This window comes from Eubalaena glacialis, chromosome 1, assembly GCF_028564815.1.
Source record: "Eubalaena glacialis isolate mEubGla1 chromosome 1, mEubGla1.1.hap2.+ XY, whole genome shotgun sequence".
In the NCBI taxonomy this organism is placed as follows: Eukaryota; Metazoa; Chordata; class Mammalia; order Artiodactyla; family Balaenidae; genus Eubalaena; species Eubalaena glacialis.
This window is the reverse complement of record NC_083716.1, coordinates 49,530,414-49,674,592: the sequence shown is the minus strand read 5'-3', so window position 1 is coordinate 49,674,592 and position 144,179 is coordinate 49,530,414. Positions and strand designations below refer to the sequence as shown.

At 42.7% G+C, this 144,179-nt stretch overlaps 1 protein-coding gene across 1 annotated transcript; it reads right to left on the bottom strand.

The window, feature by feature from the left end:
* Window positions 1–67,952: 67,952 nt before the first annotated feature.
* On the bottom strand, window positions 67,953–130,097 carry PTPN20 (protein tyrosine phosphatase non-receptor type 20). The gene is given in 14 exon segments (XM_061190157.1): window positions 67,953–68,220; window positions 83,410–83,434; window positions 83,437–83,470; window positions 84,319–84,381; window positions 92,837–93,052; window positions 96,896–97,070; window positions 97,072–97,228; window positions 107,295–107,385; window positions 109,922–110,070; window positions 121,764–121,766; window positions 125,048–125,160; window positions 127,726–127,787; window positions 127,789–127,827; window positions 130,056–130,097. Coding segments are annotated over 14 exon segments (1,437 nt in total).
* Between the last annotated feature and the right edge of the window lie 14,082 nt (window positions 130,098–144,179).

The window sequence follows — 144,179 nt, the reverse complement described above, 5'->3', positions numbered from 1 at the left end:
GCCTCTCTCCCAGCAAGAGGCCTCCTCTCCAGGGTGAGGCTGAGAGAAGCTGGGGATTGCTTGTGGCAGATTTCTGTCGCCCTTTCTTTTAGTCTCTTCCCTTTGCAGCCTTTTTCTCTCCTAACATCCTGGGTTGGGACTGGCCCTCGAGAAGATGGAGGGCAGCTGCCTCTTCCTCGGGCCCCCACTGCCTGCCCTGAGGACTGAATGACAGTGCCTGTTAGGATGGGGTGCTGGAGCCCACCAGAACCACCGTTCAATTTTAGCAGGTCAGGGGGGCTGTGGCAGAATGAAAGGGGGTTGAACGATGGGGGCCAGGACAGCGATGAAAGGCCTCCATCCTCCTGACTCTCCCCCTGGCAGGCCCGCGCTGATGCCCAGGGCTCCCTCCCAAGCCTTCCTATCCAACCTGAGGACACCCCCCTGCACACCTCCATGCCTGGCACCACCTCTGGTCCCCTGATGTGGAAGTCCTTCCCCTTCCTGATGAAAGTCAGGAAACCATTCTGAGCTTGGTTCAAACAGATTCTGTTTTACATTAGAAACTCATCTTTCTTCTTCTGGGAGGCTGGCCTGTGTTGTCAGAAAAGGAAATGGAAACTGAGAGCAAGGCCAAAATTTGATTGAGGGCAGGCTCCTGGCTCCCGAGAGGAGGGGACAGGCCAGCCTCCTCCGTCCTCCTAACTTGTCTGGCCCTGGGCGGGGCAGCCCGTCACCAGCGCCCTCTCTCCCTGGGTGGGCCAGGCCTAGGCAGATCCAGTCATGGCCGCTGTCCTGGCCTTGGCCCCATGCCAGGAGCACAGGGCCGCTGGTTCCACCTGGTCTTGAGTATTCTTACTGCAAACAAACAGCATCCAATTAGCCTTCCTTCACAGGGACTCTCAGAAAGAGAGATTATATGAAAAGAACATAATCATGTCTCAGATAAACTTCAAAATTAGATTTTCTGGGCAGTTAAGTTCAACAGAAACAACTAATTAGGAAAAGAGTTTTCCGGCATAAGTTAGTTGTGACCAGCAATCTCCACACATCCACCCATTTACATCCACAAGGTACCTCCACACTCACCCACCTGCACGCACAGCCATCAGCTTCAGGGAATAGGCGCACGAGGGCCAGGGGGTTCCAGGTACTCAGGCTTGGTCTCGAGTCCTGTGTCTGTGGTCCTCACATTGTGGTTCAAATCCTGTTATTCTAATCCTGGACTTCCCCACCCTCATTACCAACCTTTTCACAAATGCTTTTTCTCCTTGCTATAATTTCTGTCCCCTGCTCATAGCGGATGTCATGAACTTGCTCCATGCTGGAACCCTCCTCTCTCTTCCGGTGATGCTATCTGCCGCAGAGGGAGGGGGCCACACGTATCAAGTGCCCGCAATGTCCCAGGCATTTCTGACACGTTATTTCATTTAACCTCCATGACACTCTTGAGAGGCAAGTATTGTGCCCACTTACTAGATGAAGAAATAGAGGATCTGAGACATACCTAGTAGAACCAGACAGATGTGCCTGGCCTGTGGGGGGATGGACACTGAGGATCCCAGCACCCAATTAGAACCCAGATTAGAAAAGTATTGAGCAAATGGAAAATGCACATGATATGAAAAACTTGGAAATGTGTTTTAATAAAAACACATTATATATGTGACAAGAACTGCATGTACATAAGGAATATGACAGTCCTGTATAAAAGAGGACTATCTTTGAATCTAATACATGCCTACCTGTGGTTACGATGGAATGGTATCTACCAGTGGTCTGTGGTATTCTGCGAAATGGGCCCATGTCTTCCAGGAGCTTTGTCACATGAGCAAGTTTGAGAATCGCCAGACAACAGGATCCAGCCCCAAGTCCTTCCCGGATATCCAAACCTCGGCCCCATCACTCCTGCCCTTGTCCAAGGCAGGGGAAGGGAAGGGTATCCCAGAAAGAGGGCACAGCATGTGCATAGGGGGAGATGTGTGGGCAGATTTCCACTTTGAGAGACTTTTCATGCAGCCACGTGGAAGGTACATTGGTGGAGAAAGATGGCAGAGGAAGTTCTTATGAAAGGTGGTGAGAAAAGTGATAAGGATGTGAGCTGAGCAGAGCTGGGACCGGCAGCCATAGAGAGGCACTCACCAGGATGGCATCCGTGTGGGCTGTGGTAGACCTAGGAGGACCCAGGGCTGTTCTAGGATGTGGCCATGAGGTGGGCTTGGAGGCAAAGGCTGGGTTCCACTCTGTATCTATGGGAACCATGAGGACTCTTCCACCATGGCTGTATCACACTTGCCCCCACCCTGACCTTCCCCCAAGTGCACAGGAACAAATGTGACTTTGCTAATAGAAAAGGGGAGCGCCTGACCTTTCATGTTGTGACGCTTCACCCAGAGTTTTTCTGTCCCTTCTCACCTGCACCTGGCTCTTTCAGGCCCCTTTCTTCTCTTTGCCTTCTTTCCGCATTATGGACGTGGCCTGGGGGTAGCACTGGCCTCTGGGCCTTCCACTGCTGGGAAGTAGATGATTTTAAACCCATCCAGTGGGGGCAGTGGGCCCGCCTGCCCTGGTCTGCTCCCCTCCACACCTCGTTGTTGTGGCACCTCCCCTTCATCTGATTCTTCAACCCCTTGGTTTCCTATGCTCCCCATCCCCATCACGATTTCAGTGACACTGCTTTTCTTCCCTCAGCACAGCAGCTCCTGGAGTCCAGTAGGACCTCTAGGATGGAGCTGCTTTTCTGCTCAGCCACTGGAGGGGAGCAGCCTTTGTGTGCATCCAGGGACCTGCTGGGCCTTTCTGTAGAACATGGGTGGGCAAGATGATTGGTGAAGCGTTGGCCAGCACCCGGGACAGGGACCAGGCCACCTGCCAACCCCAGCCCTTGTCAGAACTGTGTCCAAGTGAACTTTCCAGGAGTTCACAGATGACTGACTGTAGCATGGTGCCTGTGGAGGTTTCTAGACCTTTAAGAGAGAGGGCTGGAGAGAGGGGAGGATCCCTGAGTGTGTCTAGGTCTGAGGTTTGTGTGTGGCTGAAACCACAGTGGGCATGGCCGAGGGTCAACAGGACACAGAAAGGAGGCTGTATGGGGTGAGGGCTTTGCTTCACGATCACACGGGTGCAAGGATGGGCTCCCCATACACAGCCAAGGTGAGAGTCGCTCAGCCCACCTGGAGGGACAGCTTAGGGCATCAGAGGGCACCAAAGGAGAACTGTCAAGCCCTGGACAGGTGCTCCTACCTCCTCCAAAGGCCTAGCTCATCTGATCCCTGAAGCTGACATTTGCCTTCCTCCCTTTTCTCTGAGACTCACACCTTTGGCAGAGGTGTGAATACTCATGTGTGTTCCACTGGGATTACAGCAGACATCACGCCTCAATCGGCCCCAGAGCAGGCCAGGTAAAACTTCTCAGTCTCCCTGCACAGGGCTCAGGGACAACCCCAACCAGTTACTCCAATCCTTACTCCAATCAGTTACCCCAATCACTCACCCCAGTCCATCAGCCAGGCTTACAAAGGAGCCATGGCCCGTGTGCCTTCTCTGGCTTAAGTTTCCTACCCTTCCACTGCACCTTGTTCTATGCCACCTTCACCCCCTACCTTAGAGATGCCAAGCTTTCTGGGAAAGCCACACACAAAACCAGTGTAAATTAAATCACCAGTCCCTGTTCTTAGAGCATTTATTCATTTGATAAATACCCTCTAACCCACCGTCTGCACCAGGCCCCGTGGTCAGGGGGTGGCAAAGGGAAATGGAATGAAGATGAACAAGCCGTGCTCTGTTCCTGTGGAGCCCCATGGAAGGGAGAAGTTTCGCGTAGCTTCATCCAGACATGAGTCATGGCAGAGGCGTAGATACCCATGGTGGGGCTCCAAGGGAGCAGACAGAATGCATGGGGGAGGTGACTTGGAATAAAGGCCTTGGAGGATAAATACACTCCTGTAAGCAGAAGTAGGAGACGCCAGGGAATTTGGAAGGGCATGAACCAAAGCAGGGAGCAGGACAGTACCAGACTCTTTGAGAAATAGCTGGATGTCAAATTGGATAAACACAGGGTAAGTTGACGTCAGAGAGAAAGGGGAGATGATCTTGGACACAGACTGTAAATGGCCTGGAATGCTCAGCTAAGCTTGGACTTCATTAACCAATAGGAGGAAAGGGGGCCCACTTGGGATGAGGCAGGGCAGAGCACAGGGTACTCCAGGGAATGGTCCAGAGCACCTGAGCAAGCAGACAAGGGTGTGGGTGGCAGAAGGTCATGTGAGTGTAGCAGGAAGCCCAGGGAAGCAACTGGACCTGTGGGAACCCCTGCATCTCCTTCCATGCAGCCAAGCAGGAAACGGTGGAGTCAGGGAGCTCCGACCAGCAAGATTGGGCCAGGGGTTCTTTGTGGACCACCTTGCTCCCCAGACACTCATCCAACCATTGGTAGCCTCAGCTGTTTCTCATATATTCCAGATCATCTCTGCTAAGAAGGTGAGGCAGTCTCACTTTGTTTTTATTCTGTCTGTTTTCTCTGCCTTAATCACCTAAATTCATTTGAAAATGGCCAAGCCTACAACAAGGATGAGGAAGGAATACTTCCATGTTCTGAGCTGGGCTCTCAGCACATGCTCGGATCCGAGGCCCATCCTGCTCCAGCCTGCCCACCGTGCCGTCTGTGCGGTCTCCCTCCAGCCGGGAAGGGCACGTCTAGCCTGGGCAGAACCAGCTGCGGCTCCACCACAGGGAACCCTCTGCTCTTCACGCTCCACTGAGAGTTTTCAATTGATTGTAACTTCCTTTTCAGAAATCATATTTGGCTTCAAAGTTACAGAAGATTGTTCTCCCTGGGGACTGCAGAGTTGTTCAAAGTTTGCCTCCCAGAGATGACCGGAATTTGCTTGATGTGTTTTTAAAAAGGCATCATAATACCACCATTGTCCTTGATCCTCAAATGCAAAAATCAAAATCTTCAGACATAAAACGATCTTGAAAATCTCACGGAACTATACTGTCTTTAGGGTGGAGGCCAAAAATTAAAAATCCCCTCCCCAGGAGGGTACTGGTCAATTTAGAATTAGAGACTCAGAAGGCACAGATTGTAAGAGAAGATTATCCAGGTACTGAGACAACTCCAGCCCTCTCAACCCAAAACTTCAGGACCTCACAGACCTTAATATGGAAGAAGATGGGAAATACATAAATGAATAAAATCTGCAGCACAATGTCAAGTGGAGAGGAATGCAACAAAGAACGGATTGAAGAGTGACAGGATTGAGGGGTTGCTATTGAAGGGGGGCAGGTAGAGAAGAAACCAGACATTCTTTCCCAGAATGAGCAGTGTTAAAAAGTGAGGGAAGAGGCTTCTGGGCAGGAGGATGGAATGTGCAGTGGTCCTGAGGTGGGAGGGAGGTGGGTAGTTTGGGGAACAATAGGCAGTCCAGTATGGCTGGAGGAAGCCAGTAACAGGGAGTGACAGGAGATGAGGTCTTGGGAGGAGGCAAAGTCCACGTCTTTCAGGGCGGGAGTCAACAAGCTGTCTCTGTACCAGGCCAATTAGATATTTAAGCTTTGTGGCCATACAATCTCTGTCATGTCTACTCAACTCTGCTGTTGTATCATGAAAGCAGCCACAGGCAATATGTAAATGAATAGGTGTGGCTGTGTGCCAATAAAACTTTATTGACAAAGACAGGCAGTGGCCAGAGGACTGTAGTTTGCTGACCCTTGTTTTGGAGCCTTGTAGGCCAGGTTGAGAACTTTGACTTTTATTGTTAATGTGATGGAAGTTATTTAGGGCTTTAAACTTGAGAGGAAAGTGATCTGATTTATATTTTAGATCATTCTCTCCATCACACAGAGAAGGATTTGGAGGGCAAGAGCAGAAGAAGGGGACTGGTTTGAGGCTGTTAAAGTTCTCTGTGCAAGAAAGAGTGGAGATTGGATCTATAGGGACTGTGGCAGTGATGCCGCTGCTCTCCTGTGTCTCTAGGGCTCCCCCTGGGTCTATGGTAGAATGGCACTTCTCACCCCTGTGAAATTAGGCATGGACATGTGGTTTGCTTCAACCAATAAAATGGGAGAAGTAGACACCTCTAAGAGCTTGCACACACCTTGCCCTTTCTTTGCCATACCTTGATAACATTCCAAATTCTAGAACTCTGTCAACCTGACTCCCTGAGTGAGGCTAATATGGAGCAGAGCCCCGTTGACCAGCAATGCATGTGGAGCAAGCGCAGGGGAACTTTTGTTATTTTGAGCCACCGAGAGTTAGGATCTGTTTGTCACTGAGGCATAACCTAGCTCATTCTCACTGATACAGTGGTAGGTTGGGTGATAAGCCCAAGTGGCCAGGCTGAGGAGAAATTTTCAAGGTAAAATTTATGAGACTATTAAAATTTCATTTAGTTATGGGACATTTACAAATAAAAGAACTAAAGGATGACTCCTAGGGGATTTGGCCTGAGCAACTGGGTGAAGGATGGCACCATTTAATGAGAAACACAGGTTTAAATAATGGTTCACCACTTACTAGCAATGTAACTTGAGCAACTTACCCAGCCTTCTCATGGTAAGTTTTCTCATCTGTACAAGGGATAAAAATAGTACCTACCTTAGAGGTTTATGAAAAGGGTTTGTGGAGATAGTTCATGCAAACTACTTAGCCTAGACCCTGGCACAAAGAAGCTCCAAAGTACATGTTGGCTATGTCATCATCATCATCACCACCACCATTATTGTTATTATCATCAGTATCTTAAGAGCTTGTTTATTTTAATTCAATCCCTTGTACTCAGACAGTTCCAGGTACCCTGAGAAGTCAGATTTCTGTACCTGCATCGCTGCCAAAAAGAGCCCGGCTGTGTCTGGCCTTCCTGGTCCTTCCTCCAGACAGACTAAGCCCAGACATTAGCCAGCCCCCTGTCTGGCTCCAGCTCACTGGCTAAGCTTCAAATGGCTGTTGCTTGCTGATCATCTACAGGGGATCTGGCCTTGCTTCCGTCTGCTTTTTCCAACTCCCAATGGCCTGAGCGGAACAGCATGGGGGACTCTTATTCCCATAGTGAATCCAGAGTGAGAACAATCCGGCTGGCATGACTCTGGCACTGTCTTCCCTTTATTCTGGATTGCCCCTGTCCAGGGGTAGGTGGAATTACAACAGAAGCTCTAGAAAGTTCTACAATAGCATCAGTCAGTAGTGGCAGCTTCTTGGTCATTAAGAGGAGTGAAAACATGAGCATAGCCTTTGTATATTGGTCCTCACAGGCTGAATTAAATGGTTACTTATCCAGGTCAGAGTGCCACATTTGAGCGGTTTTGTAGCAAAGGCTGTGGTGCACCCAGAGCTCCCCCGCCCTCCCCCCCCGCTTCACGACCAAGTCCCTATTCCCTCTACCGACAGCCGGAAACTCAGGTGGTGGCCACCTCTGCTCCTAGGCCCAGCTCGTATTCAATGGCTGGTCAGTGCAGGGATGCGAGGGCCCAGTCCCCTCAGCCACCTCAGGACGATTCCACAGGGTCATGTTGGCTGTGCCATGTTTCCCATGCATGGCTGAGGCATGTGTTAGAACTGCCTCATGGCCCAACTTCTCTCTCTGCCCAAGCCTGCTTCCATAACTCTTCACACGTGTCATTCTGGACAGCACTCCCAATATATTTCCTGCAGACAAATCTCAGACTCAGAGCCTGCTTCCCAGAGAGTTTTACCCACGGCAGGCTGTCCCAGACACATATGGGAAGAAGCTAGATCAGAGCAGCGTGCAAGGTTTTGTCACACAGGGAGGGGAGTCAGGTCTCTTATCATTTAAAAACAAACATATTTAGAAGAGAAGAGAAAAATCCTCTAGTGTTACTTTGGCCATTATACACAATTCTTTCTCTGTAGGTGCTGATGTCTTGAGAAAAGTCAGTGTCTGGGGCCACAGGGGAGGCCTCACCCAGTTCTACAGGGAAGTCCAAAGCCCCATGTCCCCTGTGCAGGCTCTTGGCTCTGCAAAGTCCCCTCTACCCCTCTGTCACCCTAGCAAGAAATATGCTTCTCAAAGGGTACTGTCCCAGATGGAAGACTTGCTGCCTGTGGGTCTCTTTGCTCTCATGTTAGCTGGTGCAGGTGCATCTGTGCTCCCCCCGTTCCTCCAGATGTGCAGATGGTTTATATAAGGTGTGTGTGAACCTCTTGAATTATGTGCAAAATTATAATAGTACTCCTTTTTCGAAAGAGAGTGTGTTAATTGCTTTTATCAGATTTTCGAAGGCCTGTGACCCATAGCTGTTTAGATGAGAGTTCTCTGCTGGCTGCTGACTTGATGGCCGGGAACCCCACCCGTGCCCCCGAGAGTTTATCCCCATCTCCTGACAAATCCTTGGACACAGGTCAGGAGGTTCTTCATGATTCACTTCTTACACAAGAGGGGCGTGACTCCTTTCTTGGACATCACAGCCTTCCTTGTCTCTGTCCTTCCATTCATCAGGGTCCCTTCATCAGGGTCCCTTTTCCCCAGCTGCCCCTCAGACACATCTCTGAGCTATCACCCTAACAATTTCCTCTTCTTTTGGTGCATTCTCAAAATGTTTACCTACAGAAGTGGATGCAACATATAAAAACTGTTAGGACTAAAAAGAGGATTAGGGTACAAGTTGAGGGTGGGAGTGGGAGTGGGGTGAGAGCAATCAAAGTCTGATTCCAGCTCTGCCAGGTTTTAATTGCACACCTCATGACCTCAGCCAAGCTATTCCACCTCCCTGAGTCTTGATTTCCTCTTCCAAAAAGTGGCGATGAAGCCGTACTTGCCGCGTGCGGTTGTTATGGCAATTCAATGTGACCGTGTAAGAGGCTTAGCACCTTGCCTGGACTGGGGTGAGCTCTGGTAAGTGCCGGTGGGGACGGTACAGCAGTGCGGTTGCAACAGTACACGGGTCTCAACTGTAAAATCAAATGGAGCCGTTTTACTCTCTATAATGAAATTTACTTAGAGCAAAGCTCTTCAATTGGATTTGAAATCAATAAATATAATAGTACTGAGTCAAAGCAGCTTAGCCACTTCCATTTTAAAACTCCACTCTTTGGGGTAAATACTTCTTTGGTGAAATTCGAAGATTTCCTTTCTCCCTGCCTCCTCATCCATCCTCTCTGGTTTCCAGTGGAGGGCAGGAGCATCAAGGGATCACTTTCCAGGCCTGCTGCCCATCTCTGGTGGGGTGAGACATTCCTTGATCCCATCTCCTTCCTCATCCTAAGATGCTTCCTTGGTATCTGCGGGGTTGGCTATTGGCCACGCAGCTCCCTGAAACGAGCCATCTCAGGAGCATCTAGTAGTGACCTTCCTCGCCACTGAGAGGGTTGGAGTGTGTCCCCACTCCCCATCAGGCAGCCTCTGGGCTGGTCCCTCAACCCTGTCTCCCAGCTAATCTCACAGGACACCCAGACTGGCCTTTAGGTGGGCAACCAATGCAGTCCCACAGGACCCTGCACTCGGAGGGGCCCCGCACTTGGGGTTTAATGCTCTGCCGTTGCTGATTGGCCTCCAGGAATTCTTCATAATTGTATCTTTGAATGTGTTTTATGAGTGAAGTCCTCTGGGCAACGGAGCATGCACTGGGCTTGACACCTCAGCGCACATAAGGTCCCATCTCCAAGGGTGGGTTTTTGGCCATCCAGCCCCCTGCTCCCAGCATCTTTCCCACCTCCACCAGGTGACAGCTGCTGCTACACTCTGCCCCCAGTGGAGGCCTGGGCACAGGTGTGGGAAGGGTTGGGGTCAGGTGTGTGTGCCCATGGCATCTTGGGGTGAGGCATGGCACTGGCTGCCCACACCCCAGGCTGGCAGCACCACGGCATGTCAGTGGGCGACTGGGAGGGGCAAGCCTCTCTCTTACCCCAATCCAAGTACCGGTGTGGACTGATGCTCTGGGTCTCCCATGCTCTCTGGGTGGAGGTGGCCAGCCCATGGAGAAGAAAAATGTTGGGCTTCATGTCCCCGACACTGGATGGGACATAGTGTGTCCACCCAGCGGCTGCCAGGAGCGGGAACTGACCTGTGAGGTCTGCACGCGGGCCGTGAGTCTCCCCACACCTAAAGGAGCAGGACAATACGTAACAAACTAAAAACACCAAGACGGGACGAGAGAGAGAGAGAGTGCAAAAGAAAGAAAAAAAATCTTTATTTTTGTACCTTTAGTGACCCTTCTTCGGCTTTTTGAACAAGAGGTTTCTGGTGAATTTTCCTTTTTTCCCCAAATAATGGAGGTGGTCCTCTGGTCAACTTTGAATCTCTCTACTTCTCTCAGGTGCCATGGAAAATGTGGGTGAGGGGCGATGGGAGTGACTTGAGCCTTATATTTCCTGGCTGCCAGGCACCAGCATCTCTACCCACCCTCCCCAACTGAGTAAATCGATGCTTCTGCAAGAGAGACCATCTCAAATCTGTTGACGGAAGCTGATCCAAGCCCTCTTTATGCTGGGATTCCAGTTAGAGAGAAAATGTGGCTCATATATTCTCTTTCATTTTTTTTTATGCTGTTCGTCAAAAATCTGGCAGCTCTCTTTGATCTTAAAGGGGAGGTTGCTTCAAGAAAGTGCAAAATCCATTGTTAGGTACATGCAGTGTTTCGTTATTGTTCTGCCCCGCATTAGTCACTACTTAACATGTGGCCACAATAGCTATTATTGTTGTATTGCTATTATTATATGTGTGTGTAAATAAATGAGCACACAGAAAAGACTACGTTAAGTGGATAAATTTGTTGAAGACCACAGTTTGGTCATTGGTAAGTTGTCCTGCACACCCTTTCCAAATATCTCATTATTGTAAAACATGTCTGTGGTTTTTAAATCAAAATGCATCAAAGACCTAATGTAAGCTAGAACTACTAAAGTCTTAGAAGAAAACATAGGCATAAATCTTCACAACCTGGCATTTGGCAAAGGAGTCTTAGATATGACACCAAAAGCATGAGCAACAAAAGAAAAAAAAATAGATAAATTAGAATTCATCAAAATTAAAAACTTTTGTGCTTCAAAGGACACCATTATTAAACTGAAATATCAACACATAGAGTGGCAGAAACTTTCTGCAAATATTTTATAAGGGACTTGTATCTAGAATATATAAAGAACTATTGCAACTGCATAATAAAAAGACAAATAACCCAGTTAAAAAACGGGCAAAGGCTCTGGCTAGTCATTTCTCCAAAAAGATATACAAATGGCCAATAAGCATATGAAAAGGTACTCAACATTAGCCATCAGGGAAATGTACATCAAAACCATAATAAGATACCACTTCATACCTACTAGGATGGCTGCAATCAAAAAGTCAGATAATAACAAATATTGGCAAAATTAGAACCCTCATACATTGCTGATAGGAATGCAAAATGTGCAGCTGTTATGAAAAACAGTCTGGCAGTTCCTCAAAATGTTAAAAATAGAGTTACCATATAACCTAACAATTTCACTCCTAGGTATACACTCAAGAGAAATGAAAACATATGTCCGCACAAAAATTTACATATGAATGTATAAAAGCATTATTCATGATAGCTAAAAGGTGTGAAACCCAAATGTCCATCAAAAGATGATTGGATAAACAAAATTTAGTATATCCATACAATGGACTATTATCCAGCCATAAAAGGAATGCAGAACTGATACATGCTACAACATGGATGAACCTTAAAAACATGATGCTAAGTGAAAGAAGCCAGTCACAAAAGTCTACATATTGTATGTTTTCATTTATATGAAATGTGCAGAACAGGCAAATCTATAGAGACAGAAAGTAGCTTAGTGGTTTGCTACAGCTTGGGGATGGGGGAATTGGAGCTAAGAGATCCAGGTTTCTTTTTGGGGTGATGAAAATGTTCTAAAATTGACTGTTGAAATTCCACAACTTGTGAATATATCAAAATCATCAAATTGTACACTTGAAATGCGTGAATTGTGTGGAATGTAAATTATAGCTCAATAAAGATGTCCATGGTTTTCCTTGACAATGTCATTACTTTTATCTCTCCAGCAATCCTGCTACAGATTTTATGTACTTGAGAGCCAACTGGATAAAATGCTCTGACTTCCCCATGTCTCTCCACCCCACCCAGTCTTCTATAATACAGTTGCTTTTGTATTTATTCTCTTTGCTTCCTGGACACCAAACCAAGCCCACCCACCCCCTACATTGGCAACGGCAGAGTGTAATGGGGTGTGAGTCTTTTTAGAGGCCAGGGCTTGCCAGTTGCCCACGGACATGTCTGACCCCAAGGTGTGAGGGGAGCCTGTCTGAGGCCCACTTTCCACTCCTCCAGCCCATGTGTTCTGGACTTCAAATATGTCCATGTCCCAGGTCCCATACTCAGGCCCTTTAGCTAACAAAGCTGGGATGAATTTGCATCCCACTCCCTAGACAAGTTGTAATCAAACTTCAGGATTTAGGAAGAACCCAGAGGAGCAGTGCCAAGGTCCCATGATAAAGGTGCTCTGTCATTACCAGGGAAGAATTCAAGGTCATTCTCAATACTCAGGAGCCATGCCCTCCCATCCCGCAGATGTTACAGCAGCTTGCAGAGTGTGCAGAAGAAACAAGTATTTGCTGACTTCCGGGAAACCTGGGTTTGAATCCTTCCCTCTGGATTGTCAGTGCAAGATGGAGTCTCCTCTCTCAGGAGTCCTCAGCCTTTCCTTGTTCCTCCACAACTTTCTATCACAGATCAAAAAGCACCAACCAGAAGCACCCGCTGTTCTCATGGAGCCTGTGGGAGTGTAGACAGATCCATCAGTGCAGAGGGCACACCAGGAGCATCATCCCAGCAATAGCTGAAGGCAGAAAGGGAGATATCTTAGTTGTGCAAAGTTGGATTGTATGCCCTCAAATTCGTGTCCTTCCTGGAATTTCTGAACGTGACTGTATTTGGAAATATGCCCATTGCAGGTATAGTTAGTTAAGTGAGGATGAGGTCATACTGGTGTAGAGTGAGCCCTTAATCCAATATGACTGTCTTTATAAGAAGAGGAAGATATGCAAATAGACACATGGGAAGAATGTCAGGTGACAATGGAAGCAAAGACTGGAGTGATGCACCTACAAGCCAAGCAACAGCAAAGGTTGCCAGTAACCTCAGAAACTAAGAGAGAGGCAAGGCAGGATCCTCCTCTAAAACCTTGAGAGGGAACACGGTCCTGCCAACACCTTGATGGCAGACTTCTGGCCTCCAGAACTGGGAGAGAATAAGTTTCTGTTGTTCTAAGCCCCCAGTTATGATGATTTGTTTCAGCATCCTGAGAAAACTAATGCATCTGTCTTTATTCTTGAAGCAGCAAGATGAGCATAGACAACCAACTCTGATGGAACATTCAAGCATCAAGCCCTGGGTTGGACGCTGAGAAAAGTAGTGAACAAAATACATAGTGTTTCTCTCCTTCTGATGCCTACAACTCCATGGGGAAGACAGACACTAAACAAATAACCACAAAAAGACAAAAGTTTTCCTAAGAACTAAGATTAACCTCCCAGGGGAGTGTAGCTGGGTTACGGGAAGCAGGTAAGCTCCTGAGACAGCGCCGTTGTGCTGAGATCTGCAGGAGCGGGCACGAGGGCAGAGGGGAGACAGACCAAGCAGTGCGTGTGTTTGTGTCCTGTTGGGGTTTTCAACGTTGCCCAGGTCATAGATGTTGGAAAACACAAAGGGAAGAGTTCACCAGGTTAAATATCAGGGAAAATCACTGTAGGCAGAGGGAATGGTGTGTGTGTGTGTGTGTGTGTGTGTGTGTGTGTGTGTGTGTGCTAAATAAAGACGGAGCAGGATGCAGGGAGGAACTGGGAATTTAAGAGTTTGGCTAGAGGCCATGGCAAATAAGAGACTAAACAATGGAGGCTACAGAAGTAAGCGGGGGAGGGTGGTCTGATAGATCTAATAGGACAGGATCTTCCCATGTCCATTTCCCCTTCATCCTATAGTAATGGGCTCAGCACAGGCACTGCCCAGTCAGCACAGAAGCTGGCCCTTCCCAGCTAATATGGCCACACCCAAGCAAGTGTGCTACATGAAGGCACTACAGCCTACAGCCACCTGGGATAAAGGTGTGTGTTCCTTGTCACCCTACTAGAGCCTGTTTCATGGTTGCTCTGACATACTGTATTGTATCAAGTCTGAAATGTCTCCATCATATCAAATGGAGCCATTTCCTTTAATTTACCTCTCTGCTCTATCACTTGATAAATATTGTTTTCTCCAATTCATAAAAGCTGAAAGCAGGGACACCTTTATTCTTGTTCAGTGCCCAGAGTGTACAACCACACAGGACCTCCTCACCCCATGCCCTGGAACGGCAGCCTGCTTTAATGCATAGCAGACCTTTACATCTATTGGTCCCCTTAGAAGTTGGCACAGGCCTGTTGTGACTTATCACTCTATAGATCCAGATAGATGGCAGCTGAAACTTACTTTCCATCTTAGCAGTCATAACATGTCCCCCAAACCTCCTGGAAATGGGTGAAGTGAGTCCTTCCATCGTCTAGGAAAACTTACACATGCAGATTTTGTTATGGCCTATTGAGAGGCTCCTCATTAGAGGCAGATGGGAATTTGCCTGAGGTTATTTTATGGTTAAACAATCACCAGTGACCAATCCATATCTATTGAGACCACAGGCAACAGAAATGGATTTATAAAAAGCAACAATCCTTCCCAAACCCCATGTATAAATGTCACACATCAATCTTCCCTCTAATCTGCCCCAGGCTTCTTAGCTGTGGATGGTAGCTCTCAGAAGAAACAATGTTTCTGTCCTTTTCTTTTACATGGAAAATCAAAACCAAAGCAACACTGATTACTCAGTCCTTTGAAAGAAAGAAACACTGGTTCACAGTTTGAGTTTGCAGCTTTCCATGCAAAGGTATAACAACCTCTTCCCTTAAACTTCCCTTTCATTTCTACCTCTAGGAAATGGACACTACAACACATGTCCCAGGCATGGAATGTTACTTTGATCTGGGTCTCCCTTCACCGTGCCTGGAGGTGGCTGTAATTGCGCCTGGTGTGTTTCTTGCAATGGGTGTTCTTATTCAGATGATAGGGCTCAGAGTCTTCCTGCAGGACTGAAGCATTTGCCCCAAATTATCACTTCCCTCAGCATTTCCAAAAAATGCTTCAGTGTGTGTATAGACCACAATGAAGGGAGGGCAGCCGCCTGGGAGCTCAGAGCACTTACTACGCTTGTGTGAATGCTGCTTGTTTAAAGCTCCCGAGGCAGGAGACGCTGTAGTTCCTCTAACTGGGATGAACAACCTTCTTTTCTTCCCCAGCCTTGGTTCACACTTTGGAGTTGATGTCAAGATCTGGGTCCAGGGGACCCCCACCCAGGTAACCCAAACAGACTGGACAGCGCCAGCCATCCCTCAAAGGGAAAAATAGGCATCCCCAAATCCCAGGCCAGGAAAAATATCACCTGAATGTGTAAATAAGCCAGAATTGGTAGCAAATTCTGGGACAGGGGAGCCAATAATGGGGTACAAACCTTACTAGCAATCAAAATGTACTGTAATGCCATAAGAATCAGAACATAATGGCTTTAGTTGAAGAAAAAACAAATGAATCAGTGAAACAGAATAGAGAGTCCAGGGGAAAAAAAGGTAGTATTTCAATTCAATGAATAAAGAATAATTAAATAAATAACACTAGCAGAATTAGGTATCAACACCTGTGTAACAGATCAAAGATGGTTATAAAGTCTTTGGTACTCTTCCCATTGAGAGGTGGAGTCTAGGCTTCCTCCCGTGAATCTGGGCTGGAGTTTAACTGCTTTAACCAATAGAGGGTGGTGGGAGTGACACTATGTCAGCTCCAGTCCTAGCCTTTAAGGGACAGCTGAGGCTGCGCTCTCTCTCGGAGCCCTGAGCTTCCACGTGAGAAGTTTGATACCCTAAGGCAGACATGCTGTGAGGAAGTCCATGCTCACCACATGGACACGCCAGGGGAAAAGAGAGAGACGGAGGAAGATGCTGGGTCAGCCCTCAACTGTTTCCGCCCCCAGCTGTGTGAGGCACCCTAGCTGAGTTCCCAGACATCATGGACCAAGAAGGAGTCATTACTGCTATGCCCTGACCCAATTCCTAATCCCATAATCACAAGATGTAATAGTAATAAATTATTCGTTTTGGTCACTAAGTTTTGGGATAGCTTGCCATGCTGTAATAGCTAACTAGAAGAACTTGGTGTGGGAGGAATAAAGTTAGACCTCTATTCTACAATGTAGTCCAAAGTAACTTCCATAGGAATTTAAATAACCTTAAAAAATAGAATATTAGAATAAAACTAAGACTGACAATTTACATTGCTAGCAAGGAGGTAGGGAAACGACTAGTTTCATACATTGCTTGTGAGAGTATGAATTCCTATAATTTTTTGGAAAGTAATATGTGATATCTACTAAAGTTATCAATTCTGAAAATCTAGCCTATGGAAGTCAAGTCACCAGTATGTAAGACTCTCTGTAAGAGGATGTCTATCACAGCATCACTGGCAGTGGTAAAACACTGAGACAGCCTGAATGGTGAAATCAGTTGCATGATATCCACACTAGAGCATGTTAAGGAGCTATGAAAAACAAAAAGGCTAGGTCTGTGTTTATGAAGCCCAAGGGGTCTCAAACAATATTTAAACAAATAGTTTTACAGTCTGGAAAATGGCTTGGCAATTTTTTATAAAACTAAACATGCAATTACCATACGACCCAGAAATTTTCATTCCTGGGCATTTTTCCAGAGAAGTGAAACTTGTGTTCACACAGAAGCTTGTACTCAAAGTTCATAGTAGCTTTATTCATAGTAGCCCAAAACTAAAATCAGACTAGATATCCTTTCACAGGTGAATGTTAAACAAACTCTGGTCCGTCCATACTATGCAATCCTACTCAGAAATAAAGAGGAAGGAGCTACTGAGAGACCCAGTAACCCGGATAAAGATCCAGAGAATTATGCTGAGTGAATAAAGCCAACCTAAAAAGATATTACACTGTAGTTTCCATTAATATAACATTTTGAAATGACAAAATTATAGGAATAGGAAACAGATTAGTGTTGCCACAGGTTAGCGATGGGAGGAAGGGGGATGAGGGGTTGTGTGTTGGGAGCGTGTAGGAGGGAAGTGGGTGTGGTTATAAAAGGGAGACAAGAAAGATCCTGATGGTGATGGACTGTTCTGTATCTTGATTGTGGTGGTGGATACATGAACCTACCCCCATGATAAAATCGTATACACACACACACACACAAAGGAGTACAAATAAAACTAGGGATAAGATCCCTGGATCATCTTCAAAGGAGGCAAGAATATACAATGGAGAAATGACAGCCTCTTCAATAGGTGGTGCTGGGAAAAATGGACAGCTACATGTAAAAGAATGAAATTAGAACACACCCTAACACCATACACAAAAATAAACTAAAATGGATTAAAGACCTAAATGTAAGGGCAGACACTATCAAACTCTTAGAGGAAAACATAGGCAGAACACTCTATGACATAAATCACAGCAAGATCCTTTTTGACCCACCTCCTAGAGTAAGGGGAATAAAAACAAAAATAAACAAATGGGACCTAATGAAACTTAAAAACTTTTGCACAGCAAAGGAAACCATAAACAAGACGAAAAGACAACCCTCAGAATGGGAGAAAATATTTGCAAACAAAGCAACTGACAAAGGATTAATCTCCAAAATATACAAGCAGCTCAGGCAGCTCAATATCAAAATAACAAACAACCCAGTCCAAAAATGGGCAGAAGACCTAAATAGACATTTCTCCAAAGAAGATATACAGATGGCCAAAAAATACATGAAAAGATGCTCAACGTCACTAATCATTAGAGAAATGCAAATCAAAACTGCAGTGAGATACCACCTCACACCAGTCAGAATGGCCATCATCAAAAAATCTAGAAACAATAAATGCTGGAGAGGGTGTGGAGAAAAGGGAACCCTCCTGCACTGTTGGTGGGAATGTAAATTGATACAGCCACTATGGAGAACAGTGTGGAGGTTCCTTAAAAAACTAAAAATAGAACTACCATATGACCCAGCAATCCCACTACTGGGCATATACCCTGAGAAAACCATAATTCAAAAAGAGTCATGTACCACAGTGTTCATTGCAGCCTTATTTACAATAGCTAGGACATGGAATCAACCTAAATGTCCATCAACAGATGACTGGATAAAGAAGATGTGGCACATGTATACAAGGGAATATTACTCACCCATAAAAAGGAATGAAACTGAGTTATTTGTAATGAGGTGGATGGACCTAGAATCTGTCATACAGAGTGAAGTAAGTCAGAAAGAGAAAAACAAATACCGTATGCTAACACATATATATGGAATTTTAAAAAGCAGTACTGATGAACCTAGGGGAAGGACAGGAATAAAGACTCAGATGTAGAGAACAGACTTGAGGACACAGGGAGGGGGAAGGGGAAGCTGGGATGAAGTGAGAGAGTAGCACTGACATATATACACTACCAAATGTAAAATGGATGGCTAGTGGGAAGCAGCCGCATAGCACAGGGAGATCAGCTCGATGCTTTGTGACGACCTAGAGGGGTGGGATAGGGAGGGTGGGAGGGAGGCTCAAGAGGAAGGGGATGGGGGATATATGTGTACGTATAGCTGATCCACTTTGTTATACAGCAGAAACTAACACAACATTGTAAAGCATTTATACTCCAATAAAGATGTGAAAAATAAAAATAAAAAGAGATGGTAGAACAAAACAAACAAAAAAGATCCCTGGATCATCTTAATTTCACTCTCCTGGTTGTGACATTGGACTACAGTTTTGCAAGATGTTACCATTGGAGGAAATTGGGTAAAAGATACACAGTATTGTTTACAAGTACATGTGAATCTATAGTTACCTCAATAGAAATTTTAATTAAAACCATTTTTAAAGTGCAACAACAAAATCTATAATAAAGTGTAAAAAAATTAGTTTCAGAGGTGTTTAAATACCATCTTCCCATTTTGATAAAATGAAGCAAAACTAAATCCCATAAATCTGAACACACATTTGAATGACCATAAAGAAGGGTGTGATAGACTTCAAACTGCTAAGGCTGGTGACCTGAGGAAGCTGGCCTGGAAGTAAAAAGAGAAGAGATTGTTAACTCCCTGTGACATATCTCTGTGTTGACTATTTTGCTACATTAGGGTGCATTTTTTTTGTCATGAAAAGTAAATATTTTAAAAAAGCTAAATGAATGAAATGACAAAAGTTTTAGGGGGAAAAAAATAGATTTTTTTACAACTTTAGGATGGGGGTTCCTTCCCCAGGAAGGAAGATTCAACACCCAGAAGCCATAAAGGAAACAACTGACTGATTAATCTTAAAAAAAATTAAAAACTTCCATAGCTCAAAACACATCATAAAGTTAAAAAAACAAGTAGCATTTGGAATTTTCTAACAAGCAAAGGATTCATAGCCAAAAATAGTGCTTACAAATCACAAAAAGAAAACAATCCAATGGAAAAGTGGGTAAAGGATTGGAAGAGACCATTAAGATGAAGGCAATGAATGTTGGATGCTCCAGTGGGGCTCTTTCAGTCTCGGTTTGTGCACAGACTCCAAAGATCAAGCACAATATGGTAGATGCCAACTAGTCCCCAGGGTCTAAAAGCTGGATTCAAGGCCTGCTGAAAGGATTTTCTAATCATTCACCTCCCACCCATGTGAGAGGCAGAGAGAGACAGGGCAGCTGGTCCTGGGCTGGCAGGGGCAGTCCATGACGGGATGGGAGGAGTTTCCAGAACAGAGCAAGCAAAGAAAGGCCCATGGGCTCCCCAGCGTGTTAATCTAGTGTCTCCTGAAAGTTCACTAAATGACAGTAAGAAGGGAAAATAAGGCAAAACCTTCTACAGACAAAGAAAATGGAGAGGAAGTAACAGGGATGAAATCTTGGAACCTGGAAAGCAGCTGCATGAGTGGTCATGCTGGAGCAGATCTGAGAAGCCTGAAACCTACCCAGGTGGTGGGGGAAGCCTGGAAGCAAAGCAGAGTCTGCCAGAAAGGAGTCGGGATTACAAGTGACAGGTATTTCTGCAAGTGGCGGTGTGGGTGGAGCTGAAAACAGAGGGCTAGTTAAAAATTAGTATCAGAATGTTTTGGCCCATGGTCCCTTGCCCCAATTTGTACAGGTAAGAAACTACCTCCCCATCATCCTGGCAGAAGACAGGGCTCTACCCTCTAGTGAAAGAGAAGCAGGGGGCTCTGGACTCAGGAACCAAGGGGACAGATGCAGGTGAGGGCACCAGGCTGACCACGGGGATGAAGAGAAAGTCAACATGCTGAATGCTGAAACCCACACCCTACACCTCTTTCTCCCTGAGAACTAGAAGCCAAGCAGTATTTTGGATGATTCTTCTCTAGGGATACAAGCCAGCCCAATAGAATCTATACAGACACTGGCAGTTCGGATCCCCCCTCCAGTAAAATGGCCCAGATCAGTCTTCCTCCACCAAAGCCCCACCCAGACTCACAGAGCTTCCAATGTGTGTGTTAGAGCCTTACTGGTTACATCAAGTCAGAGGTAAAACCATCAAAGAGTAAAAAAAGAACTTCGAAGAAACAGAGATATCTCAGGGAGCAGGGGAGAAAAAAATTATTATCTATGTATATAAATTACAAGTGCTATCTCCAGGAAATAAGATAATGCATGTATCCATGAAATGAGTGAGTGTGTTGCTTACAAAAGAATAACAAAGCTTTAAAAGAATCATTCAGAATTTTTAAAGTAGTTTTGGAAATTAACAAAGCAGATATGCAAAACAATAGCGCACAAGAAGCTTCAATAGAAAGGTTAAGAGACATCTTCCAAAAGACAGAACACAAACAAAGAGATGGAACACCGGAGAGAAAAACTACAAACTCTAGAGAATCAGATCAGGAGGTCCATAACTGAAAAAACAAAAAGGGTTAGAAATGAGAACAGAGAAAATAGATTGGGGGGATGAGGAGGAGGGGTGGAAAAATAATGAAAGAACATTTACCAGATTGTGAGTAACAACCACGAGCCTCCAGTTTGAAAACCCCCATGTGAAGTGAGACCCACACCCGAGCAGCCCAAGGATAAAAAGAAAATTCTGAAAGATTTCGGAGAGGAAACTGGCCTGATGAGAACAGCATCTGACTTCTCTACAGCAGCTCTGCGAGCTGGAAGGCAATGGGCGACAGCTTCAAAGTCTGAGGGTCAAGCATCTCCACCCAAGCTGCCAATCAAAAGTGAGGGTGGACTGGCTAAGTTTTGCCTGTACAAGTTCTCCAAACACTGTGCTAACACAGAACATTTCTCAGGAAGCCCTTGGAGGAGGCGCTTCACCAGAAAAAGGGAGAAAACCAGGAGAGGACATTGGATTCAGCCAACAGGGACCCAACTTGGGGAAGTCAAAGGGGTGCCCAGGACCCCAAGACCACGGGGGCTGGGGGGTAGCAACACAGGGAGCAGCCAGTCCACACTGGAGAGCACGCGAATCTACACAGAGAGCAGGGATAGCCTCCTTCAGCCCAAAGTCTACAAATGACTGGTAATCAAACACTAAACAAAGGGAAAACTTGGCAACCCTTTATTCCAAGCAAAACAAAAAGCTGTACAAGATAGGAAACGTGCTCTACATGGTTTAGCCGTGAATAATATGAACATAGTCATAACTACGTAAATACCGAATATTGATTTGGCCAAAAAATTACACTATAACTACCATGACGGGGGTTGAGGAGAAGAGAGTGTGCCTATGCATGGGGGGAGGGTGGTTTCAGAGTGCTAAGTTCACCTCTTCCATAGTAGGAATTCATCAAATAACATTTAAACTGGAAAATCAAGAAATGGCAGTCGAAGCATGTTATTTTAAAGTAAGGAGGAAAGCAGCAGAAGAATCAGCGAGAAGAATTCAAAGTGATGGCCTCTGGGGAGTGAGGATGAGGAGGGGGGAAGGGAAATGCTGGTTTTCATTATAAGCCTTGCAGAACCCTTTAACTTTTAAAACTATGTACATGTACGACTTTGATAAACATAAAAATTTAAAAAAATATCTACCAAAGAAACAACAAGGAAATGATTAAATGAGTGAAGTCAGCAAATTTCAAACTTTTTATCCAACAGATCTCCCATGAATGAATAAGTCATTTGGGGCATTTGGGGCACAGCCCAAAAAGGAGCTGCAATCCAGAATTCTTTAACGTCTTGCTTCTTATCCTTAAAATTCATACACAAGTTTCATTCTCCCTGATGATACATCCCTGTTTGTTTTTATAATATGTGAAGGTCTTTTTCTTTCCTCCTTTCTCCTCCTCCTGGATCAGGCACACACCAGGTTACGAATACAGAGAAGGACACTCTGTTAGTGTAATAAGGTCCAGGGGGTGCCCCAAGGAGTGTTCATCAGGGAGGGTGAAATGTCTGAGCATCTTTCCGTTGCTCAGGGCAAGCGCTGTGAAGGCCGCTTGTCCTGTCAGCCCCACCCTAGGTTCAGGTGTGGTGCCTCTCATCAGGGAGCTGGGGAAACTGAAGGACTGACCCCCAGTAGGAGCCTGGGGTGGGACCCTCTTGGTGGGGAGCAGAAGAGATACAGACCATGGAGAAGAAGGGGGAGTGGAGCCCCAGGAAGAAGAGACATCTCTATCTCAGCACAGGGGAGACCGTGGGGTACCCACAGGGCTGGACTCAAGCTCCATTGCAGTGCATGAACCTGGGAAGGCAAACTTTGTGGGACAGAGTGGAGAATCCCAAGCCCAATCCCTACCTCCTCTTGCGAATCCTGCGATCAGTACAACACAACCACTCAAAGCAGACAGCTCATTGCAGGGCTCTCCGTACACAGTGGGGATTTCAAAAAAACACCATGTTTTCAATTCGTTACCTTTGCCCGTAATTGATGTGCAAAGTTTACCCTGAGGCTCAGCATCCCCTAAAGTTCTCCCAAAGAACCCAGCGCCCCAGTGCTGTCAGGAAGATCTGTCTGGAGATCACAGACAGGGAAGCAGTGAGATCAAACGTGGGACACAGTCACAGGGTTGGCAGGATAATTGATGAGATGTGGCATTTGTCAGTTCTCTCTCTGTCCCCTCTCCTGTCTAGGCTTGAAGTCGGCCTTTGTACTCCCTCCTGCTTAGGAGGGTTGCAACAGGACAGGAAGCAGAAGCTGCCCGGAGACCATCCCTATTCCTGGATTGTGATCTTCAAAGACCCGACAGTGTGATGGTAGGAGGAAAGGTGTTCGCCGCCAAAGCCCAGACTCGGGGCAGCCGGAAGTCCAGGGGTCCCTAGAGGAGAGGAGACCCTGCCCGGCTTGACGTCAACCCCACAGGGAAACGACAGGACCTCTGAGGGGAGTGGCTCCCTATATGGGAGACCCCACTCAGGAACAGGATGTTCTGCTCAGGCCCAGGTTGCTGTGACCTTGTGGTCCAGGGCACAAGGGGCCACTGGGCTTGAGGAGACCACACAGGCTGCAGCCTCAGCATCCCCGCCCTAACAAGTGGGCTGGAGGGCTTGTCCAAGTGTCCTGCTCTTCGTAGGGACCCTGGGACCTTCATGAGCTTGGGATGCAGGGGAAGGCTCCGATATTTCCCACACTGAACTTCTTCCAGTCTGGCAGAAGCACCACAAACAAATAAAACAAGACATGCACCTGCCACACAAGTTCTTCTCATTACTGTGAATGACTGATGCCTAGCCTGGCATCAAAGGCAGGTGAGAACGCCTCACCTGTGCTTGGACCAGGACAGGGAATTCCAACTGGAAGCCCACCCTGCCTTCCCCACCCTCACACACACACACACACACACACACACACACACACACACACACACACACACGCCTTTTGGGTTTGTCTCTCTCTGTTCCAGATAGCCAATCCCAGAGCCAGCTGTCATAACTGGCCCTGACAGTGGGGATGGGTGTCTCTGGTAAGGACTGGCAAGGGCAAGAGGACCGAAAGGAGGGTTGGGGAGGGGAGAGGAGACTTTGGAGGCACACAGGATGGGTATGTCGGGTGCTAGATGTCTGGAAGTCTGAGCTGTGCTGAGCCGTGAACATACCAAAGTGGGCAAGCTCCCCATTGGGGCCAGGGTTTACCTCTCTGGTCCCCTGAGCACAGACAGCTGGGGACGCCTGGATCAACATATGCCATCCACACTGTGGCCACGTCCATGGGACCCAAAGACCACATGGAAGGGAGCTGGTCCCCAGATTCTGACACCTGTGACCCAGACATCAGAGATCATGTCTGACAGACATAACCAACAGGACAGAAAGAAGCACTTCTTTGTGACCCTGAAAACAGTAAAGTAGAGAGTAAGAGCCTGAGTATTTACAATCACCTATCGGTGGTGGTGTGGTAGAGGGCTTTACAATGCCATGTGGGGAGACCTCACCAGAGTGACAGTCCCTGCCGCCCTCCCCCACCCCAGCTGGTGGTGGGTGACAGCACTGTCCGAAGCTCTACTTTGGGTGGGGCAGAGCCATCAAAAGGCAGCCCCCAGGGACTTCCCTGGTGGCACAGTGGTTAGGAATCCGCCTGCCAATGCAGGGGACATGGGTTCGAGCCCTGGTCTGGGAAGATCCCACATGCCATGGAGCAACTGGGCGCGTGCACCACAGCTACTGAGTCTGTGCTCTAGAGCCCGCAAGCCACAACTACTGAAGCCTGTGCACCTAGAGTCCGTGCTCTGCAGCAAGAGAAGCCACCGCAATGAGAAGCCCGTGCACTGCAACGAAGAGTAGCCCCTGCTCGCCACAACTAGAAAAAGCCAGCACGCAGCAAGGAAGACCCAACACAGCCAAAAATAAATAAATGTATTTTTTTTTTAAAAAAAAGGCAGCCCCCAGAAGACTCAGACCCTCCCGGCCCTCCCTCTGCTCCGGGCGAGTCTGACTGTTCCGCTCTGCCGGCCCACATGATCGCTCAGGTGCGCTGCCCCATGATGTGACGGTGTGACCAGGAGGATGGTGGCAGGTGCAGGAAGCTGAGTACCCCGTGTGGACCACAGAGCTAAGGCCTGCTGTCCATCAGCAGGACCACAAGGATTCTGTCGCTCGTCCATTTCTCAGCTGATCTGGCTCCAGCGTCTCATTTCTCAGTTGGATGTGAGCAGAGGAGGAGAGTAATGGGGTGTTATTTATGAGTCCCTTAAAACCTCAACAGCCATGTGTCAGGTGCGGTGCCTGGTGCTTTGTAAATGCAGTGTGTCATTGGATTCCCACGACTCTCGGTGGTCGGGATTAATGCCCTGTGAATCAGAGCCTCAGCCTCTGTGATTCCTAGTCCCGCTCTGCCTCCCCTGCACTGCAAAGCCTCCCGGTGGGTACAAGCATGCTCGTCTCTAAGGGTCTGGTGAGGAATCATAGGGACGTTGTTGGGTGCGAGGCCTTTGTCACCTGGAGAGCATGGACCAAATCTGAGCTCTAGCTTTTGTTGCTGATGATCTGATGATCTCCTGACAGAGGATGGAGGCAGCCATGGGGGCCCTGTTCCCTGCTCGTCTCAGCCCACACGTTCCCCTTAGATGATTTCATCCACCGCATGGCTCCAATTAACCGTCTATCTGCTCAGAGATATGTCTCCAGCCCAGACCGAGTGCGGGGCTCCAGCTGCGTGCGGCCCAAGCTCATCTCACTCAGCAAGTCCGCAGTGAGCACCTACCTCATCCTTGTTCCCAGGTCTCTTCCCCTCCAGTGTCCTGTATCTCAGGATACAACACTTTGTCTCTCTGACACTGTCCCCTGGCTCCTGGCCTAAGAAGCTCTCCTGGCTCTGTCCGTGTCTCTCCCACCACACTGGTCAACACGCTTTCCTGCCAGGGTCACTGCGATGCCTCTTAACTAGTCTCCCATTTTCACTCTTGCTCTCACCTGATCCATTCTGTGCATTAGCCAAGATAATATTTTTGAAACACAAACCCAATCATTTCCACCCCTTCACTGAAGGCCTTCAAATATTTCTGATCCATTTGGAGAGAGAGCAGAGCCCTGGCGAGGGCCCCTAGGCACTGCAGGGCTGGCCCTGCCCCCTCTACGGAGCCCTCGGACAGTGACCCTCTTGCAACTTAAGCTGCAGCCTCAGGCTCCTTCTCTCTGCACCTCAGAGCCCCAGCTCCTTCCTGCTCGGGGCCTCCACACACGTCCTTTTCCCTGCCCTCTTGCTGCCACTCTCTTGACCTGAGTGACTCCAGCCACCCTTCAGGTCAGATGTCACTTCCTTGGGAAAGACACCCTCACCCTCTAGACTACCTTGAGTCCCCCCTGCTCATTATTTCTGTGAAATGCGGACGACTGAAAAAACATTTATTGCGATTATGATGTTTTAATTTATTTGCCCTTCTAGATGACTGTCTTCCTGCAGCATTATGTTGCTGTGATCCTAGGAATCTCTCCAGCCTTTTTCTTGACTATGTCCCTTGGGCCTCAGAGATCGATGAGTAAATATGGATTGAATGAATTACTTGGAAATGGCTATTAAATAAGTTAGAAAACCATTGACTCTATTGCTTTTAATAGCTTTTATTTTTTAGAGAAATAAGTTCGCAGCAAAATTGAGCCTAGAGTAATACAGAGATTTCCCATATGTCTTTGCACTCACGCGCACAACCTCCCCGTTATCAACAACCCACCACCAGAGTGGTGCCTTCATTATAATCAACGACCCTACACTTACACATCTTTATCACCCAAAGTCCATAGTTTACATTAGGGTTCACTCTTGGTGCTGTACATTCTATGGGTTTGGACAAACGTGTACAGGCAAACTGATTTTTATTGCACTTCTTATTGTGCTTCACAGATACTGCGTTTTCTTCAAATTGAAGGTTTGTGGCAACCTGCAATGAGCAAGTCTATTGGCGTCATTTTTCCAACAGCATTTGCTCACTGCATGTCTGTCACATTTTGGTAATTCTCGAAATATCTCGAACTTTTTCATTATTATTATATTTGTTATGGTGATCTGCGGTCGGTGATCTTTGATGTCACTCCTATGACTCACTGAAGCCTCAGATGATGGTTAGCATTTTTTAGAAATAAGCATTTTTAAAATAAATTTATTTATTTATTTTATTTTTGGCTGTGTTGGGTCTTCGTTGCTGCGTGCAGGCTTTCTCTAGTTGTGGCGAGTGGGGGCTTCTTCGATGTGGTGCATGGGCTTCTCATCATGGTGGCTTCTCTTGTTGAGGAACACAGGCTCTAGGTGCGCGGGCTTCAGTAGGTGTGGCTTGCGGGCTCTAGAGTGCAGGCTCAGTAGTTGTGGCACACAGGCTTTGTTGCTCTGCGACATGTGGGATCTTCCCGGACCAGGGCTCAAACCCATGTCCCCTGCATTGGTAGGCGGATTCTTAACCACTGCGCCACCAGGGAAGTCCCTAAAGCATTTTTTAATTAAGGTATGTACATTGTTTTTTAGACATAATGCTATTGCACACTTAATAGACTACAGTATAGTGTAAACATAAATTTTACATGCACTGGGAGACCAAAAATTCGTGTGACTTGCTTTTTGCAATATTTACCTTATTGCACTGGTCTGGAGCTGAACACGCAGTACCTCTGAGGTCTGCCTGTAATGACATGTGTCCACCATTGCAATGTCACAGTATCTTCTCTGCCCTAAAAATCATCTGCGCTTCTCCTGTTCATCCCTCCCTCCCGAGAAGCCCCTGGAAATTACTGATCTTTTTACTGTCCCCATAGCTTTCCCTTTTCCAGGTTATCATTTGGTTAGAATCATACAGTATGCATAATTTTTTTGCCCATTTTTAATTGAGTTGCTCATTTTCTTATTGTTAACTTTTAAGAGTTCTTTGTATATTTTACATAAGTCCTTTATCAGATATGTCTTTTGCAAATATTTTCTCCCAGTCAGTGGCTTACATTTTCTTACTGTTGAGTTTTAAGAGTTCTTTGTATAGTTTACATAAGTTCTTTGTTAGATATGTCTCCCAGTCAGAGGCTTGTCATCTCTTTTTCTTGAATTATATTGATTTTTAAAGACAAAAATAAACCTGAAGCTATTTTAAGGAGTTTGTAAGATAGATAGATCCATAAGTTATATCCAGGTCTTCTTCCTAGTTCTTGAACCCATGCACAAACACAGATTTGTAGACACTTCTCAACGTGAGAGAGCAGGTTTGTCAAGAGTTACAGGAATATCTCCTAAGCTGCCCTGATGAAGCTGAACAATGAACATGGCCAAGTCCGTCTCATCTGGCCTGCTAAGCCACAGTCACCATCTCAGGCTAAGGCTTTAGGTTAGAAAAGCCAAAAGTCCTTTGAATAGAGACTCCACAGGGCAGAAGGAGGTGGGGAGGGCAGTCCAAGACTGATGCCGCAGGTGAATTTACCTTCAAGCTAATGACACTTATAGGACAGGCCCCCAGTTTACAGGAACCCCTTCCAAAGCCCCAGGAGGGACCCTAACAATATAAAAAGTAAGATTGCCTTCTCTTTGCACTGGGGCTTCCCATTTGTCACATATACCCCCCAACCCCCATCAGGTGGCACTGGTGGGTCCCCAGGCGTTTTGGTATCCAGCTAAGGAGAGGTTCAATTGGGAATATATTGTTTAAATTTTAATTTAGAAAAATGTTTTTAAATGTTGCAATAAATCAAATGAAAAGTTATAGTTTTCCAATTTGAACATACATGTAATTTTTTGTACTTAAATTTTTAATTAAGAAACTGAGAAAAGAAGCATACTCACAGATATAGAAGACAAAACTGTGGTTACCAAGGGGGAGAGGGAAGGGGAGAGGGGCAATGTAGGGGTAGGGGAGTAAGAGGTACAAACTATTAGGTGTAAAATAAGCTACAAGGATATATTGTACAATAAAGGGAATATAGCAATATTTTATAACTATAAATGGAGTATAACTTTTAAAATTGTGAATCACTATATTGTATACCTGTAACTTATATAATATTGTACAGCAACTGGACTTCAATTTTTAAAAAAAGGAACTGAGAAAAAATCAGATGAAAATTAGTGGAGTATAAGACAAGGTATAAAGATGTGCAATGGAATCAATCAAAATTATCGTTAATCAAATTAAAATTTTAAATGTTCAGATTTTACCATGAAGAGGAAGAGATAAATCTCTAAAAAAATAATAAATAGGCTCTTGGATGGGTTTAGTAATCTAACTAATTAAAAGGAGTGAATCCCAGGAAGATATTGGGAAGATATTTCAATTTCTTGCTGAATTCACTAAAACTGACAACAAAGAAAACACAAAGTGACAAATATGTGAATATCATCATTCAGAGAATATTTAAGAATAGTAACCATGCGAAACCTTGAAATGCCCTAAAATCTTATAGCTCACATACACACAGAAACATGATACAAATGTTCCCCAAATTTGATAATAATACTATAATTTACATGTCATTACCAATGAGTTATGAGATTGAAAGCAATTTTTCTAAACTACCCAAAAACTTTTACTATTTTTGATCAGCCATACTCTGAAGAAAGACTAAATTATCTTTTTATTATGACTGTAGAAAATCACTGTCATATGAAGAGAACAAAGACTACTCAGCCAAAAACGTAAGGAAAGTATTATAGAAGTATGGCTGGAAGTGAGTCAAAATTATGTTTTTGAAGGGTTTTATGATATTTATATTATTTATCAGCTTTTTAAAATGTATGATTTGTTGTGATTCTGGTCACATTGGACATATTCACTTTTAGACCTAATTTTGTATTCATACTTTTGTGGTTTTTTTTCTTAAAGGAGTTCCCCAACTTGAATAAGGAATACTAGAAACTAAGTCTACCATGACTGACATGGGTGATGGAGGGATGGGAGGGGGAGGGGGCCTGCCCACCACACAGACTCTCCACTGCCTCAGACAGTCTTTGGTGGGAAGGTGCCTGGCAGCCAAGGGCACACAGAGCCACGCTAAGAACCTGCAGGAGTGGAGGCTTTCCTGCAGGGAGCCAGCCCTCTGTCCCTGAAGCTTCAAGAGAGGGCCCACTGCCAGGCAGCTCCTGCTTCACGTGGTGATTGGACTGGCATCTAGTCACTAGATAGCTAGGCACCAGATTCACGTCTGAGTCATTTCCAGCCCTGATCCTTTTTTAAAGACTGGTGGTGGGCACCGTCACGCTCTTGGAGAGCAAATAAAGTGACTCACTTTCTGGAAGACTAGTTGGCAAGAAATACTCAACATGTTCACACCCTTCAGCCCAGTGATTCCCCTTCCAGGAATCTATGAATAGAAATGATTAGAAATACAGGCAAATATGTAAGCAAAATGAAGCTCCCACGGCATTACATGGCACAATGACGATACGATAGCGACAGTGTTTAAAACGATCCCTCTCTTGTGTACAGCTAGGTGTCTAGAACTGAAGAAATTTACCAGAATGTTGCTAAAATGCTTCTCAGTGCTGCCAGTTGTGATTGTTATTTTCTTTTTTATGTATTTATCGGTGTGTACGGGCATGTGTGTGTGTGTGTTTGTGTAATCAGCACAGATGACTTTGACAATCAGAAGAATGTGCATTTTTTAAATGAACCAGTTGTGGAAGGAAATCAGACACCTACACTAGGTGGCCAACACACCTGCTCCCACAGGAATTTCTTTGTACTCATCAGTCTTTCTTTAAAATAAATTGCTTTAGCCATCAAAAAAATGGGCGCCTCCCACCTCGTTTCTCCAGGATCCCTGGAGCCTTTGCCTGGACACTATGATTCAGCAACACAGGTAAACTTGGAGCCACTCTTTGCAAGATTCCTCGCATTCTAATGTGGGCTTTCCTCTCAGTGGGTGGGCTATTGCGTGTACAGGCAGTCCTCTCGGTTCTCACTGTCACAAGAGCCGTGTACATGCCTGGATGGGGATGTGTAAGAGGACATAACCTGAAAATATCCTCCAGCTGAGGAGTCCTTTGGACCTTGGAGAGACCAGGAAGCAGAGAAAGCACAAGAGCCCATGTGATGGACCTCACTCTCCTCTCTGTAAAGTGAGGGTCTGCGCGATCTCCGAGGACCCTGGTTCTACCCCTTTGAGCACTGCTACAGTGCTGGTGCATCATGAGAACTACACGGCAAGGACACAGACTCCACCTTATCCAGTGGGATTGTCACGGCTCTATTTTAGGTTGGATGATTCAATATTACTCATCCTGAACTCAAACTACCTTCTCTGGTCTGCTTGAGTCTCTTTAGAAATCAGGCTGGGATTATGGAAATATATAAATTACACATGCTGTGCAGGCAGAATTTTTTAAACAGAAATGAGCAAGGGGAAAGGAGGCAAAAATAGTGTGCCTCTGTGTGCGTGATCCGTGCAAAGTGCCTGTGTATGTATGAGACAAGCCTGTGAGCTGGGCCATCAAATCTGCTCAGGAAGGGGATGAGCAGATATGGTGGTCAGAGCAGGGGGCAGAGCTAGCGCCATCGGCCTGCACAGCAAGGGTCCCATCGTGGAGGCCTCTGTGCAGGGGCCACCCAGGAGGGGACTCTTCATGGGACTTAGTGCCACAGGGAGTCTCTATGGGTCAGGGGAGTCCTGGGGTCCAATTCCAGGAAGGGAGGGTTCCAGAGAGAAGAAGGAGGGCCAAGAGAGGTCAAACTAGAGGCACAGCCCTGTGCCAGGTACAGAGGAAGGCCAGGAAATCAGAGGAGCCCAGGGTGGGCTCACGGCACTTCAGAGGCCACCAGCCGGGGAGGAAAGCCCTCTGAACCGGGTGCCTGAACACAGCATGGCCCACAGACCCCATCCTGCCAAAGGCTCTGCACCCACACACTCTGATCTCCCTTATCCCGACTTTCACACAAAAGGAGTTTCTACGTGTCTATCCAGCCAGCAAAGGCCACCAGCAGGCACAGAAATGAAGTGGAGCAGACCCCTTCCGGGCCCTCTATGGTCTTTGATCCTATGTGTTACTCAGGCCAGTTCATGACGTGGAGGATCCATCTGATGCAGAGGTTCTATCTCCAGGAAGCCCTGGGTGCCACCTTCGAGCCTGCTCGGAAGGATGTCGGAGTCACAGCAGATTGGCCGATGTCTAGGAGAAGCTGGGGAAGCTGAGATCCACACAGGGAGGCATAACTCGCTCAGACTCCCAGCTGGTGCAGGCAGATTTTGAAGCAGCTGGAAACCACACTGTGAATAACCATGATCTGCTTTGGCCACAACTCCCGACGGGGCATTTTCCCCCCACATTGCCTGCTCGTGGGCTTCCAAACCATCCACTTGGAAGCTCCCCATCACCAGCCTCTAACGAAGTGCACTCGGCCTTCCAGAGCACGGCCCCACCTTTACTGATCGGAGCAGCCCCTGGTCCAGGCCGCACGCACTTGGGGGTGCGCCACTCTGGCTGCCTGAAGCCAGTGTGCTGTGAGATGCTGGGAAATGGTCTGCAAAGCTCTGATGTTTATTACTCTCCAAATTTATCACGGCTCCGTCTTCCAACACAGAAAAATATGGTTTTGATTTTGTAGTCGATGCGTCCCAAAGCCCCAGTCCGTGGGTCCTCGACGACAGGCCCCTCTTGGTGGGCAGGGCCTGGGGCCCGAGGCTGGGCTCAAAGGGGTTGCTGAGCCTTCCTGCCAGGCCCTGCTGCTGAGGATGGCGCTGGCCTTGCCCGATCTTACTGGACATTGGCAGAAGCCCACCCAGCCCCGGTGGTCCTTTCCCAGATGTCCCCAGGCTGGCTGAGGCCTTCCTGGTGTGCTTTCCCTGGTGAGCAGGGATCCACCGGCAGGAGACAGAGCAGCAGCCATCATAAGGAGAGTTCTTGAGCACCTGGTATGTGCCAGCATCATTAGCACCGGATGCTCCCCGGCATGGGCCGTGAGCCAGGCCTTGGAAGGGGAGAGGTGAGGACCTGCGGTCAGGTCTTCAAGGGAGGGGGGTGGGCACCCAGCTTGTCCCAAGTCAGGTGGAACCCACAGGCCCCAAGAGGCTCATCCAGATTCCCGCTCTTTCTTGTTCTCAATCTGTCTCTCGCTGTCTCTGTGCATCTCTGTGTCTGTCTCTGTCTCCTTGTCTCTCTCCATCTCTCCTTCTCTCTCAGTCTCTCTCCCCCTGACCTCCCATCACCCCCACCCCATCACCTCCAGGCTCATCTTCACCTGGCAGCAGTTACTCTGTGCCCAAGGTCACCTGGGGGCCTGCTGGGGTGGGTCCTGCCCCGTTGTTCAGCCGAGCCTGACCCAGTGCTTGCCCCTTGTCCCGACACCAGGGACCTACCCCTGTGCCCCCCAGAGGGTGTGCCTGACCCAGGGAGCTGTGGAGCCTTCTCCCCACATCTTTGCCTCCCCCTCAGCTTGGGGTTAAGAACAGTTGCTTCAATGTCTGTTGTCTGTCCTGGAAGCTTGTGGTATGTCTGGAAGCTTCTGGAAATCTTAGGAACCTCTTTTTGCCCTTTCCCTTCATCTCCCCCAGATTGGGTGGAGTTTTCCTCTGTGACAGTGTGACTGGGGCCAATCAGCTCCGGGCTTCTCTCTCCCAGCATGAGAGAACCAGAGGCCGAGCCACACACAGGGTCCCCGGGTGGCTGCTCCCACCAGGTTTCCAGCCCAAACCAAAATCGCTAGTTCTGGGGTGGGGGAGCCCTCTCTCACTGCTCCCCCATTCACTCCTTACTCTGCTGTGGACTGCTAACACCAATGACCTTGAGTGCCTGTCACCACCCCCATATTCCTCTCTAGGGCAACCAGGATCATAGCCAGATTGAGGGTCCTGGGGAGATGCCAAGGACTCATGGAAGGCATCCCCATCCATGGTGGAGGCTGCTAACAGAGTGGCGCCCCAAGGCAGAGGACTATAAGCAGTGAAGGGGGCACTATAGAGAGTGGTGGGGTCTGTGGTAACATTTTCACCAACTGCATAGGCAGCCTCTCTCCTCTCACAGTGTGGCCAGATCCTCCATTTTTTTCAAGAGAAACTTCAAACCTGGATTTTTATAGGAAAATGTTAGGACATAAATAAAAATTTTTGAGAAGCATTCTGTAAGCCAAATCAAATACACTGACAGGATAAATCTGACCTGCACACCACCTTTATGACCTTTGTTTGGTGTCCCCTAACACCTACCCCCTAACCTCCCAACCACCCTGATGACTGACTGGCAGGGGGGCTCCTCACAGATCCCACACTCCTCCTTAGCCCCCAGCCACGGGCCACATGCCCTGTCCCTCAAGAGCCATCGAGGTACTCAGATGATTCCCATGCAGAGCCCACTGCAGCCTGCAGCCTCCAGGCTGGTCACCCTGCCCTTGGCCTGCAGACTCCTGGGCTGCCCTTCTCCTTCTCACCCAGCACAACACAAACAAAGCCAAGGCAGTAAGATGGTCCAAGCCACAGGGAGTCCCCAGAGGACCAGGCTGCCGATGACATGCTTGTTTAGTTTTCTTTCCCCTTCTTTGCTGCTACCAAAGATGATGTTTCAAAACAGCTACTGTCTCCACTCAGGCAACCAGGTCAGAGTGCCTTCCAGGGGCTGATCCCACGGCCCCCAAGAAGGGTCCTGCCTGCGCACGGCTGTCCCCAGCCCTGGGCTGCCCCTCAGGCGGTGAGAAGCAGACGTGTCTGGACCAGTTACCAGCTTCGCTGAGCTATGGCTGTGTGGCCTGGGCAAGTGACTAAGCTTGGCTGCCCTGCTTCTTCATCCATAAAGCAGGAACATTAACTACCTCATGCTAGATAAAAAGACACAAAATTAGATAACATACTTAAATTCCCTCCCAGCTTTCTCACCTGCAGAAACCCTGGAATAATAATAATAATGGTTAACATTTATTGACCCCTACGGTGTGTGAGGCACTGATAAGGGCTTACAAACATCTCATGTAACCCTCACGACTGCCCTGTGGGGATTATCATCACCCCATCTCCCCCATTTCCATTTTACAGATGGAATCCCAGCTCCAGAGAAGTTGGCTATTTGTCCCTGGAAAAGCCCAGATTTGAAAGTTTAGTTTGTCTTAATGTTGAATCTAAAGATACCAAGGTAGGATTTGGGGCCGCCCCTGTTGGTTTCAGTTACCTGACTTCCACCCCCTTCAGCCCCCTTGTCCTAGGACTCACTCCCTCCCCCAGAGTCTGCTCTTGGCCCTGGGGTCCAACACGTGTGGGTTCAGCTGTCTGAGCACCCCACGGGGGCTGGTCAGCCGCCACTCTTAACACAGACCTGCTGCCTTCTTCAACTTACCACCCACCACCCGGCTCCCACTTCCTGCTTGTGCAACACGGGCCTCGAGCGTGGAATGCTGCCCACTTGGCCCAACTGACTCCTACTCATTCTTCGGAACACCGTGCAGACAAACCTTCCACTGAAGCCCCTGGCAGCCCCCAACCCCCGAGCTGGGCTGAACCCCTCCTCTGGGCCATCCCGGCACCCACCCTTGCCTTGATAGCGCATTCTTTGTGCTGCATGAGTTCACAACACAGTGAGTGACATAAGTGAGCAGAGGCAAGGCAGGCCCCTCCAGGTTTGACCTGAGGGTCCCAGCAGCTGTTCCCAGGACCCCTTTTCTTGCCTCTGATGTCACCCCAGGCCACTCTTTGCCGCTCCCAAGAAAATCACACCCTGCCAGGAGGCCCGGGGGCCACCAAGCCCACGAGGACAGAGACCTGTGCTGGGTGTCCTGCCCTGGGCTCTGGAGAAGCCCCTGCTTGAAGCCCCCTGGCCTCCATGCTCCCCTTTGCTCCTCCCATGTGGACTGGGCACCTTCCCTTTCTCAGGCTTTATTTCACACCTGCTCCAGATGCCTTCTCATCAGGAACTGTATGTCCCTTTCTCAGGGCTGAGAGGGGTGGGGGCACCAGGAGCCCCAGGCTGCCCCGGGTGTGACATCCTGTGATATTATTAGCATAGGAGGCGATGAAGTGCAGACAGTTTGCCATCTAGGACCGGAGGTAGATTACCATCGAAGCGATGCCAGATATGGGCACCCACTCAAAAATGTAAAAATATGTATTCCAGCTGTTCGAAGTGTTTCCAGGAGGGGGGGCGGGGAGGGGCGTCTCTCGGTGGCACAGCACCCCCTGCTGGTCATGCTGAAGATGCAGCTTCACTCACAGGCATCCTTTGCTGCAGGGAAGGACAGAGGGGGGACCAGGGGATACAGGGTGTGCACGCACACACCATTTCTACTGCGCTCTCTCACACACACACACACACACACACACACACACTGACGCCCCTCTTGAGGACCCCTCAGTCCACTGGCACCAGGAACCAGTCACATAGCAAACAAATTCGTAAGCACCTACTGTATGCAGACACTGCCCCAGAGTCTCCTTATCCAGGGTGCCCCCCAGCCTTCACTCCCTGCCTTCACTTTGCTATGGAGTCCTCCTTTCCTGCCTCCAATGGTCCCCACCCCACGGAACTGGCCCTCGACCCCTGCCCCCAGGCCATGATGCCCTCACAAGGAGAAGGGCCCAGGGCCCAGCCAGGCGCCCTGCCTCTGCGTGTTCCCGCACCCACCCATCCTGCAGGGCGAAGCCTCCAGGGCCTCCCCTGCGGCAGTTAAGGCCTTGGTTCGTGAAACCAGCCCGCACATGGGCTCCCCATTCCCCACTCATCCACCCTCTATGCAAACCACAGCGCCATCGCCTACCCCAGGCCTTACAGACCCCTTCACCTGCCCCCTCACCAGCCCAGGCACCCCCTGCTTTATACCCCTCCACACAGCCCTCGCCCCTATGCCTGCACACAGACGCACACGCTTTCTCTTCCTCACTCTATGCCACGTGTACCCGCCGGCACTCGCCTCTCTGCACGAGACCCCCACTCCCAGAAGCACCCACTTCCCTGACACCCTCTCTCATGCCCCCCCTCGCCCCTGAGGCCAGGGCTCTGTGGAGAAAGGCGGAACACGGGGGAGCATGAGGGTCACGGGCCGCACTGCCCAGTTTCCCAGGAGGAGCCTTTCCAAGTCGTTGCATTCAGAGGGTGACGGCCTGCCGCCAGAGCTGCGCAGCCAGCAGGACCATTGTGCAGACCTCGGCCGCTGGAGCCCCTTCTCCCTCTGCTGAGGCAGTGGGAAAACGGGACCTTGAACCCGGAGGCCTAGGGGCCCGTCTGAGCAGCTCCCCTCAAGCAGAAGTTTCCCACGTCGCCTTCCAGCTGGGGCGCTGCACCAAGCCCTCCACCTCCCCACCAACGCCCGCCTCCAGCTTGCCTGGCCTTGGCGCTGTGTCTGCCGGAGCAGGGGAGGGCCCGGGAGAGGGGAGGGAGCAGGGAGGGCCTAGCAGGCCGGCCAGGCTCCTGAATGGTGGTGGCCCTTTCTCTGAGGATCCTTCTGGCCCTCAGACCACCTCTTTCTACCGCCTAGAGATATACCTTGACCTGCATGGGGCTTGGGGACCCACCGAGTGAAGTCCACATCACTGGGCCCCTTCCAAGCCATCGTGTGACCCCGGGCAAGCGAGAGGACCTTTTCCTGCCTTGTCCCCTCATGCCCTCCTCACTGAGACAAGCTTGGAGAGCCCACGTGGAGATTCAGAGAGAAAGCTCCTGTACAGGTCCCAGAGCGGCACCTGGTACTAGTGAGCCCCTTCTAAGATATCCTCCCAGGAATCCGTTTGCCCAAATTTGAGCTTCTTCAGGACTTAGAGACCCCACCCCCAGGTGGAGTGGGCTGCTCTCTCCCCTTCCCCTCAGGGGGCCTCTCTTCTGGCTGTGTTCTCAGCCCGACGTTGCCCACCTCGCCTTGGCCTGCAGGACAAGATGCTGGCACTCTGTGTCCCCGCCCTGAGTCCCACCTCTCTGCTCCACTCTCCCCACCCCACCTGACCACCCAGGACTTCCAGCCCTCGCTGTTCCTCCGACAGGTGCTGCTTCGAGCCCCAGGGTCTCATCTCTTCACACCCAGCCCCTCGGCAGGGCCAAGATGCCTCAGCAGGGGCTTGGTGGAGAACGGGAGGGGGCCTTTGACATGCAGATGCCCTCTGTGTTGCTCTAGGGAGAGAAGACACAGGAAGTACTAGCAACCTGGGCTTTTTGTCCCCAGGCCCTTTCGGAGAGACCCTCTGCCTTGCTGTCTCTGGTAGCTCCCGCGCGGCTGTTTCCTACTCATGCCGTAGCCTGGCCATCCCAGTGGGTCCTCACACTCCCTGAGCCCATGGCCACAGGGAGGCCTGGCTGCCATGCTCCTTGGAGGCTCAGGATCCAGGTGCCAAGAGCTCAGGGCCACCTGCTGAAGTCCCCTCCGAGAGGGTCCATCCCTTCAGGCCTGCACACAGGGGTGGCTATTCACAAGCACACATCGTGCCCGGCTGGTTCCAGGACCTCCTGAGCCCACCCCACCTGCCCACACAGCCAGTGAAGATGAGGTCAGCTTCCAGGTCCGCTCACTCTTGGGACCACCCTGCTATGACTCTGTCCCTGTTTCCTCTGACCTTTGATTCCTTTTCCTTCTTGCAACCCAGCTCGTCCACTGGACTCAGTCCATGGGCCTTGGAGACCTGGCCTTGACCTCCAACTCACCCCAGGACTGTGCCCTGGACTTGGCCCTTTGGCCTTTTCCGCCTAGTACATGCTCAGGTGGACTGCCCGGAGCCACTTTGGGCCTCTCAGGACCCGTTTCCTGTGGTGGTCAGTGCTCTAGACAGAGGAATGTTCTGGAGAAGGAGCGAGACATGCAGGACTTGGGGCCTGGAGCAGCAGACGTTGAGCCTGGCACCTGACCCTCGGCAGCACCTCGGACTGGATTCCACCCTTCTGCAGCCCTTTGGGGTCCCAGTTCCCATACCCTATTGAGGAAGGGAGACCGTGCTCAGGGAGGTGGAACTCTCATCCCACATGGCAGTGGAGCACGTGCTAAGGAGGGTCTGGCCTGTGACTGTTCTCAGCTCTCATGGAATCAGCATCAGGAGGACCTGCCCTCACGCTCCCTCATCCTGATAAGTAGAGGGTTATCCAATAAAGGGCCAGAGAGGCCCGGGGGCGGGGGCAGAAAGGCCCTGAGAGGAAGCAGCAGGGATGGCAAGCCACTCTAATCAAAACAGAAAAGCATCAGTGGGAATAAGGGAAACAAGAGGGCAAGCATGAGACAAAGGATTGAGTAGGTTCTAGAAAGAGTCCTGGGCCATGCTGAGCCAAGTCTAGTGGCTGCCGTCTCCCAGGAGGTAGAGCTAAAATCCAGGGGCAGCCACAACCAAAGGGATCAAACAGGACCCAGAAGACAGCGGAGATGGCTCCCAGGGGGACACTGCGATGGGATTCCTGCTGTCTTTGCAATTCCCGGACTCTGTGGCTTCCTGAGGGAGGCTGGAAGGCCTAACCCGGAGCATAAGGCCTCTGAAGGGCAAGGCCGGCCTGCTTCTTAGGGGAGAGGTACTGGTCAGCGGTAGGGGCATTGTGAACAGGGTGTGCAAGTCCCATGCCACTCACAGTGACAGGGCTTGGCCTTACCTGGGGGTCCAGGTTATCACCTCATCTTCCAGTCTCCCGGACCTCCTCATCTCAGGGTCATTCCTCATGCTCCTTCCAGGGACCCCCAGTGCTCCCGTGAAGCCCCTGTGTGGATATGCTCCAGAGGCTCAGAGGCCCTTCTAAAGTGTGGTGCCGAAAAGCACCGCCCACCCCCTCGCCCAGCCCCGGTGCAGAGGTAGAAACGTTTTCCACATGCATGTCACTCTAGCTCGGTCTCATGAAGGAGAGACAGAAGCTGACACGGGACATCAGAACTGCCTGTGCCCCTGTACTCAGCTCGGATGAGGTGGGGCGCCCCGCAGCCCCCGTGGCTCTGCCTGGGCCTGTTCTTTGGATGCCCCTTCCTGGGTCTCGATCAGCAGCTTCAGTGTGGACCTCCGAAGCGGGGTTCCAAGGCCCTGACTGCTCTCTCCTCTCTGAGCTCAGCTGGAGGAAGCTCATCAGAGGGGATGCCCAGGGGCAGCTACAGCTGCGAGGGATGTCCAGGGTTCCCCAGAGATGGGGTGTGAGGCACACATGCGCCAGGAGTTCTGCCCTCAGCAGCAGGACCCCCAGGGGTCCACAGCCGTCGTCCATCACCACCCGGAACCTCTGGCTGTTCTGTCTCCCCGCTCTCTGGGCCTGCTCGCTGCCAGGCAGGCTGTGAGCGTGGGCCTCATGGTCATGGAGCCCCACAGCCAGATCATGGCGAGGTTTGCGGGTGGCCAGTGCATGGGAAGCAGCCTGCTGGAGGCTCCAGGTACCAGCCCACCCCAGGTTCAGCCTTCCCATACAAAGCACAGGAAACTCCAGGCACTGGCTACGGAGCCCAGATATCTACTTCAGTTTCTTCAGGAGTGTGAAAAGTATTTTACATGAGAGCTCAATTTTCTTTAAACAGGTGGAGTGACCTATGCAGGGCACCTCCTTGATGCCAAACATCTGGGTCCAGCAGTGAAAATGCCCCCAGTCGTTTGGATGGTTTCTCATATCCAGATGTCGGGCACCAGGGAACTCAAACTTCCACATGAGGACTTTGGGTTCTGATGCAGGAAAGACCCCAGAGGCCGTTGGAGTGATGGTTGTCACTTCCCAGGTGAGCATGCACACCTGGATACACTCCTTGACACGGGATTGACCAGGCAGAATCAGGAGGCCTTAGGAGGAACTAGAAAACTGTGCTCCTCCAGGGTCACCTTCCTACCGTGAAGGAAGTGCCACCTGTAGGAAGTGCCACCTGTGAGTGCCCGGCACGCAGTGGGGCTCATTAAATGCTGGGAGGTGTCCACTGACTTGAGGTCAAGTGGAGGAGTGCAGCCTCCCGTGCAAGGCTAGAGCCCCATCTGTGCTGTGCACACGCATGCGCCTGCCTCGTCTAAGCCGAGGAGGGAATTTCATCAGGACAACTGGAAAGCTTCTCCCCCATCCTTGGCCAAGTGGCCTGATGCCAGAGCTGTGATCCAGGGCATCCCTGCCAAGTTTCCAGGCTCTTGTCATGCTTCCCTCTTACCCAGGGGGAAAACCCCTGCACTTTCTCACTTCTTTTGAGACAGATCAATTTGAAGAGAGTTGGCTCAGATCTAAGACTAGGCCTATTTTCTCTACACACATTTTTTGGAAGGGGGAGCAAATTATTTTCCTTCTTTTCCACGGATGCTGGTGATGGGCTCTGGGGGACATGCTCCAAGGCACCTGTCGCTAAATCCCAGGGCTGAGCAGAGATGGTGCAAACTGCCAACTGCCGTGGGCTCTGGGATTAAAAAGAGAAAAAGCCACTCAGGTTCTCTGAAGTCCAGTGGCAGCATCTTGCAGGACATACGGCGGGGTTAATGGTGCCCTGAATGTGTACATGGCCATGACAAGGCTGAATGGCAGATCTCCACTCAACCAGGAGGGTGCTTCTCCACAGGCCCTGCGGTCCTGCACTCCTGGGAATTCCAACCTGGGCCAAGAGTAGAGGGTGGGCCCCCGCTGGGCACTCACACAGCAGTTGAGCCTGAGAGCAGCCTGGACTGGCTCCCTGTCCTGAGGAAAGGGCCAGGGGGAGCCGTTGTCCTGAGGCGAGCCTGCTTCCATGGCCTGAGGGATTTATGCCCGTTTAGGTGAACCATTCATTCACGGGCTCAGCAAGCATCCTTTGAAGGCTTCCTCATGGAAAGTGCTACCATGTAGGGCATCTTTCGGGGAAAATCACACAAGAACTGCACTAAGGGTCTCCTTAATGCACTGGAGTACAAAGAGAGGATCACCACCTGGGCTGCCCCCAAGGGTTCCATGTCTGGAGAGAGTGACAAGGCGTGGCCATGCCATCCTTGAGGGAGCCCTGGACCCCTAGGGTTGGGAGAGTCCCCCAGAGGAAGTGGCTCCTCAGTTGAGCCTCACTGGATGACCTTCAAGGATGGGGGTCATTCCTCCCACACGGAGGTCTCCATGAGGGGGCTAAAAAGACAGAACATTATATAGCTCAGTTTTACAGACCAGATCACATTAGGGGGAGGCTGATGGAATGTGTGTCCCCTGTTCCCATTTCTAGAACACTCGTGTCCCTCTCCTCCTTCAAATCGGAGGGCTTTCTCGACCCTCCCTGACAACATACACACACCCTCCCCCTCCCTGCTCCATCATTTCTTCCTGGCACTTCTTCCCACCGACAGCACGTATTTGACTCGTGTGTGGTGCTCATTGTTGGGCCTCCTTCCTGCTGTAGCAGCAGCTCCTGGGGTCCATGAAAGCAGTACACCTTGCCCTGCTAGAAATACAACCTTGCTGCAGCCAGAGGTTTACATTTCACCATTTCATCAGTTCTCAAGATAGCCTTGCAAGGCACATGTCACTGCTCCCATGTGACAGATTAGGAAGCCTTCTCTCGGGTCCGTAAGAAATATGCCGAAGGTCCCACCCACAGCGGATAGGAGCAGAAGTGGGATTTGAACCTAAGATTGTCTGGTTTCAAAAATGGACTTAAAAAAAAAATGCACTTAAGAACCACCTTGGGCTTCCCTGGTGGCGCAGTGGTTGAGAATCTGCCTGCCAATGCAGGGGACACGGGTTCGAGCCCTGGTCTGGGAAGATCCCACATGCCGCAGGGCAACTGGGCCCGTGAGCCACAACTACTGAGCCTGCGCGTCTGGAGCCTGTGCTCCGCAACAAGAGAGGCCGCGATAGTGAGAGGCCCGCGCACCACGATGAAGAGTAGCCCCCGCTTGCCGCAACTGGAGAAAGCCCTCGCACAGAAACGAAGACCCAACACAGCCAAAAACAAATAAAAAAAAAAAAAAAAAAAAAAAAAGAACCACCTTGATGCGCAGTTGGACCATCCTCCCCCTGGGCATCTGTCTGGCAGGCATGGGTGTGGAAGCTGTGCTGGACCGGCTCATTCTTATCCTGCCCACCTACCATGGACTGTTTATGTTAATGTCACAGCTCTAAAATATTATCACTGGAGGCCATGAGAGTTCAGAAAGAGCTTCCTTTCCAGAGCCACGTTGCTATCTATAATTAGCACAAGTTTCCATAAGCATCAAGAAAAGGCAGGAGCAGCTGCCCCGGGAGCTAGGTTTGTTAATGTAAGGCATTCCTGGGGCTTCTGTGCAGCCCAGGCTGTGCTCCTCTATCCCCGCTTCTCTGGCCCCTGCCATCGGGAGCCGCCAGGCCCTCATTAAGGGATTAGCAACATCAGCCATTCAATGCTTTGGCTGTGGACGCGAGAAATGCCGGGCCCCTCTGCTCTGTCCCCTCTGCCCCTTATCAGTGGTCCCTGAGCCATGTTTGTGCTGCGGAAATCAAAGCAGGGCTTGGGCGGAAATTATGGACCACTGGTGTCACACACTAATTAAAGACTCTGGGGTCAAGCTTCAGGGAGGGGACCAGACTTCTTCCATCTTCGGTCCCTCTGCTAATGGGATGTCGAAAAGCACAGCTGGGCTGCAGGCTGAGAAAGCCCACTGTGCCAAGGCCCGTGAGAGAGAGATAAAAGGGTGATGCAGTCTGCTGTGCCTCAGGAAAGATGACAGGTCTCCCTTAAGCAAGTACAGAAGAGGGGCGCTCCTATCTGGGCCCAGCGCCTGGGTCACAAAGCGTCTCGCTGCCAGAGACTGGCCACATGCTGTGAACACCCCCAGCAGTGGTCCATCTTCAACGGCCCTCTGCTTTCAGTGCAGGAGGGCGGGAGGAGCTCTGGGGGGATATTCTTATGTTGATCACAACACATTTATGACCCGGTAGGATGTTTGGGACAATTCTGAGCGTCTATATCTCTGTCATTAAAAAAAAAAAAAACAGATTAAAATTCAAGGACAATTCTGAATAATGAAAAATAGCCAAACATACAGGGGAAAAAACAAAATGTAACCCTGAACAGCTTCTCCTATTGTTCTCTGTTTCCCAGGCTCTCAGCCCACTAGACTGTGAGCATCTCCATCAATATGATCCTTCTCTGCTCCTGTCCCCAAGAAGGCAGGTGCAAGGTGAGAGCCTGGGGCCGAGTCAATGGCTGAGCCCTTGCACGAGAGGTGAATAACACCCCCAGGTATCAATCACATCTCCCTCTACCTCCCCTACTCACTCAGTCCTTCTTGAGACTGAGGCCCTTTCTCTAGCCTCATCCTAGCTCCCAGCCCTTGCCCTCAGCCTCGCCCCAGATCCCAGCCACAGACAGATGGACAGGAGACTCTTCCTGCTGACTCCAAAGCAAAGGCTGTAAATATGAAACCACTAAGGTCAAGGCCTGGCAATTTCAGCCTAGATGAGAGAGCTGGCATGAGTTCCTGCACAGAAAGTGTTCATATGTTCTGGGACTATCACCAAAACTTCTCATGGACAAGGAAAAGTCCACATGGGCATAACCCCACCTGAGTAAGCATGGTCACTGCCAGGACCAGGTAGTACTGCAAGGGTCCAGCTCAGAGCCCCTGCCCCACCCACTGTCCTCTGGTCAGGACTCCCAGTGGTGGCAACTGCCATCCAGTTTGTAGTGATAGTCACTGCCCAAGACTATCCCCATTCAATGCACCCATGTGACCAGCCCCCGTCTAGTGGCCCAGGACACTCTCCAGCCTCTTTCTAGACCCCTGCAGGAGATGCAGTGTTCAAGGCAGGCCTGCCCATGACCGGTGTGTTGTGTTGGGGCAGATGCGCTATGGTGTAATCCAATAATTCTTGAGGAAAACTTCTGAGACCCTTTCTCTTCCTCCTGCCTGTTCTCAAGCCCCACTTTTGTTGAACATGTTTTTCAACTTCTTTATGACCCAGTCGAGCTTCTTCTGACAGAAGCGGCCTCACCTTTATTGAGCACATACTATTTTCTAGGACCGGTTCCACCAACTAGGCCTGCAGACCAAATCCAGCCCATTGTCTGTCAAAGTTTTATTGGAACACAACCAGGTTAATTTATTTATGTTTTATTTTACTTCCTTATTTATTTTTTTTAAACTTTTTATTTTATATTGAAGTATAGTTGTTTAACAATACTGTGATAGTTTCAGGTGTACAGCAAAGTGATTCAGTTATACATATACATGTATCTATTCTTTTGCAAATTCTTTTCCCATTTAGGTTGTTACATAATATTGAGCAGAGTTCCTTGCACTATACAGTATATTTATGTATGCTTTTAGGCTACAGCAGCCGAGTTGAGTATTTGCAACAAAGACCGTGAGGCCCACAAAGCCTAAAATATTTACTATCTGGCCCTTTACAGAGAAAGTTTGCCAACTTTTGTTCCAGGAGGTTTGCAACAATGGTTTTGTTGTACCTTCATAGTGCCCCTGGGCACCACACCCTGATTTCCATTTGGAGAGAAGCCGCTGAAGCCTGGTAAAGTCAAGTAGAACCCATAGCTGGTAAGGAGGGGGGGCGGACCTCAAACCCACCACACTCTTGGCACTTGGCATTTCTTTTGCATCTTTGGTAGAATAAACTGAGGGTGAATAGTTGCCTTTGTCCTGTTGTTTGGGTGGCTAGAACTATGGCTCCCAAACCAGCAGGATGTCTAGTAACTGACTCCAGCTTTTCTCCCTGGAAATCCTGACTAAAAACAAAAGATAAGTGACCTTCTCCCAATTATCTCCGAAGATGCCCAAATTAATCACCCAGGCAACTAAGTCCCTCCTCTTCCCCTTGGGTTTGTGAAATAAAAGTCACTCAATCAATCAGCCTCTTCCTCTTCCCTCTGATCCAGGTATTAGGCATTCAGACCCCGAACCAAGTGGGTAAGGCTAGGCCAAATGCCCCTCAGGGTCTTCTCTGGGAAAATCAGAGGACTCTCCATGGGCCGTGAGACTCAGCATGAGGAAGCTGATGGAGAAAGGGCCTTATGGGCATCTGGAACTCCACAGACCTTATCTTTAATCCCTAGGGTTCCCAGGAAAGCACATGAATTGGCACTAAGCTGTTTCTCATTCTCTCTGTTGGCTGCCAAGCCTCTGAATGTCCTTTCATGCTTGGAGAGCTGGCCTTTGCATGAGTCTTGGGGGACACAGAGCACAGCCACCGCTATAGAAACTGAGCAGGGTAGGCATGGCTCTTCAATCTTTCTTCTCCCTGTGCCCACCAGGCCATGTCCCCTACACTCCTCCATCCAGGAGTGACCTCCACCAAGGTTCAAGGGCAGTGGTGCCAGCGTGGCAGCTGCAGTGGCCTGGACCCACACCCTCCCAGCTGACCTTGGCCTTGGTGGCTATGCCTGCCTTGATTCCTGCCTGTTCTCCAAGTCTGTGCACCAGGCTTCTTTGTCACTGGCTTGATCTCTTCCAATAAATTCAATTTCTACTGAAGTTGACTCAGGTCTGTGAAGAAATGGAGCTTGGAGAGATTAGATGGCTTGTCCAGAGTGACACTAATAGTAACAGGCAGATCTGGGATTCATTCCTAGCTCCTCTGGACTGAACAGACAGTGCCTTTCCACTAGCCCACACTTCCTCTCAAGGAGTGACACCACTTGTTCTAGAACCTCAGAAATCAGCCACCACCCAGATGTGGCTGGAACTGTCCTATGCCCACCCTCACTCAGCTCCCTGCCAGGGCCTCCCTAGTGACTTCTCAGGCCCAGGGCAGCCTCTTGACCTAAGTCCTGGCTTCTTGGGAAGCACAGTCAAATTCCTGGGCTACCAAGTGGGTTTCAGAAATGAAAGTAGAATTTTCAATCATATGTGGAATGATGAGGGGAGGGATGGGCTTGGAAGGTGCCAGTCAGCTTGAAGATGAGCAGCCTCACCCATGGGTACCAGCCACGGGAGGAGATGGGTGGGAGGTCCAAATCCCTGGAGGGCCTGAGACCAAGTCAAGGAACCAAGAAAGCGAGCCTGTGGTGGCTTGTCATTGTCCCAGAGCAGGATGAACAGGGGTTGCCCACTGGGTGGGGTTGTGCAGGTGTGGAGTTGAGACTGACCGGGGCAGAAGGGTGGCTGCACAGGGCAGTGCCGCTCGCCTGCACCCCTGCAGGGCTCCCATACACCTGCCAGTCCTACAGGAGTCTTGGGGCCTCAGATATTTTTTTTAATTCCTGAGGCTTAACTCTCTGAGCCTAAGGATGTGTGGACAGGACAGATCTGGGCCTTACCTCCTTCCTCTTGCTCCTGTCCAGACATGGCTGGATGATGGGCCAGACATTGGGGGGGAAGTTCTGGCTTCTAAGTTTGGGGACCCACCGGTCCTGATTTTCCTGTTCAAGCCCAGGGATCTACATCCCTTGGCTTTTGACTATGGTCACTTGGGGTACTCCCTCAAAAGGTGAGCATGACAGCCCCGTGCTAAGTACTTCACATATTTATGTGACATGGGCCATCGTGAGGATGAGACAGACATATTTGCTGATCTTCTAATCATCTCATTTTTAAATCACAAAAGTGAAAATAAATAAGCTTTATTTTTGTTTATTTATTTATTTATTTATTATTTATTTTTGGCTGCTTTGGGTCTTCATTGCTGCACTGCGGGCTTTCTCTAGTTGCAGCGAGCAGGAGTTGCGGTGCGCGGGCTTCTCACTGTGGTGGCTTCTCTTGTTGCGGAGCACGGGCTCTAGGCACGCAGGCTTCAGTAGTTGTGGTTCATGGGCTTAGTTGCTCCGCAACATGTGGGATCTTCCCGGACCAGGGCTCGAGCCCGTGTCCCCTGCACTGGCAGGAGGATTCTTAACCACTGCGTCAACAAGGAAGCCCGAAAATAAATACGCTTTAGAAAAAAGAATTCCTTTTACTTGTCTTTGCAGAGAAACTTAAGAAATTATCACACTTCCTCAGGCCTCCAAGTTGCCTTCAGAATTCTGTTGAAAACTTGGACAGGGGGCTTGTAACATCCTTGTCGACTGTCCTTATTGACTCAACATTTTATTGAAATTGCACTTAGCACCTGCCTGCAATTACTCAGCTCTGGCAAAGAGCAGAACTCTGGTTAAATGCTTGTCCCGCTTTCGCACAGCATCACCCCAGGCGAAGGCCGGGCCGAGCGGGCATCATCTGTCTTCATCAAGCCTCCGCTCCCGCGCTCTGACAGCAGCTGCTCAGGAGGTAATGAGGACAGTTACCGCTGGGAGGCCGAGATGCTAACGACATCCTCTTCAGTGTCCGGGGAGTGATTTGTATTCATTACTGTTCCTCCCAATCCCTGTCTCCGGGTTTACACGGAGAGCAGGCACTGACAGCCTGGCCAGGCTGCGAAGGCAAGGAGGCGGGGAGGTTAATGATGGCAATGATGCTAACGACAGTGATGATAAGAGGAGGTGGCGGCCGCTGATGTCGGTGCTGATGAACCCGGCCACTTCGGGAGCACCTGCCGTGTCAGGTACCATGCCAATTGTGCGGCCCAATCCTTCCCATGTCACACCCACGCTGACTCTGCAAGATTGGTATTCTCGGGTTCTCCTTCCACTTTACAGCCGAGGAAATGGAGATGGGCGCATGATCACTTACCCAGACAAACTCAGCCATGTCCTTCTGCCTGGAAGCCCACCTGCAGCCTCCTTGAATGCTTGAGCACATGACCCTGCCCCTCACCTTTCCCTGCCAGGAGGTGCTCCCTGGGCCAGTGGGGCTGGCTTCCTGTGGCCACAGGGGGGCAGGTGTACTGGGTGACTCTGTGGTCACGAGCTGTCCCCTCAACCAAGTCCATCACTGATGGGTCTCCTGGTTCAAACAGAGCTAATTGTTGAACGTATTAAATGTAGTGTGTGTGTGTGTGTGTGTGTAAAGCTGTGTTTTAGAGCTAGAACACGGGGAGGATGGTGGAATGAGTGGAAAACGTCATGATTCATGGGATCAGTGACATCCAGGTTGGAGTCACAGCTCTACTTTCAACACTGTGACCTTGGGCAACTCACTCATTGACTAACACCTGCCTCAGAGTCATACCCGGGGATGGAGCCCCAGGGCTCACCTCTACCACTGAGGGAGTGGAGGTCTCTAATCTTCCAGGCCAGTTTATTCACATGAGGAGATGCTTTCTCCATTCAGCTCCAGAGTCCCACTGGCCCTACCTCCTATCTCGCTGGCCATCCTCTCCGCTCCCAACCCATTTCCACTGGCCTAATCGTACCTTTATCACACATCCTCCAGACCACTGCTACTGAAGCAGTCTTGCCAAAATGCATATGGCACCACTTCCCTGCGTAAAGTCATTTAAGGGCTCTCGTCTCCAACCAAGTAGAGCGAAGCCCCTCAGGGCACCATGCAAGTCCCTTTGGCTTGGCCCTTGCTTAGCCCCAGCCTATCTCCCACCCCTCCTGGCCTGCCCTTTGCTACTCCAGTCATGATGAACCACTGGAAACTCCTCGAACCTGCACGAGGGCTCCGCCACCTCCACGTCTCAACACCATCTGCTTCGTGGCTTGGAAGGTTCTTCCCTCCTTTATTTATTCATCAATTATCAGACAACATTCAGAGAGCTGTCCTGAACCCTGCACCTACTTTCTGTGCCCACCCCACCCATCCACCACACCAACCCTAATACCACATTTTCTGCCTGCTGCTTCCCATGTCCATCTGTCCCTCATCACCACCAGACTATAGGTGCCAAATATGGGAACTGTGACACATGTGCATCTGCATGTCTGCCCAGCACCTGCCCTACCAGGGCTCCAGGCTCCTGACTTGCCCTGGACCATCCTTGTATCACATGCTGTCACTTAGCATGTTCACCTCAAAGTTGTATGAATGGCTTTGGTATTGCCTGTGCCCACCCTCTTCATCCTCAAAATAGTCACAGGAGGCTTACCTCCCAGCTTCTGATTTCCTTTTAATAAAAAGACCCACCCTCCCAAGAACCAGAACCATAACAAAAAGGCAGATGAATGAAAGGAAAATAGAAGCAAGTCTGAAACCCTCACCACCCTCCGTCCAGGGAAAGATGTCTCAAGGTGTCCTCTCAGCCAAGTGGCCTGTCCATGACCGCCATGACCAAGGCCATGACCTGTCCGCCTCACCGACTAATACCCAGTACAGTTGCCTGGAGAATGAATCACAGAATCACCCCCATCTCAGTGCTGTGGGGATTTTCAAGGTCCAGCGGACTCAGCTCCCATGGGAAGGGCCCCTTCTGCATTATCTCCCAAATGAAGTCCAGCTTCCCAAGACATCCCTAGGGGAGGGGCTTCTGGGAGGAGCTGCAGCTCTGAAGTCAGAAAGCCCCTTCTAAGCCTTGGCAGCCCCCTCCTCTGGCTCTCTCTCTCCGGGAGCTATAGAGCCACCCAGATGAAGTGCCACCAGGAAACAAATGAACCTCTTCCCTCCCTTCACCCCCGCTCTGCAGCCGGAATGATCCACCCAAACACTACCAGCGGACGGGTTCCGGGCCCTTCTCTTTCCCTCTCAGGCTCTTCTAGAGGCACCGCCTCTGTGGGGTCTGAGCAGCCCGGAGGAGACCCGGTGCCCTCGTTCTAGCGGTTCTACCTCTGTGGATACAGGGAGCAGCGGCAGTGGGCTTCCGGCAGCCCCGCTGCCCTGACTCACACTGAGCCTTGCCTTCCCCTTGGCTCCACCCAACCAGAGCAGCAGAGCCTTGCTCTCCAGCCTCCACGCATGACCTCCCTGATCATTTCCCATCGTTGAACTCAAGCCAGAGTCAATTCAGCGACGTGCAGTGGTCTCAGGGGCTGTGCTTACATTAAGGCCCAGCCTGGGCCCCCACTCTGCCTATCCCTGAGCCTCCCCAGGGAGTCCTTCTCACCTCCCTCTACATCTCCAGCCCCATCTCCTCTGGCGCCAGACCTGCATTTCAATCTGAAAGTTCCAAGGGCAGCTCAAACTCACCATGTCCCAAACTGAACTCATTACTGATTCTTCCAAACTCACTCCTGTTCTGTGCTCCAAAAAATGACATCACCACCACCCAGTCTCCACGCCAGAAACCTGGGACTCATTTGAGATGTCTACCTCACCAGTCAGTACGCATTTACCTAGTTTTTCTCAAATCCAGTCCCCCCTGCCCTTCCCACCGTGCTTTCCCTAATTCAGACTCTCACCATCTTTTGTCTGGACTATTACTGCACCAGCCTCCTAACTGGTCTAATTCTAACCTGGATTCCTTCCAATCCACCCTTAACACAGTTCTCAAGAAGCTCTTTCTAAATGTCCAACATATACATTTCAAGGAAGACAAACTTGCTAACCTGGCTTATGCCTGCTTTGCTACCTTGTTACCTTTCTTTTCTTTCCTGCACTTTCAATTCTCTTTTTATTTCCCTGTGATCCCCTTTGTCCTCCATCCCCAGCGCTGAGCATGCTGTAGGGCAGTGGCTGTCAAACTTAAGGGTGCATCAGAATCAGCTGTAAGGGCCTGTTAAAGCACAGTGCTGGAGACCCCCTATCCAGGGTTTCTGATGAGGGAATCTCGGTGGGACCTGAGAATTTGCATTTCCAACTTCAAATCTTCATAGAGGTGATGCTGCTGGTCTGGTGGCCACATTTAGAGAAGCGCTGGTACAGGGCTTCAGTGAGTACTCAGAAAGGACTCAGTAAATGTCAGCTGAATGAACGAGTTGCATACATGCTGACCAACTGAAGTTTTGCAGCCCGTCATGAGGACTCATTACTCACGTGTATGAGTAATCTTGGGTGGAATTTCTGAATAAGTTAAAAGAGACAAAAGTACATCACGCCCTCTCCACAGTCTGGAGGACCCATCTGAGTTTCTCCCCATGATCAGGGCCTCGCTGTGTGCCTGGAGGAGCCAGTATCTTTCCCAGGCACAGAGGAGGGAATTGGAGGATCTGGGTCTGGGCCTGGGATCCGCGACAGCATTCCCGGTCACATCATTTGGAATTCTTTATAGAGTGGAGAGCTTACAATGTCATCAAAACATGTTTTTGTGATTTTCCAATAACGCTGATTCCTGCTAACATGTCCTGTTCCCAAGCCACTGCCAAGCTCGGCGGACAAAAGCCAGCAAGCCTCTGAGCTCTCAAATGCTCATAGCATATCCCTTCTCATGGAGGAGGTTTGGAGAATGGAAAACAGGATGCGAAAGACCCAGAAAACACTAGAGAAGGTTCTGCAGTGAGCTGGCCCATACCTGGACAAGTAGTAATTGTGGAGACTCCGTGCCTTCCAGAGTCATGATCAGTATAAAGAAGACCCCAGGGCCCAGCACAGCCATGCCGGCCACCAAGGTCCCCCTGCTTCACCCATCTTGCGTCCTGAGCCCCAGGCTGGTCCACTCTGATCTTTGAAACAGTAGAACTAACTGGAGCAGCATCCATTGCCCCATTCCTCAGTTTATCTTAACTGCAGGTGCTGCCAGCTCCCCTGGGACTTCACAGAGGATGTGCAGGGGATGACTGCTGTATCCACAGCTGCAGGCCCCGGGGTCCTACACGGCAGTCACTGCGAGGGTCCTCTCCCTGCCTGAGATTTAGCGCTGAGCCTTGGGTAAGGGAAGCCCTCCCCAAGGGACTGTCAGGCCACTGTCCCTCCTCCAGGTAACTCCAGGTGCCTCTGCCCCAGAGAGGTGTGCTGCCCTCTTGCTTCTCGCTTCTTCCGCAGGGCTCAGGGGTTCACTGTGCCTCAGGACGGCACCTGCAGCACACACCAGTGTGCCTGGAACACTGTCGTGAAGGGGACGAACGTAGGAGGTGAGGGTGGAGGAGAAGACTGCAGGCCTGCCGCGCCAACACCAGCCCTCCCTCCACACGACGGGGCGCCCTACGATTCAACGCGCTCCTGATGCTAACCGCCTGGTGTCAGAGCAGCCCGCGAGGGCATGGGCGTAGCACCACAGCGCTGCCTCCATCACAGACGCTGGCCCCAAGTCGGCAGGTGTCCCCAGGCTACCCACACTTCCGCTCAGCTAACTACACAGTCAGGGTCCCCACGAACCACCCCCAGGTTTGATAATTTTCTAGACCAACACACAGAACTTGGGAAAAGCCTATACTCACTAATACGGTTTATCATAAAGAACACAAATGAACAACCAGATTGAAGAGAATAGGACAAGGTGAGGGGTGGGATGGGGGCGCAGAGCTTCCGGGGCTCCCTCCCAGCACACCCACGTATTCACCAACCCAGAGGCCTTGCTTCAAGATCTTTTCTTGGGGTTTCATCACCTAGGCAGGATTGAGTAAATCATCACTGGTCACATGACTGGGTGCAATCTCCAGTCCCCCCCGCCCCACAGGGAGTCCGGAGTCAGGAACCGGTGGGGCTGAAAGTTGCCACCTCCAATCTCATGCTTGCTCTTTCTGGTGGCCACCCCCTGCCTTGAAACTCCCTGAGGGCCCTCCATGATACACGTGTGTCTGTGAGACATAACGTCAGGTATGGTCAAGGGGCTCTTTATGAATGACAAAAGACACTCTTACCACTCAGGAAATTCCAGGGGTTTTAGGAGCTCTGTGCCAGGAACTGGGGGCACAGGCCAAATAGATATTTTATTACACCTGAGGCCCCAAAGACAAATATAGGGGCCTTCCTTCCCTTGCAGTGTGACCTCCCAGGTCCTACCCACAGCCTGCAGGTTCCGACCCCTTCTCCCGCTGGCCAGGCGTGTCCTGAGCAGAAGCGGGAGCCCCACTGAGGCTCAGACACAGGCCGCCCAGGCTGCTGGGATGCTGGGCTGGGGCGCAGGCTGCAGAAGCAGGCAGGGGCCAAAGGGCTTGGGCCTTCGGGGCCTGGAGAGTCGTGCTAAGAGCCCCCGATCGAGATTCTGAGTGACTGGGAGCCCTGGGAGCAGGGGTGGCACTGATGGAGAAAGGCCGCTTTGCTGCTGTGTGGGAAACGTTCCCTGTGGGAACGCAGAGCACAACTCCAGGAAATGTTCTCACTAAAAACTTCTTGAGTGGACTTGAGCGGGTGAAGCCTGAGGCAGGTGACCCTGGAGGCAGGAGGCTGACTGGGGAGACTCCCCCCAGTTCAGGCAGAGTGGTGGCGAGCCGAAGGGAGTCATTGTACATGTTTCAGACAGAAACCCAGGCAGAGCTGGACCAATGGCTGGCAGGGGTGGGCAGGCGGAGGGCACTCCAGGCATCCAGTTTGGGGCTGTGTGACTGGCCTCGGGGGCGCAGAAGGGTGGGAGGGAGGGTGGCAGTGGCAGCTTCCTGGTGGACAGGCTGAGGATAAGGAACCCAGACACTGAGCATGGGCAGCCGGGGCCGGGGGGGAAGGAGACCCTCCCACGGAGGCCTGAGCCCGGCTCTCACCTTCCCCCAGGGCAGGGTGCAATCACACGTGGGTCCCGCGAGCCTGGGTGGCACCCTCACCGTCCTGCTTGCACTGTCCATCCTTGGGATGGAGGGAGCCTGAGATGGCTCCATCAGCAGGTTTCTCATAAGAGTTAGCCCGGCAACCTGCCCAGCACACCTGGCTCAGAGGTGGGTGCGAATCAGGTGTTCCCTCTCCTTCCCTGGACCCTGGTCATCCATCCCCATCCGGCCACCTTCGCTCATCTCAGGCAATGTAGGAAAGACTTGGATTCCCTGATTGGGGGACTGCAGAGTCTTCGGAAGAACAGGGCAACCAGCCTGCCCCTCCCCCTCCCCCAGCCCCGCTCCAACTCCCCAAGGGCTTCCTTCCCAGCTCCATTGCCTCTGCACCCCAGTCTGCCCAGATGCGCCCCATTGGGAAAGCTCCTGCTTTGGCCCAGGGCTCTAGAATTGTGCGTCAGGTGCACGTGGGGACAGCCGATGTGAGGGAACCTGGCAGCTGCAGAATCAAGCTGGGCAGCCCCAGGCCTGCCCATGACTTTTTCTCCTTAAAGAAAGAGGTCATTAATGCCCTCCTTCGTGGCTCATACTGCTCTGTGCCACAAGCCCTACAGTCACTCTCACCCCAGCAGACAGGAAGGGAGCAAAGCCCCAATTACAGAAGCCCCGCCCCATCTGGCCTCAGTCTTCTCTGGGTCCATGATCCCTGATGCATCCACAAGTCCCCTGTCCTGCGCCCAGCACAGCCTCCTCCACCAAACACTGGGCAGGGCCCAGGTGGGGGCACATGAAGACAGGTAGTTCTGGAGGTAGTTCTGGTTTCCTTCGCCTCCAGGCTGTGTGACCCTGGGCCGTTGCTGAACCTCTCTGAACCTCCGTTTCCTCACTTGACAGGTGGTTGCGAAGATCCAAGGAAGTAATGTATGTAAAGTGCTTTTTGCATGGGGCAAATGAAGGCTTCCCTTCCTCCCTGAAACTAACAAATGCAGCCCTGGGAAGTGGAATATTAAGCCCATCCTCAAACAGGATTCGGGGCTGATGGCAGCGATTTCCAGCTGAGGCTCATCTGTTGGCCACAGACTTCTGACTCGGAACGGAGCAGGGGACAGAGATTGGGTAAGCGGGAGTCGGGGGAGCCTGCCTCCCAGGACCCACCGCTTTCTGGCACTGACGTGCAGCTGCACAGGCAGGCAGCGCCACCTAGTGGATGTCGTTGGGACCATGAATCAGGAGGCCGATTTACGGGGTGGGCGTCTTCTCTCTCTCTCCTGCCGCACCTCTCTCACACAGACACGCAGACGAACACACACACACCATCAGGAACACTTACCACAGCCCCTACCCACACCTGCGCCAACACACAAATATTTCCCAGCCTCCTCCCCTCTGGGTCTCGCTTTGGAGCTGGCCATCGGCAGCCATAAAACAATGCTTCCTTTCTCTTTCCAAAAACTGATTCTGTGACGACTGTGTGAGGACAGCAAAACTGTCTGAAAAGGAAACAGGGTGAGGTCACATTTGCTAAGGGCCTAGTACTGCCAGGCTTCAAGCCGTGAGGTAGGTGTCACCGTCACACAGAAAGGGCGACGTATCCAGGCCCACCCAGCCAGGAAGGGGCTCTAAACTGCAGGCTGTGCAGCTGAGACCTCCGCTCCTCTGAGCTCCACCAACCGTTCCATTTTCAAAAGTGGTTGCTATGGATCCTGTAACTTCCTTCTTGAACTAGGATTTTATTTCAAACAGAATCGGCTTGGCCCAGAATTCTATTTTTGGTCCTAAGATGATTTTCTAAGTGACACCAGAACCTCAACTCTCAATAGTCAGTGTCGTACCTACCCTGTCCTCAGCCTCCTCCCAGCAATGGAGTGTGTGTGTATGAGTGTGTGTGTGTACATCCGCGTGTATGTGGTTTGCTGTGTATGTTTTATGTGAGTGCCTGTTAATGTGTGTATATATCTGCATGTGCAGTATTGGGGTATGCGTGTGGTGAGTGGGGTGTGAGTGTGTGTGGTGGGTGAGCTTTGTGGCACAGATGCCACAGTCAGAGACAGGGGGCGGTCAAATCCCAGTTCTGCCCCCTGCTATCCTGGGTGTGAGCCCACCTCCCAGGCTTGTGTAATCCCCCCCAACCTTGAATGTAGGCTGCCCCTAGTGACTTGCTTCTAATGAATAGAATATGGCAAACGTGATGTGATGTCACTTCTAAAATTAGGTCACGGAAAAGACTCTGAGTTCCGTCCCAGCTGCCCTCTCACTCACCTGTTCTGAAGGAAGCCAGCTACCATGCCCTGAGCTGCCCTATGGAGAAGCCCACATGACAAGAAACCTCATGTGAGAGGCTTCAGTCAACAAATAGCAAGTAAGTGAATGGCGCCAACATCACTGGGCAAGATTGGAAGCAGGCCCATCACAGTCGAGGCTTGAGATGAGACCACAGCCCCAGCTGACAACTGGATGGAGCCTGTGAGAGACCCGAGCCAGGGGACCAGCTAAGCCACACGTGGATTCTTGTCCCACAGAAACTGTGAGGTGATAAATGTTGTTTAAGCCACCAAATTTGGAGTAATTTGCTATGCAGCCATAGATAACTAACACCCTGGGCCTTTCCTTTGCTTTTCTTGAGTCCCAGGTTCCCTACTATAAAATAGGGATTGGATCCTAGGACATGCCTAGCACAGTGCTTGGTGCAAAAGAGAGACAACAAAAGTTTCCTTTCTCCTTTCCACGCTGAAGGCTGGCTTGGCGTATTGCTCTCCCAAACAGCATGGTGTGATGGAAAACCCTAAGTCAGGCTCTGTTTGGAGGCGGGAGGCTGATGGAGAGCCCACCCCTTCCCAGCCCATGACTGGAGCACAGCTTGTTGCCTCTAGAGAATCAGGAGCCGGCAGCCCAGCCATGCGTAGAGCAGATGTGATGGCATCAGCTTGGGCTTCCCTCCATTGCGCGGGAGGTGGGGTGATCACCTCCAGCCACGGATGCCCTTGACCTCTGTCCTTACTGGAGGGAGCAAGACCCTCTCCAGGACCAGGACGGTCTGCTGGGTGTTCACTGGACCAGACGCTAACAGCCCTAACAGCAAGCTGACTCTGCGTTTGCTGCAGTGAGCCCAGGGAGGCACCCGGCCACCACCCACAGCTGTGGGGAGGCGCACCTGCCCAGCGCCTGCGGCCCCAGCTGCACCCAAGCACCCCCAAGTCCCTCTGTCTATCCTCCTGGCTAAAGAGTGGGAGGCAGCCCCCCAGCTCCCTCCCCTGCTGCTGCCCCAGGGCCCCCCACTGGCATGCTGTCTCACTGCGAGGATTCCAGGGGTGGCTCTCCAAGGCAGGCCCCGGGAGTCGCGTTCGAGGTTGGGTCTCCCTCCGGTGAGGCCGGCTGAGCCCCTCTTCTCCTGCTGCCCCTTGGGTCAGGCACACTGGCCCCCGACCCTGCAAAGTGCAGAGAACTCACCTCTGGAACCCGGGCTCCCAGACTGGGCTTCTACCTGTTTTATCCTCCCTCCCAGCAAGGGAAGAATTTGTCCTACTTTCTAGTTGAGGTTCAGAGTCTTTGGCAAGGTCACACAGCACGGGTGGCGGCTCTTAAACACTCTTTGTTCCCCGAATTCTCTGACATCCCTGGCACTGATGGGGGGGGGGGTGTTCTGCCCTCTCTCTTTGAATCTGGGCCTGGGACTGCTTGGCCAAGAGAACACGGCAGAAGCAACACTGTGCCAGTTCCCGTGGTGGGCTGCAAGGAGCTGGCAGCCTCCACTTCCGGTCTCTTGGGACGTTGCTCTTGGAACTCAGTCACCATTCTGTGAGGAAGCCCGTGTGGAGGTGCTGCATGGAGAGGAACCGAGACCCCGGCCCTCAGCTCCAGCCAAGCCCCTGCCGCCGGCCAGCACCCCCTCATCAGCCATGAAGTGAGACTTCTTCAAAGCAGACCTTTGGCCCCTAGTCGAGCTGCCCCAGCTGACGCCTCTCTGCTGAGTCCTCTTCCAGCCCACACTGCTGTGTCCTGAGATAAATAAATGTTGGTCTTCAAGCCAGTAGGTTTGGGATGACCTTAAGTTTAAGTAACTGATACAGCAAGAAGTGATGAGCACAGCTCACCTGACAGCAAGGTCCATGCTCTCCTAGATTCCCAGTGTGGCAGGAATACCCCCAAATCAAACTCCCCATCTCACCAGGGGCCAGGAAATTCCTTTCAGGCCTAGCCTGACTGCATTTCACCTCCCAGCCCTGTGGTAGGGTTAGAAGGCCAAGATGAGCCTGAAGCCCCTCGCCCCTGTACAACCTCTTTCCTTGATTGTGGGTAAGACTTGTGAATATGGTGAGATATCACTCCCTTGATGAAGTTACTTATATGGCAAAGGGACTTTGCAGATGGCATTCAGGATACTCATCAGGTGACCTTAAGATAGGGAGACTTTTGGAGGGGCCTCATCAAATCTAACCTAATCAACTGGGACCTCTAAACTGAGGAGTTTTCTCCGGTTGGTGGAAGACAAGGTAGTCGGAGGGGATTGATGTGGGTGCTTGAGCATGAAGGAGGGGCTCCCTTGCTGAGGTGGAGGGGCAGGGGGTCCAGACCTGAGAGTGGTCACTGGGAGCTATGAGCAGCCTCCAGATCTCAGCCAGCAAGAAAGTGGGGACCTCAGTCCCCAATCCACAAAGACCTGAATCCTGCCGGCAACCTCAGGGAGATGGGAAGCAGATTTCCCCCAGAGCCTCCAGATAAGATCCTGGCCCAGTGATTTCAGTCCCATGGGACGCTAGGCAGATGGCCCAGTGGAGCCCACCTAGACCTCTGACCTTCAGAACTGCGACATGATAATTGGGTGTTAAGTCACTAAATTTGTAGTTTGTTACACAGCAATAGATAATTAATACGACCCCATTCCTTTTGCTTCTGGACTCTTCCTTCCCTGGAAGTATCCTTTCTTTCTTCATTGCAAATGGGGTGACACATAGGCCTTCAAGCATAGGCTGGGGTGGGGATCTACAGCCTGGGCCAGGGCCCCTGAACCATCTCTCAGGAGTAAGTGGTTCCACCCATCGGTGGGTCCAAGCGTGGGCCCAGGATGGAGGTCCTTAGCATCCCCCTGCCAAGCCTCTGTGGCCTGGCAGAGCCTTCAGGTCTCAGGGTCCAGGGGATGGTAGCATCAAGTCCGCTGGCTATCAGACTATCAGACTCCCAAAATTCTTGTTAGGGTGACTAAGCCTAGCCTTAATTAGCTGGGCTCTGATGACCTGGACACTTCCAATTCCCTCATTTCCAGGACAATAAAATCTCCCTGTTCAGACCAGATTTCCTCCCGAAGGACCAGTTTCAAACTCTTCATATAGCTGATTTAATCTGCTCCCTGTCTAACTAAGCCATGATTTGTCTCTTACCTTCTCTGAACCCAGCAGCATTCTGGTCTGGATCCACAAGGACACCTCACAGCGTGGGGACGCTGGGGTATGGATGGCACTTAATGGGCTCAACGCCCCTTCACCTCCTCCCCCTCCCCATGCCAGGCCGTACTCCCAGGAAGCAGACCACACAGCAATTCCAATGCCCATTTTCCAGATGGGAATCCTGAGGCTCAGAGCACTAGCACAGAACATGGCACTTAGCATGCCACTTGGAGGGGTTTCTAGTTACTTCATGTCATTGCAATTACTTCTTAGGTTTTGAAGGACAATGATTTTTGTCTTCTATTACCAAGGAAGATGCCCCCATCAGAAAGAAGCACCAGCCTGGATATACAGCAGATGATTAAGAAAATTGCCCTGATGATTGCCAGGTGGTATACTTACTTATCAGATCAAGCACAGGGGTGTTGTTTGGATTCTCCATTTCCTTACTAATTGTCTTACCTGTTTATATAGAAGTAAATTAAAATCTCCCATTTTGGTTACAGCTTTGCAATTTCTTATCATTCTGTTGGCTTTTGCTTTATGCATGTTGAGACAATATTGTTTTTGATATTCCAAGGCTACGTTATTTAAGAACATACAGCTCATAATTGCAGATTGTTCCTTTGAGGACAGTGAATTGTCCCACATTACCCCCAAAATGCCACTTGCCTTAAGTTCTATTTTATCTGTTATTAATGTTGCTTCACCATCATTATTTAGGTTTGCATGTGCCTGATATATATATTTTTTCTATCCCTTGATTTTTCTGCATGATTTTATTTCAGTTCTGTCACTTGTAGCAGCATATTGATGCATTTAAAAATTTTTTAATATGATATCTATCTTTTAATAAGCAAGTTAATCTGCTTACTTTTTTGTGATTACTGATTTAACTTGGACTTACTTCAGCTATTTTATTTTATAGTTTCTCTTTTCCATACCTTTCCATTGCTTCTCTTTTTATTTACATTTTTTCTGCACAGGCAATTTTTGCTTCCTTTATGGTTTTGAAGTGATTATATTTTTCTGTTCTTGCAGTTGTTACCCTGACCTTTCCAACCTACATCCCTAACTTTACCTTTTCCCCTGAGCTGAGAATAATGTACATTATTATTCATCATCTCTGTTCCCCCTCCCAAGTATGACAAGGACCTTGCCAAACTTAACCACCCAGCCATGGAGCCCTTGTCCTTCATTTCTTATTTTTGTCTGAAGTCAGTTTTACCTCTTATCTTTAGATATAAAATATTACCTTTAATTTTTACAATCAAAAGTGTATTATAGTTTGACATACCTTATAGATTCCATGCTAAATGGCTGATGTATTGTTTAAATTATTACCAGTTTCCTGCCCCAACAGATATTCTTTGTACTACATGTTCACATTTTCCTAATCATTAACTCTTGAGCCTTTTGAGACTCAGGGGAGGCCTGAAGCAAAGGCTTTTACTTCAAGAGATGGGGGACATGGTTGGGGGGGTTTCTTATACCCAAGAGGGTCACAAAGGGTCCTGTTCGATTTCAAAACGAACACATCTGAAAACTAAAGGAAAGGAAAAATCTTGAAAGCAGGGTAACTGACATTCATGCATATCAGACCGATGCAAATTGAGGGCTACCTGCACTTTCACAGAATGAAATCGGCCTGAGGGGGACCCTTGGGATAGACGAAACTAATGTGAGCACAGAATCTCAAATATCCCTCAAGAATCACACCATCTGCAGTCCCTCAGATGTTACCCTCATTGACCACAGTCTGCCCCTACATCCATCTCTCCCCAGCCCTTGTTCACCTGCTATTTATCCCCCTAAAGATCACCCATTTTCTCATCTTGCAAGTTCCTCCTGAAATCATTTTGAACTTTAAGCTCACATACAACTCCAAATCCCTGGCCCTTCTGGCATTTTTCCATTCCTGCTCCAGCACGGGAGAAGGCAGCACCTGGCTTCCCTTCTCCCCTCCCTGCCGTGCAGCCTGGATCCAGAGGCTGTGGAACTGTGGCCCTCGGCTCCTCGACAAGCCCGTCCTTGTTAACCTCCACTGGCCCCTTGAGGCTGCTGCACAACCCAGTTCTTCATCCCTTGCTGGCCTCCGGCATATTCCCCCAGCAGCTGTTCCCAATCTTTCTCCTCTCCCCAAGTCCACGCACCCACCCCTACTTCCTGAACTCGTAGGGGATGAATGCGCTTCATAATTTATTGAGAATTTCATCTGATACTGACGCTCTCACCTTCTCTCTCCTTTGCCTCAGAATGTCTCTATCTTCCCCCAGTGGGTCTTTATTGAGAAATAGCCTTCCTCTTTCAAGACAAACGTTTCCCCCTGGACTCTGGATCCCACGCCTTCCTGATTCCTTCTTGACCTCTTTCCATGTTTCTGTCTCATAAATTCTATTTTTTAGATTTATTGAGATATAATTGATACAAAAGCATGCACATATTTAATTTATACATCTTGATGAATTCGGACATATGCATACACCTGTGATACCATCACCACAACCATGGCACCAAGGCACTAAAAATATACATCACTTTCAAGAAAATTTCCTTGTGTTCTTTTTTCAGTAAGAACATAATGTGTGATCAATCCTCTTAACATATTTTAAAAAGTACATACTGTACTGTTAACTACAGGTACTATGTTGTATAACAAAATCTCTAGAACTTATTCATCTTGCATAATAGATTCTATACCCATTGAAAAACAATTCCTAGTTCCCCCCTACACCCCAGCGCCTGGCAACAACCATTCTATTCTCTGCTTCTAGGAGGTTGACTATTTTAGATGTCTCATATAAGTGGGATCATGCGGTATTTGTCCTGTGACTGGCTTATTTCACTGGGCATAATTTCCTCTAGGTTCATCCATGTTGTCAAAAATGGCAGAATTTCCCCTTATACACACACACACATATATACACACATATATATACATGTATGTATATATATACATACATACATATATACACATCATATATATACATACATGTATATATGATATATACAATTTCTTTGTCCTTTTATCTGTTGATGAAAATTTGGTTTGTTTCCATATCATGACTATTGTGAATAATGCTGTAATGAACTTGGGGATACAGATACCTCTTAGAGATCTTGATTTCAATTTTTTTGGATATACACCCAGAAGTGGGATTGCTGGATCATATAGTAGTTGTATTTTTAATTTTTTGAGGAACCTCCATACTGGTCTCCATAGTGGCTGTATCAGTCTACATTCCTACCAACAGTGTATAAGGGTTCTAATTTCTCCACATTCTTGCCAACACTTATCCTTTGTTTTTGATAATTGCCATCCTAACTGGCATGAGGTAATATCCCACTATGGTTTTGATCTTCATTTCCTTGATGATTAGGGATGTTGAGCACCTTTTCATATACCTGGTGGCCATCTGTATGTATTATTTGGAGAAATGTCTATACAAGTCCTTTGCCCATTTTCTAATTGGATTATTTGTTTTTTGGGGTTTTTTGCTATTGAGTTGAAGGAGATACCTATATATTTGGAATATTTTCCCCTTATTAGATGGATGGTTTTCAAATTTTCTCTCATTCTATAGGATGCCTTTTTACTTTGTTGATTGTTTGCTGTTTCCTTTCCTTTTTAGTTTGATATAGTCCCACTTGTCTATTTTTGGTTTTGTTTCCTGTGCTTTTGGTATCAAATCCAAGAAGTCATTGCCAAGACCAGTGTCAAGAAGTTCCCTGCCCCCGCCCCATGTTTTCTTTGAGGAGTTTTATAGTTTCAGGTCTTACATCTAAGTCTTTAATCCATTTTGAGTTGATTTTTATTTATGATGTAAAATAGGGGTCCAATTTCATTCTTTTGCGTGTGGATATCCAGTTTTCCCAACACCATTTGTTGAAGAGACTATCCTCTCCCCATGTGTTTTCTGTCTTGTGACTTCTCTTCATCCACAAAACTCATGAAAACTGAGTTTATCAATTTAAAACAAACCATATCCTCAGGCTTGTTGCCTTTCAGATTCCTGCCCATCTCCTTCCCTGCTTCTCTTCATGATTGTAAACCTGAGTAGTGAACTGTGCAGTCACTACTTCCCACCTTGTCCTCCATCTACCCCTGGCCCACAGGCATTGTGCCCCTGCCCTCCACACCCATGGAAGACCACGTGCAGTGGCTCCTTCATGGTTCTCATTCCCTTTGCCTTCTCCACAACCTGTTACTCTTGTGACTTCCCAAGTCTCAGTTTCTCTGATGTGATAAGTGCATGCTCTCCTCCCACTTCGTATCAGTCCTCAGTTTCCTTACCACAAATCTCTAGGATTCTGCCCTTGACCCTCCTCTCTTGCCATATTTCACCTGTGTTTCTCAACAGGAAGGTACGGCCCTTTAAAACTTATCATCCAAACTGGGACACTTCAGAGAATGAAAGCTGTATCATTAATAATTATGTAGAGCAACAGGTGTCAAGCAGGACAGTCCTGATCAGCCTACCCATAGGGCTGTTGTAAGGGTTCCTAGGACTTGTTTTAATCAGGTATAATAAGACATGCAGTCCTGGAAATGACTGTCATGAAAGAAAAAGTTGTTATATCCACAAATCCCTAGAAACAGGAGGCACAGCCCGCCATGTAGGGCCACAAGGGGAAGCACCAGAGTTGATCAGGAGGCAGAGAAAGAGGGGAAAACGTGGGCAAAAGCATTTATTGGGGTTTTCATGGGAATGATTAGGCACAGCAGGGTGAGGTTGCTTAGGATTGGCTAGTTTGAACAATTTTAGTAGCTCTGGGGCACGTTTCTGGTATGTGGCCCTGGGTGATTAGGGAAGGTTGATAGTGGCCCAAAGTGTGACAGCCAATAAAGGAGGCAGTTGGGGTGTGGGCCCTGGATTGGTTTCAGTTGAAAAGCATACTTTCAGATGAGTTGTTTACTATCTTCAGGAATGGCTGACCCTGGGAGGGGCAACAAGGCCCCAAGGTGTCAAAGCATCAGAATACAGAAAACAAAAGACATGATCAATACGAGGGTCTATGAGAGTCACTGAAGAGACTTTTCCAAGACTGACAGGAAGAGGAAGATGCACTACTTCCACCCTCTGCTTACCTCCCCAGGTAAGAGTAACTATCTCAGTGAGCCAGAGCTACTGATGCACGTGCCATATTTCTCATGTGTGTGAGAACAGGAAACGTGAGAACCACTGCTTTGCAGGTCGCCACCACTTATGCTGACTTGACACACCTAATACCTTGATTCCAAACCTGTATCCTTAACTTCAGCCTCCCCTTTACTCCTGAACTCTGCCTGCTACTTCATTTACTCCCATCCTTTCCTTCACCTGGAGCCCTTTCTTCCCCAGTTCCACCTATCAAAGACCAGCTCAAGGCCCCGTTACAATGCTGTTTGCTGCAAACACCTGAGTCACCCTCTACCAGGCTGGGGCCCTACAGAGTTTACAGTGCCCCTACCCTCCAGCATTTCCTCAGCTGCCTTCAGCCTTATACATCTCTTCCGTCTTCTTTTCTGGTTCAGCCACGGGAGCAGAGGGGCGGGGGGGCAACCTCTCTGCTGAACATGGATGCTCCTAGACTGAATTCTGTTGCATCCCTCCAGAGTAATATATGTGTGTTAATGTACCAATGTGTTACTCCCTGGCAACATGTTTAAATGAGAACAGAAGCCTCTGGGAAACATGACATTTTAGCTAGTGTTTCCCATAATACGGGAACACAAGCTTCCTGGGATGCTAATAGGCATTATGCAGAACAAACAAGTATGACTCTGGGTTTAACAGTTACAGTTTTGCTGAACTACAGTACTTCTCACAGCTTTAGATACCAAGGAGCCTTTAATAAAGACAGTCCTCCCAAGGAGAGGAAAAGGGAGTCTGGAGGTTGTTTTTGTTTTTGTTTGTTTTTTTGTAATTTACTTGGCCTTTTTTCCTCAGACTCATGCAATGGATGGTTACGAAGAACACTTTAGTCTAAGAGCAATGCTCTCAAGAGGCTGTGGGGCTGTGCATAAGCAGGTGGGTCCTCCTGCATCCTGCAAGTCACATCAGCTCACATCAGCAGGACCAGCACCTATTTCACTAGCATGCAATCATCCCCAGCCTCCAATTAAGGTGAGCTTTGTCCAGAGAAGCTAATATGTCCCATCGGTTCCTTCTCTTTAGTCACCCCCAGGGACATAAGCTAAGCCAGCCCTTCCCCCTCACCTTTGGCTCCAGTCAAGCTGATCAGCTCGCAGTTTCCTGAATGCAACACAACGTTTCTCTCCTCTGCACCTTTTCTCACACTACTTGCATCAACTAAAAAATTATATATATATGAAGATCATAATCCTAATATATATAAAACCTAATATGTATACCCATATATGTACATCTGTACATAGAACCAGATATATATGAAGTTTGAGATGCACATATATATGGAGATGTATATAAAGGAAAGAGAAACAAAGTGGACTCCACTATGGACTCACATTTCAGTATCTCAAATGTCCTGTATTTCACACCTACCATGTCTTTCTTGTCAACTTGCTCTCCTGCCCTCCAAAATGACTATTGCTAACCTCTCTTCTCCTAAACTCTCCCATTGCGCACACTCCCCTTCACTCCAAGCAGGTGACCCTGCCCCTACTTTCCAGGGGAACCCTTGTCTGGTATACAATCCGCAGCTGAGCCCCTGAGCCCAGCCCCTGTCCGCCCTCAGCTCTCACCCTCCACCCTCGCTTGACCATCAGCACTGGTCTTCTTTCAGTTTCCCGGACACAGCCTGCTCCCCCTGCAAGGGCCCATTGCAGGTGGCTCTGTCTCTGCTGTCGGGCACGCCCGGTGGCACACTCAGCAAAGTAACTCTCACTCGCCCTGCAGATCTCAGCTCAAACATCACTCCCCCCATGGCACTGGCCCTGAACCTTGAAAACAGGTCCACTTCCTCTGCCTTATGTTGTCCTGGCACCCGCTTCCTTTCATACCTTTAATCTCCTCAAATAGTCATCATGACTATTTTAAGATGTTTAAATTAAAGATGTTTAAATTATAGACACTGTAATCTTCCAGAAGGGTTTGAAAACACCATGAGGACAGGCACCTATCTGCTTCTGATTCTTAGGTTGCCCCTGACACTTAGGAAATGCTCAATGATATTTACTACATGAAAGAAAAACGGGGAAAAGAGAGTAAGTCAGTGAACGAACGAATGAAAGTAAAGTCTTCAGTACCCATATTGGAGAATCTTGATCTGATAAGAAACAGAAGTTGTGGCTTGGCAAAGACTCCCTCCTTGACCAAACTTTAGGCAGGGCCCTCTGAGCCCTCCTCTGGACTTGGCCTTGTCTTTGGCCGGCTGAGCCCTGGGTCACATGCCGACAGATTCTGAATGGGATGAGGAGACTCAGGACTGAATTCCGGGACAAACTTACACTCGATTACAGCAAGCCCACCTGTCACAAACCCAAGATGGCCCTGGAGAGAGTGCCAGGACCTCTTTCTGCCCTAGGCCTGGCTGGCCCTGGTCAAGCAGCCAGCCTGCTGTTCAGAAGGTGCCTGGGGACCCGGGGAAATGGCTGTTCTCGTGCTTGCTGGTGAGGCTGATGTATCAGACTCCAAACCTCACCTTCCAAGCTTTCTTAGGACCAGAGCCTCTGAGGCAAATATACCTCCTGGTTGTTCTCATTCCCTAAACGGCTGTGTTTTATGATGTGTTAAGGTTGGGGGAAAAAAAGAAAGTTCCTCCAGCTGTGGAGTTATCCCAGCTGAAAGCCTTGCGGGACGGTGATTTATGATCTGCTGAGTGCCAGCAGCGCGCTCAGCTCCACGGGAGGGCCGAGAGGGGAGAGCCGGCCAGGGCACCGCACCGCACCGCACCCCAGGCAGCAGGTACGACCTCCATGGAGACCCTCCAGGTTGAAGTGTCCCTGTGGGCTCAGGGCTGCCCTCGTGCTGGATCTGTCTCCAAGCCTTGGAAGCTATTGGCCTGCTGTTCCTGTCGCCCTGAGAGTCCAAGCACGGCCTTGGGTCATGGAGATTCTTTGGCTTGAGCAAGTACCTCGTAAGCTGGAGGCCCCGTGGGCAGCTGTTTCTGGCCTGCGGCCCCTGCAGCCTTGCCCCCACCTTGGTGCCTGGGCCCAGGGTAAGCAGGGCCTGTTTGTCCTGGAGGCTGACCCCGGTGACCTCAAAGCAGACTTCGTTTGCCAGCTTACCCCTTCCAGACCTAGATGTGAGGGCTGCTCTCCACTGGTTTCCTTCCCCGGGAGGCAGAAGGCTGTGCACAGTTGGCCTACCCAGGAGGTTTGAACTTACTGGTTACGTGGCGTGGAGCCACGCCAAACTTTGAGCAGAGTGACCTCATTAGAGGTGCAGGCTCCCCAAGACGGGCACACACAATGACTGCTGGCGTGGGCGTGTGGGTACCATGTGGTGGTGAGGGGGCTGACAAAGATGGGACAGGCTTTAGTGGCAGGAAACCATTTAGAGGTGGTGATAAAGGATCCAGGCAAGCCCTGATCGATGGCCTCCCACCTTCCCTCTTTGATAGAGCACAACCCACCCTCTCAAAGCTCACTGCAGATTCCCCTCACTGCAGAAGCTGCCTGTAACTCCAGGCCAGTCTTGACCAGGGACGGGGATGAGCGGCCTGGAGGGGTGAGAACTTGAGGATTCCGGCCCCATAGAAGCCACCTTGAGCCAACACCAGTAGGTGCTCTGGGCTCCGTGGGCTCTGGGGGCCAGTGCTGCTGGCAGGTGGAGAATCGGCACACACAGGAAGTGCCAGGGTGGCCATGTTTCTGTCCAGCAGGAGGCTCACTGTCAGCTCCAAATCCAAGCAGAAAAACAGGGGAACCCTGAGCCCCACCAGAGAGCGGAGGGAGCGTGGAGGGATGGAGAATCACAGCAGCCAGCTCTGGCTGTAGTTACATGTGACTTAGAGTCCTCATCTCCAACAAGGACCACTAAACCTCTCCCTCAGGGGTTCCTGTGAGCTTCCGATGGGGTAATGGATGAGAGCATCCTCTGTGCTGAGATCTTGCTCAGCAGGGAGGCACAGCCCTCATGTCCCGAGGTGGCTGGCACTGCTCTCCCCGACGGGTCACGCAAAGAACAGGCGTTCAACTAATACTTAGAGTTAGGATTAACTCGCCCTGCTGCCTGTTCTTATGTCATTTATATAGCCACTTATTTAATTAATGTTACTGGGTGCCAGAAAATACATTAAGCATGGACAATACAGAATGAATGCAGTCAAGTTGGAAATACGTTAGACCAAGGTTAATCCAGAGGTGAGTAGTGAAATTATCATCCCAACAGTAAACTTTTACTATTGTGGTCTGTTTTTTTTTCCTTTTCTCAGGTGGGATGGATTGGTTTGTAAGAGGAAAATCACGTGGGAAATTAGAGAATAACAGTTCTGAGGGGAGCTGTGCCTGCTCTAAGCCCGGCCCGGTGCTGACCTGCCCTGTCTGAAGGGACCCTGGGTGAGAAAGAAGTTGGCATACGCCCGAGAAAGAGACAAATGAAAGCTATTCCTGGTAACCAGGTCCCGCCGAGCCTGGTACCCACCCTTCCTTCTCAACAGCCTGGAACACAAGGATGGCTTGTCCTCTGGGTGGATCAAAGTGTCTCTGACCCAGGGACGAGGAATGGGCCTCAGAGTCTCACTACTGTCTGTGGAAAGATGAACAACCACTTCTACTTAAGGAATGGCCATGATCCTACTTCCCATTACAGGAGGGACACACACACAGACCACAACCACACAGGAGGACACTGTGTACTGGGCCCATGTAAGGCCAAGTACGCAAAAGCCAGGCCAATGTGGACAGTGTGCTACACCTGGCAACAGTATTATGAAGGGGCATGGTGAGCCCCTATGCTCACTCAAGGACTGTCACTTTCTCTCCTTGTTCTCCCTCTGATCGTTCTCAGTGAGGGAGTCATGTCTGCTCAGGTTCCAGCATGAGCAGGGCTCTGAATCGGATGTTCACCTTCCACCATCAGCTCTGGGACACACAGGGCGAGGCACTTTGACATATCTGAGCAACTACACACATGGAGTGCAGAACCCAGGGTTGACCTACACCGTGACTTTTTTTATTTTTAGCCAGCCACCTCTGGTTTACCTGTTATCAACAGAAAAAGCTAAGCAAAAGAGAATTTCCAAGTTCAGAAGGATTCGCTTAACAGAGATTTCCCAAAATGCCTTATACAAACAGCAACAGCAGTCAAGATGGTGACTGTACATTGTTACCAGCTTGCCTCTCTTGGGAGATGGTCTGCAAGAGAATGTCAAATGCTATCTACTTAACAACTCTAGTCGTCGGCAATGCATCGTGAGAGTGCAAAGCATCTCTTTTCACTCCACGATAAAGGAGAACTCCTAAGGGCCTCTGTGACAATACTAAGCTACTAGTTCACTCAGTTTCTCTAACAGCAAACGAGCATTTGTGGTGACCTGGTTCACCAAAACACTAGGAAAACGCACCCTGAAAATAAGGTATTGACATTCATTCACTCATTCAAAAATATGAACTATTTGAAATTGAGGAGCAGGGACACAGAGGACAGCACTGGTGAGGACATGCTTAGAGACAGCAGAGTGAAGTCCAAGCTGCCAGCCCTGACAACACCAACACCACCCTTCAGTGTTCACTGTAGAGAGAAGGGCTTCCTGTCAGAGTGGAAAGGAACGACCATGGATACCATTCAGACACCAGAGGAGAGGAAACAGGCAACCAGCAGCTGAAGAATACTCACTAGATGAGAATTATGATTCCACAAAATAAGAACTAAAGGAGAGAGAGGCCAACAGAAGAACAAGAAGAAGGAGAAGAAAAAGGTAATAGGAGAATAAAAGCAGTTTAAAAGTGAGTTGGTGGTGCTTGGGGAAATAATCCCACCCAGACCTTTGGTCTTCCTGCTGGTTCGGCCATTAATGAGGTAAATGAAACAATGAGCTGTGCTCCCTGTCTATTTGTATGAGAATTATGTTTTCAACACAACAAGTTCCTCCATAACAACATTCAATGCTATGAGAAGGTAAGTGAATGTTTACAAAATGTCTACAGTGTCTACAAAACCCTCCAAGTGAGAAAAGAATAACACATGAATTTTATACAGAGCCAAACGTCATGCATGATAAAGACATTTTCAAATACACCAGACATCAGAGAATACAGAATTCATGAGCTCATCTTGGAAAAACTATTGGAGGATGAGCTCTAATCAATGTAGTGGAATTCCTATATATCCACTAAAGAGACAAAAGCAAGTTTGCTATTACATTCCAATATTTAATTCACTCATCCTTCTTCCTAGAGTCATAATTTCATACCAGAGGCTAAGAGACGGGTGGCATTTTCTACATGCAAGTCCTCCTCCTGGTCTGTCTGATGCTAGTATACTAATGTGCACTGTGGAACTCCAACAGAAGCACGTGGAATGCAGTATTTCCCAAGAACCCTTCTCTTACCGACTCTCATGGGACTGGTTTCTGCGGAATATGACTAAGCATTTCAGGATAGTATGCTCATGTCATAAACCAATGCCTATGATATGAACAACACTCCAAAATATTGACATTACATGATGAGTAAGTAATCACAATTTCTCTGTTCATTCATTGTCTATTCATCTAGCTTTTACTGAGGACTTACTCTATTTAGGCATCATGCTGGGTAATGGTGACTCAAAGCAGAGTAAAGCACAGGCAAGCCACGAGAGCTCATAGGAAAGTCATCAATTAATAATTATATAATGTTGTCTTTGCTGTAGTATTAGTGGTACAAACAGTCACTCTAAGAGTCTAGGGGTGAGAGTGAAAAAAAAGTGTATAATGCTTCACAAATCTGCACCTATTTCAAGGAGAGGGCTATAAGTGGAATACGACACTGTCCCCTCCTGCCCTGCTCAGAAGAAAGGTGTGTGGTAGGGAAAGCAGAGAAGTGCCAGCAGATCACACCTGCGTGACTGTCCATGGATCTGGGTGTGGGCAACCAGGGAGCGCATGAGTGAGACTAAAGGGTGAGGGCACTATAAGTGTATGTTTGTGATTCTCCAGGAGCAGAAGTCTCAATCAAACAAACTACGGCAAACCAGCCTCCCCAGCCCAGGGTGCCCCTCTGCCCACAGATCTATGGAGGATCTCCCAGCCTGTGTCCCAGCATTACCCCTCAGGTTCCTGCCCTCCTCACACTCTCGCTCGGGGAAGGACACCCTCCTGGGCACAGGTGCAGATCCAGCCCTGGCCTTGTCATTACCGTGATGAACGGAGGCCTCTTTTCTTCTCACTAAAACCACTGATGAACCCCGACAAAAGTGTATTCCCAGATTATTTGTTCTTATTGCACTGCTTTATATGACTTGCTTTTACAGCTTATTGTTCCATCAACCCTCCCTCAACCTGACATACGTTCCCAGAAGGTCAACAGCCAGAGGAAACGTGAGCAACCCTGGTCAACCCCAGGCCTCCCTTACAAATCCCTTACTCATGGTTCCTGCAGGAGCCTGGCAGTCTCTTTACCCCCTGGATGACTCTTTTCCACAGAACTTGACCTGAGAAGCTAGGGGGTGGCCATTGTGCCCAAATGCCATCACTTAGCTCTGGAGGCAGCTGTCAGTGCCAGCGGGCACAGACATTATCTCCCCTGAGAGGTCATTAGAAGTCTCATAAAAATAAGCTGCTCCCACAAGCATGTCAGCCTAGGCATCCTGGGCAGGCCCCACCATGCCCCGGTGCTCAGTGGCAGACCAGCTTGGACAGTCACTAAGGGACCCACACACCATTTTGTTTTGTAGAGCCGGTAACGCTCAGACTCTGGAATGCTGTGTCTCTTTGATTTGGCCCTTTGTTGCAAAGAGCTTTAATACTCTGCTTTGCTTTCAGCTTCATACAGGCAGAATTCCCTGTAAACAAGCACCTTAACACTAGAGTACTGGGCTCTTCAGATGTACTTTCCTACAGAATAAAATACTGCTAACATAGGCATTTGTATTTGACCTGTGAAGTACCTTTTCTACATTGGGTTTGTGAGAGGATTGGTTCTGGATTGCTGACATCACAGTGGTGATCCTGAGCAGAAAGGATACTGTTAGAGAATATTGAAGGTGCTCTATGGTGTAAAATTGACCAAATCTACTCCCTCTATATCTGAGAAAGAACTTAAGAATCATCACCAGTGAGGAAGGCATGATCTTTTGCATCAAGAGACATTTAGTTGTTTCCTTGGGGCTTCTATCCAAGCCTGACTGTGTAGTGGACTCAGTTTTCCCAGTTCCATGCCTACCCATTTTTCAGAAGGCAAGTCCAAGACAGCACTTGATTTGTAGGAGGGAAGAATGTCTTACTATTAAATGAACATCACCTGTAAATTTGCTGCAGCTATCAGCTAGCAGATTAAAGCAATTCCCTTCTGTTCTTAGTTTGCTAAGGATTTTCTTTTTCAAAATCAAAAATGGATATCAAATTTCATCAGAATTTTTCTGCATCTATTGAGCTGTCTGTAGGATTTTCTCTTTTAATCCATTAGTGTGATGAATCACATTCATTGATTTTACATTGTTAAACCAGTTTCGCATTCCTAGAATAAATGCAATTTGATCATGATATCTTATCCTTTTTATATTGCCAGGAAAAACTGTAAAAAGCTTTGAAATGGACCAAAAGGATTACTTGGTGTTCTCAATGGAAAACTAGGAATTTCTTAATTTTAGGTTTTCTGATTTTTATGGGTACTGTACCTTTCATAGTCTTTGAGCTATTTTACAACTCTGTAATTGCAGATAATTGATAGCAATACAAATGATTCTGATCCATAGACATGTAAGTTAAATCTGCCCAGTGGAGAGACAATTCATTCTTCTTCTCACCCATTATGGTAAAAGCCAGTTTATCATCTATTTGTAAATTTCAGCATTTATGTGTAATTTTTAAAATTGTTATTAATTGTATTAATTTTAATTAATTATGTATTTTTAATATTAATTTTTAATTAATTTTTAATTTTTGTTTAAGTTACATGTGTACAATATGGTGATTCACAACTTTAAAGGTTATACTCCACTTATAATTACTGTAAAATATTAGCTATGTTCCCTGTGCTGTACAATATATCCTTGTAGCTTACTGTATACCTAATTATGTGTGATATTTTAAAATTTTCCTTAGAACTAGCTTATGGGTTCCCTCATTAATTGATGAATTAAATACACATTTTGACTTGTGTATATTTAATATTATGAAAGTAATAATTATGCTTTCTTTAAAAATTATCCCCTAGCAGTTCATTTCTAGGTTCAATTTGTTACTACTTTGTTTAGGATATATGCATACATGTTCATGAGTCAAAATTGACCTGATGTGTTCTCATAGTTTCCTTTTTGGGTTTTGGTATCAATGCTATGCTAAACTTTTTCTTTTCTATCAAAGAACTGTATAAGATTGGAGACACTTCTAATTATTTTTTAGAACTTGCCAGTGAAGCCACCTACTTTTTTATTGTGGAATGGTTTTAATTATGAATCAGTTTCTTTGAAATTTTATGTTTTTTTGTTTTTTTTAAATTAACTTATTTATTTATTATTTTTGGCTGTGTTGGGTCTTCGTTTCTGTGCGAGGGCTTTCTCTAGTTGTGGCGAGCGGGGGCCACTCTTCATCGCAGTGCGCGGGCCTCTCACTATCGCGGCCTCTCTTGTTGCGGAGCACAGGCTCCAGACGCGCAGGCTCAGTAGTTGTGGCTCATGGGCCCAGTTGCCCTGCGGCATGTGGGATCTTCCCAGACCAGGGCTCGAACCCGTGTCCCGGGCATTGGCAGGCAGATTTTCAACCACTGTGCCACCAGGGAAGCCCCTCTTTGAAATTTTAGACCTACCTATTATGATTTTCTATTTTGATTGTTAGTTTTTCTAGGGATCTGTCCATTTCAAGTGTGTTGGCATAAACTTATTGATATTCTCTCACTTTCTTTTTTTTCAGTTTTATTGAGGTATAATTGACATATAACATTATATTAGTTTCAGGTATACAACATAGTGGTTCGATATTTGTATATCTTGTGAAATGATCACCAGAATAAGTCTAGTTAACATCCTTTACCATACAAGTTAAAAATTTTTTTTCTTGTGATGAGGACTTTTAAAATCTACTCTCTTAGCAATTTTCAAATATGCAATAAAGTATTATTAACTATGGTCACCATGCTGTATGTTACATCCCCATGACTTATTTTATAACTGGAAGTTTGTACCTTTTGACCCCCTTCACTCATTTCATCCACCCCCAACTCCTGCCTCTAGTAGCCACAAACCTGTTTTCTGTATCCATGAGCTTGGTTTTTATTTTGTTTTGTTTTGTTTTTTAGATTCCACATATGAGGTCATATAGTATTTGTCTTTCTCTGTCTGACTTGTTTCACTTAGCATAATGCCCTCAAGGTCCATCCATGTTGTTGCAAATGGCAAGATTTCATTCTTTTTTGCTCCTGAATAGTATTCCATTGTATATATATATACCACATCTTCTATATCCATTCATCCATCAATGGACACTTAGGTTGTTTTCATATCTTGGCTATTGTAAATAATGCTGCAATGAACATGGGGGTACATATATCTTTTCAAATTAGTGTTTTTGTTTTCTTTGGATAAATACCCAGAAGTGAAATTACTGGATCATATGGTAGTTCTATTTTTAATTTTTTAAGGAAACTCCATACTGTTCTCTGTGATGGCTGCACCAATTTACATTCCCACCAACAGTCCATGTGGGTTCCCTTTTATCCACATCCTTGCCAACACTTGTTATTTCTTGTCTTTTTGATAATAGCCATTCTAACAGGCGTGAATGTTATCTCATTGTGGTTTTGATTTGCATTTCCCTGATGATTAGTGATGTTGAGCATCTTTTCTTGTACCTGTTGGACATCTATATCTTCTTTGGAAAAATGTCTATTCAAATCATCTGCCCATTTTTTAAATCAGCTTGCTTGATTTTTGTTTATCATTTGTTTGTTTTTGTTGTTTGCTATTGAGTTGTATGAGTTCTTTATATATTTGCATATTAACCCATTATCAAATATATGATTTACAAATATTTTACCTCATCCAGTAGGTTGCCTTTTTCATTTTGTTGATGGTTTCCTTTGCTGTACAGAAGCTTTTTAGTTTGATATACTCCCACTTACTTATTTTTTCTTTTATCGCCTTTGCTTTTAGAGCCTGCATTTTCTTTTTTTAAAGTCTCCAGATTCTATAATGAAATACCTTTGTTTCCATTCTTGCTTTTTATTTGTTCCTTCTCTCATTTTTCTGGATCAGTCTTACTAGAAGCAGTTTTGATCAAGCTATGTTGATTCCCCTTATCATATATTTGTTTTCTATGTCATTCATTTCTAGTCTAAACTTCATTCTACTTTACTTTGGTTAATTTTGCTGTCCTTTAACTTCTTGAGATCAATGCTTATTTAGCTTACTAATTTTGTCCTTTCTTTCCTAATATATGTATTTAAGGCTATAGATTCTCCTCTAAATATTGCTTTAGCTCTCTCACAAAAGTTTTTAAATGTACTAATTTCATTATCAGTTCAAACTTATTTCAATTATGATTTTTCCTTTTTCCCGTTATTTATTTAAAAGTACATTTCTTAAGTTTCAGATATATGTGGCTTTTCCAGTTATCATTGTTACTAATTTCTAGCATAATTGCATTTGGTTTAGAAAACACACTGCTTATGATTTTAATTATTTTGAAATAAATTGAAATTTGCTTTTTGGCCCAGGGTCATTTTTGGTATAAGTGTCATGACAGCTTGAAAAAAAGTATATTCGGCAGTCTTGGATGCAATGTTTTATATATGTTCTTTGGTCAACTGGGTACATCATGTTCTTCTGTAGTCTCACTGAATTTTTTTTTTTTTTCCGTTTATACAACAGAAATTTATTTTATTAAAATTCTGAAGGGTAAAAGTCCAAGATCAAGGTGTTGGCAGGGTTGGTTTCTTCTGAGGCCTGTAGATGGCTGTCTTCTTCCTATAGTCTCACTGATTTTTGTCTGCTTGTTTTATTAATTACTAAGAGAGGTTTAAACCCCTCACTATTATTTTGTAGTTGTCTCTCTCTTTATAGTTTTTTATTTTATATATATGCTTCATTTATTTTGTATATATATTTTATATATTTTAGGGCCCTGTTATTAGGTGCATGCAAATTTAGAGTGGTCATATATTTCCAGAGAACCTCTCTAGTAATGCTTTTTGCTAAAATTCTATTTTGTCTAAAAGTAATATAACATGCTAGCTTTCTTTTGCCTAGTGTTTGCATCCTTTTTTACACCATTTTATTTTAAGCCTTTTTGTATCCTTATGTTTTAAATTTGTTTCTTGATATTTTTCATCATTTACATTGAGCATTTCATCCACTTATCACTTATTATAATTACTGATATCTTTGGGCTTCAGTCTACTCTTTTTATATGCTTTTTATTTGCACCACATTCTGTTTCTTTTTCTGTCCTGTCTTGCCTATATTTTACCTTCTCTTAATTTGGAACTTATACACTTTTCCTGTTCTTTTAGTAGTTACAATAGAAATTATAAGAAGCATTTTAAAGTTATCAAAATCTAGTATTAATTGATAAATTTACCCTTCTCTTGAATAGTCCAAGAACCTCAGAACATTTTAAATCTATTTATATGTCTCCCAACCAGTATGTTAGTGTCGTATTGTATTTTTTTAAATTAATTAATTAATTAATTTTGGCTGCATTGGGTCTTTGTTGCTGCACACGGGCTTTCTCTAGCTGCGGCGAGCGGGGGCTACTCTTCGTTGTGGTGCGCGGGCTTCTCATCACAGTGGCTTCTTTGTTGCGGAGCACGGGCTCTAGGCACACGGGCTTCAGTAGTTGTGGCATGTGGGCTCAGTAGTTGTGGCTCGTGGGCTCTAGAGCGCATGCTCAGTAGTTGTGGCGCACAGGCTTCATTGCTCTGCGGCATGTGGGATATTCCCAGACCAGGGCTCGAACCTGTGTCCCCTGCACTGGCAGGCAGAATCCCAACAACTGCACCACCAGGGAAGTCCCTGTAATGTATTTTAATTCAATGTGTATATTTTAAACCCAACAAAACATTTAACCCATTCTCTGCTCTTAATTCCATCTTTAACTCATCTGGGATAATTTTCTGGCATTTTAACTTTTAGAATTTCCTTTAGGGTACTCTGCTGGAGGCAAACTCTCTCAGTTTTGTTGTGTCTGAAAATGTCTATGTCACTTTCATTCTTGCAAGATTTAGAAATCAAAATCTGGGCACTAGGGATGCTCATTTTTACTAAGTTGGTCACTGTTTCTAGGACATTTAAGTTGACAAAGCATCTGGCTCTCTATCTATCTATCTAGCATCTAAATACTTCCTGGGTTCATATTGTTATTTTCAATTGAGAACTATAGGGTTTTTACTTAACTTCTGTATTACACCTGTATCTTTTTTCTTCTACATCTAGAGTCCTCATTCACAATGACACAGAGGATAACTGAATTCAAACATCACATAATTACTCATTTGCTTTACCCAGTATTACAATAGGCTCAAAATGATAATCCAATACTACTCTACCAGTTATTACCAAAATCACTTAAACATTTTTTGCCTATAGTATACCCATTTTAAGTGACTATATCTACCTTGTTAGGTCATATAGTCATTTGCATATTATAGTTTCTCTCGTAACTTTTTTATATTTCAAAACATTAAAAAGGTTTTCCAGCTCTGTTCCCCTCACTCACTTTTATATGGACTTTCTCTTTTCTTCATCCCTATTATCCCTGTTCTGCTCACTTTTGATTCTACAGTTTCTCCTCAGTGTGGGACTCTGTCCTGGAAAAGAGTCTTGGCTAGTCTGCTTTTAGAGTAGATAGGAACTAGACTGCTCCAACCCCTTTAGGCCTTACCAAGTGCTGCTTGCACTTACTCACTTTTGAAGTGGACGGTAGTGATACTCATCCAGTTTCAATTGCTGTTAACCCACCACACTTTCCAGTAAATATCTGTTGGCTATTTTGGCTATTTTGGGGTCTATCTGTTTGTAAATAAAACAGGCCTTTCACCACAGACTTTGAAAAGCACTGATGAAAGAATCAGAGGAGGGAGAGATGAGTGTTAGGAGGCTTCATGGAAGAAGAACCGTGGCTCTTAGGCTGGGCCATGAAGGGCAGTCAAAGTGGGAATGAATGTTGACATTCCCCAGGGCTCTGCCCTTGGCCTCCATCTCACTTCCTTTAGGGAGCTCATCCATTCCCATGCCTTCAAACATCACCTTCAAGGCAAACACTCTCTAATATCTAGGTCTTCAGCTCAGGAATCTTTTTTTTTTTTTTAAACTGATAGTTTTGAAGGAGGGAGTGCTTTTTAAAAAAATTTTATTTATTTATTTATTTATGGCCGTGTTGGGTCTTTGTTTCCGCGCGAGGGCCCTCTCCAGTTGCGGCAAGCGGGGGCCACTCCTCATCGCGGTGCGCGGGCCTCCCATTATCGTGGCCTCTCCTGTTAGCAGAGCACAGGCTCCAGACGCGCAGGCTCAGTAATTGTGGCTCACGGGCCCAGCCGCTCCGCGGAACATGGGATCGTCCCAGACCAGGGCTCGAACCCGCGTCCCCCGCACCGGCAGGCAGACTCTCAACCACTGTGCCACCAAGGAAGCCCAGGAATCCTTTTAATATTAGACTTGCAGAGACACTTGGAGGTCCCACAGACATAACAAATTCAGCATAGCCCAACCAAGAATATGACTTTCCCCCTAAACTTTGTCACTGCATCTCACAAGTTATGATATGTTGTGTTTTCATTTATTTCAAAGTATCTTCTAATTTCTCTTTTTTTCTTTGACCCATAAGTTATTTAGAAGTACACTGTTAAATTTCTAGATACTTTGGAATTTTTGAAATATTTTTATATTATTGATTTCTACTTAATTCCATAAGCATACTTATACAGTTCCTTTCCTTTGAGTTATATTGAGACTTTTTGAACCCCCAATATAATTTCTCTTGGTGAATGTTCCACGTGCACTTGAAAGAGTGTATATTCTGCTGTAGTTTGGTGAAGTGCTCTCTACAAATGTCAATTCGGTCAAGCAGGTTGATAGTGTTATACAAATCTTTTATATCCTTACTGACTTTCTTTCTACTTATTCTATTAACTATTAAAAGGTGAAATCTCTAACTATAATTGCAGATTTTTCTATCTTTCCAGTTTTATCAGTTCTATCAGTTTTTGCTTCATGTATTTTGAAGCTCTGGATTTGGAATGCTATCTTTAGCATACAATATACATTAAATATTCACAAATATATATGAGTCTGTGGACTCTACTTCTTGACTATTTTGTTCCATTGAGCCATTTATGTATCCCTGTACCAGTTTCACATTGTTTTAATTACTGTGACTTTAGACAATACTTTGATTATTGCTAAGGGAAACCCTCTCCCTTCCTCACAATTAATTTTTCTTTTCAAAAATATCATGGTTCTTTTCATGCATTTACTATTCATTTACTATTCATTCAGAATACGAACTGGTCAAGTTCTTGGTAAGTTTAATCTTAAGTATTTTATACATTTTATAAAATATATATGGTACATATCCCTATTGCTCAGAGATATTTTTCCTATTAAATATATATAAAAGGGGTTGGCCAACTTTCTCTTTGAAGGGCCAGATAATAAATATTTTAGGCATTATGGGCCATATGATCTCTGCCACTTTGCCATTGCCATTGTAGCACAAAAGCACCTACAGACAATATATAAAGAAATGGCCATAGAACTCTATTTACAAAAACAGGCAATAGGTCAGATTTGGCCTGTGGGCCATAGTTTGCTGACCCCTGATATAGAGAAAGATTTTTGGTGCATAGATATCTTTTATCCATACTTCATAATGAATCTTCTAATACTATACTTTAGTTGAGTCTACTATTTCTATGTGGGCAAAATATCCAAACAAAAGATTACTGTGTTCCAACTTTCCAATATTTATAGCAATTATACCTTTTTGTAATCTTATTGCATTGGCTGGTTAACTCTAGAGCAGTACTCACCTATAGTGCTAACAGGAGGTATTGTTTTGTTAATCGGAAGGCTCTAGTTTCTCAGCTCCAAATATGATGTTGCTTGCTAGTAGTGTCTAAAAAATGTTCAAGTTTTAGATATGATGGTTAGATAGATGGTTAAAAGATTATATATCTTTTAAGATTCCTTCTAATTCAAATTGTTTCATTATGAGGTCATCGGTTATTGCTTTTTGATTGTGGCTGTGGACTAATTGAGTACTCCACTGAGCAATCCATCACCCCCACGACTGACCTGTTTTTACTTAGTGTTTTCCAATTTTTTGGTTCAATTACTTGAACCTCAAGACAACACGGAAGAAAATTAATTCTTCCCAGGGATTAAGAAAAAGTAAGTAGGAAATGAAACTTATTTGTTTTAGAGTTTTTAAGGTGTTTTCCTTTGAGATTTTTCAACATAAATAAATTACTGAAATGACCTTTGAGTAACAATTGTAAACTTAATTGAAAATTCAACAGTGTTTTAGACAGATTGGAGGTGAAAGGTGCAAAGAAAAATAAATTGCTAAGACTTATATGAGAATAAAACCTACAATGTTTATTCCTGAAAAGTCTGGGTTCAACATATAAGTTCATCAAGCGCATACAATTTAAAAAATATGTATTTAAAGTTGAAAGTTAATATATGCATATATGCTTATAAATATATACTTAAATATTTTAAAATTTCTTCTAAATAAGCATTCATCTACTCACAAAGGTGTCAATGGGAATTTCATATTCATATCCTAGGCAAAAATTGATTTATTGTTGGTACAAAACTTAGTATTTCAATTAGTCAAAAATTTTCAGGGCTTCCCTGGTGGCGCAGTGGTTGAAAATCTGCCTGCCAATGCAGGGGACACGGGTTCGAGCCCTGGTCTGGGAAGATCCCACATGCCACGGAGCAACTAGGCCCGTGAGCCACAACTACTGAGCCTGCGCGTCTGGAGCCCGTGCTCCTCACCAAGAGAGGCTGCGACAGTGAGAGGCATGCGCACCGTGATGAAGAGTGGCCCCCGCTCGCTGCAACTAGAGAAAGCCCTCGCACAGAAACGAAGACCCAACACAGCCAAAATAAATAAATAAATTAATTAATTAATTAAAAAAAAAATTTTTCAGTTTGGAATTCACATCCCAAAAATGAAATAAAAACAAATGTAATCAGTATTGCCATATTTACTTAATTTCCCTGAAAAACTAAAAATTAGTCCAGCTATAAAAATGAGGCACACATTAAAGAAGAGACAGGTTTACCATTGAGAATTGTGGAATTTTTCTTTGCAAGAACATTTCAAGGCCCAAATAATAAAAATATTTCAGGCAATACATAGTAAATCTTTTAATTTAAATAATAGCATAGAATCCTTCTCAGAAATATTATTGTACATTATATCTATTATTTTACAATAATAGAAAATAAAATTAGTAATACAAATATTAAAAGCCAATCATCAAAATTAAATTAATGTTTAGCATAGACTATTATTTATACAATGTAAATAGGCAAAATCATCAATTCCATTTAATATAACGTACATTTCCAGCATATAATTATTTTTAAAATGAGAATTATCAATTTTAATTCAACCATTTCAAGTATTCATTCAGCTAAGGGAACAAAATACTTCTCTTAAAAATTCAAGATTTACAGATTAATATTAGAAACTTTCCCAATATAATGCATAGACTATTCTGATCTCCACTGAATTACATCATACAGAGACATGTATCACTTGCTTTATAGTTTATAATCAAGTATAACTGGTCACTGAAATCTCTTGACCAAAATATCACTGTAATTGTATGAGGCAAAGTCCTATAATAAGATGAATATAATAATGGCCATATCTTTTCAAAAACAGAATATGGAAGTTTTCGTTTTCACAACTATGAACTTGGTTTTCCAAAATCTGGTTCCCAAAGCCAACTTCTAAATGTTACAGTGGAGGTGGGGCAGTAATGGAAATAAATGATTTAATGGAACTCTGAAGAAAAAAATAATTATCATAGATTTTAGTTTGAAAAATATATCTGGTGTAACAGATACTCAGAAGTACGTAATACAGCTTATATCAAAGTTTATTGGTTAGCTAAAGGGCAGAGAGTAAGAGGCAAGTAGAATGTAATATTTGCTTTTAACAAAGCAGACTGAGTAATATGTTAAGTGTTCGGGTGGGATAGGAAAGAACTCAAGACGGGCAAAAATTTCCTCTTGGACTTTCTATATCAACATCTGTTTTAGTTTTGGACCGTTCACCAATGTGCTCATGTGATGGAGAGGAGGAACTCTGCCCACCCATGAAAATGCTTCCCAGACCAACAGGTCCTTGTCTAGCTGCTCTAGAAAGGCAGCTTGTCCTCCGAGGTCCCTGGGGCCCCAGAGGAGTGTAGGAGTATAGGAAAATGGAAGCCAATTTGCATAGACAGTTAACCCCTCCTAATTGGACTCTTTAGTGACCTAAGTTTTTCAAACACCACCTACAAGTACAGACTCTAGCTAAAAAACATGGATACGTATCTGTCTTGAAGATGCCTGTAAGAGGTCATGACGTGATCTTGCCATCTTGTGATCCGCAGAATCCTCAGCTCACTTCAGCTGTCTTTCCAAATAAAATCTTAAATAATACAGTTTAAGTCCTTTATTGGGTTCTGTAACCCCTTCAACCAAATAGGCTGCAGTTGTTTTATGTAACTTTCATTTCATTGGAAAATGTGGGAGGGTACTTGATGTTACCTAAGTAAGATCAGTGGGTAAACACTGTCCACCCCAAACCAAATGATGCTGCCTTCAGGGAGTTGTCAGAAAGAAAGTCAAATGATACACCAAGACAGCACATTTGCATAAGCAAAGCCCTTCAGCACAGCTCGAACATGTTCTTTATGAGGAGGCTCCAAGACACTTGGTAATTTCAAGAGTGAAGCAACAGAAGTCTTTCTTACTTTAAAGTCAGAAGCTTCTGAAGAACTCAAGCACAATTTTATAACAAAAGATATACTGCTCCTAAATACATATATATATATATATATATATATATATATACGAAAAACAATGGAATGTTAATTGAAAACCAATATCCACTTTCAGAAAACACATTTGTACTTTTCAACCACAGAGAAAAGTGCCTAAAAAGAGCAAACATTTAACCAAGAACTTCTTTATGTAAATACATTTTTTAAAATATCAGGAAGATAAATGATAATAATATAATTCTTGGTCCAGAACTAGTTACCTGAAGCTTAACTGAACAGAAGGGAAACTGACTCAATCTCTTTATATCTTCACTGGATAAATCAAATTTAAACTTTTTTTTAGATGTAGCCTAGTTCAAATGAAACACTTCATATCATTGAACATTGCCTAAAGAAACCCTAAAAAAGATTTAGGGGTACCTGTTTATTTTCATTATCCATATTCTCTTGATCCCCCAATGATTAATATAACTAATCTGTGACATAAATGATTTCTTTTTTATGACATGTCAGTGACTTTGATATTTTAGTTGCAAATAAATATCCCCAAATTGCCATCCAGAAATTTATGGAAAATAACTTTAGATATGTTACTTAAAATGGCATTATGGACTAAGCATGTGTTTGGGCATTAGGGGACTTCAGTTTCAGTCTTGGCTCCTCTACTTGCTGTCTGAATGACATTATGGAACAAACTTCATTGCTCTGAACTTGAAGTACTTCATCAGTAATATCAGAGCATAACTAATGTCTACCTCAAATGGTGAGAATTCAATGAAACTGTGTAGGCAAAAGAGCTTTACAAATTGTAATGTGCTATACAATGTTCATCTTTATATTCATTATTGTTCTTATTAGAATTTATGTGGTGAGACTTACCTTTGTTTGGATCATTCCATAACGTTGTTCTCTCATTTGGCCCACTATATTCATGGTGTTGAACTGTAACAGGATGACAGTAATTTCGTATTATCCATAGAGGGGGAAAACACAAAACCCACAGATGCCAAAGGAGTACGCCATACTTTTTTTTTTTTTTTCATACTTCTTTCCAGTAAAAGATATCTCAAGATTTAACCAGAAAGTTCTCATTTTCAGTCATAAGAAAATGTACTATGTTTAACCTTGTCTAATGGATAAGGAAGACTTGTTTAAATGAGTTTCCAGGAAAAAGTAGGAAGCAATCATTTATAATAAGAAATGTTCTCCAAAAGAAATAACAACAAATTTGCCCCTGTGTATACTTTTCTGTTCTCAGAAGGGAGACCTTAAAGCAGCACTGTGATTCTGCAAAAGTCTGAAGCATAGAAGACTTTTTCTGGCCACAACAGTAACACAGCTGTTTCTCATATAAAGAGCCCTCTCAACTCAAATGGAGACCCCGAGCAACAGTGGCCCAACACCAGATTCTGCACCTGTGCACGGAGACCAGCACTACCCAGTGTGGTCACTAAGCCGGTGCAGGTCTGCAAAGGGCTGTTGTTAGACCACAATGAGATGAGTCCAGAAACTGGTAATAAGTGTTTAGAAACTCTTACAGCAATCTGACAGTGGTGTAACATTGAGCAGCCTCATCAGTGGAACAAGATATAGACCAGCTCAGGTGTTCCTGAACTTGCCTGAAAAGTCACATGTGGTGTAAGCTGAGGACGAGTCATGTGCAGCAAGACCACAAGAAATTTAAGGTTTGTCAACTGTCAACTATAATCCAAAAGTACATAAAAATCAGAGAAAATATAAGCATTCCTTTATTTATATAATGTCATTTCTATAATAATTTAAAATGTTAATTAAGCCTTTAAAAATTTTTATATTGAAATAATTATAGATACATAGTAAGTTGCAAAAAATGTACAGAGAGAGTCTGTGTATCCTTTACCTAGTTTCTCCCAATTATACCATCCTCTACAACTAGAGTATAATATCAAAACCAAAAAATTGACATTGGTACAATCTACAGAGCTTATTCAGATTTTGCCAGTTTAACATGCAATCATTTGTGAGAGTGGGCATGTATGTGTGAGTATGTATAGTTCTATAAAATATTATCCCATGTGAAAATTCATGCAACTGTAACCACGATCAAGGTGCATAAAAGTTCCACCACAAGACTTCCTCCTGTTATCCATCAGAACTACCCACCCACCCCAACCCCCAACCCTTGGCAACCAGTAATCTGTTCTCCATCTCTATAGTTTTGTTATTTCAAGGGGATTACATAATGGAATCATGTAATATCTAACTTTTCGAGACTAACTTTTTTTTCATTTAGTCTAATTGCCTCAAGATTCATCCAAATTGAGTGTATCAGTAGTTCATTCCTTTTTATTGCTAAATAGTATTCCACAGTATGGACAGGTACCATTTTTTTAACATTAAACTTGTTGAAGAACATGTAGGTTGTTTCCCAGTTTTTGGCTATTATAAATAGATCTGCTATGAACACTTACATACAGGTTTTTGTGTGAACATAAGTTTTCATTTCTATGGAATAAATACCCAAGTGTTATTGCTAAGGTTATATGGTAAGTTTAGTTTAGTTCTGCTTTTGTTTTTTTTAAAGAAAATTTAAAACTATTTTCCAGACTGGATATACCATTTTACATTCATTCCTATAAGCAACATATGAGTAATCTAGTTTTTTCAAACCTTCACCAGCATTTGGTGTTGTCATTATTTTTTATATTAGCCTTTCTGATGGATGTCTAGTGATATTTTATCATTTTTTTTTTAACATCTTTATTGGAGTATAATTGCTTTACAATGGTATGTTAGTTTCTGCTTTATAACGAAGTGAATCAGTTATACATATACATATGTCCCCATAGCTCTTCCCTCTTGCGTCTCCCTCCCTCCCACCCTCCCTATCCCACCCCTCTAGGTGGTCACAAAGCACCGAGCTGATTTCCCTGTGCTATGCGGCTGCTTCCCACTAGCCATCTATTTTACGTTTGGTAGTGTATATATGTCCATGCCACTCTCTCACTTTGTCCCAGCTTACCCTTCCCCCTCCCCGTATCCTCAAGTTCATTCTCTAGTAGGTCTGTGTCTTTATTCCCATCTTGCCCCTAGGTTCTTCATGACTTTTTTTTTTTTTTTTTTAGATTCCATATATATGTGTTAGCATACGGTATTTGTTTTTCTCTTTCTGACTTACTTCACTCTGTATGACAGACTCTAGGTCCATCCACCTCACTACAAATAACTCAATTTCGTTACTTTTTATGGCTGAGTAATATTCCACTGTATATATGTGCCACATCTTCTTTATCCATTCATCTGTCGATGGACACTTAGGTTGCTTCCATGTCCTGGCTATTGTAAATAGAGCTGCAATGAACATTGTGGTACATGACTCTTTTTGAATTATGGTTTTCTCAGGGTATATGCCCAGTAGTGGGATTGCTGGGTCATATGGTAGTTCTATTTTTAGTTTTTTAAGGAACCTCCATACTGTTCTCCATAGTGGCTGTATCAATTTACATTCCCACCAACAGTGCAAGTGGGTTCCCTTTTCTCCACACCCTCTCCAGCATTTATTGTTTGTAGATTTTTTGATGATGGTCATTCTGACTGGTGTGAGATGATATCTCGTTGTAGTTTTGATTTGCATTTCTCTAATGATTAATGATGTTGAGCATTCTTTCATGTGTTTGTAGGCAATCTGTATCTCTTCTTTGGAGAAATGTTTATTTAGGTCTTCTGCCCATTTTTGGATTGGGTTGTTTGTTTTTTTGATATTGAGCTGCATGAGCTGCTTGTAAATTTTGGAGATTAATCCTTTGTCACAAAAGACCCCGAATAGCCAAAGCAATCTTGAGAAAGAAAAACAGAGCTGTAGGAATCAGGCTCCCTGACTTCAGACTATACTACAGAGCTACAGTAATCAAGACAATATGGTACTGGCACAAAAACAGAAATACAGATCAATGGAACAGGATAGAAAGCCCAGAGATAAACCCACGCACATATGGTCACTTTATCTTTGATAAAGGAGGCAAGAATATGCAGTGGAGAAAAGACAGCCTCTTCAGTAAGTGGTGCTGGGAAAACTGGACAGCTACATGTAAAAGAATGAAATTAGAACACTTCCTAACACGATACACAAAAATAAACTCAAAATGGATTAAAGACCTAAATGTAAGGCCAGACACTATCAAACTCTTAGAGGAAAACATAGGCAGAACACTCTATGACATAAATCACAGCAAGATCCTTTTTGACCCACCTCCTAGAGAAATGGAAATAAAAACAAAAATAAATAAATGGGACCTAATGAAACTTAAAAGCTTTTGCACAGCAAAGGAAACCATAAACAAGATGAAAAGACAACCCTCAGAATGGGAGAAAATATTTGCAAATGAAGCAACTGACAAAGGATTAATCTCCAAAATTTACAAGCAGCTCATGCAGCTCAATATCATGGTTTTAATTTTACTTCCCTAAAGGTTAATGAAGCTGAGCATCTTTTCATGTGCTTATTTATCATCAATACATCCTCATTGTTGAAATGTCATGTCTTTTACCCATTTTCTAACTGAATTACTTGCCTATTTATTTATTTATTTTACTATTGAGTTTTGAGTGTTCTTTATATACTCTAGATGTGAGACCTTTGTTGGATATGTGGATTGCAAACAGTTTCTCCAAGTCTGTAGCTTGTCTTTTCATCCACTTCATAGCATCTTTCATAGAACAAATAATTTTAATTTGCTTTCCCCCTAATATTAGTGATGGCAAGAATGTCTGCTCTCACCACCTGTTTTCAACACACTTGAAGTTCCAGGTAGTGCAATAAGACCAGAAAAAAGAAATATGAGGCAAATGAATTGGAAAGGAAGAGGTAACTGTGTCCCTACTTGCAGATGGAATGATTGTCTATGCAGAAAATACCAAGAAATCTGAAAACAAAACAAAACAGGACAAAAAAACCTCTTAGAACTAATAAGTGAGTTCAACAAGATCATAGGATACAAGATCAACATGCAAAAATCAACTGCATTTGGGGACTTCCCTGGTGGTGCAGTGGTTAAGACTCCACGCTCCCAATGCAGGGGGACCAAGTTCGATTCCTGGTCAGGGAACTAGATCCCACATGCATCCTGCAACTAAGAGTTCACATGCCACAACTAAGGAGCCCACCTGCCGCAACTAAGGAGCCCACGTGCTGTAACTAAGACTTGGCACAACCAAATAAGTAAATAAATATTTTTTAAAAACACAAAACTCAACTGCATTTGTACATATGTGTACACACAATGAACATGGTAGTAAAAACACAATACCATTTACAACTGCTTCAAAGAAAATGAAATAAAATAAATCTAACAAAACACGTACAGAAGCTATATGCTGAAAATGACAAAATGCTGATGAAAGAAATCAAAGAAGACCTAAATAAATTGAGAGACATACCACATTCATATTGGAAGATCCAACATAGTAAAAATGTCAACTCATCCTATCAAAATCCCTCAAGCTTTTTTGTAAACATAGACAAGCTAATTTTAAAATTTATATGGAAAGGCACAGACCTATAATGGTTAAAACAATTTTGCAAGAGAAGGAATCACTCTCCCGGATATTAAGACTTCCTATATAGCTACAGGAATCCAAAGTGTGATAATGGCAAAAGGATAGACACATAGATCAATGAAACAGAATATAGAACTAGAAATAGGCCCCATACAAATATTCCCAATGATTTCTGACAAAGGTGTAAAAACAATTCAGTGGAGGAAGAATAGCAAGTGAACCTTTACTTAAACCTTGCCCCTTATAAAAAAATTAACTCATGGACTATGGACTTAAATGTAAAACATAAAACTACAGAACTTTAGAAAAGGACATAGGAAAAATTCTTTAGGACCTAAAAATTCTTTAGGCTAGGTGAGGAGTTCTTAAACTTGACACCAAAAGCATGATCCATAAAAGGAAATATTGATAAAATGGAATGTCAATGAATTTAAAAACCATTGTTTCTTGAAAGTCTGTTAATTTGTAACTTAAGATTAGGCAAATTATGAAAATATATTTGTATTATTCATTTTTAACCTTAATTTACTGATGGCAAAAGCTGCTGCACTGGATTGTCCTGACAAGAAAAGGCACAGCTTTTCTGAATATAGCTGTAGTGGTTAACCAAATGATAATAGTGGAAGTAACTACAAAGAAATGAAGACCAAAAGAGTTCATGTTAATTTTACCTAGCATTATGATTCCTCATACATTGAGTTTTATAGCCATTATTAATTGTGAATTGCTAAAACCACACTTGTATTAATTGCAAAGATGTACTGGCTAACAAAGCAAAGAAACCATTAAAATGTACTTGTCACTTACAGAACAAAAGAAATAAGTTCCAAGACAAAAGAATTATTTTAAAGAATACTAAAATAAAAAGCTCATGTTCAACATTTCACATGTAACATTAATACTCTGCAGACTTAAAAAATAGCACTTCGAATTGCTAAGACTAAAAACCCTTACACGATTGCCAGATAATGGTGACAGACTGTACTGAAGGTGCTTTATTGAAAATCTGGGCTGAAGGTGTGGCAAAAAAAGACAGTTAAAGTACCATTTTCTAATGAAGCCACAGCTTGACGAATTCAGGGACTGGCTAGTGATGCGAAGTGGTAACAACTCACGATACAAAAGTAGCAAAGTATTTACCATTGCAACTTACTGACTGCACAGCTATTGCTAACACAGTGATTCAGTATATGTTTGATTTGAAAGTGATGTGATAAGAAGGAAGAATTCTTCCTTTTCTCAGTTTGATTAGTGATAAACACAACTAACTCATCTTAAACTGCATAAAAATGCAAAGTACTACATTGTCATCAAATGTAATTTGGAGCTTAAGTTTTGTGTAGGATTATGTTCTGGTAGTAGAGCTGCAATGACAAGAAAACAAGTCTGAGGTAGTTATACAGATTAAAGAATTTATCCCAAAAGATAAACCAACACACTGCTTCATCAAGAAAGTCTTGCTACCAAAAAAAAAAAAAAAAAAGAACCCTGCCAGATGAACTGGACAGTGTGTTTAGTGATGTGGTAAGAATTTTTGATTTCGTAAAGGTTAATGTGCTAAATTTTAGATTACTCACTTCATTATGTGATAATATGGTAACATAATTAACAACTGTTAGAGGGGAAAGTTCTATCGAGAATGTTTCAACTACAGAGCAGTATCAGTGTTGGCAAGAGAAGAGCCAGTTTGCTCCCAATGTTTTAAGGATTTTTAAGCAGGCTTACTTAAAAATAAAAACAACTATAAAATAACAATAAAAAGAAATAAATGGTTACATATTCTCAGACTTTCATATCCTTTAGAGTTATAATTGATAAACTAATCTTAAAATGTCAGCCACACACAGCTGGTATACAGCTTGCAGCATGTAAGACTCCCTGTGTGATTTCCACAACGCACAAACTGGTCTACATCCTGTTCACCAAGGCCAACCCACTGTCATGCTCTTGGATGTCACAGCAATATATCAAACTGCTTTGAAAGTTTCTAAATGCTTACTCTCAGTTTCAGAAAACTTATCTTTCTGCAAATAACACAGATTGTTGCTGGTCCAAGACCATACTTTGAGTAGCTCTGGTGGACAAAATTTCTGAAAAGAGTAGAGACGGGCATAAGTAAGAACATTTGACAGCTCAAGGCTCTGTGAAAAGCCAATAAGGCAACAATGGATGCATTTCCTTTTTTTGAACCACTATTTTCCATCGAATCTAAGCATCCTTAATTGTAAAATACATCACTATTTTACATACCACTAAGAAAAACACTGTCAATTAAACTGACAGGTGATTTATCATAAAACACATTTTGAGTTTAAAGAAGGTATAATGTTGGGGAAAAAAAGTGCTCCTCAGAATCACAAAATACAATACTTATAGTTTTTACTGTTTCTATAAGGAATATAAAATAAGAACAAATATAAACAAATTAATTATGATGAAGAATATATAAAATAAAAATTATGCTAATGCATTTTCTGTTAAAAGGATAAAACAACATTAATTATAGGAACAGGTAACATCAGATTCATACTACTTAAATTTTCAGCATTTTGGGGACATTTGTCATATTTTTACCTCCCAGTTTATATTCATTCTTTGTTAAAACAAAACAAAACAAAACTCTCAGTTTGCTTTGGAAAACCATTCCTCTCTCATTCTCAGCCGTATGGCCTGGAGTAGTCCTGACAGACCTTAATGGACCAGCATCTCCCACAGTGATCAGTTTAGGGAAAGGGCTATAACTGAAGCGGAAACAGTGAAATGCTAGGAGATACTGGCTCAAGCTTCTGAGAAAAAGAAACTCCCTCTGTCCTCCAGGGAGTTTCTGGGAGAGGACATTTTTCTACCCCCGATGTAATACTACCTTAGAATGGAGAGTTGTAGAACCCATGCAGCCAATTTGCTATCACAAGGGAGAGTTTGTCACTGTTGGGGTATAACTACATAATGCCTAAGAGAGCAGAGATTTAACATTTGTTCTGATAACAAGATAACTCTGCAAAATTTGCCTACCAGGACAAATGCCTCATAGCCCCTGTTGTCTTATGACTTAGGTGTGGATTTTCATATTCCTTGTGGGCATGGTGAGAGCCGCTTTCCCCCCGACCCCACAGTGCCTGCTAACTAAACAAATGTCTTCCCCTCCTCACTTCTGCAGCACAGGAAAGCAGTTCAGTAAAAGTAGGCCTTTTGGGGCACAGATCTAAAGTCACATTCCCTAATTAATCAGTAATAAAGATCATAGTAGAATCACCATATGTCTAATTCTTGTGTTTATCCCTTAGCTGGTTCCAAATTTAGGAGGAAAATAAAGAATTGTTAATGGTTGACTCAAACCCAACAATATTATTATCCTTATTTTACATATGAGAAAACTAAGTTTCAGAGAAGATGAGCAATTTGCAGAAAGTCACCAAAATCTAAAATGTGTGGCAAAACTGGCAGTCAAACCCAGGGACCTCTCATTAACTCTGAAGTCTACTTTTTTTTCCCAATGTGCTCACATGCATGTATTTCTGTTCATTAAAAATAGGCACACATCATCAACATTCTCTAACAAGATTCTAAAAACTGTATGTGTGGGTAGAGGGAAAGAAAAGGAAAATGAACTCATGTTTACGATGCACCTGCCACGCTCCAGACACTGTCCGAAGCCATTCATTTGCATTGTGTACTTTAATCCTCACAACCACCTCCAAGAACCTGCAGCAGTTAAGCGAGAAGCAGGTATCCAAAGCTCACAGGCTCTCTATTTACTCAGTTGCTCTTGAAGGCCAAATATCAGTCTTCAGCTATTAGAAGGCTGTTAAAAGTATAGTGTTTACTAACAGCATCAGTTTATCTGCTTAATTCACACACTTACTGAAAAGTTATTTTCAGTGGCACAGAACACAACATCCACACATAGGAACGCCCCTGTCCGGCCCACGCCAGCACTGCAGTGAACAATGATGGGTCCTGTAAGGTGGCTCTTCCTCACATAACGAACATACTTTATAAAACCTTCTGCTGAGGCAGGAGTGCCATGGTCTGGCCACTTGGTGAACTGCAAGTGTTTTACAAAGTGACTAGCTCCTGTCTGTGGGGGTGGGGTGGGGAGGGAGAGAGGGAGAAAGGGAAAGGGAGAGAAGGAGGGAGGGAGAGAGAGGAAGGCAGAGAGAGCGGAGAGGTTTATCAATGTCTTATAGTAGAGATCTTCTTTTAATTTCTAATATGCCAGAAATAGTAATAATAATTGCTATATGGTAATAGGATAATAAAAATAAAAATACTATCAGGTTACAGGAATTTAGCCCTTACTCTGTGCCAGGTACTGTGCTAAGGACTTCACACACATTATCTCATTTAATCCTCACATCAACCCTGGGGAGGCAAGCACTGTGATATCCTCAGGTTACAGATGAAAAAGTAAGAATTTGATTGACTGATAGATGTATGCTAGGTCAGAAGGCTCATATGTTTAGAGCTGGGACAATAATGTAGTCCTCCCAAATCTAACTCTACCATCTTTCTTCTGCACCATGAGAATGTAGAAGAGTCCAAACAAACCAAGAATCCAAAACACTTAGAATGAAAGATGAGCTAACATGTTAGGAATAAGATAGAAAAGCAATCTATCTTGGCTTAAATATTATGATACTAAATTTAATTAAAACAGTAAGTGCTGTCAAGTTGCTTAACCGGGATTTGGTGGGGGACAACCTCCTCTGGTGATGAGGACAGGGCAGTTAATGACCATGTGAGTAGACTTTGGTCCCCACTCTTGTGCTGAACCCCCTGAAAGTGGAGCCATGGAACTCTCCTCAGTGTTGACAGATAAAGCACTTTGAGTTTACTGATCATCCTTTCCAGAGGGTTCACCCTTTCCCCAATGTGGAGCCCTCATTTTACTTCACTGGGCACCCTCGTGAAAAAACTCAGGAAGGGTTTCTCACTGCTCCTCTGCTTCTCCCTAATGCACCACTTTTTTCTATGTTCCAAATAGAAATACAATTTTCCTAAGTTCCAAAAAGAAAACCTCAATTTTGAATCATCGGTACATGAAATTCAATGAGGAAAATGATACTTGAAAATCTTGTGAAGGCACCAAATTGAGGATAGCTCTCACTCCATCACATATTTTAGGGATTAAATCTTTCATGCACTGTTGACCACTGAGAACCTGCACGAAGGTGGGCCTCACTGGTTTCCTGACACAGTGCCATGATGCAGATTCTCCAAACAGCAACCCCATGGTTTTGAGGCTTGTAGGCCTCAGCCCAAAGGTCACCATCCTAGACGTCCTTGTCAAGGGTGCACAGGTGGAACTGAGCATTTGAATCCTTGCAGACAGATCATTCCTCTGGGCCTCCCACCTGGCCTGTATTCTCCAAGCATGCTGTCCTTCTCCTGCCATAGCATGTATCACATGTCATTTGGAACTGGTGTTTTCCTTCCCCACTAGACTGTTAGCACTCTAAGAGTTGAGACTGTGTCTGTTTTCTATCTCCAGCATCTGGCACAATACTTGGTTAATAGGAGGGAATCAACAAGTCTTAGGAGAGTGAAGGATCAGGCAAATCCTCAGGTGTACAGAGCAAGCACAGAGCCTAGCACACAGCCAGCAAGCTCTCCATCAATGTCAGCCATTATTACTATTCTTGGCCTCCATGGTCACACCACTCTATTCTCTGATCCTCATGCTCTTCAATTCTATCTTTTCCCCTCCCTCCCCACTTCTCTATCTCTTCAACATCTCCCTTTGCACTCAGGCTCCCATCCCACAGTAAACTCATGGAAACCATCATCACTTCCCTAAATGCTTCTTCCACTTCCTGGCCTTGCCTCCCATGGGCACTGCACTCTGCAGCCCTCTCTAATCAAGGCCACCTATTTTCCTGTACTCCAGGTACCACAGAGCCTAGAGATTAGGTTGCATACCCCTTGCTGCCCAATGCTATTTCCAATTCATTATTCCTTCTCTTTGTACAAAAACCTCTCTTCCTTTTGAGTTTCATACCTCTTAGCTTCACCTTCTCATCACTATCACCCTACCACAGATTCTGACCGGGCAAATTTGGGATCTCAACAGCCAAACAGACACTCTAACCTCACATTTTTATTTCTCTCTTGCAGAGGAGACCATTTCTTTCTTCTAGTCCTCACAATGTGATCACTCCTTGGACTCACCATCACCTATAATGTCCAATATCAAAAATCTTCCAGTTCTTAGATTCCAACATCATTTTCTGAGCAGAAGCTCTTATGCTACCACCTCATTTGTGCTTCACTTCAACTCCAACAATGTGACTAAATGGAGCGCTCCTGTCCTTGTTGTCCTCCATTTCCTCCTAGCCCCTGATTCCATCCTTCTCCCTAAATTTAGACTTCATGGCTGATTATCTAAATCATTCTCTTACCAAATTGTCAACTCCTTTCATCCTTTGAATCCTGCCACATATACTAAGCAACATCCCTCCCTGGGTAAGTCTCATAACCTGTGGTCAGGAATCCCATGGTTAGGAAAAAATTAATCACATAGTTGCATATTTTACTGTTATTGAAAATTATGGGTTCCAACCTCAGCACCTCCAGCAACCCTTTTCCTGATCATTGCCTGTGCTCCAATCAACTTCTTTGATGATGACTCCAAATCTCATCACTCTTTTCAAGTTTCCAGTTTAACTCCCATCCCCTTCACTCCTATAGAACACATGTATCACCTACCTGCTAATCAAATCCACTTAGAGCAATGTAACATCACTTTCTCCTATAAATCATTCCTTTTCTGCTTTCTGAGTCTGTTAGAGCAAGAAATGAATTATTCTATGAATTATTCTAGACCAACACTTCCCAACAGAACTTTCTACAATGATTCAAATGCTCTATATCTTTGCTGCCCATATGGTAGCCACTAGTAACATGTGATTAAATACTAGAAGTGTGGATACTACAAATGAGGAACTGAATTTGTTATTTTATGTAAGTTTAAATAATTTAAATATAAAATAGCCAAATGTGGCTATCGCATTTGACAGCATAATTTTTGAACACTCCTTACAAGTCACAAGTCATAAGTCACATAAAGTCTGCCAATTTTATCTGAAAAACACCAAAGTCTTTGCTTTCTATCTAATTGTTAACTGCCCTAGTTGATCATGGACCCTTCTTACTAAAATTGTTCAATGTCTCCCAATTATCTTCATAATGAAGTTCATGTTCCTTAGCTGAAATCCAAGACATTTCATGTTCTGGCTTTCTCTACTTATTTTCTATAGCCTCATCTCACCTCTCATTACTCCCTGGCATTGAACTTTTACATTCCAGAAACACTTAACTACTTGTATCTCTCTATACACATCCCATGCTATTTTATACCTTGATCATCTACTTCCTCTTTCCATCTTTCTCATTTGGGTTATTCTCAATCCAGATGTCACCTCCTCTAGCAAATCTTCCCCCCAAGTCCAAGGAGAGCTAAGTACTTCCCTTCTGAGCTCCCAAAGCACCCCATACAAATCTCAATATTACCACATTCATTGAGCACAGTAACTGGAGGTACCAGTAAGCGCGCCGAACTCTTTGCTACTCAGTAAGGAGCAACAGTGCCTGGCACAGTGATTATCAGGATATCTTAAGGACTCCATACATATCTGTCACTCTCAGCAGAAGCAGCCGAAGTACATCCCAGGATTAGGCAACTTCCAACACTCACTCTCAACCGCCCCAACTCCCCTTTTCAATTTTTTCATCTCTCCAGTCAGAGTTTGGTTAGGCAGAAGTAGAAGTGGTGTTGTCTTAGTTTCTGGTACCAGGGAGAAGTAAAAACAAGTTACTTTAAAAAGTATCCCCAGCTATGTCCCATCTTACTCCTAACTTCTCATCCTGACACGTGTGCTTATATAATGAAATATATATCTAACACTGATTTTTTTTAACTTACGGACTTCTTGACAACTTGAAATATTCGAATGACGAAATATTGAAGTATCTGGTAGTTCTCCAGGAAGATATGACAGTTTTTCAGTTCCAAAGGTTTCTTCATAGAAACAGGCCAGTAATGGTGACATGTGATAACTCCACCTTCTACCTCTCTGGTTATCATGACAATAACATTAGTTATTTTCCAGAACCATTTGCCAAAAGTCATTTGTGGTAGTTGGCAGTGGTCCTTGGGTAGCAATATAATAATACTCTTTTCCAAAATTGACTATTTTAATATAACTAGCATTGATGTAGTCCTTGTTTTCTCCAAGAGGAACACGTGTTGCATTATCTATTACAAACACAGAAACATAGGGTAGACAAAGGAAAAGCAGGAGATGCAATACACCCAGATTTCATGAAACCCTTTCACACAGGTAAATCCATTTATCTCTTTGACCAATAGAGAAGATGGCATAGGAGTTTCTTTTCAAAGGGTTATTTCAGTCCATGAATTTAAATTCTTCCCTCTCCAAAACCTACTGGCGTGACCTAAGAAATATACAATTAGGTTAAGGTAGTTTTTTAAAAAATCAGTTTCTGAACAGAGAAGGATGCCATCAGTATCCAGACATTCTGAGAGATTTCTGTTACATATGGCACAGGTAGGAATAGGCCAAGGGAGGTACCTCCTAGCCTGTGACTGAACACAGCAAAGGAGTAGGCCTCTGAGAGAGCAAGTGAGTGAATGACATTCTCCTACAAATCCAGAGAACCTGCAAGCCCAGAGCAGTAGGGCCAAGAGGGAGAAAAAAAAAAAAAAAAAAGATTGGGGTACTTGAGCAGATACAAATCCTAGGATTACTGTAATTCTACCAATGCCCCCCCCACAAGGCAGCCATCTTTTATGTCCATTCCCAGGCTTCACGTGGTGAAGTGGCATGCTATCAAAGGTATTGTGTCAAAACGATGCTACAAAGGGGATTTGCTCCAAGTAACATGGGACTCGTCCAACATGGACTATTATAACAAACACGAGAGGGGAAAATCCAACTACTTGGCTCACTAATAAACTCCACTGGCCCAGGAACTCTTTTCACTTTACACAGACATCTGGAGCTCTGGTTCCACCACTGCTACCACAGAGAGGATAAAAGGAGGGGCCTTCCCTGCCATGCAGTGGTCCCACCAATAGTTCCTCTCCATTACTCAAGGTCATGCGACCCACTTATCTCCCAAAAACACTATAACCAAGATCACTGAAGAGGGCTTACACAATTCTGACAGAACCTTTCTCAAATTCCAAAATAGGAAACATAAATCTCTCCTTGTAAATATGAATAAATAGAAAAAACAATCACTAGATATATAAAGATATCTAGTACTTCACAAAAGTATGTCATTCTGAGAAATCACAGCAAATGTCTTCCTTTCTATAAGAGAGAAGAATACTTTAAAAACTCCTATTTGTATTTTAAATGAAATTTGAGCAAACATTATTTTATTATTTAAAAGAATGATGTATATCTGTTTATTGACATAAATTTGTTATATTATTAAATTATAAAGGAGGTAAAAGAGCATTAAAGTGAGATCTTTCATCATATATCTGTATGTATACACATATGTCATATATAAACATATGATTAAAAAACCTGTCAAGTATTCATCAAAATGCTAGCAGTGACTATTTTATTATCTAAATTTTTATAGTGAATATGTACCATTTTGCAGAAGAAAGTAATTTTTTTATTTTCAAAAGGAAGATTTAACATGTAAAAATGAAACAATCTAAAGTAATAAAAGCTTGCTTTCAAATAAAAACCACAATTACTCAATTAAAATCCCTAAAATGAGAAGCAAACAGAAAAACAAATTAGTGATTTAGAAAACCAGCTTAAGGAATTCTCCCAGAACTCAAAAAAAAAAAAAAAAAAAGTGAAAAAAATGACAATAATTATTAAAATACTAAAGGATGCAGAGCATATAAAAGGAATATATAAAAGCAAGGAATTTCAGAAACAAACTATGGAACACAGGCATACCTCAGAGATATAGTGGGTTTGGTTCCGGACCACCACAATAAAGGTACTATCACAATAAGCGAGTCACATGAATTTTTTTGTTCCCCAGGGCGTATAAAAGTTATGTTTACACTACACTGTAGTCTACTAAATGTGCAATAACATTATGTTTATAAAACAATATACGTATTTTAATTTAAAAATACTGCTAAAAAATGCTAACCATCATCTGAGGCTGCAGCAAGTTGTAATCTTTTTGCAACAGTAACATCAAAGATCACTGATCATATCACTATAACAAACATAATCATAATGAAAAAGTTTGACATATTGCGAAAATTACCAAAATGTGACACAGAGACATGAAGTGAGGCAATGCTGCTGGAAAAATGTGCTCAACACAGGGTTGCCACAAACTTTCAATTTGTAAAAAACACAGTATCTGCAAAGTACAATAAAGTATAGGGCTATAAAACCAGGTATGCCTGTATTTAGCAAGAAAGAAATAACTCAAGTAGTCATAGGAGAAAAGTTCCCCTCAAAAAGGAGATAGTAACACATGATCATGAGCCCACTGCCACAAATAATTTGCCTCCAAGTGAGTTCCCTGCTCAGAAGCAAGGCTGTGTGGACTACCATGATGGTGGATAAGGCATCCTGCAGGTCCAGATGGTAGATCTGGTAGAAGCTTGTATGCGAGGAAGGCAAATCCATATCTAGAGTCTATTTTATTATGAAAAAAAGCACCGTTCTTTCTATGACAGAAGCAGTCCAATGTAATCAACCTGCCATCAAGTAACTAGCTGGCTGATCACCCTGGGAAATGGCGCCATATTGGGGCCTCAGTGTTGGTCTCTGCTGCTGGCAGATCGGGCACTCAGCAGTGGCCATAGCAAGGTCAGCCTTGGTGAGTGGAAGTCCATGTTGATGAGGAGCCCATGCATAGCTTCTATTCCTGCCAGCATGTCTACTTTGTTCATAAATCCACTGGGTAATGACAGGAGTGGCTGGGAAAGAGGCTGACCAGTATCTACAGAATAGGTCATCCTATCCACTTGATTATTAAAACCTCTTCTTAAATCACCCTTTGATGAGCATTCACAAAGGATACAAATATATTCTTGTTTTTGGCCCTTTCAGAGAGATCTATACACATTTCTCTCTCCCAGATTTCCTTGTGACCAATTTTCCAGTTATGTTTCTTCCAAGTCCTTGACCATCCAGCTAAACAATTGGCTATAGGCCATGAATTAGTAAAGATTTGTACCTCTGGCCATTTCTGCTTCCAAGCAAAATGAACAACCAAGCGCACTGCTCAAAGTTCTACCAACGGGGAAGATTTCCCTTCACTACTGTCCTTCAGGCATGTCCCCAAAACGGCATTGTAGTGCAGCTGCTGTCCACTTCCAGGTGGTGCCTGCGTATGGTGCAGAACCATCTGTAAACCAGGTCCCAGTTTTCTCTTCCTCAGTCAATTGATCATAGGGAACTTGTCATGAAGCCACAGGTACAGGCTGAGAAAGAGAAGGTAATGTAGCAGGAGAGGGGACCATGGGCATTTTGGCCACTTCATGTAACTTATTTGTATACCTTCAGAGCCTGCTCAAGCCCGACCTTGTATACACCACTTCCATTTGATGATGGAATGCTGCTGTGCACGCCCAACTTTCAGGCTCATGGTTAAGTGTTCAGTCTCTACTAAGGCCCAGTAGCAGGTCAAAAGCTGTTTCTCAAAAGGAAGAGCTCTCAAGAGTAGGGTAGTTATACACAGAGACTGGCAAGGCTTTACTCCAAAATCCCATGGGCATGAGCTGTGATTCATCGATAAGGGCCTGACAAAGCCTCCAAACAGTATCCCTACCTTCCACTGACATTGCATCTACTGGATCCTGTGGCCCAAGTGGCAAAGCAGCTTGCACAGCAGCCTGGACCTGTGGCAGAGCTTTCTCTTGTTCTGGGCCCCACTCAAAACTAGCAGCTTTTGAGTCTCTTGGTAAATGGGCCAGAGTAGCACACCCAAATGAGGAATATGTTGCCTCCAAAGTTCAAAGAGGACCACTAGGCATTGTGCCTCTTTTGGCTGTAGAAGGGGTCAGATGCAAATCTTATCCTTCACCTTAGAAAGGATGATGCTGACATGCCCCACACCACTGGACCTCTAGAAATCTCACTGAAGTAGGCCACTGAATTTTTTGATTCATTTCCTACTCTCTCACACACAAATGTCTTACCTGTAAGTCTACAGCAATCAGTTGCTACTTCTTGCTCACTAGGTTCAATCAGCATTATGTCATCAATATAATGGACCACTGTGATAATATTAAGTAATGGAAAGGTGATCAAGATCCCTGTGAACTATGACATAGGGATGGAGAGTTGATATTTCCCTTAGGTAGAACAGTAAAGATGTACCACTGGCCTTGCCAGCTGAAAGCAAACTGTTTCTTTTGGTCTTTACTAACAGGTATGGAGAGAAAGCATTAGCCAGATCAACAGGTACACACCAGGTACCAGAGGATGTGTTGATTTTCTAAAGCAATGAAATTGCATCTGGTACAGCAATTGCACTTGGAGTCACCACCTGCTTAAGCTTACAATAATCCACTGTCATTCTCTAAAATCTATCTGTTTTCTGCATAGGTCAAACAGGTGAGTTGAGTGGGGATGTAGCGGGAATCACCACCCCTGCATCCTTTAAGTGCTTGAAGGTGGCACTAATCTCTGTATTCTCTCCAAGAATGCAGGATTGCGTTTAGTTTACTATTTTGCTAGGTAGAAGCAGATCTAGTGGCTTCCACTTGGCCTTTTCCGCCATATTAGCCCTCACTCCACAGGTCAGGGAACCAATGTAGGGATGCTGCCAGTTGCTGAGTATATTTAGTCCAATAATGTATTCCAGAACTGGAGAAATAACCATAGCGGGTCAGCACCCACTGGACCCACTGTGAAATGGACCTGAGCTAAAACTCCATTAATTATCTGACCTCCATAAGCACCACTAACTGGTAGACCACAGTGATGCTTTGGGTCTCCTGAAATTAGTGTCAGATTAGTGCCAGTATCAGTAGCATTGGCAAAGAAGACTCTTCAGAGTTTAGGGATTTGATGTGTGCATCTTCACCAGGATCTTCCCATATGTTTCTGTTCCAATTTTCAGGATCACATTCCTTCTCACTCAATGCCATCACTTTAACAGAAAACACCCTGCAAGGTTGGGAATTCAATTTCCATTGTATTTTAGCCATTTGCACATGAGACTCTGGGTTAGATTTTCAGAGGTCTCAGCTCCATGACTATAGGAGATAGGGGTTTCTTTCAGGGCAGACATAAAACTTTTAGGTCATTTATGTGGTGCTTGAGCCGGAAATTTGAAACCCTTTCTTTCCCTACTTTGTCCAGTGCAATTAGCAGCAACCAGCCAATCTCATTATACTTGTTAGTTTGACAAAAATACTCTAAGGTATTAAATACACAGTTATCTAGAACCTTGCCTCTTATAAGTATTTGAGTAGGAATATCCAATGGTAAGATTTTGTGTATCTCTATTGCCATATCACACTATGAATTACCAGCGCTCTCTTTACTACTAGAAATAAAGTCATTAATGCTTTTAAATTTTGTCAGATTAGGGAACCAATTCATAAAACCTATCCTTAAGATTCTATTCCTCTAGAACCACTCTTGGTTCCAAAATTTGTATTAGTCAGTGTTCTCTAGGGAAACAGAATCAATAGGCCATATATACATAGTAAAAGAGATTTACTTTAAGGAATTGGCTCACATTACTATGGGGGCTAGCCAGTCTGCAATTTGCAGGGCAGGCTGTCAGGTCGGAGATCCAGAGAAGAGTTGCTGGTGCAGTCTTGAGTCCAAAAACAGTCTGGAGACAGAATAGCTTCTTCCTCGGGGACCTCAATTTTTTTCTCTTAAAGCCTTCAACTGATTAAATGAAGCTCATCTGTATTATGGAGGGGAATCTGCTTTACTCAAAGTCTACTGGTTAAATGTTAATCTAAAAATATCTTTACAACAACATCGAGACTAGTGTTTGACCAATATCTGGGTACTGTGGCCTAGCCAAGTTGACACATAAAATAAATCATCACATAAGCTAAAAATTTTAGTAGATGAACTGAAGGAGGAAGGTCTTTCTTGAAACTTAAATTAATTCCCTAGAAGACCAAATGAAAGAAAGAAAATAAGAATACAAACTAGAGAGAGAAAGAAAAAGTACATGCAAAGACTACAAAGAGGCAGAAGTAAAGAAATAGATAATAGATATAAGCCTTAGAAGATAGATTCAGGAGACCAACCCTATAAATCATAGGAGCTCCAGAAAAAGAAAAAAGAGTAGATTGAGAAAGAGCAATTACTAAATAACTGAAGAAACTTTCCTACAAAAGAAGATCGAGTCTGCAGATTAAAAGGTTCTATAAGTTGTAGGTAAGACGGATGAAATGAAATACACCTGGTAACATTCCTAAATTCCGGGGGGGGGAAAAATGTTTTAAGGCTTCAGAATGAAAAAAAATGTTTCTTATAGAAGAATAAGAATCAGATTATCATTATATCTCTCATCTAAAACATTGCAAGCTGGAGGACAGTGGAGTAACACCCAGAGAAAATTGAGAGAAAAGGACTGAAATCTCACAATCCTAAAATCACCAAAGATTCATTTATCAGGATTTAAAAACAGGAGATAGCTGCAGATAGGCAGAGTTTGATAACACATTAACTACTTAGCCCATCTCTAACCAAACAACTAATTAATCAGAACAGAGACCTCAGATTAAGGGAAGACAGAAAATGAAACAGTAGAGAACGACAAGCCTTGCAAAATATAGTTGTATATCTACATAAAGAATGACTGAGAATGGACCATTTAAGTGCTAAGAATGATTTTTTGAAGTAGAAAATAATATACCTCACAGGAAAACCTATTAATAGTCTGGAAAAAGAATTAATATAGAGAAGCACTATTGTAGAGTGGGTAAGCCTAGGTTTGAATCCCAGTCTGTCTCCTATTTGAGGTGCAGGAAAGTCATTTATTTTAGACTTTCAGTAAAACAAAGATACTAAGAGTACCAACATCATAGGGTTGTGGTGAGGATTAGATGAGTTACTACCTATGAAGGACTTAGTGTGGGATACATAAAAAGATATTACAAAAACAACAATTGCTACTACTATTACCATTATTATTATTGGTGGTGGTGATAGTAATAGAAACAGAGACTTTGCTAATGTATGGATGCTTGTTGAATCTCTCCCTTAGAAAGCTTATATTTTTCTAGCTATCTATATTATAATGGTAAACTGTACAAAATATAAAAAGTGTAATATACTTTTCACACTCACAAACCACCTTTTTCAACAGTGTATTGAGGTGTAATTGTCACACATGTGCACCCATGAAACCATCATTACAATAAAGATAATTGAACATCTCCAACACTGCTAAAATGTTCTCATGTCCCTTTGTTATCTATCCATCTTGCTCCACTCCTGCCCTCAAGGCAGCCACTGATCAAATTTATGTCAATACAAATTAGTTTGAATTTTCTAGAATTTTATATAAATGGAATTATACAGTGCATTAGTTTGCTAGGACTCCTGTAACAAAACACCACAGGCTGGGTGACTTAAACAACAGAAATTTATTTTCACAGTTCTAGAGGCTGGAAGGCCAAGATCAAGGGGTCAGCAGGGTTAGTTTCTTCTAACACCTCTCTCCTTGGCTTGTAGCCAACTACCTTCTTGCTGTGTTCTCACGTGGCCTCACATTCCCTCTGTGCCCATGCATCCCTGGTGCCTTTTGAGTGTCCTAATCTCCTAATCTCCTCTGTAATAGGTTTAAGTGTGCCCAGCACTGATCTAAGTCCTTCACAAATACATGCTGAGTCATATGGTAGGTATGCGTGTAATTTTATAAGGAACTGTTAAACTCTCTTCCATTAGAGTGGGTTATGAAATGATATTTATTATAGTTTTAATTTGCATTTTCCTAGTGATTAATGATTTGAGCATCTTTTCATGTATTTGTCACTCGTATATCTTCTTTGGTGAAGTGGCTGCTCAAATCTTTTGCTCACTTAATGTTGGGCTATTTGTCCTCTTATCAATTATAGGAACTCTTTCTATATTCTAAATATAAGTCATTTGTCAGATAAATGTTTTGAATGTATATTTCTACCAGTCTGTTGCTTGCCTTTCATTTCCATAACAGTGTGTTGCAGAGCAATATAGGTATTTTTTTTTTTATTTGATGAATTCCAATTTGTTTTTTTCTTTTACAGTTCAAGGTTGTTGTGTCCTATTAAGAAAAACTTTGCCAAATCCAAGGACACTAAAATTTTCTCTCTGGTTTTCTTGAGAAGTTTTATGGTTTTAACTCCTACACTTAGGCCTATGATCTACTTTGAGTAAATTTTTATATAAGGTGCGAGGTAAGGGTCACAGTTAATTTTTTGGTATACGAATATGCAGTTGTTCAGAACTATCTGTTGAAAGATTATCCTTTCCTTATTGACTTTCATCCTTAAATTCAGATATTAACACCTGCTCTGCCCTCCTCATGTGACTGTAGAAAGAACTCAATGAGATATGTGTAAATGTGCTCTGAAAAGTGGAAAAGTACTAGAAGTCTAAGTCACTATCATTATTAGTTAGTTCTGAGTATACCCTGACCTAAAGACAAGTAACAGAAAAAGTATTGGGCCAGGAGTCATAGAACCTGACATGTGGTACGGCCCATATGTAGAGATAGAGATATAATTATATAATAGGGACCTTCGATCTCTTGGAGTGGCACCAAATTGTTGGCATTATCTCTTAAACTGTCTAATAATGGTTTATCACCCCGACTTCAGAAATATTCATCAATGCACTTCTGCACACTCTCCCCACAGAAGACAGCATAATAAATTATTTTAACTATCTTGGGAAGGTACTTATTACTTTTATAACCATAAAGTTATTTTAGATCTGAATGAACCAACTAAACATGAAAGTATTTATCCAATGATAGCAGTCACTGTGTTCTACTCTGATTTTTATGACAACCACCTCAAGTCTAATAGGAGACACAGGAATGTAAATAGATAATTAAAATACAGTTCAGTAAGTGGGGAAGGGTAGTCACAAGACAGTATGAGACTATTGGAGAAACACCAAACCTAGCTTTGAGGAAAATAAGGGAAGTCTGGCCAAGGTAGCTCTGAAAGACAGCAGGAATTACCTCAGCAAAGAAGGGAGGGTGGGTGGTTCTTGCAAGAACTGCAGATTCAAAGGCTTGGGACAAGAGAAAGAGAAGGATGAATCCCAGAAACCAAAAAAAGTTCTGTGGGAGAGCTGAAGCTAGAGAGGTGAAATTTATGCCATGCTAAAGAAATTTACCATGATAGTAACAGACAACCAAAGAAGAGCTTTAAAAGGAGGGTAACGTGATCTGATTCGCATTTTAGGGAAGTCATTTCAGTAGCTGCTGTGAGTAGATGGGAGTGGAGGCAGTGAAGAAGACAGAGACTAGCTGAGAGATAAAGCAGGCTCCATCTAAGTTAGCAGCAGTGGGAATCAAGAGATGGGGGAGGACTCTAGAGGTATTAAGAAGGTAGAAGCAAAAGGACTTTGTGACCATTTTGGATACTGCAGGTGACTCGAAGTTTTCTGGCTTGGACAAATGAGTGGTTAAACTAGATAAGATATAGAATAAAGGAGGAAGGTCACATTGTAGGAAGAAAAATGGTAATTTAATTTGGAAAATTTCTGACTTTGAAAGGAATGTGAGGCATAAAAATGAGATTTCCAGCCTAAGAGTAAAATTGTGCTGTTTTGTTTCTGCTCTGTGGATGGTCTGAGACAGACAAATCTGCAACTGGGTGGGAAGGGGAGCAGCACTAGCTTTACCCAGCACAGGAAAGCTATGTGTAACCCTTTGGCAACAATCAAAGGGCAGCCTCTTGTTGGAGGGTAGATTGACAGCTTTAATGTCCAGGACAATGAATATAAATAGTTCCATTGTATTTGTGTGTCTAAACAAAATGGCCAGGGAAGGTGGTAAGGGCTTGGGGTATCAAAAGTGGCGATGTCTCAGACTATTAGACTTTATGTTTTAGATGGTTCATGGCCTGAGAAGTAGCAATACATAAGAACAAGGTTGAAGGACTTATGAAAACAGCCCTGTGACAGTGACTAGAAGATTTACCTGGGATGGAAGACTTGACCTTCATCATGTTCTAGCATATTCAAGAATATGCCCAGGTCATCTACTGCTAGCTACCAGAGCTCTTCATCATGGTCACAGGTCAAAATGGCTAATACTGAAAGTCATACAACCCACTTTTTACCTTTTCACAAATGTAAATAGGAATATAATTAAAACTATTGTTAGCTTACATGGAAGAATATCTCGATATCTGTTTTTGTCTCTGTTGTGTAGTTCATTCCCAGAGTAGAACACAGCAGGAAGATTCTTAAATTCTAAAGCCTTTAAAAGGTAAGAAATATGTCATGTATTTACTATAAGAAAAAAAAAAAGGAAAAGAACAAATTTGTTTTTGTGTAGTGTTCATAATCCTTAAGTCCCTTCATGACATGTCCTGATGTTAAATGTGTTGTATGGTAAGTAGAGAAGTCAGAGCCCCATTGGAAAAGTCCTATATAAAATATCTCAAATTTGAGATGTCAATCAACAAGTTGCTTGATAAGGAAATGTTCACCTCTCTTGAGATACTTTTTTCCTTGAACTTCAAGATTTTTTCTTTTTCATTAAAAATTTAAAAAAAACCAACCAATACAGAATATTTCCTTCTTAGGACCTACCCCTAAATCTATCATTTCATAAACAAAAATAATAAAATAACAGCAACAAAATACATAAACAAAAATATAAAGTCTCACAATTTACTCCTTGCCCCATGAAGAAATTATAGGTATGACACTAAAGAATTCTTCTTTTCAAAAAACTTTCTCTACCAACTCTGAATTCAACATTAATTGAATATTTAGTATGTGCTTATCACTGTTCTAGATATTGAAATACAAAGATGAATCTGAAAACGGCATCATCCTTAAGAAGTTAACAGCAGTTAGAGAGGTGGCCGTGTAATCAATGTAGAGAGACACTAGTATAAATGACAGCACTAGATTGTACCTGAAGGGACGGGAAGGAAAGCTCCTAGAAGAAAGTAGCACTTGAACTGAGCCTTCCTGAGTCATCAGAAGTTAGTCACTTGGAAATTTGTGTGTGTGAAAGGAAAGAAGAGGTGAATGGGTATCCTACCAGGTAGGAGAACTGTAATAGAGGCATGGAGGCATACATGTCCTCTTGGGGTAACAGTTAATAGTATGTTAACAACAGCACAGAGCACATGATTTAGCTCAAAGGGAAACTAAAACTAACTAGGAAGGCTGTGTTTCATACACAAAAGGAATTGATATGTATCCAGTTCAATCCTATTAGAATATTTGTGGATAAAGCCTGAGAGTCTAGACTTTTTAAAAGCTCTTCAGTAACTCTTGGGTAGCCAACTTGGCACTACCATAAGTTAGTGTTGGCAACTACTGCCATGGGGAATGAGGTGTCAGAGAAGGTTTTAAGCCATAGGATAATATGATCAGATTTTTACCTTTTAATCTTTCTGCAAACCAATTCTAAAATAAATCTAGAAAAAAAATATCTGTAAGAAGAACCAGAACAATTTTGTAAAAGAAGAGTAATGAGGGAAGACTAGTCTTAATTGATGGTAAAATATAATATAAAGCTACGCTAATTTTAGAAGTTTGGTACCAGTACATGAATAAACAAATCAATGGGGGAAAAAAAAGCACAAAAATAAATTAAAATATATGTGTGGCTTCAGTATATGAAAAAGTGGCATTTCACATTACTGAAGAGAAGCTGGGACAAGAAGATCTTTGGACAACTGATTAGCTATAGAATGCCGGGTCCCTACCAAATATCTTATAACAAATTAAATTCTAGCTGGGTGAAAGATTTACATATTGAAAAAATCATAAAATATTAGGAAAAAAAAGCATGAAATAATTGCTATGCTCCTAGAGTGAAAGGGGAATTCCTAAAGGACAGAGAAAACCCTGAAGCCCAAAAAGAAAAAACTGACACATCCAACCACTAAAAATTAGCTCTTTCTTCTCAGTAAATGTATGTGTACGCATACGTGTAACACCAAGTGGAAAATTTTCATAAGTATAGCACGTACAAAAGGTATAATTTCTTCATTATATAAAGTTATTAATTGATATGAAAAAGAATAAATAGAAAATTGAGCCAACAATTGGAATTAGCAGTTCACTGAAAATAAATATGAAAGGCTTAAAAGCATATGGAAAGCTATCTGTTTGTTCTCAAATTAAGAAATGCCAATCAGATCATCAATAAGAAATCATTTGTCATTTAAAAGATGAACAAAGATCTAAAAATTTGATAGCACAAATACTGATTGTCTTTCTAGGACTTTGTTCTAAAAAATACTCACACATATGCACATGAAGAGGGGTGATTTTGTTCATAATAACAATGTCTAGAATAATCTAAATGTCCATCATAGGGGACTATTTAAAGAAAAGAAAGTCTTTATTCATATAATTAACTACCATGCAACACTTAAAAAGAATGAGATATGTGCTCACAATATATTCGGGAATTATTTCTTACGTGGAATTTTTTTTTTCTTTCCTTTCCTTTTAAAAAGGAAAGAAAGGGTAAAATAGTAAAGTACATGTCAACAATTTTTTTGAAAGTTTATACGACAAATTTAATAGTGGAAAGGGGGCCTAAGGAGTCAAGGGAGAAAAAGAGACTTTATCCATTTTATAACCTTTTATGCTGTTAGACTCTTTTACTATGTACACCTATTACTTTAAAAACCAATTTAATATTTAAAAATAAAAACAACATACTCAATCTAAAAAGGAAAAAGAAAACAAAGAATAGAAATCTTCTGGTTGAGATGTGGAAAAAGAAATCACATATAGACTTTGGTTAAGACCAAAATATTTACCATAAATTCCTGGGTGATTTCATACTCTGATACTTTTTTCTCAAGCATTTTAAAATAATTCTTGATGGCTGATTGCTCATGAATACTGAATATTAATGGTCGAACCAGAGCCAACTGAGCTAGCTCCCTTTCAGAAACAATTTCCATACCTAAGAAAGAGAACAATTCATATTTGTAACTTATATATATGTGAAGGGAGATTTTATTTTTATTGTTGTTGTTTTCTCCTAAGTAAAGACTCAGCCACTTAAGAATTAATGGAATTTTATTTTTCCAGAGGTGAAGAGTCTATTACTTTGAAAGGAACAATCCTTATTTTGGAAAAATCATGACTATGTACCTTGAAATTACACAAAATCCACTATTCTTGGAGAAAACTGTTTGAGAAGTGTTCTGTTTTATAATGTGATTGAGGGTATGTATTGACAATTATGCCAAGGCAAGCACGTACAAGACTTGGATAGGAAAAAGAGAGGACTTTTGCCCTCCCTGGGACCAAGCGTTTGGAAGTCCCTAGAGTCTGAGATGAGAGTATGTGCTGAGTCTAATGCACCTCTAACTCTAAAACAGATCAAGCATGCACATGTGCATACACACACACACACCCCCCCCACAGATTGAGAAGATCTATATGATGTAATTAATAGCACTAAAAAATATATATATAATATATATCTCTATATGCTATATACAATTACAAGTAATTATATATGATATATTGTACTACAGATGTAGATATATTATATAGTTATATACTTATAACCAATCATAACAGAAGAGAATACATTCTATTTAACAGTATATATGGGAATTTTTTGAAAAACTAATGGTCTTTTAGGTCACTTGATAGTCTAGATTCCAGATATCTAACATTTTACAGATCATGTACACTGGCCAAAATGCAATAAATCTAGAAAGTCAATATTAAAAGAATATTTTAAAAAAGAATTTTGAGGTAAAATGCTCAAGTGAAATCTCTTTCCAAAGCTAAATATGTAACAAAAATCAAGTAAATACCAGCAAAAATATATACAAGAAGCAATTAAGCAAAAGAGTGGGCATAAAAAAGAGATGGAAGTTTCTAAGAATCTGCACTGCCCTGGGAAACTCATCTTGTCTGGAGCCCTACTATATCCAAAAGCTCTTTCTAGGGGTGGAAGTGAGGGACTGTTGGTTGGGAAAGACAGTCACAGAAATCCTAAAATTTCGCACAAGTATCTCTAATAAGATAAGAAGAGGTCTAGGAAGCTCAGAAGAGGAGACAAAATTCCCACTAGAAGCCATTTTGATCATCTTTGATCCCCAACAGAAACACCAATTTGGCTTCCCACTGTGTTCTAGCCTTACTGGGAAGAAAAAAAAAAAAAAAAAAAGCTGAGAGAAGGCAGAGAGATAAGGAAAGAAAAGGTAGAATGACTACAATGGACGCTGTAATTGACTCCTCAACACTGATTCTACCCACATGGTTAGTTAAAGCCATTTCTAATCATTCCACAATAATTCCCTTACCAGTGAATAGTTTGGTAATAGGTAGGCGATTTGGGTCAAGTGGAAGCAAAAAGAAGTTTGTTCAAGGCTTATGGGCAAGAGAAGCAAGCCTCTCTCCCACCTCAATCCCTTGAAACACAGAAGCAAAAGGCACCAATTACCACAAGCAGCCCTATTGTGATCATAGAAGGAATGAGTTGAGTATAGCAAATATGAAAAAAAAAACCCATAAAGAATCTATGTTCTTGATGACATCACTGAGCAACTGTTCATATTGAACCTGGAATACTTCCCATCTCTGGACCTCCATTATGGCAGAAAATATATTTATTGTTAACATCATTTTCAATTTGGTTTCTTTTGACTGCAGCCTGGTCCAAGAATTCCAATCAAAGTGTTATAGGTCAGGCTTCAGCTATAAATAAGGGCAGTTATTATATAACAGAATTTTTGCAGAAAGCCAGTTTACAGAAAAGGAACTTTATCTAGCTATTTGGTGCCAACAAACATCATTGGGTGGGTGTGAAGAACAGGTGCTTCCCCCATTTTGATCCAAAAATAACAGAGCAGAATGGTCTGCCAAGAAAACTGTTACATTTGCCACAGTGAGGAATCTGAGAAAACTGGACACCACTGCTCTAACCATTGGCTCCTGGGTGACACTACCTTAGCAACCATGGAGGAATTAGAAGTCGCTACCACAACTGCTGGCTCTGGTAATGTACCACTTTAGCTATAATGAGGCACTAGGAATGCCATGCATGCTGATGGTATGTACCAGCAACATGGATGCTTCTCTACACATTTAAGACTTGGCTAAGTGCACGTGACTGGTCAAATCCACAATAGCTACAAGGATGCCTGAGAAATATAATTTTTAGTTTTTCTGCCTGGACCATACAGGAAGGTATGCTAAGAGGAGGGTGTGATCAATGTTGAGTAAACTGATCTATAATATCTGTCACATAACAATTCATCCACACCTTTTGAGCTTTCTGGTCCTTTCCTCTTAACCTTTGGCACACTTGTCATTGTCCTCAGGCTAAATCCAGCCTTCAACGCGTAGTTTATAGTGGAAGATAACTAGACTCAAATCAAATGGAATGAGAGACAGAAGAATTCATTCATGCTCAACCAGCAAAATGAAAGAGATGCAGCGCTATACACATTAGTAAACAAGATGGAAATAAAACATGAGATGCAGAAGAAGTCAGTAATGCAATATGTCATGCAAAAAATTTTTAATCCATTCTGAATGGAACATAAAATAAATTGTAAATCCACCATCTGCAGAAAGAAGTAATAAAAATATGAATTATTTTAAATGAGTTCAAAATGAGGTAAACAAAAGAATAAGGTGGAAAATAAATTTATAGACCTAAGAAAATAAATTAAAGGCCAAAAGGACTTGATTATAGAACTAATAATTAAATCAAACCCTGCAAAAAACAAAACAGACAGTTGAAAATAAAGTTATTCATAGAAAAAAGATATGTACATAAATTAATGAAGAGAAGAAGTGGCAAACAGCAAAAGATAATGCATACAAAGACCTCATCAGAAACTCAAGAGGAACTCAAGAAATCCTCCCTTATAATGGGAGAGGGGAGCAGCAGCTTCTGCAGGAAAGGCATGAAGCCCCACCCAATCTTCCCTAAGGATCGAAAGCATAAGAAGTCGGGAAAAGGGCAGCAAAACATACTAGCCTCAAAGCACAGGTTAAGACCCACTAACATTGGGGGTAGAGAGGGGAGGAAAGCATCCTGGGCTCCGACCATAATATATCATTTTCCTGAAGAAGGGGCAGGGTAACTGAGAAAGTGCTACCCCTAAGACCCAGGGACACTGCACCTGCCTAAGACTGAGGTTGAACAAGGATAACAGAGAATGCTACTCCCACCTCTCACCAGGTTAGCAAGCAAAACAATTTCAAATAAGAGCACTGTCACTGGGGAATGGACAAAATCATGGACAGGAACCCTCTCTGAGATGCAGGCCTAATGGAGAAACCTAAAGCAGAGGGTAGCGTATATGCTGAAGTAAACCCTCTGGCATGCCATTTTCCATTCTAAGCACAAGGTAACAATACAGGAATTTAAAGCTGGTGGTGCACTGAGAGTAACCACAGGAACATCGAAACTCAAACTCAATTCCTGACTAAACTGACTCAACTCCTTACAATGAAGGCCTACTGAAGAAAGACGCATGTCCTTTCCTATTTACCTCAGTCTCCAGGAATGAGATATCCAGATTTCAACAGCAAAAAAAGTATATGGCACACAAAGAAGCAAGAAAAAGAAAAAATAAAACTGTCAAGAGACAAAGTAGTCAACAGAACCAGTCAGAGATAAGACACAAATGTTAAAACTATCAGACAATGAATTTAAAATAACTAAGATCAATCCCAAAAGCTTTACTGAAAAAAGTGGACAACGTGCATGAACAAATGAGGTATTTCATCAAAGAGATGGAAGCCATATGAATTGAGCAGAAATGCTAAAAATAAAAAATACTGAAATAGAAAAAAGAATGCCATCAATGGGCTCATCAATAGGTTTGATAAAGGCGAGGGGGAAAAAATCAGAGAACTTAAAAACAGGTCAATAGGCATTACCCAAACTGAAAGAGAAAAGAGTGGTTGGGGAAAGGCACAAAAGAGGTCATCCAAGAGCTAAAGGCCAAAATCAAGCAGACTAATATTCTTGTCATTGGAATTCCAAAATAGGAGAAAGAGAGAGAGAGAGAGTGGGGGAGAGAGAGACTGGGAGAGAGAGAGAGAATTGGGCAGAAGAAATATTTGAAACAATAATGGCTGGTAATTTTCCAAAAATGAATGAAAGACACCAAGCCTCAGATCCAAAAGTTCATCATTAACTACACAAGTCAGAAGACAACCCAGAATCCTATAACCAATAAAAATATCTTTCAGAAAAAAATGAAGGAGAAATAAACTCTTTTACAGACAAACAAAAACTGAGAGAATTCATTAGCAGCAAATTTGCACTACAGGAAATGTTCAAGGAAGATCTTCAAGCAGAAAAAAATATATTACAGAATAGGAAACTGAACCTACATAAAGAAATGAAGAGTTCTGAAAATTCCATAAATGTAGTTAAAATACATCTTTTTTTCTTAATTTTCACTTCTCTGAAGGGTAACTGGCTATCTAAAACAAAAACAGTAAATATGTATTTTGTGATTATTATGTAAAATTAAAATGGTTGACAACAACTGCACAAAAGATGGACAGGAGAAATTAGGAAGACACTAAAACTGAGAAATTAAAGATGTATGTTGTAAATCCTAGGGTAACCTAGAACACATTTTTAAAAGAGGTATAAATAATAAGCAAATTGGGAAGAAAAAACGAATCAGAAGATAATCCAAGAGGGGGCATAAAAATAAGAAAAAATTTAAAGAATAGAAGGAATAAACAGAAAACAATGAGCTAGATGGTAGAGTTAAATCTAAGATAGTAGATATAAATAAAAGCACCCTAAATACACCAATTAAAGGACAGAGATTGGAGATTGAGTGAAAAAGTAAGGCCCAACCATACAATGCCCACAAGAAACCACTTTAAATACTATAACATAGGCAAGGTAAAAGGATGGAAAATATATATACCATGGGAACACTAACCAAAGGAAAGTGGAGTGGCTATGTTAATATCAGAGAATGTATCAACAACACAATAGACTGCATACCAAGAACATTGTCAGGGATAAAAACATCATTCCTGGGGAGACGGTTAAATAAGTGGAGGTAAAAGGATTTTCAGGGCAGTGACACTATTCTGTTTGATACTATAAACGATGGATACAAGTCATTATACATTTTGTCCAAACCCATAGAATGTCCAACACCAACAGTGAATCCTAAAGTAAACTATAGGCTCCAGGTGATGATGTGTCAATGCAGGTTCATCACAAATATACCACTCCAGAGGGGGATATTGATAGTAGGGAAAGTTATACATGTGTGGGAACAGGGAGTATATGGGAAATCTCTGCACCTTCTGCTCAGTTTTGCTGTGAACTTAAAACTTCTAAAAAATAAAATCTAATGTTAAAAAAGAGCATCACTAATGACAAAAGGATCAATTCACAGAAAAGACATAACAGTGCTAAATGTGTTTGCACCTAACAGAATGTCAAAACACATGAAGTAAAAACTGATAGTACTGCAAGGAGAAACAGACAAATTCACAATTATAATTGTGACTTCAATACTCAGCACTCAGGAATAAATGGAACAAGTACAGAGCAAATCAATAGGGACAGAAAAGAAGTGAACAACTTGACCTAATTGACGTTTATAAAACACTCCTTCCAACAACATAATAAAAATTCATTTCAAGTGTACCTGGAACCTTCACCAGATAGACCATATTCTAGGCCAAAAATCAAACCTTAATAAATTAAAAAGGGGAATTCCCTGGAGGTCCAGGACTCCATGCTTTCACTGCTGAGGGCCTGGGTTCAATCCCTGGTTGGGGAACTAAGATCCCGCAAGCTGCGTGGCAGGACCAAAAAAAAATTAAAAAGTATTAATAAAAAGTATGACCTCAGACCATAATAAGATTAAACTAAAAATCAATTACAGATATCTGGAAAATCCTCAAATATTTGGGAAGTAAATAACATCCTTCTAAATAACCCATGGATCAAAGAAGAAGTCACAAGAGAAATCAGAGAACATTTTTAAAAACAGACTTTATTTTTTAGAACATATTTATCTCTACAAAATAATTAGCAGATAGTACATACAGTTCCCAATACCCTCTGCCACACTTTCCCCTATTATTAACATCTTACATTAGGATGGCACATTTGTTACAATTAATGAACCAATATTGATATATTATTGTTAACTGAAGTCCATACTTCAGATTTCCTTAGTTTTTCCTTAATATCCTTTTACTGTTTCAGGATCCCGTCTAGGATTCCACAGTAAGTTTAGTTCTCATGTCTCCTTAAGTTTCTCTTGGCTGTGACAGCTTCTCAGACTTTTCCTGAATTTGATGACCTTGACAGTTTGAGAAATACTGATCAGATATATTATAGGATGCCCCTCTATTAGAATTTGATGTTTTTCTCATGATTAGCCTGGGTTTATAGATTTTTGGGAAAATCACAGAGATGAAGGGCCATATTCATCACATCATACCAAGGGTACCTACCATTAACATGATTTACAACTCTTGATGTTGACCTTGATCACTGGCTGCAGATTGTGTCAGATTTCTCCACTACAAAGTTACTTTTTTATTCCCCTTTCCATACTGTACTCTTTGGGAGAAAAAAATCACTATGGCAGCCCTACTTAAGGGATGGGGGAGTTATGCTCCATCTTCCTTAGAGTGGAATATCAACATAATTTATTTAGAATTCTTCTGTATGGGAGATTTGTCTCCTCTCCCCATTTATTATTATATTCATTCATTTATTATATTAGTATGGCCTCGTGTATACTTATTTCATACTTTGGGTTATAATCCAATGCTGCTTTGCATTTTTGCTCAAATTGTTCCAGCTTTGACCACTGAGGATGAGCAAATATTTTGAATTGAACGTAAATAAAAACACATCAAAATTTGTGGGATTCCACTAAAGCAGTGCTCACAGGAAGATTTACTGTATTAAATGCTTATATTTGAAAAGAAGGAAGAACTCATATCAATGAAGAAATCAATGAAATTGAAAACAATAAGGAAAATAAATGAAACTAAAAGCTAGTTCTTAGAAAAGAGCAACAGGGTTTCTCTGGTGGTGCAGTGGTTAAGAATCCGCCTGCCAATGCAGGGGACACGGGTTTGAGCCCTGGTCCGGGAAGATCCCACATGCCGCGGAGCAACTAAGCCCATGCACCATAACTACTGAGCCTGCACTCTAGAGCCCGCAAGCCACAACTACTGAGCCTGCGTGCTGCAACTACTGAAGCCTGCGTGCCTAGAGTTCACGCTCCACAACAAGACAAGCCACTGCAATGAGAAGCCCGCGCACTGCAACTAAGAGTAGCCCCCACACACCACAACTAGAGAAAGCCCGCGAGCAGCAACGAAGACCCAACACAGCCAAAAATAAATAAATAAAATAAATAAATTTTAAAAGTAAAGAAAAAGACCAACAAAATCAATAAATAACCAAACTTATCAAGAAACAAAGAAAAAAGACACATTATTCCAAATCAAAGAGAGGGTATCAATTCAGATATTACAAATATTACAAAGTTAATAAGGGAATATTTTGAACAACTCTATTTCCAAAAATTAGACAACTTACATGGATGGGACAAATTCACTGAGAGACACAACTACCAAAATTCATTAGAAAAGAGATAACCTAATATTCCTATATCAATTAAAGACACTGAATATTGTTATGGGCTGAATTGTATCCCCCCAAATTTTATATGTTGAAGTCCTAACCTCTAGTAACTCAGAATATGACTGTATTCGGAGATAGGATCTTTAAAGAAGTAATTAGGATGAGGTTATTAGGGCACACCCTAATCCAGTATGACTGGTATGCTTATGAGAAGAAGAGATTGGGACACAGATATACACACAGAGGGAAGACCACATGAAGACTCAAGGAGAAATATATATATATATATATATATATATACACACACACACACATACACACACAAAATATTTGGCATATATATATATATATATATATACACACACCAAAAAAAATATTTGGCTTACATATATAAGCCAAATATTTTTGTTTTCTTTTACGTGATACTGAAGGAGAGTATAAATCTGCTGAAGAAACAAGAACATCACTCAAAGACAAAGAGACTTTATATCCTCTTTTGGGGACAGGCTGAGAGTATGTTTTCAGTTGCGGACAGGATAGTTGCATCACTATAGATGGAAGCATAATTTTGTTTTTATTTGGAGATTAAGTATGGTTTAAAGAGATAATATATGAGGGCCAACTTGACAAGGGATGGACTGTGGTGGCTTTGCAATATGTCAACATGGCTAGGCTGAACTACTCTTCCCAGAATTCCATTTCCTGAACGTTTCTAGTTAAGATGGTCCACAAGAGAGGTTCTTGTGTGAGATTTGGAAGGCAAACCTGAAACAATAGCCATCGTGTAGCTCACACACACACTGTAGCTGATCTCCTGACTCATCTCATTCTTTACATAGAGGGAAGAACGTAATATCATAAAAATGCCAATCCTTCCCAAACGAATATAAATGTCACATCACTCTAATCTGAACTTCAAAGGGGTTAACATGGGAATGAACAAAATAATTTAAAATTTCATATGTAGCAATAGCTTGCCCAAATAGCCTACAAAAATTTACTTTTCAAAAATTAGGGGGAGGATTTGCCTTTCTAGATATTACTTAGAACTGTGATGATCAAAACAGAGTAACATGTCCACAGGAACAAACAATTCAATCAGCGAAAAAGTCTGGAGGACAGAAAAGAATCTAAACATTTTGGGGAATCTAATATGTGATAAAAGTACATTTAAATTCAGTTGGTAAAGGTCATTTATTTAGTCAATGATGCTGGTATAATTGTCCAGTCAATTTTCTATACCTCTATCATATTTAGCAATTAACTGCAGGTAGATTAGTGATCTAAACAAAATGAATGAATGAATGAATGAATGAATGGAAATTCTGGGAACATTTAGGAAAATATTTGTGTATTCTTTCAGTAAAGAAGACCTTTTTAAACATTCGAGAAAACCAGAATGTTTATGAAGGTCGCCCTTCTTAAGATGTGGGACAGGGGGGAAATTTATAATATATTTGTCAGACAAACAAGGTGTTAAGATTTCTAACATGTTAAAAGTTCATACAAGTTAATAAGAAAAAAATGGGCAAAGGATATAAATATGCAAATGAAAGAAGAGGCTAATAAACATGTAAGATACTTGCTCTCACTAGCAATTAGGATAATGTGCATTAGAGTAATAAGGAAATGCTATTTTTCATCCATCAGATTAGCAAAGATTAGAAAAAGGGTTATCTAGTGATGATAAGAATGTGAGCAACTGGACCCTTCCAAACAGCTGGAGCAAGAATAAATTGCTCTTTTAAGAAAGGAATCTGGTATTGTCTATTAAAATACATCTGAGTTGTTTACAGTTTAAGGCAATTACAAATAAGGACAGTATGAATATTCTTGCATATGTCTTCTGGTGCCAAAAGGAAAGAGTTTCTTTAAGGTAAATAGCTAGGAAAGATAACTGCTAGGGCATAGGGTATGCGCAGATTAAAAAATGCCAAGTTGAGAAAAACAAATACTGTATGCTAACACATATATATGGAATCTTTAAAAAAAAAAAATGGTTCTGAAGAGCCTAGGGGCAGGACAGGAATAAAGACACAGACATAGAGAATGGACTTGAGGACACGGGGAGGGGGAAGGGTAAGCTGGGACTAAGTGAGAGAGTGGCATGGATATATATACACTACCAAATGTAAAATAGATAGCTAGTGGGAAGCAGCTGCATAGCACAGGGAGATCAGCTCGGTGCTTTGTGTCCACCTAGAGGGGTGGGATAGGGAGGGTGGGAGGGAGACGCAAGAGGGAAGAGATATGGGGATGTATGTATATGTATAGCTGATTCACTTTGTTATACAGCAGAAACTAACACATCATTGTAAAGCAATTATAGTCCAATAAGGATGTTAAAAAAAAAAAAAGTCAAAAAGAAAAAAAATGTCAAGTTGTTTTCCATTGTGTTCCATATCACCAATATTTACTACTGTCATATTTTTTAAATTTTTAATAATCTAATCTATAAATTGTTATTTCACTGTGGCTTAATTTTCACTTCCCTGATTCAAAATTAGGTTGAATACCTTTTCATATTTCCTCCTCTGTGAAGTGCCTGATGATGTCTGTCTTGGTCAGCTTGGGCTGCTATAACGAATTACCATAGATTGGGTAGTTTAGACAACATTTATTTCTCACAGTTCTGGAGGCTAGAAATCTGAGATCAGGGTGCCAGCATGGTTGGGTTCTTGGTGAATGCCCTCTTCCTGGTTTACAGATGGTTGCTTTCCTCCTGCATCCTCACATGGCAGAAAGAGAAAGCTCTAGTTCCTTCATTCCCTTATAAGGGCACCAATCTCATTGTGAGGGCTTCACCCTCATGACCTTATTCAAACTCAATTATTTCCCAAAGGCCCCACCTCCAAATGCCATCACATTGGAGATTGGCGCTTCAACATATGAACTGGGGTGGGGCGGGGGGGACAACACATAAACATTCAGTCCATAGCATTCCTTCCCTGGCCCCAAAGTTTGTGTCTTTCTTGCATGCAAAATGTATTTGTTCCATCCCACCAGCCCCAAAAGTTTTAACTTAACCAGAATCAACTCTCAGGTCTAAAATCCAAAATCTCATCTAAATATCAACTAAATCAGATATGGGTGGGACTGGAAGTAAGAATCATCTGAGGCAAAATTCCTCTCCACTTCTCAATACCAATCTCTGTCTTAGTCATCTTGGGCTGCTATGCTGCTAAAACAAATTACCACAGACGGGGTTTAAATAACAGACATTTATTTCTCACAGTTCTGGAGGCCAGAAGCCAGCATGGTATCAGCATGGTCAGGTTTCAGTGAGAACAGAACCCTCTTTCTGGTCTACAGATGGCCACTTTCTTGCTATATCCTCACTTGGTGGAGAGAAAGAGTTCTCTGGTCCTTTCATTCACTTGTAAGGGCACCATTTGCATTGGGAAGGCTCCACCCCCATGATGTATTCAAACTCAATTATATCCGAAAGGCCCCATCTCCAAATGCTATCACATTGGGGATTAGGATTTCAGCATATAAATTTGGGGGGAACAGAAAAATACAGTCCAGAGCAATGTCTTTTGCCCATTTTTCTATTGGGTTATTTGTCTTTTACTTATTAATTTGCAGTTCTTTATATTTTCTGGGCATTAATCTTTTTTTAGTGCAGACCTTAATAACAGACCCCAAGAGGGGCTTAACCTTAGTCCTAAGATGAAACTGAAAATGAGGGAACTAAGAAATGAAAAGCAGCTTGGCCATGACATTCTCCTGCTGTGCAGAAACAAACATCGTACAGCACCAATATTAGTTGTCACTAGGAGACCATAATAAAGCAAAACAAAATCACCTAGTCTTTATATCTGAACACAAATAGAACTCAAAAGAATAATCCTAGATATACTAACCACAAGTTTCTTGTTCCTCTATCACTCAGAATGTAAACCCCTTTTCTTTTAAAACCCCTCAAAACCACTTGCTTGGCTAGACGCTGATCTTAGATCATGGACTTCCTACTGTTGCTGCAGCAGTAGCAGTTTGAATAGTTTCGTTCTTTTTTTCAACACAGTCTAAGAATATTCCCAAAGATTGAGTTCCATGGATATTTATCATATCACTGTACATTATAATGTTTTTAAAAGAACTACCCTAGGTGACCAACCAGAAGAGATCGACTATACAGATAATTGTGTAGTCATACAATGGAACATTATTTAGCTTTTAAAAAGTGAAATGTAAATATATATTCATTAAAAAGACATGTTTACAAAGGAATATGCTCTTGTTTTTATTTTTTAAATACATTTATATTCAAAATTCCACTTCTGCCTAAAATGTAGAAAGGTAGTATGAGCATCACTCACATGCTAACAACATATAAAAGTTGAAAAAAACAAAATAAAAAAATTTTTCAACCCATCAGAGAGCTGTGGTTACAGGCCAATGAAGTATTCTGAAATCTAAGGAAAGACAGCCTCCTAAGGAGAGACAGGTCACTTGTGGCGGTCACAGTGTGTGGAGGGCACACTGGCTCACTTGTGGCAGCTGAGGGGTGAACGAGATGCCAGATACTATACAGAAAGCGTTCAGATAAAAAAAAGCCCAATATATTGCTAAAGGCTGAATGAGCAACTCAGCCTAGTGTGAGCATATAGAACCCCAGGAAGCCATAGATACAGAGAGTGTGCACACCTCACAGACTCAACAGACCTCCGTAAGTGCTCATAAGAAGGACTGGAGACAGGATAGGAAATGGAAGGAACCCTTCTCTCAGTGGCATAGGCTTGAAGGAGGAGAGCTACTGCCACTGCTGTAAATGTCGAAAAGCCCCACTTGGACCTACCTCCCCAACAGAACAAAAGTCTTCAATTGCAGGGGGAATAGGAGCAAACCCTGTTGTGCACAGGTGAATACAGTACAGTTGGAAAAAGGGCAGAAGAAAAACCCTCCACTCCTGGAGGAGGGCCGGAAACATCCCTGATCCCAGGATCCTATACCAATACTATAATGAGTCTCCTACCACTAAGCAAGGGACAGGAAACCCTCTCCCACACTAGACTTACCAAAAATATAAGGCAGAGTTTGAATGCCATAGAGAGGAGAGGCAGCCCCACCTGCTTAGATCCCACCGCTTAGATCCAGGGATAGAGGACCGCCAGGCTGAGACTGGGCTACAACAACAAGCACCAGGCTACTGCTGGAGGGAGGGCAAGGGCAGGGAGATGACTCCTAAAGCACAGACACACGGGAAAGACCTAAAGTTAGGGATGGAATAGGAATGGTAAAAGAAACTCTCTAACATTCCAGTTGCCACCTAAGTACAAGTTAAACCTTGAGAAATTTTAAGTCAGTAGTTCACTACAGTTCAAAATCCAGTTCATGTCCTCAACATGATGAATCAATGACCTAACAACCTAGCAGAGGAACAGGCACAACTATTTCCAACTGTATTGTATTCACCTGTGCACAAACACCAACACTGTCAAAATTTGAGACACACAAAGAAGCAGCAGCAGCAACAGCAGCAAAAATCACTGTCAAAGAACAAAACAATCAACAGGAAAACAAAATAACTCAGAAATAACCCATCTATTAGAATTTTCAGAGAGGGAATTTGAAATAACTATAGTTAATACGTTTAAACTCTTGTGGAAAAGGTGGACAACATGCATGAACTGATACAGAATTTTTTTTTTAACATCTTTATTGGAGTATAATTGCTTTACAATGGTGTGTTAGTTTCTGCTTTATAACAAAGTGAATCAGCTATACATATACATATATCCCCATATCTCTTCCTCTTGCGTCTCCCTCCCTCTCACCCTCCCGATACAGAATTTGAACAGAGATGAAAACTATAAGTCAAATGGAAGTGTTAACAATAAAAAAATTACATTATAAAAGAGCTAAAAAAATGCTTTCAGTGGGTTCATTAGTGGAGTCAGCACAGTTGAGGAAAGAGTTAATAAGCTTGAAGACAGGTTAATAAAAATTGCCTTAACTGAAACACAAAGAGAAAAAAGAGTAGGAGGAAAAGAAAGTAAAAAGCATATTGGTACAGCCTCTTTGGAAAATAGTTTGTCATTTATATACTTATGACTCCGAAATCCCACTCCTAGATATTTACCTTAAAGAAATGGAAACTTAGGTTTACACAAAACCGGTATGTAAATATTTGTAATGCTTTAATCCATAATTGCCAAATCTGGAAACAACTCAAATGTCCTTCAAACTGTAAATGGCTAAACAAACTGGTGTAGCCATATAATAGAATACTACTCAGCAAATTTTTTTTTAAATTAAATACTGGTAAATGCAATGGTGTGGATAGCTTTACACTAAGTGCAAAATACTCAAAATGCAACATATTTATGATTCCATCCACATGACACTTTGAAAAAGACAAAAGTAAAGAGAATGAAGACAGATTACAGGTAGCCAGGTGTTGGTGGTGGAGTTAGGAGCTGACTACACAAGAGCACAAGAGAAATTTGAGGGGTGAAGGAAATGTACTGTATCCTGACAGTAGTGGTAGACCTTTGTCTAACCTTACAGAACTGTATGCTAAAAGGGTGAATTTTACAGTATATAAGTTATACTTCAGTATTTAAAAAGTATTTTCTTGTAAACTATTTTTGTGTGAGACCTGTACTTTAATAATTATATAGTGTGATATTGCCTTAATTAGATTCGACATTCCTCAGATTAAAAAAAGTCATCAGAGAAGACGATTCTGGCACTTGATGAGAGGTTGAAAGGTGATCTCTAAGATCTTCTCTGACTCCAAGGTTTCTGAGGTATGTATGTGATTCTTCAACCTTATACACAATAATTATATACGTATATTTTTCTCCATGGTTATATTTATATTATATACAAATGTAAATACATATACACAGAAAAAATTTGGAATATTCTTCCGTATTATGACTCATTTTATTATACATACCTGTATTTTTTTCCCACATGTGATAATGTATAATCCAAAAAAAAGTTATTATTTTACTTACAAAGTATATAATGTGCAACAAATTAAAATTAAGAAAATGAAGAAGCAGGTCATATTCAAGGCTATACAAATCATTAAGAAATACAAACAGATCATTTTATTAAATTGACATGTTTGCTATACTAAAATATTTAAAGAAAGGGTAGAAATGTGCCCTTTATGAATGTGAGGGGTGGAGCATTTCCTTCATTTTTAAAGGAAAATCCTAGAAAATCATGTTTTCCCCATTTGAAAAAGTTTTTCCTAGCTCAGGACCTGCATTTATATTAGAAATTTCTTTATGCATACCTCTGAAATATAGCCTCTTCAAGAATCTGCTAATAAAATGGGATGAGGTCCTACCCTGAAGTGTAGGGGTGTCAGTATGGGAAGGCCCTGCAAGCTCTTCATCCTCACTGCTCGACTTCTTTTTTAGAAAGAAGCTACTGGTTGTCCACAAGCTGGGGTCACTCTCACTAGAAAAGAAATTTATATTCGTTCATGGTTTCAGAGAATGTATACATTTAAGAAAGAATCTCTGATAATCTATATTAATTATTCAATTGACATTCACCTCCATTTCATTTCAGCCACCCATTTCCATTGTCAGCCCCTGGAACTGGCCCACTTTCGAAGAGATAATTCCAAAGTTCGAATGTCCGATCACAAACTCCAACTCCTCTCCCTTTCACCTGGCTTGCAAACTAACCGCCTTGGATCAAGCCACCTATTCACTTTCTTTCCTCCTTTATCCAGGCTGTGGTGGAAGAAGAGTACTGGAGTCCTGGGTTTTCTAGTATCAGCAGAGAGCCATTTGGAAAACACTGGTACGTCTCTATTCCATTTCCTCTACCATTCCTAACTGCCGTATTACCACCCTCATGTAGTCCCCTTCTCAATTCTCTGCTTTAGTAAAAATGTAGTCCCTTCTATAAAATGTAAGCCAGAAAGTAAGAACTCTTTCAACTTACTCTCTTTAAAAATGCATCAACATTCTTCATTACTCCTTACTTTCTCCACGTTCAGAATTAATCCTTCCATGTTCTCTATGCCTTCTGTCTCCTCTGAGAGATTTTTCTAAAATTATCTTTTCTTATATATAACTAATTTCTCCCTATCTACAAATTCTCTCTATCTACAATATCATAAGAATACTTGATTCTCTCTCACCTTAAAAACAGAAGACCCTTTAATCTTTCTATCTCTGTCTAAATAACTGCTCTATATACTCTAACAGATTTCTCAAATATGAGCCCACACTCCCTTTCTGTTTCCTCTCCAACTTCTCACTACTCAGCTTATTCACTTATGCTATCTGCTTGGCTCTCTTTGCACTTTCATTTGCAACTCCACTTAGCAAAAGGCTCCTAATTTGATTTCTGGGTCTAATCTCCAATTTCTAGAGAAAATTCTCCCCAAAATTCAAATTTTAGTGTTATACCTGTTCACCAACGTCAGGATAAACTCAGGCTCCTTACTGGACTCATAAATTGAGGATGCTGGTAGTCTGTCCCCTGCCTACTTTTTCATCCTTATCTCTATTAATTTCCTTTATGCCCTTTATGCCTCAGCCTTAACAAAGTAAATGTCTTTTCCTTTTGTTTCTGTGGGTAATTTCAGGTTTCTTGCTCTTTCCTCCTTCCCACCTTTTCTTGGGTTACTGTAAACATCAACTTGTTCTCCATTTCCTGCCAGTTATCTTTCACCTCATTACCAGCAATCCTCCTTCCAGATAGGTGATTGACAGACAGATAGGAAAATGCAAAAAAGACTCCATCTGTGCTTCATTTTCATTCTAACAGACTGAATAAAATGTGTACTCCTTGGTTTCACATATATTGAGTTCCTTCACACTCTGGCCCACATTATATTTTTGCTCTGTCTCTCATCTTCTCAAGCTTCCTGGCATTCCAATTCACGTATACCTTATAACTCCTGACACATCACATTTCTCACCATTAATAAGATATTTTCATAGCTCCTTACCTTTGCTCAAACTTCTCCCCACAGCTTGAAACTTTCTTCCTTCCCTTTTCACCTGCTGAATTTCTATTTATTTAAGATCCGATCCTAAATCCAACCAAAATATCTTTTCTTCAAAGAAGGTGGTGGGGAACTCTCCCCCTTGCATAGTCCTCTGTCTTCTGTACCCACAATCCTTGGACTCTGACTCTATAATAATATTTACTACACTGTATTTAAATTTGCCTTTTACATGTCTGTGTCCCCAATTAAACTATAAACTAGAGAGCAAGAACTATTAATACTTTGTATTTGTATACAGTGCTTAGTATATAATTAGTATCTACTAATTAGTATATATTAGTAGCATACAATATTATCTCAAAACGCCTTTTGAATTAATATTATTTGTTCACTTAATGCACTTGTGAAAGTTGTTTATACAAGTTGCATACTATACACATTACTATGCAGTGCTCTCCCAGTGACTGTAGCTAACATTACTTATAAATCTCTAAGAAAATACGGCTCAAAAAAATGTTTCCTTATTTGATGTTTTTGCATGTAACACCTAAATTTGAACATTTTATAAGCATGAAAGCTGCTGTTTCTTTTGTTTTTCTAATGGAAATTTACTTTTCTCCCAGTTTTTAAAATTTTTTTCATTTATAGTACCAAGTATTCACCATGCTAATAATTCCGTTTCTAGTATATTATTTTCTTTCTGGAAGCATATAATGTCTCATAAAATTTAGTTGTGTACTGAGCTTTACCTTACCTCAAGTACACTGCCCCCTCCAAGAGCTCCAAACACATTTACAAAGGCTTTGGAACTGGGTAATTGTTGATATGACAGAGAAATTTAATTCTTTAGGAATATCTTTTCTTGTGTTAATACCATATTTATGAGATCATAAATACACCCTATTTTTAGACAAATCAGGTTGTACTTACTACAAAGAACTATATTTTTAAAACTAATCAAACATCTGAGGGCCATTATTCACTGTCTCCACTCAGAGGGCTAGCTATGAATATGAATAAGCAAAAAACTCACTAAATAAGCATATTAGTTATACCTTTCTGTCTCCTTTTTAAACTGATCCTCAAAATCATCACTATGTTGAAAATCCTGAAGAAAACAATTTTACTTCCCCTGAGTTAACTTCATTTTCAAAAACCTACAGGCATAAGAAAGGAAAAAATTATGGCTATGATTTTAAGAATATATAGTTTAAAGAAAATGATTTCTATAGCTTCTCAAGAAGAGCAATAAGGTATTCAATAATAGAATTAAAACCACAATCACAGTGTGATTTCTACTCCTAGAAAATCATTTGAAATGTATATCTCCCTATTAAATATTTTCCAATCTGTCAAAACAGAGTATAGAGTACTATGCACATATAAATTATTTCTACTGAATCACCCAAGTTATTTTCCAAAAGTTCATAAAAATAAACTTCATTTTTCTTAAAAAAAAAAAAAGATAAACAGATTATTACTACAGCCCAGAAGAGATTCTTATAATGAATGCTTATCACATTTAGTTTATTGTGAAAATAAAATTCCTAACACTTTATTTACCTTTATTTTAGCGCTTGTAATCTAATCCAGTAATTCTAGGTATGTCTCTGCCACAAGATTTTGTTCTGCCCAATGGACTTCAGTCCACTTTGTTGCCTTTGCAACATTCTATACAGTACCTGGCCCACTGGTAGACAAAATTGAATATAATTAAAGGGAAAAATCACATTAAAATAAAGATTTAGTTACCAATATTTTAGCCCTCAATTCTGCTTCAATTAATCCATTCATTTGACAGTTCTTTTCTGGGGGTCCTAGTACATGCAGATACTGTTCTAAGTGCTATGGATAAAACACTGAATAAGAGGCATGTGTTCTGCCCTTGTGGAGCATATATATTCTGATGGGGAGAGAGAAAATACACAAGAAAGCCTAGAAAAATTACAGCTGTGATAAATGTTAATGCAGTAACAGAGTATAGTGATACTTAACCACCATGTACCTAAAAGACAGAAGGAAGGGCTAGGCAAAGAGACAGGAAAGCATCCTGAGCAAAAGGAACAACAGGTCCAAAGACTGGGAGGCCTGCCATGGTCTGGCCTCTGCCTAATTTCCCACCCTCAGCTCCCATCTGTTTCTCATGCAGCATCTCTAGCCACACCCTGTGTTATGTCTTTCCACACTCTGTGTTATGTCTTTTCATCTTTTTTGAAGCATCTTTTGATGATCCTTATTTTGTGAAACTTATTAATCCTTTCCCTTCTTGTTAGTGTATATGCATGTGTATATATTTTGCTTAATTCCATGAAACTTCCTAGACTTGGAATACTTCCTAGTGGGCATATATATGCTTGTGGGCATATATACAGACATCATTACAGAAATATGGACCTAAGCACAATCGATTTTAAAAGCAAGCATATTAATGGAAAGATATAAACAACTACCTAGCACTCTTATCAAGCATATTCGTTTCGCTGGACAAGTCAAAACATATAACTTATTAAGTTTTTAGTCTAACATAAATAAGCATTGCCTAAAATATAAAGTTAAATTATACTTTAGCAGTAACTTGACCATTTTAGAATATATTAAATTCTAGTGAATTGGTTAATTGCCACTTTGAATAACATATAAAACATAAATTTTAAAAATCCTTCCTTATGCGGGTAAAAAAAGATATCAATTCTCATGTATATTTCTAAACTTTTTTAAGCTTTGCTTTTAATATTTGGGGATTTCATTCACCTAGAATAAATTTCAGTGTAAAGTGTACCTTGCCCATTCTGCTCAACCACCAACAATGATCTTGCATTCAAAAGACATTCACAAGATCCAGTAGGCCACACCTGGCACTAGGAGAGCTTTGCAGAAGGATACAGGAAGGGAGATACATGTCAGCAGAATAGCCTAAGGCTTGCCCTCATCAGGAGTTCTAATGGCATTCTAGTGTCACCTCAAGTGGAGGGAAGTGAGATGACATGGGTGGGTACCAGTTACCCTGGCTTAGAAGCCTCAAGCTACACAGGAAGCAGGACCTCTTGTAACAACTCATGAGCCTAACCTCTAGAGACTGCAGCAAGGAGCGTCCCACATTCATCCCATTTGTATCAATACTTTCAGCAAGACGTTTATAGTCCTAGTCATAATCCTTCTAGCCCAGGAGTCAGTTTTACCATAATCAATGCTGCCTGGTAACACAACTGATAGTCTACCATTTTTCAGGCTTCCAGAGAAACAGGGTGCTAGAAGGCTAACACAAGATCATTTTTCTCATCGTAAAGAAGAAAATGTTCTGTCGACCTTTACTCATAGGTAGTAATTCAGTTTTATCTTTCCTATTGGAATAACCAATTGTACCAGCACCATTAATTGCATAGACCATTCTATCCACAGTGCCACTGGTCACAGAAAAAGTTCCCATATATACATGGGTCATCTTCTGGAATCTCTACGCAGTTTCATTGGTCTTACTTGCCACTTCCTATATTAGTACCACATTTCCTCAACTCCTATAGGTTTATAACAAGTCTTGATAACCTGCAGTTATCCCAGTTGTCCTTCCACCACATATACACTTTACCTTCCTGTCCTAATACTGCCTATTCTTGGCCTTCTGTTTTCCCAAGTACATTTTTGAATCAGCTGATTAAATCTTTCTCTCCCTCACATACAAACAGACAAAATTTGAAATTTGTATTGAAACTAAGTTAAATTAATTTTGTGGTTTAAAATTAGGAAAAAAAGTTATCTTTGTTATATTAAGTCTTATTATCCATTAATATTATATGGCTAGCCATCAAAACATTTTATGTCCTATTATCCATTAATATTATATGGCTAGCCATCAAAACATTTTATAATGTTCTCAATTAACACCTTTTCTTAGATTTACTCCTACCTACTTTATAGCTGGTATCATTATAAATGTATTGGTATAATTATATAATTACATATGCTAACTACTGCATAGTGAGTAAACCACAAGTTTTTATAGATAGTAATTTTCTTTTTATTATATTCTAAAATTTTAAACTTCCATTATGACTTCTTCTTTGACTCATGAGTTAGAAGTACGTGTCTTTAAATTCCAAATGTATGCTTCATCTTTTTGTGGTTGACTTCTAATTGAATTTCTTTACATCAGAGACCACAGTCAGTACTATAAAGACTATTTGACATTTATTATGATATATTTTGATGTGGTACATGATAAATTTTTATAAATGGTCCATGTATGCTTGAAAAAAATTTGTGTTCTCTAATTTTTGGATGCAATTCTATATATATTCATTATATCTAGCTTGCTAATTGACTTTTTAAAAATTTTATATACTCTTAACTAACTTTCTAATCTATTAATAGAGGAGATATTTTAAAATGGCCCACTATCATAGTGAATTTATCAATTACTACTTGTAATTCTGATTTATATATTCTGAAGCTATTATTAGGTGCTTATAATTTTAGAATTTTATATCTTCCTTGTGAACTAAACCTTTTAGTATTATACAGTGACTTCTTAATGCCTAATGCTGTTTGCTTTTAAGTCTCTTCTTTCTGATCTCTCTATAGCTATACCAGCTCTCTTTTGTTAGTATTGTTCTGTGTATTTTAATTTTTACTTTAAAATATCCAGGGAAAATGTTCCCAAAGATTCCTTCTCATTAAACTACGTGGATGACCAATAAATTAAATGAAGTGAGTTCTACAGAGTTGACCTAGTCCTGAAAAATAGTTTATCAACACTAATTGGTAAAGCAAATCTCTAAAAATTAATTTCAGGTAATTACGGTAGGAATGTGGAGATTATGAATGAAATGGAACAGAGGAAAAGAAATGGGGCAATGCTTATACACTGACACAATCCCTCCCATCTCCAACAAGACGTTAAAAAGCCATTTGCGCACAACTCATTTACTAAGAAAAAGTGACATCACCTAAGTGAGAAGTCCTAGCATAATTTAAACCTGAGACATATTTCAAGTCATGTTTCCAAATAAACTTGATTATATTTATCAAAGAAGCAAACTGTTCTAGATAGTTGTAATTCAAATAAGGCTCACTTAGGACTCTAACATGTCTTTGATTGAATGAAATGTGATTTGGCTAACAGTGTCAAGAAGGCACAAGGAGAAATATTCTAAATTATCAAGATACCAGGTCTTTTTGGAGAGTGCTCACTGAATCAAAGTAATGTCAAAGAAAAGGCTGGATAAAATTTTCCAAGGAGCCTAAGTTAACTTTTCTGCACTGCATATGCAAAGATTTATGAGGACAAAGTGTAAACAGTAATACTAAGAGATAGGACCCTGGTTCCTGGTCTTTCCGCTGTGACTGAAGAGCTGTATGATCACAGACAAATCATTTCAGCTCTCTGGGAATTAGTTTCTTCACCTTTAAAATGAGAGTTGGAATAAAAATTAATTGATCTATCTTCTAAATCTAGTCATCTACATACAAGTCTATGAAGTCTAGACAATTCCTAGGGACAGCATCATAACTGAAAGGGCATCAAGCAACTATAACATCAAATTAATTCATGAAATATAAGCAAGGCAAATTCTAATAAAACTAGCGATTTTATTCTAAACAACATATTCTAAAAAATACCCAGAAATGTTCTAAGATACTCTTTTCTAAAAGTAAACTTTAAAGCATATCAAAACTCATCCTAGAAAAGTCAAGCCACAAAATATAGGGGAAAACACCCAAAGCATAAAATATACTCAGTTCTAGAAGGGAGTCAGTATGGTTATATAAAGCATCTACTCAAGACATTCTGTGAAGTTTCTCACTTCCAAATATCTCTCCAAGTAGAAAATCATTCTGATCAGAGAAAAGTATCAACAGTGGAGCTGAGAACCCTGAATTACACTAAGAGAGACTGCCAGCCAGAGATGTGATGGTGGTCTTGATACGGCCACCTTGCATGTCATGGAGGAATGGACAGACTCCTACATGAGAGAACAACCAAAATACAATGTTGTTTTTCAAAGCAGCAGCACAACTGTCAGCCTTGGGTAGTGGTGGCAGCCAAATTGGGAAAGTAGGGGAGGCAGTGCCTATTCTTGGTACTGATTTTTATCTCTATTAATGCTGGAACCTACAGAGAGTGAGTATGAGGACAGTAACATGATGGAAGTCCCAAAGCTCCAATAGATTAGATAAGAAAAAAAAAATACAAGGCACCCATAAGATGAAAATATATTTCCCTTTTTGTGCTCTAACACTGGCAGTATCTTCACAAGGAAAGTAATATATCAAGATGAGGATTTTGCCCCAGATTTTTTCACAGCCATCTACTATTCCATAGTTTGGAGATACTGCACCATGCTGTCCCTATCAATTAAAAATTCTATCATCAATATATCTAAAGGTGCTTCAAATTTTATGCGAAATTTATTTTGTGTCTCTATTAGTAGCACAAAATAAAATAGATGCTAAAATAAATAAAATTTCCAAAAGAACAGTGAAAGGGGTTTTCTTCAGTTGCAAAAGTCCCACTCTTCCAAATCCCTGTTTTGGTCATCTTCAATATCAGAGTGACAGAGAATTGAGAAATCATTGCAGTAAGGAGAATAAATTAGACATCTATTCTTTAGAGAGCTCAGTCAGTGATTTAGGTATCAGCCATAGTTAATTAGCAGAGATCCCTCTTCTTCTAGTTTTACCTCACAATTCACTGATATAGGCGTCGTTTCCTGACTTGATGAAGGCAAGTTGTCATGACTTGATGAAGGCAAGTTATCATGATACCATGTAGGCAAACATAGATCCAGGTTTTTCATATCAGAGTCCTCTCCCTTCCAATCTTTTCCTGAACAAAGAAAAGGAAAGAACTAATCAAATGCAAAGGGCGACAGAGAAGGACAGTTTGAGCCTTAGTGAGAAAAGCCAAGCTACATGAGGGGAATTTTCACCTACTTTTCCTGTTTTAGTCATCTCATCTTTATCTCCTATATTAATCATTGTTCTCCCTGCTTTGAAAAAATAACATAGGAAACATGATCCTTCTTCTAGGATCATCCTCAGAAAGTGGATTTCTGAGCAGTCCGTTTGTTCCTACTTTCATATTATTCAAGAAAGTACCCTTGGGCTTCCCTGGTGGCGCAGTGGTTAAAAATCCGCCTGCCAATGCAGGGGACATGGGTTCAAGCCCTAGTCCAGGAAGATCGCACATGCCGCAGAGCAACTAAACCCATGTGCCACAACTACTGAGCCTGTGCTCTAGAGCCTGCGAGCCACAACTACTGAAGCCCGCGTGCGTAGATCCCGTGCTCTGCAACAAGAGAAGCCACTGCGAGCCCGCACACCGTAACGAAGAGTAGCCCCCACTCCCGCAACTAGAGAAAGCCCACACGCAGCAACGAAGACCCAATGCAGCCAAAAATAAATAAATAAAATAAATAAATTTATTAAAAAAAAAAAAAAAAGAAAGTACCCTTCAAGTAAATTCTAAATATATACCACCTACAGAACCTATGCATTGGGATCTAAAGAATTCAATTCTTCTGTGTTTCAGAGTCTCCTTCTTGGATAAAGAATAGTATGTTATGTGTCTCATTTTTACGTCTTACATTGTTAATAATAAGTAAATTAGTAATATGTTAATGTACATAGAAAGTTGTTTTAGACTTTATTGAAGAATGTAATATGAATCATCCCTAGGAAACTCTTTGTTGGTTTTATTTTAAGATTTTTGTTAATTACTCTGTTAATTACACTGCACAGAATCTTTCATATAGTAGCCAAGGGAGATATTTTTCTCTGATCTTAGAATTGAGCACTAAGAGTACTGTTTCTTATATCATGGCAGCCTTAAATACTATGATTTAGAAATTTATGACGTAGCATGTTAAAAAATCAACAATAAAAAGTATAGTAAAAATATAGTAAACAAGTACTTTAGAAACTAAAAAGTGCATTTCTTAATGTGCCAAAAAGGAAATCAAATAGAAATTATGAACTATTACAACATATGAATTAATTTTCTAAGTATATAGTAAGAAATATCAATGAAAGGACAACATATCAAAACTAACGTGAAGTAGCTAAAGCAGTGTTTAAAGGGGAAATGTATAGTTTTGAAAACATTTTTAAAAAGACAAAAAAAAATGACAAAAATTAGTTTCGTATTCAATTACAAAGGCCAAGAATAACTGAGGAAGCCCCCGAAAATAGAAAGAAAGATATCATAAAGAAAAACAGCAAATAGAAAATATGATAAAACAATAGAATAATCAACAAAATCAAAGACTGGTTCTTTGAAATCAAAGACTTAAAAATATACAAAACTCTTTCACTACTCAATAATATCAAAATGAAGAAAAGGCACAACCACAAATCCAACTATCATTTTAAGAAGTAATAAGAAATTACAATTAGACAAATTTGATAAAATGGAAACTTTTATAGAATTATAAATTATCAAAATCTACTCAAGAATATACAGAAAGCCTGAATAGTATAATAACTATTTAAAAGGTTAAACCAATAATCAAAAGTCTCACACCAAGGAGGAAAAAGGCATCTGGACCCAAACAGACTTCCAGACGAGATTTTGTCAAACTTCCAATGAACAAAAATCTCTTCCTTATGCAAACTGATTTAGAGAATTTTTTTTAAGTAAAGGTATTTAATTTATATTAAAAGGTCAGTAAATCCTCACATGAAAACCAAACATGTAAAATACGAGTAAGAAAAATTGTAAGCCAAACTCAAAAATGACCATAGATGCAAAAGTCCTAAATAAAATACTACTAATTGGTGCAGTGGAAAAATGTATAGACTAAGATTTATCTCAAGAATTCAAAGTATACTCAGTTTCATAAAAATCTATCAATGTAAATCGGCATATTAACAAATGTTAACAGAATAAGAGACAGAAATCATATTATCATCTGAACATATAAAGAAAAATCATCTGAAAAATTCAATAATCTTTCAACGTAGAAATAGAAGAAAACTTCTTTAACTTATAGACAAGGTTATCTTATCAAAATATTGAGCCAACATTACCCTTAATGGTAAAACTTTAGAAACATTCTCACTGTTTTAAAGAAAATACAAGAAAGCCTACTACTTATTTAACATTGTATAATACAGGGCCCAAGCAATGAAAAGAAAGACGAAAGAAAAATAAAAGCCATAAGGATTGGAAAAAAAGCAAGTTAACTGTTATTTGCAAATATTGTAATTGTCTACATAGAAAATTAAAGAGACTCCATGGTCAAACACTAGAAATAATAAAAAAGTCTGACAGAAGAGATGACACAAGATCAATAAATTAGAAACATTCCATAGGTCAACAATAACCAGCCAGATATTGCAACAAAAGAAAATATGTCATTCACAATAGAAATAAAAATATAAGGTAACTAGAAATAAATTGAACCAAAAATATATACTGAAAATTGCAAAATTTTGGTGAAAGGTACAAAAAATAGAATAAATAACCTATATTCATATAGGCAAAAACTCCTATCATAATTATGGTAAATATCTTCTAAATTAATCCATAGATTCAATGAAAATCTACTCAAAATTCAAGCAGGATGTGTGGGTGTATTTGTGCGTATGTATGTATGTGTGTAGACAAACTAGAAAACAGAAATCTAAGAACAAGAAAGACAACTCTGGAAGAGTAGAACAGAGAGGGGGCATTTGCCCTATAAGATATCAATACTTACTATAAGCTAGAGTAATCAAAACAGTGTGAATTGGTGTAGGGATGGAAAAGTAGACCAATAAAAGAGAATTCGGATTCAAAAACAGTCTCAATCAAGCACATAAGAGCACCTGCCATTTGATGATGATGGCAATGCAGATCAAGTGGGGAAAGTACTAAAATAAGTGGGGTTGGGACAATTGGCTTTCCTACCAGAAAAAAAAGATCATATCCCTTTCTCACAGCATAAGATCAAAGACCAAAATATGCAAAATAAAAGAGGCTATTTTTGTTATCTCAGGTTAGGGATGGATTCTGGAATTATGAAAGCACAATTTATGGTATAAGAAAATATTGATAAGTTTGAATATTCAATTAAAAGACACTATCAACAAAAAATAAGCATTTACCAGGGAAAAGTGATACAACAGATGACAGAATTTATCTAGGATATATAGAGAATTCTTAAAATTCAATATGAAAAGCAACCAACTGTCGCTGATTGAAGAATAAAGAAAATTTACCACATGTCCTCTGGGAAACTCCTTTAACCACCAAAAAAGCTGAGCGATAAGATATTGTCCTCTGAATGCTGTGGGGTGCACGTCTAACACTCCTGATGCTGAATGCTAAAACTGCACCATATCTTCCTAAAGTCCTTGACTTTGGATATCACTGCCACTATTGCCTCATACCAAGATGTAAAGGACAGGGAGCTCTCCAAACCTAAGAAGGAGCTTCAAATTCTAGGGAGGCCAGTTACAAGGGGAAAAAAATGCCTAGAAGAATTATAAACAAGCAACTCATAGAAGAAGAAAACTTAAAGGCCAATAAAGGTATGAAAAAAATGTCCACCATCACCTAATAAACAAAGAAATGAAAATAGAATAACCTATCACTGACTTTCACTTCTGCCCATGAGGGATTTAGTGTTGCAAAATTTATTCATAACCAGAAAATAGGACAAAATACATGTGATGACAATTTTCAGATGTTGTACAACAGACTGTGATCTCTGAAAGAGGGAAAACAAATGATGTGAGCCTTATGATTACCCCAGATTAAGGCCTCAAGGAGTTTCCAGGCTAGAGATCAGGGAAAGGAACCTTGAGAGTCTGATCTTTCTTTCACTGAGTTGAGAAGAAAGAGGTCAAACTTCAGAAGATCAGGGCAGGCAGAATTTGTAGGGCAGAATATCAGAGAGAAGGGAGCTAGCTGTACAGAATAAGAGAAGTCTGAATATTGGCAAAGAAATCCTCTCATGTCCTTTACAGAATATGGATCTGCTTTTATGTAGAGGACAATCCCTGACACCCGGGAAGAGTCGCTGGAAAGCAGCAAGCCAGACAATTCCTAGAGATTAGTAAGGGCTAGGAACAGTGTATGTTCTCACAGCCAGAATAAGAACTTGCAAAACATGGGGGCACTGGAGAGAGTGCACAAAAAAGACACCTCCTAGTAGTAAAACTAAGTTATCCTCAGAATAAAAGCTACTCTGGACCACCTACAAAAAGTTTAACAGCAAGCCTCAAAAAGGATCAAGTTACCCAAACTGCAAGTAACATAACTGCAAGGCAGAAAATACTTAAATTTTATAGGAATACCAAAAAAAAAAAAAATTCAGAACCCCAAATTGTATAATTCACAATGTCCATCATCTTGTCAACAGTTAGCAGGCATGTAAAGAAACAGGAAAATATGGCCCATAACCAGATAAGTCAATTAAGAGAAATACACTTAGAAATAACAGATGATGAAATTTGTAAACAAGAACCTTTAACAAGCTATTATAACTTTTATAAAGGTGTTCAAGGAAGTAAAGAAAACATCATGTAATGAGAAGAGAAATGTAAAGTGTAAAAATGAGATCCAAATGGAACTTCTAGAAATGAAATGAACAATATATGAACCGAATGGAATTAATAGCAGATAAGCAGAGAAGAAAAGATAAGTGTATGCCAACAGATAGCAATAGAAACTATCCAAAAATGAAGCATGGGGGGCCAGTGTGGGGAGGAGACTGAACAGAGATTCAGCAAACTTTAAAACAAAAAAAAGGGGAAAGAGATACCATGTTAACACTAGTAAAAGAAAGTTCGAATGGCTAGATTATTATAAAAATAGACTTCAGAACAAAGAATGTTACCAGGGATAAAGAGGGACATAACATAATGATAAAGAAGTTAATTCATTAGAAATATAACAATTCAAAATATGTATATAACTAATAGCAAAACTTCAAATTACATGAAGTAAATACCAACAGAATTGAAAGGAGAAAGACACATATCCACAAAATTCTCTTTCAGCAACTGACATAACAAATAGAAAAAAATATTAGTAAAGACATGGAAGACTTGAAACACCCTATAATTCACATTGTCCTAATTTAAAAGAATAGACACTTCACCCTAAAACAACAGAATACCCATTCAAGCACACATGGAACATTCTCAAAGATCACACACTGGGTCATAAAACAATTTTTAATAAATTTCTAAGCTATTAAATAATACAGAGTTTATCATATAAATTATAAAATATATCATGTAAATATCCTCAAGTCACAATGAAATTAGAAACCAGTAATAATAAGATATATGGTAAATCTCCAAATATTTGGAGACTAAACAACAAATTTCTATTTAACCAATGAGTCAAAGAAGAAATCACAGGGAATCTAGAAAATATCTTAAACTTCATGAAGGTGAATAAAACAGCACATTGAAATTTTGAAGAGGGAGCAAAAGTAATGTTTTTGTAAATGTACAGCACTGGATACTTCTATGAAAAAAATAGAAAGGCCTAAAATCCATGATCTAAACTTCCACCTTAAGAAGTTAGAAACAGAAGAAAAAATTAAATTCAAAGAAGCAGAAAAATGGATATGTTGGTAAGAACATGTTGGTAAGAAATCAATTAAATAAGGAGAAAAAGAAAATGGAACCAACATCTGGTTCATTGAAAAAATCAATAAAATTGGTAAGTATCTTGACAGATGAAGAAACAAACTAGCAATCTCAGGAATGAAAGGGAAGACCTTGTAATACTTTCAATAGAAATTTAAAGGATATTAAAGAAATATTATGAATAACTTTAAGTTAGTAAGTTTGACAACTTAGATGAAATGAACAAATAATTTGAAAGCCACAATCTAGCATAGCTCACCCAAAAAGAAACACATAATCTGAATAGCCCTATAGCTCGTAAAGAAACTGAATTCATAATTTAAAACTCTCCCACAAAGAAAACACCAGGCCCAAAGAGTTTCACTGTCAAATCCAAAACATTCATGGAAAAAATACCAATTTTACACCAACTTTCAAAAAAATTGAAAAGAAGGAAACACTTCTCACCTTATTTTATGAGGTAAACACTACTGTATTAGTTTGTTAGGGCCGTCATAAAAAAATATCACAGACTGGGTGGCTTAAACAATAGAAATTTATTTTCTCACAGTCCTGGAGGTTGGAAGTCCAAAATCAAGGTTCCAGCAGGTTTGGTTTCTTCCGAGGCATCTCTCCTTGGCATGTAGATGGCCTCCCTCCTGTTGCGTCTGCTTTGATCCCAGTTCTGACACTTGGTGTGATCTAGGCCAAGTTCCCTATGCTCTCTATGCCTCAGTTTCCTTATCTACAGAATAGAAATACTAACAGTACCTATGTCACAAGGATGTCACGATGATTAAACAAGATATACATGAAGTGCTCAGCACAGCACTTGACGCAGGGTCAGCATTTAGTAAGTTGGTTACTACTATTTGAGTTTCCAGAATTAATTTTCTTCATTTACATTTTTCAAGAAATATTTATTCCATTAAACCATGTGATTATTTTTCAATTTATTAAAAAAATATATCCAGAGCCTAGAAACAATGATACTACATCAGCAACAAACATGCCCAGTGCCCATATCTTGGTTTCTAAATGCTATTATCCAATAAGAGAAAACTAAGTTCTTAGGAGAAATGGCTGCATCTAGGGCTGGGACAGGAGGAAATGCAAGATAAGCCTAGAGTATCTTGTAATGCAATAAAGTGCTCAAAAAACAAAAGGATGGGTCTTTTGACAGACTCCAGGAGTCAACCTGAAAGAGCTCCCAAGGACCCAGACTAGAACAATTTGAACAAAGTAAATAACATAACAACTAGATTATAATATAAAGTACAAAATACATATACTGAGTCCATACTGATATAAACAAATGACTGAATAAATAAATAAGTAGGGAAGTAGAAACAAATCTTCTTTATAGGGCAATCCCAAATAATGTACATATATTACTCCCTTGTCTAGGAAGCAGAGCTACCTCCCTTCCCCACCTATGAGAGCAACCTTGTTGTTTTGACCTCTTGAATGTTACTCTCCTTTTCTAATGCCACAACCATTGTCCAATTTGTCACCATGTGTCTTAATTACTGCCACAGCCTCTTAACAAGCCTGCTATTTTCACTCTTACTATCCATCCAATACATCCTCAACACTGAAGCCAGAGAAATAACAGATAATGGAAACAGACAGATAGGAGTTCTAGATACTGGCATTAACAAATAGAGACTTTAAATGTTCTATGTTTAAGGCATAAAAGACGAATGAAAATCTAGGAAAGAAACTGAGGAAAGACTTCTATGGTTTGAAAGGAACACAATAGAAAGACTAATACTGAAACTAAGACATCAGTGGTGAATTTAACAGCAGATTGCATACAGCTAAACAAATATTAGTTAACTGAAAAGAAAGTCAGAAGAAACATTTCAATAAAAATACAAAAAAAAAAAAAAAAGACAATCTAGAGCCTGGGAGAAGATCTTTGACTTACATACTAAAGATAGGATTAGCTATAATATATAAAACCTACAAACTAAAAAAAAAAAAAAAAGCAACCCAGGATAGAAAGCCCAGAGATAAACCCACACACCTATGGTCACCTAATCTATGACAAAGGAGGCAAGAATATACAATGGAGAAAAGACAGCCTCTTCAATAAGTGGTGCTGGGAAAACTGGACAGCTACATGTAAAAGAATGAAATTAGAGCACTCCCTAACACTATACATAAAAATAAACTCAAAATAGATTAAAGACCTAAATGTAGGACCAGACACTCTAAAACTCTTAGAGGAAAACATAGGAAGAACACTCTTTGACATAAATCACAGCAAGATCTTTTTTGACTCACCTCCTTGCGTAATGAAAATAAAAACAAAAATAAAAAAATGGGACCTAATTAAACTTAAAAGCTTTTGCACAGCAAAGGAAACCATAAAAAAGACAAAAAGACAGCCCTCAGAATGGGAAAAAATATTTGCAGATGAAGCAACCGACAAGGGATTAATCTCCAAAATATACAACCAGCTCATGCAGCTCAATATCAAAAAAACAAACAAACCAGTCAAAAAATGGGCGGAAGATCTAAACAGACATTTCTCCAAAGAAGACATACAGATGGCCAAGAGGCACATGAAAAGATGCTCAACATCACTAATCATTAGAGAAATGCATATCAAAACTACAATGAGGTATCACCTCACACTGGTCAGAAAGGCCATCATCAAAAATCTACAAACAATAAATGCTGGAGAGGGTGTGGAAAAAAGGGAACCCTCTTACACTGTTGGTGAGAATGTAAATTGATACAGCTACTATGGAGAACAGTAGGGAGGTTCCTTAAAAAACTAAAAATAGAACTACCATATGACCCAGCAATCCCACTACTGGGCATATACCCTGAGAAAACCATAATTCAAAACGACACACATACCCCAATGTTCACTGCAGCACTATCTACAATAGCCAGGTCATGGAAACAACCTAAATGTTCACTGACAGATGAATGGATAAAGAAGATGTGGTACATATATACAATGGAATATTACTCAGCCATAAAAAGGAACGAAATTGGGTCATTTGTAGAGATGTGGATGAACCTAGAGTCTGTCATACAGAGTGAAGTAAGTTAGAAAGAGAAGAACAAATATTGTATATTAATGCATATATGTGGAATCTAGAAAAATAGTACAGATGAACCTATTTCCAGGGCAGGAATAGAGACATAGATGTAGAGAACGGATGTGCAGACACATGGGGGGAAGGGAGGGTGGGATGACTTGGGAGATTAGGTTTGGCATTAATACAATACCATGTGTAAAATAGATAGCTAGTGGTAACCTGCAGTATAGCACAGGAAGCTCAGCTCGGTGCTCTGTAATGACCTAGATGGGCGGGGTGGGGGGGATGCAAGGCAGGTCCAAGAGGGAGGGGATATATGTATACATATGGCTGATTCACTTCGTTGTACAGCAGGAACTAACACAACATTGTAAAGCAATTATACTCCAATAAAAAATAGAAATTAAAAAAAAATCTCAGTAGCAAAAAAAAAAAAGCAAACAACCTAGTAGAAAAAAAAAGCAGAAGATATGAACAGAAAATTCATATGAAATGGAAATAACCAATAAACAAAAAAGATGACAACCTTGCTAGCATTCAGGAAAATGTACATTAAAACAGTATGATATCACTTTGACTCATCAGTTGGGAAAAATTATTAAAATGGATAAAATTCACTGCTGATGAGGGTTAAGGGAAATAGATTAAAGGGAATATAAATTGAAATATTATCAACTTCCTTTAAATGTGCATTAATTTTAACCAGAAATTCCTCATCTAGATTTCTCATACAGAAATACTCACACATGTAAAAACTGATCAAAGAACAAGGATATTTCTTTTAGTACCATTTGTGGCAATAAAAATTGGGGGAAAAAATGTCCTTCAATTATAGGACAGTTGGTAAGTTAAGATGCATCCATAAAATGGAATTCTAAGCAGCTTCCCAAAAAGTCTCCTCTCTTTGCAACCAATTCATCTCTGACTGTATTCACCACTGAGTCCTGTTGTGGATTTTCAGAGACTATCCTAAATTCCCCTAATTTCAATCCCACTGCCCTTTCAAAGGCTTTTAAACTTGATGAAGTTCTACAGTGTCAAAACAGTTTGGGAGGTACAGCACAATTAGTTATAAATAATAACTAAAGTAAAGAACTATTACCTAAGGAGACAAAAGACCTGTATGCAGAAAATTATAAGACACTGATGAAAGAAATTAAAGATGATACAAATAGATGGAGAGATATACCATGTTCTTGGATTGGAAGAATCAACATTGTGAAAATGACTATACTACCCAGAGCAATCTACAGATTCAATGCAATCCCTATCAAACTACCAATGGCATTTTTCACAGAATTAGAACAAAAAATTTCACAATTTGTATGGAAACACAAAAGACCCCGAATAGCCACAACAATATTGAGAAAGAAAAACGGAGCTGGAGGAATCAGACTCCCGGACTTCAGACTATACTACAAAGCTACAGTAATCAAGACAGTATGGTACTGGCACAAAAACAGAACTATAGATCAATGGAACAGGATAGAAAGCCCGGAGATACACCCATGCACATATGGTCACCTTATCTTTAATAAAGGAGGCAAGAATATACAATGGAGAAAAGACAGCCTCTTCAATAAGTGGTGCTGGGAAAACTGGACAGCTACATGTAAAAGAATGAAATTAGAACACTCCCTAACAAAAATAAACTCAAAATGGATTAAAGACCTAAATGTAAGGCCAGACACTATCAAACTCTTAGAGGAAAACATAGGCAGAACACTCTATGACATAAATCACAGCAAGATCCTTTTTGACCCACCTCCTAGAGAAATAGAAATAAAAACAAAAATAAACAAATGGGACCTAATGAAATTTAAAAGCTTTTGCACAGCAAAGGAAACCATAAACAAGATGAAAAGACAACCCTCAGAATGGGAGAAAAT